This window comes from Neoarius graeffei, chromosome 26 (genome assembly GCF_027579695.1).
Source record: "Neoarius graeffei isolate fNeoGra1 chromosome 26, fNeoGra1.pri, whole genome shotgun sequence".
NCBI classification, from domain to species: Eukaryota; Metazoa; Chordata; class Actinopteri; order Siluriformes; family Ariidae; genus Neoarius; species Neoarius graeffei.
Genome location: NC_083594.1, coordinates 6,390,200 through 6,534,378, shown reverse-complemented (window position 1 = coordinate 6,534,378; position 144,179 = coordinate 6,390,200). Strand labels below are relative to the sequence as shown.

At 42.2% G+C, this 144,179-nt stretch overlaps 4 protein-coding genes across 12 annotated transcripts in view; 2 read left to right on the top strand and 2 right to left on the bottom strand.

Moving 5' to 3' along the window:
- LOC132874277 (transcription factor SOX-13-like) overlaps positions 1-5 on the top strand; it is a 60,855-nt gene extending 60,850 nt beyond the window's left edge. For all 7 annotated transcript variants that reach the window (XM_060910327.1, XM_060910326.1, XM_060910321.1 and 4 more), the window contains one exon: positions 1-5. This exon is cut by the window's left edge and continues 3,584 nt beyond it. The gene's annotated coding sequence lies outside the window, so the exon portion shown is untranslated.
- Positions 6-10,226: 10,221 nt separating this feature from the next.
- Positions 10,227-44,567, bottom strand: etnk2 (ethanolamine kinase 2). The gene is made up of 8 exons (XM_060910758.1): positions 44,204-44,567; positions 28,527-28,786; positions 25,381-25,521; positions 22,596-22,738; positions 21,781-21,864; positions 21,529-21,689; positions 19,626-19,699; positions 10,227-11,531 (listed from the first exon to the last, which is right to left on the bottom strand). Exons 1-8 carry the CDS (start codon positions 44,414-44,416, stop codon positions 11,459-11,461), a joined length of 1,149 nt encoding a protein of 382 aa, XP_060766741.1. The 5' UTR covers positions 44,417-44,567; the 3' UTR covers positions 10,227-11,458.
- Positions 44,568-73,642: 29,075 nt separating this feature from the next.
- Positions 73,643-102,025, top strand: si:ch211-112f3.4 (EF-hand and coiled-coil domain-containing protein 1). 3 transcript variants are annotated; one of them, XM_060910666.1, is made up of 7 exons: positions 73,643-74,387; positions 78,205-78,757; positions 89,650-89,762; positions 89,980-90,118; positions 91,828-91,975; positions 101,175-101,244; positions 101,682-102,025. In XM_060910666.1, exons 1-7 carry the CDS (start codon positions 73,865-73,867, stop codon positions 101,876-101,878), a joined length of 1,743 nt encoding a protein of 580 aa, XP_060766649.1. In that variant the 5' UTR covers positions 73,643-73,864; the 3' UTR covers positions 101,879-102,025. The 3 variants fall into 3 exon arrangements, with proteins under 3 accessions (XP_060766649.1, XP_060766650.1, XP_060766651.1); XM_060910667.1 differs by having other exon boundaries at positions 101,662-101,908; XM_060910668.1 differs by lacking the exon at positions 101,175-101,244 and having other exon boundaries at positions 101,662-101,748.
- Positions 102,026-107,127: 5,102 nt separating this feature from the next.
- LOC132874340 (solute carrier family 41 member 1-like) lies at positions 107,128-137,945 on the bottom strand. Its single transcript, XM_060910447.1, has 10 exons — positions 137,832-137,945; positions 118,483-118,554; positions 118,056-118,200; positions 116,691-116,837; positions 116,626-116,628; positions 113,546-113,690; positions 113,382-113,461; positions 112,956-113,090; positions 109,356-109,504; positions 107,128-107,313 (listed from the first exon to the last, which is right to left on the bottom strand). The coding sequence occupies exons 1-10, from the start codon at positions 137,943-137,945 to the stop codon at positions 107,128-107,130; spliced, it is 1,176 nt and encodes a 391-aa protein (XP_060766430.1).
- Positions 137,946-144,179: the final 6,234 nt, after the last annotated feature.

The following is a 144,179-nucleotide window of genomic DNA, read 5'->3' as shown; positions in this document are numbered from 1 at the left end:
AGTCAGATTCGATTCGTGGTTTTTCTTTAATTAAAACGTGTTTAATAGAATAAGTTTAGAGTTCAGTGTTTCGATGAAAACTTTAAATGTCCAAATGGTGAGGAAAACAATCAGTGAGAGTGAGTGGAGCACACTGAAGTCAATGACTGACTTTTCAATAATAATACCACCACCAGCACCACTTCCTGAAGTGATTCATCAACGATTAAAATTACATTTTATCCATTTATAGTTACCTTCAATGTTGTAAACAAGCTTGTTCCTGTGTTCACTCCCAGTATAGCAGCTGTAAACCGTCCTTTTGTCCTCCAACTCTTATTTTCTCTAAGAAACTTCAAGAAAATGTGACGTTACGGCTTTAACTTGAGACTGTTCCAAAGCTTTGATGGAAGGAGTCTCCAGTGTTAATGTTAAAGAAATAAATAACATCTCGCAGAAATTTTTACAAAATCAGTTTGTGGCACGCCTGTCATAGACGTCAGCATGTCGAAGTTCTTAACTATTTAGCAGTTATTCCACGAAATCAAGTCGTACATGAGCTGATGAGTCGCGTAGCACAGAGTTGTCTATAATCCATGTACAGTGAGATTAAGTAGAATAACACTTCTATCCACATTCACTGGATTTTAAGAAACAGGGCATTTATTTATTTTTCGCAAATTTTATAAATAAAAACTTTATACAAAACGTCTGACAAAATCATTTCCACTTGGAACATAAACAAACCGACAGGAGCAATTTGTGAACAATGCAATCATAATAAAAATAGAATTTAAAATGTTCTTACCATCAAATACTCATCTCATTATCTCTAGCTGCTTTATCCTGTTCTACAGGGTCGCAGGCAAGCTGGAGCCTATCCCAGCTGACTACGGGTGAAAGGCGGGGTACACCCTGGACAAGTCGCCAGGTCATCACAGGGCTGACACATAGACAACCATTCATACTCACATTCACACCTACGCTCAATTTAGAGTCACCAGTTAACCTAACCTGCATGTCTTTGGACTGTGGGGGAAACCGGAGCACCCGGAGGAAACCCACGCGGACACGGGGAGAACATGCAAACTCCGCACAGAAAGGCCCTCGTCGGCCACGGGGCTCGAACCCGGACCTTCTTGCCGTGAGGCGACAGCGCTAACCACTACACCACCATGCTGCCCCCATCAAATACTTTCATTCCATATTTTGTTGCTTTTTTTGTATTTTTGGGGGTTTGTTTTCAAGTAGAATTATTTCGTCCTCGGTTGTTTTCAGCAAGACACTCCATTTTTTTTCCTTTAGGTTTTTTTTTTAAGCAGTTGGCAAACCAACTTAAAGGTGCATTACCACCACCTCCTGGACTGGAGGGTGGAACGAGAGATATTGGGGGAGGGGAAAAATATTATTTTAGCCATTTCTGTTTCTCTGACTTAGCCTTGATATTTTATTTATAAATTGTTGATTTAATAATTTATAAAATCAACTAGATAAAGTGATATATTTGACGATGCACTCTGACATTGTTTTTCTCTACTCATGGTATATGAACTGATATCCTAGTAGTAGAGTAGCCAATCAATCAGAGTGCGTGATCATTTATTCTATCCACATTTCACTGGATATGAGCAAAGTCATACAAATAAAATAAATAGCCCCCCCCCCCCCCCCCCCCAAAAAAAAACAACTTAAGACTGATCAGCAGCAAGGTCTCATCAGCGCTGTGGTTTAAATGCACTTTAACTTTTCTTAAAGAATTTCCTTCATTACTGAAAATTTACACTGATGGTCGATCAAGGCTGCGATCTCACGCTAAGGGAAAAAAGTAAAAAACACAAGCATGACTCTGACTTAGCCTTGAAAACTCTAGGCTGTGTGTGTTTGATTCAGGATATCCTCAATAGTAGACTTCCCGTGATCACTTTCCGAGCCACAGGGAGTGAATGCAGGTCATGAGGCAGAGGAGACGGGCAAAAGTTCAAGGATGAAACCCTACTAAAGGAACACATGCACCAATCCAACACTTTTCTCCTTCATATGAAACCAAGAATGATAAGGAACCATGTAGGATTCAAGGATTTATATATTTTTTTTATGAATGTCATAATTTTAACACTACAACTATGGAAAAAAAATCAACTTTAACAAACTTTAATGTATTCGAGGTAAGGAATAAAACAATGTTGCGGCAGTGTAGGAAAATCAACGACAAGGTGGTGTAATGAAGCTAACTTACTCTTATCACCTTAAAGTTGATTATTTTCTTATAAACGGCACATCCTGAAGTGTTTTATTCCTCTTATACCTACCACAACAGCAGCAAACAAATATCATACTTTTACCCAGTTAGTTACTTTTAAGCTTGTCGAACATCCATGAGAGAAGTAATCATCACCATTACTTACATTATAGCAGCTATAAACAAACTTTCCTTTCCTTCAACAATCTCGCACTTCTCTGGATCACTTGCCATCATCATCCCCAACCACCCTAGGTAGAAATAGGGATACTGGGCCACATACAAAAGTATCCAACATATCACATATCTGTTACACATTTCTAAAACCTGGAATGAAATTGTGTTATGAGATTGGCCTGAATTAGTATGACTGATATTTACATAGCTTTGAAAGTGTGAGATAGATATATACTACCGTTCAAAAGTTTGGGGTCACTTTGAAATTTCCTTATTTTTGAAAGAAAAGCACTGTTCTTTTCAATGAAGATCACTTTAAACTAATCAGAAATCCACTCTATACATTGCTAATGTGGTAAATGACTATTCTAGCTGCAAATGTCTGGTTTTTGGTGCAATATCTCCATAGGTGTATAGAGGCCCATTTCCAGCAACTCTCACTCCAGTGTTCTAATGGTACAATGTGTTTGCTCATTGCCTCAGAAGGCTAATGGATGATTAGAAAACCCTTGTACAATCATGTTAGCACAGCTGAAAACAGTTGAGCTCTTTAGAGAAGCTATAAAACTGACCTTCCTTTGAGCAGATTGAGTTTCTGGAGCATCACATTTGTGGGGTCGATTAAATGCTCAAAATGGCCAGACAAATGTCTTGACTATATTTTCTATTCATTTTACAACTTATGGTGGGAAATAAAAGTGTGACTTTTCATGGAAAACACAAAATTGTCTGGGTGACCCCAAACTTTTGAACTGTAGTATATATATTTTCTCGACAAACATTTCGGCCTTCTTCAGTGTCATAAAAAACAAGTTTTTATGACACTGAAAAAGGTCAAAACGTTTGTAGAGAATAAATTTTTAATAAATGTTCAAAAGTTGGGTGTCAGAGTGAAATGTTTCTATTCTACATTATTTATATCTACACTGCTGGGACCCGTGGTATCCTCTGGATCCTTTTGGACAGATTGGTTGTTGGCTGACAGAGACTTTTTACTCTACTTTATACATTTTTTTTATTTTGTTGATTTAATAATTTATATACAATTAAAAAAAATGTAAGTTAAAAAAAGTTATAAATATTAATCATGGTGGTGGTATTCATTCATTCATTTAAATTAACATGTAATAAGATAGCACTGTTTAATTAATTGTAGTTTCATAATAAGAATAAAAAAATCACTATAATTGAATTTTCAGACAAATCTATGGGTTAATGCTCTTTGCTGATACAGATATTAATATATTCACAAGATCACCACTGTACATCAGTTTAGTGGTATTCATCAGCACTAATTCAACCGGAAATGATTAAAATGACAAGTTTCATTCAGACAGCACATTTTTAATGGAAACTTAAGAACAAAAATGTTAAATTACTCTCTTCAGCTCTCTTGCTGAAGTCGAAAGGGTCATTTTACAGTACAGTGTCATCTATTTCACAATATTTCACAGTATTTACAGTCCCTTCAGTGTCACCTGGGCTCTTCGCTGCAAATCTAAAGCGCTCTCCGGTGGTCACGCATCCGACAGTGAGCCTACCGGGAACCGGTCCAGTCTCATCCAAAAACAGTAATGTTGAGATTAAGAGAAACATACGGATCTGTACAATGCTTCAAGTCAGTTCAGTACATTCAGAGAACAACAAAAGAAATCATAAAAGAACTGCAAGCTGAGAAAACGGATGAGGAAAAAAAAAAAATTCTAAACAGTCTTCAATACACGCTCAATTGCTCCATCCATCACAGATAGAGGAAAGAAATGTCTAAGATGGTTTAAAATGACAAATGATCTCATGTGCACATTTTAAAAACAAATATATTTTATACACACACACAGTACTGTGCAAGTCCTAGGCACATGCGAAGATGCTGGACAGCAAGAACGAGACCTTCAAAAATAATGAAATTAAAATGTTTCTGCATTAAAATAAATACTATAACAAGCAGCAAATGGTAATAAACGAGGCAATATTTAGTGTCATGACCCTTTGCTTTAAAAAAAAAAAAGTGTCTGGTACAGTGTGTGTGTTTTTTCAGTTTGATAAGGAAACCGGCTAAAAGTTTTACTGAACATCATCCAGAACCAGCCACAGCTCCACTGGAGACTTCAACTGTTATTTTTGTGCGGAGGGGAGTCTCTCTTTTACACAACATGCTGCTTTCTTTACCGACTTACAAATTTTATGCTGGAAAACTAATGTCCGGAAATCTCGCATAGTTTTGTACTGGCTTGATAAATGTATAAGGGTGCCAAGACTTTTGTACAGTACTGCATACATTTTCACAACAGAGAACAGATGAAATCTCCTCATGTTCTAGAAACATTATGAACGTGGTGCCTAAACAATCTGAAGCATTGGCTTTCCATCACGACTCGGAGAAATCTCAGAGTTCTCCTCCTCGTCTCCACACTGGTCAGAGTTACTGTGGTTACAGAGCTTAAAAAGGTACAAAAGAAAGATGTCCTTGATGGTATGAGGTCTGTGGCAAGGAAAAGCAGTTTGGTACTTTTAGTCCAGAATTACGGATAGCATCTGTTAGTTTTTCCTTTTAGTACGAGAATGTTTTCTGTCTGGGACGTTAACGAGCATCATTCACACGTTACACACGTACAGGGAACATTAGTACATTTCATTACACCACTGAAAGCACACGCTCAGAAATAAAAAGTACTTTAAGTTGTTGTCGCTGCCTTTGTGTCATTAAGGGCACCATTATTTCTTTCCATCTAAAATTTTATATTAGATCACCTTTAAAAATCATTCACGGTATAAAATCAGACCTTTAGGACTAATGATGTCCGTTTATCATTGTATGTTCGCTCTAAAAGCTGATTAATTGTACAACCCCGATTCCAAAAAAGTTGGGACAAAGTACAAATTGTAAATAAAAACGGAATGCAATAATTTACAAATCTCAAAAACTGATATTGTATTCACAATAGAACATAGACAACATATCAAATGTCGAAAGTGAGACATTTTGAAATTTCATGACAGCAACACATCTCAAAAAAGTTGGGACAGGGGCAATAAGAGGCTGGAAAAGTTAAAGGTACAAAAAAGGAACAGCTGGAGGACCAAATTGCAACTCATTAGGTCAATTGGCAATAGGTCATTAACATGACTGGGTATAAAAAGAGCATCTTGGAGTGGCAGCGGCTCTCAGAAGTAAAGATGGGAAGAGGATCACCAATCCCCCTAATTCTGCGCCGACAAATAGTGGAGCAATATCAGAAAGGAGTTCGACAGTGTAAAATTGCAAAGAGTTTGAACATATCATCTACATTGCATAATATCATCAAAAGATTCAGAGAATCTGGAAGAATCTGTGCGTAAGGGTCAAGGCCGGAAAACCATACTGGGTGCCCGTGATCTTCGGGCCCTTAGACGGCACTGCATCACATACAGGCATGCTTCTGTATTGGAAATCACAAAATGGGCTCAGGAATATTTCCAGAGAACATCATCTGTGAACACAATTCACCGTGCCATCCGCCGTTGCCAGCTAAAACTCTATAGTTCAAAGAAGAAGCCGTATCTAAACATGATCCGGAAGCGCAGACGTCTTCTCTGGGCCAAGGCTCATTTAAAATGGACTGTGGCAAAGTGGAAAACTGTTCTGTGGTCAGACGAATCAAAATTTGAAGTTCTTTATGGAAATCAGGGACGCCGTGTCATTCGGACTAAAGAGGAGAAGGACGACCCAAGTTGTTATCAGTGCTCAGTTCAGAAGCCTGCATCTCTGATGGTATGGGGTTGCATTAGTGTGTGTGGCATGGGCAGCTTACACATCTGGAAAGACACCATCGATGCTGAAAGGTATATCCAGGTTCTAGAGCAACATATGCTCCCATCCAGACGACGTCTCTTTCAGGGAAGACCTTGCATTTTCCAACATGACAATGCCAAACCACATACTGCATCAATTACAGCATCATGGCTGCGTAGAAGAAGGGTCCGGGTACTGAACTGGCCAGCCTGCAGTCCAGAGCTTTCACCCATAGAAAACATTTGGCGCATCATAAAACGGAAGATAGGACAAAAAAGACCTAAGACAGTTGAGCAACTAGAATCCTACATTAGACAAGAATGGGTTAACATTCCTATCCCTAAACTTGAGCAACTTGTCTCCTCAGTCCCCAGACGTTTACAGACTGTTGTAAAGAGAAAAGGGGATGTCTCACAGTGGTAAACATGGCCTTGTCCCAACTTTGAGATGTGTTGTTGTCATGAAATTTAAAATCTAATTTTTCTCTTTAAATGATACATTTTCTCAGTTTAAACATTTGATATGCCATCTATGTTCTATTCTGAATAAAATATGGAATTTTGAAACTTCCACATCATTGCATTCCGTTTTTATTTACAATTTGTACTTTGTCCCAACTTTTTTTGGAATCGGGGTTGTAAAAGACACGCTAAATGGGAACAATTCAGCAACCAGAACAACAAAAAAAGTACCTTTATTTCAGTGTTCAGAAATTTTTTTTTTTCGAAGACTATGAGGCAGCAGCACTCAACCTGATCTCAGAAAACTCCAAAAACAAACCCTATAAAAGTTTTCAAACACTGACAAGTGGAATAAAAGAAGGAAGAAGTAGAAGAAAGAGGAAAGAGAAGGGCGAAGAAGAAAGAAGGAAGAAAAAGAGGAAAGAAGGAAGAAGGGATCAAACTCAGCACAGTGACATCAGATCATTTTAGGATCATTAGTGACTGTGTGGCTACAAAATTATTCATGGTGGTGTTGAAATGCCTCTTGGCTCCAGTTATTGCACGCAGGTTCAGCCGTTTCATTATTAACCAGCGTCCTCAACCATTAACACGCGACGGTGCACCTGAGCAGCAAAGACGCAGGAGAACACACAGCTAGCTTGAGCTCATCGACTTGCAAAAAAATCAATTAATCTGCTTTTATGGTGCTGTGAGAATGCCACTCGAGTTTGGGGGGGTTCTACAAGTAAAAAATAAATAAATAAAAACAAAAAAAATCCATAATATTGAAATCATTTAAAAGATCTTAATTTCAGGATCTCTTTTCTTAAAGGGCTGATGACACGAACATGACTCTATGCAATTTCTTAAATAAACTATACAACATGGCAAACATGTTAGATTTCTGTTATAATTACGTGAAAAGAAGCTGTTGTTACGCGAATATCCAACTTTTAATTGTACAGCGCAAGAAAACTGGGTCCGTGGCTCGTGGCCACGTTGTGACGTCAGCGGGAGAACACGCTGCGGTTCACTGGCTGTTCTACTCTGGTTCTACTCAATGGAAATGGCGCATGAAAACGCTGGTGAACTCTCTAGTGCTAGCTCTTCCTCTTCTGGGAGCCTAGAATTGTGTTGATCTCTTCCGAATAGAATCTATGATGGCCTACCCTCTTTACCCTTTGCCTCTCGTTGCTAGGCGGCAGTTACATGAAAGCCGCAAGCTTTCACAAGCAAATACATGACTGATATCACGCCGACTTTATGATTATCATGTAGAATCTATAGCTCTACGTACCTTTATCTTGTGTCGTTTCACAAGACATGTTCTGACAGGAGGACTGTCTTTGGATCCGGCATAGCTACTAGTAGACCCCCTCCGGAATACTGGCAGTGTTGCCAGATTGGGAGGTTTCCTGCCCAGTTGGGCGGTTTCAAGTGCATTTTGGTGGGTTTTGAACATATTTTGGGCTGGAAAACTTCAGCAGTATCTGGCAACAGATACTGCTGACGTTTTCCAGCCCAAAATATGTTCAAAACCCACCAAAATGCACTTGAAACTGCCCAACTGGGTGGGAAACCTCCCAATCTGGCAACACTGTGTAGGCACTGCTGATGGTAGTAACACACGTTTGTGCTGAACTGAACACCCAAGAGATTCTTTTAAGCTGGGAAGGGTGTCAAAACAATCCAAATCGAAGTGTTCAGAGCACAGGACGGATGTTGGTGAGGGCTCCCACTTGTCATGAGTGCGCCTGACTTGCTTCACCCACTTCGCATGCAGCTTGGGATCTCTGGGAAACTTGAATAAACTTAGCCCATCCTTGTGGGTTTTGGAGCAAAAGCCGGCAACACAACGCGAAGGCATAATTAATATTTTTATATATATATATATATATATATATATATATATATATATATATATACACACACACACACACACCTTGTACTATACTAATATACAAGTACCTTGGCATCCCACAGGCTAATGGAAACCATGAAGAAGCCACAAGGAAGCCAACCACAGCCAAATACCTCCAGAGAGTGAGGCAGATCCTGAAAAGTCAGCTGAAATGGTAAGAACAAGGTCCGAGCCATCAACATGTACGCACTACCAGTCATCAGATACCCCGCTGGTATCATAAACTGGCCAAAGGAGGAGATAGAAGCCACATATCAAGACTAGAAAGCTCCTCACCATGCATGGAGGGTTCCACCCCAAGTCCAGCACCCTGAGACTATACACTAAGCGGAAAGAGGGAGGCCGAGGGCTAGTGAGCATCAAGACCACGGTCCAGGATGAAACATCGAAAATCCGAGAATACATCAGAAAGATGGCCCCAAAGGATGAACTGCTAAGTGAATGTCTCAGGCAGCAGAACCCTGACGAGAGTGCAGAGGAGGAGGAGGAACAGACAACCTGGAGAGACAAACCCCTACATGGCATGTACCACCGTCAGATAGAGGAAGTGGCTGATATCAAGAAATCCTACCAGTGGCTGGATAATGCAGGACTGACAGACAGCACAGAGGCACTAATCATGGCAGCACAAGAACAGGCCATAAGCACAAGAGCCATAGAGGCCAGGATCTACCAGAGTAGATCAGACCCAAGATGCAGACTGTGCAAAAAAGCCCCTGAAACAGTCCAGCACATAGTAGCAGGATGTAAGATGCTAGCTGGATCAGCGTACATGGAGAGGCACAACCAAGTGGCTGGGATAGTATACAGGAACATCTGCAACCAGTATGGAATAGAAGTACCCAAGTCCCAATGGGCCATACCACAGAAGGTGGCTGAGAACAACAGGGCCAAGGTTCTGTGGGACTTCAGCTTCCAGACTGACAAACCAACCGGACATAGTGGTGGTGGACAAAGAGCAGAAGAGGGTGGTGGTGATAGATGTGGCGATCCCAGCTGACACCAACATCAGGAAGAAGGAACATGAGAAACTTGAGAAGTATCAAGGGTTGAAAGAGCAGCTGGAACGGATGTGGAAGGTCAAGGGTTGCGTGGTCCCCGTGGTAGTGGGGGCACTTGGGGCAGTAACCCCCAAACTGGGAGAGTGGCTCCAGCAAATCCCAGGAACAACATCTGAAGCCTCAGTCCAGAAGAGCGCAGTCCTAGGAACATCGAAGATACTGCGCAGAACCCTCAAACTCCCAGGCCTCTGGTAGAGGACCCGAGCTTGAGGATGACATGGATACCACCCCCCCGCCGGGGGTGAGAAGGAGATTTTTTTATATATATATATATATATATATATATATATATATATATATATATATATATATAAAAAATAATGACAAACTGAACACCTGTCGCATCAACAAACTGGTAAGTTAGGAGGAAGGATCTTTCGCTGACGTCATATAGCTCCTCCTCCTCTTTCGTCTCCTGGGTGCTGCAGCCCCGTCAAATTTGCCCAAATAGCCGCATTTATCATAACTTGTAAAATAGGTGCCTTCGTGAATTAATATATGGATCATCGGCAATTACTTTATGTTATAAAACATCGCCAAAGATGTCAAAAACGTGTCATCAGCACTAAGTTCAAATTTAAAAAAAAAAAAAAAAAAAAAAAAAAAAAAAACTCTTGAAATGAGCTATTAAACAGAAATAATGAGCCGTTATGTCGTTATTACACCTGGTTATTTTGACGACTTGGCATACATCGTTTCGTCCTCATTAAACCATTCAACGAGCAGTCATGCCTTGAATGGGGGCGGGATCAAGCTGGAAGAGACCATGCCTCCATTCAGGATACAAATGAGAAAGGTTTCTTTATAGGCTACAGACGTTCACTCGGGGGGCGGACGAGAGGGGGAAAAAAAATCCTCCGCAGTGCTGCTTCACCCCATCGAACGTGACAAGTGGAACATAGATGGCAGCAAAATAAATAACCATAACCTCGTAACCAACGTTTTTCTTTTAATTTGTCACCTGTCAGCTGGGATCATTAATAATATGCACATCATTAGTGTAAAGGCTCAACCTGCATCCATCGCCTCTGGATTTAATGTTTGAGGAACCCGAGCTACACAAAGCCTGAACATCTGCTGGATCTAATTATGCAACGAGCTTTTATATAACCAACACCTTGTTCATTTCAGGAACTGGTTAAAGAAACAGACAATTTCTTTAGTCATGAGAAAAAAAAATTTCCAGGAAAGGAGTCTGGGACTTTGGTTACCCGGTACATCCCTGAGCAGGTAATGCAAGGACAAACGGAGGAGGTGGAGGCCAGGGCTGAGATTTTTCCATCACCTGCGCCAAGTGGAAAATTAAACAGAGTTACTCGTTACCATAAAGGCTTAAAAGGTAGGGGGGAGGGGAAAAAAAACAACCCAGACTGGTCCCCAGAAAGCGGAGGGCGAATGGCCTTGGTGGCCTTAACTTCTCAGGAATGTATTTCAAAAAAAAAAAAAAGTCAAAAGAAGTCAGGCTTAACCAAGCCGAGGCTTCCAGACTACCACATACGCCACACTTTCAAAAGAATCACTCGAAAGAAAGAAAGCAAGCAAGCAAGCAAAGGCAATAGTTACATCATTGCAGAGACACACTCTTAAAGCTCACTGCAAAAGAAATTTGGGTGAATAGATATCAAAGTGAACCAGAAATAAATAATGTACCAAAAAAAAAAAAAACACCAGAAATGCTTGAGGACATGAGGAAATGTGGACCTTAGTAAAGACACACATGGATGTTATCGTGAAGTCATGGTTTAGTTGAGGGACCCGTGGAATTTGACCTGCCCTCATACCCACCCTTGCTGTACCCCAGACCCCTCCCCTATCCAACAGGAGTCCCTCCACTCCCAAAGTGTCAGCTCATCATCTCGTCTCCTTTCACTCCGGGATCTTCAGGGCCATGACATTCGGCTTGGTCTTGAAGTACTGATTAAAGCGCAGGACGGCGTATCTGAGGGGGTGGGGGAAAAAAGAGAAGTATGCGGTGATTACTCCAGGTTTCGTATACACCTGAGAAAGTCTCACACAATTATAATCTGAATATCATTTCTAAAAGTTCTGAAGGATAAGATTTGATTTTAAACCCACAATCGAACTCGTTGTGTAAAATCTTTCACAGGCCAAACTCAGCCACCTGTAAATAAATAACCAAGCATGTTCTTGGCACATAGCCACGCCCACAAAACCCCACGAAAGGCAAAGAGCTGAAAACGATAAAGGGTGAAAGAGCGTCTCCTCAGCAGCCTGTCCTAAATCTTCAGTCATTAATGAGACGAGATCCAGATTATGATGGATTTGAGCATATTCCATTTGTAACACCATTATTACTCACACTAAAGTCACGTTAAGATGTTTCTTGGTCAATTTTTTAATCTTTGTGTAAATACTGAATAAAAATAACTTAAAAAGCATTTTTTTTTTTTTACCATAACGTTTGCTGGCTGGTAAAATCTCATCTTGTTATCTCTAGCCGCTTCATCCTGTTCTACAGGGTCGCAGGCAAGCTGGAGCCTATCTCAGCAAAAATATGAGTGATTCCACGCTTATGGGTACTGAAATGAGGACATGAACTTATTTTTAAAAATTCACCTAAAACCATTTCTTTTTTTTTACCATCAGGTCACAAAACATGTAATCTTTAATGAATGATATGTTAAAAGATAACTTTAATTTTCTGAGATGTAATAAAAACATTTATATGCCAAAGTCAGAACGTAACAGAAGTGTTGTGGACATATATATTCTCAATTTTAACAATGTAGAATTACTTTTTGAAACATAGGAAGGTGATGTTTTAGTAAATATAATTAATAAACGTGTAGTAGAATAAACATACACATTCTTTCAATAAGATTAACATGGTATATAGCTAGATTGTAATTAATTTATAACAGACGCGAGATGGACAATCGTAACAGAAGTAATGTAACAGACATCATTTTGGAACTCATAGGCTTGACTTTGGCATATAAATATGTTTTTATTATATCTCAGAAAATTAAAGTTATCTTTTAACATATCATTCATTAAAGATTACGTGTTTTGTGACCTGATGGTAAAAAAAAGAAATGGTTTTAGGTGAATAAGTTCATGTCCCCATTTCAGTACCCATAAGCGTGGAATCACTCATATTATATTATGATTAATATTAGATTTTTATTATTTCACTCATCTATTTACTTGTTGGTTCATCCGGCCGACAGGTGAGGAGTTTATGCCATCATGTGTTGTCCGTCGGTCGTCCACATTTCACAAAAATTGCTTCTCCCTCAATTCTTCACCGATTTTTTATTCTTTTTGGCAGGAAGGCATTGCAATTAATAATGAAGATATGGAATAATTAATCAATCAATCCCGAACAAGCAGTTTCCACACAAATTGCTTCTTCTCCCTCAGTTCTTCACTGATTTTGATTCTTTCTGGCATGAAGGTAAGGGTACATAGAACTTCTATCCACAATTATTAATGAAGTTATGGACTAATTAAAATCGCTTGTTCTCAGTCAATTCCTCGCTGTTTTAGATTCTTTCTAGCAAATAGGTCGGTATTCCTAGGGTGGATATCGCTTCTATATATAACTTATGCAAGGCAGCCTACTCTACAGCGTTCCTTCTGGACTAGACGGGGCCGGACTGAACTACGCCATCATCGACGGTCTCGTTTAACTTACCATTATTAAAGTATAGTGAATTAACATGATGTACATATTGCTGCAGTTTGGTTCACCTCTACACTTGGTCAATTCTCTGTTTTTATTTTTAATTAAAAAAAAAAATCATAACGCATCTTCTTAAATACAAGTAGCCGTTTTCCATGGATGAAAAAGTAATCCTGGAAATTTCCAGGTTTTCCAGCACTAATAGAAACCCTCAAGGTGTAAAATCGACCCTTGTTGTGGTGATAAACGTCCAAGACCAAGATTTTATTGCATTTTTTTTTTTAAAATCGCCACTGAAATATCTGAACAATTTCCTATTTTTGTTCCAATTTATTTAATACAGTATCTTGCATATTAACTATAACCAAGACAATTTTTTTAATTCTTCAATTCTTCTTCTTATTATTATTTAAGTATACTGCAGCAGGGGCAGTACAGTGGTGTAGTGGTTAGCGCTGTTGCCTCACAGCAAGAAGGTCCGGGTTCGAGCCCCGTGGCCGGCGAGGGCCTTTCTGTGCGGAGTTTGCATGTTCTCCCCGTGTTCGCGTGGGTTTCCTCCGGGTGCTCCGGTTTCCCCCACAGTCCAAAGACATGCAGGTTAGGTTAACTGATGACTCTAAATTGACCGTAGGTGTGAATGTGAATGGTTGTCTGTGTCTATGTGTCAGCCCTGTGATGACCTGGCGACTTGTCCAGGGTGTACCCCGCCTTTCACCCGTAGTCAGCTGGGATAGGCTCCAGCTTGCCTGCGACCCTGTAGAACAGGATAAAGCGGCTACAGATAATGAGATGAGATACTGCAGCATCTATGCAAACGTTCAAAATAAGATTCATTCTATATGAAAACTTGTACGTGTGATAAAATTCCTGGATCTTGTTTAAAGCTTGTTTCAACGTTGTACGTCTTAAATCCTATCTAATCCTGTTAAACTCAGATATCACACTTGAACTACATCCTTTTCAAAAAGTCATACACGATGCAAATTAGAACAGTTACACACTGAGTTGCGGCCTTCATCGAACCTGTTTGTTTCGCCGTGTGTGTAGCGTGTGGTTAAGACTGGATGTTATTGGTCATTAGATCCAGCAGAAACAGAAATCCTGCCACAGGTTGATGGGGGTAAAGTGCCAGAACCTGTGCTTTCTGTTGACTCATGTTTCTGTGTTTCCGCTGCAAACAGACACCAGCGTCCTTTATTAACAGTAACGATGGCATTCGGCACCTTTTATTCAGCGCTCACTCCAGTGCGGCCATCATTCATACGTTCCACCCCACACTGACAGGCAATGCATTTTTAAAGCAGAAACATTACCCAAAACGTCCACCGGCCATCTTTAACACAGCAGCATAATTTTAAATATTTGTTGGTGCTTCTGAACGAGTGTCCTGTTCTTGTTACGTAATCGTGAAAACACCCTTAAAGATAGTGTTCCAGTGGAACAGTTCCACGATTAACCGCAAGCTTAGTTATAACTGCACTTCAAAATATATCCAGTAGGCGGCGACATACGAATACTACACAGTGGTGATCGTGCAAATTAACTGAAACCAGTTGCACGTTCGGAAAAACAATACAAACGTTGTAATGGGAAAGATACTGCATCCAACAGCACAATATATAAAATGTGGTTTAAAAAAAAAAAAAAGTCTACATCAATTTATGAACTTCAAAATTTGCCCAGAGTCCAAGAATCATTGGGCTGTTTCAGTAACCGTGCAACATAATGAATAAATAAAACAATTAGTTGAGAAATAGCTAAACATAATGCAGCATAGCTAGTTGGAAGTGCGAGTAAATTTATCATTTAAAAAAAAAAATTCATAATAAATGATGTAATCATCTAGAACCGACAGCCTAAGACAAGAAAACTAGCATTTCCACCGTTTCAAGTTTAAGGAGTTCAACCTACTTGCTGGGAAGAAAAATCAGTCAGGGTTCTTTAGAAAAGCTGAAGTAGCTGGCTAAAAAAAGGTAGTAGGTGGCTCTGGAATTTGTGGCAGCTGTGGCACGCTAATGCTAGAGGGGTCTGGGGGAATGTCCCCCCAGAAAAATTTGAAGTTTACATGCCTTCTGGTGCATTATCAGCTAATAAGTTATGAACCATTTCCCCTGTAAAATATGTATGAAATTTCCCTCCAGATGTGTATGTGCTTGGCTTTCTTAGTTACCCTCTGTAGTACACTGCCTGGCTCTGTAACATAACTACATACACTACAGCGTGGTCATGTGAGCCAGCTCAGCCAATCAGAGCACAAGAATCGATCAACAAATATGGCGTCGCTTCCGGTCACACTAGACCCAAATCGAAGACAATTTCATGGTGGAATAATTGGATTTGCAGTAAACTATGGGCAACAGAGACGATATAAATCGCTTGAACACTGAAAGGCAAGTTTTTTTTTTTTTCCCTTCTTGGATGGAGTAGCCAGCGCAGACCATCTGTGTAGGTGAAGAAAACTGCTGGTCGCTGTAGCTTGTGGACATCTCAGTCATTTAATTACAATCAACATTGACTGTGTTCAATTTCTTGTTGGCCTATTAATCTTTAGTACAATCCTTTTTAAAATAAATAAATAAATAAATAAATAAATCCTTTAGTTTCCACCAAAACAACAACCAAAAATGACCAATTTCGGCATCCATAACAAAACGTAGGTATATAACCATTCCTCCAAATTAATGACATTGGGCTGATTTTCCTACAAATTTTGAAAAAAAAAAAAGATTAAATGAATAATATTTTATTAGCAAATAAATACATTTGTCTTCCTATTCATCTCATCTAATTATCTCTAGCCGCTTTATCCTTCTACAGGGTCGCAGGCAAGCTGGAGCCTATCCCAGCTGACTATGGGCGAAAGGTGGGGTACACCCTGGACAAGTCGCCAGGTCATCACAGGGCTGACACATTCTGACACATAGACACAGACAACCATTCACACTCACATTCACACCTACGCTCAATTTAGAGTCACCAGTTAACCTAACCTGCATGTCTTTGGACTGTGGGGGAAACTGGAGCACCCGGAGGAAACCCACGCGGACACGGGGAGAACATGCAAACTCCGCACAGAAAGGCCCTCGCCAGCCACTGGGCTCGAACCCGGACCTTCTTGCTGTGAGGTGATGGTGCTAAGCGATTTTCTCTTTTTGTGATTAAAATTGAGTGATATGTTAAATATTAAGTTATTACTGAAAAACTATTGATTAAAAAAACAAAGACACTGAGAAATGGTCCTATAAACAACTTTACCAATATAAAAGATTACCAGGACTACAAAAATGCAGAAAAATAGGCTTTACTTATCCAAATGCACCTGTTGGTTCAAAAGTTAAAGTGCAGAGAACCTCACAGCACAACATGAAGTTACCTTAAAATATAATATAAATGCCTCAGCTTTCATGTAAGAAAAAAAAAAACTATTAATACTAGTACCGTGTGCAGGCAGTCTCTCCTGAAGACTAAATTAAACAATAATTATAAACTAATAAAATAAATGGCTCAGGCTTTATAGAAGAAAAAAAAAAACAATTTGAACAGAATCTCTCAGTATGATGCTGAAGCTGCCTAAACAATGGAAAATAAAATACCATTTTGGCAAAAATGTTGGCATCCATTAATTTCTTGTATTAAGTAAAAAAATAAATAAAGTGCACACAGTCCTTCACTGTAAACATACAGTAACACACTTTCAGTAACAGAATTTAAGCCTACATAAACACTGACTCGCACATCATGCAATGTTGCCAGATACTGCTGACGTTTTCCAGTCCAAAATATATTCAAAACCCGCCAAAATGCACTTGAAACTGCCAATCTGGCAACACTGCGCGCATGCTGCTTCTCTTGAACATAGACATCCGGAAGTAAGGCGGAAGGTAGTTTGTCGACGTCACCTCAAGACGACGCCAACCAGGCTTTTAGGCAGGATTTTTTTTTAGGGAGTCTAACTTTTTTGCAGGTGTCACTGTATGTGGCGAGGTGTAGCGGCGCGTTGAGCGCCGCTGGCACGAGTGTTTTAGGGGGTTCCGGGGGTACTCCCCCGGAAAATTTTGAAATTTCTAATGCTCTCAAATGCTATTTCCTTCATTTTGACAGCAAATTTTGAGCAATACAGCCAAGTGTTTTTGCCTTTGTTACAACATTCTTGTATCAGTAGTAAGGCTGGACTGGGGGGAGGCATGTGTGCATGGAAAAATTCAAGCCAGATTCATTTTAGGTAAAACAACTTTCTTTAATGTCTTAATGTAAACAAAATGGTTTCACTGCAACAGTCCACTGGCAACAATATGTTTACAACCGCCTGGGGGCCTTGAGGTACAACTTTCTGGCGGCAGCGAAGTCGAATTCCGGCATGGGAATTCGGGCATAGCTGAGCCTGATGAGCCGATCCAGCTGCTCAATGCAGAGGAGAGTGCGTGCTTTTGTCTTGATTCTGTTCTGACAGGAAAACACGCGCTCCGCCTCCGCATTGCTGATTTATTCGGGATAAATAACATGTCAGGTAAGGCCGGTTTTCTATAGACTACATTCCACATTTAGCTGCGGCAATATAGTCTACGGCTATATTGTCTGGATATTTATGCCAGTGTCTCCTAGGCATACATCTTTTCCCCCTCTGCTCTGGGAACGCATATTACAAGTGCTTTGTACACCAAATTTATTTAATAACCCATTTATTTATAACGAGGGCTCTCACAACTTTGAAATTAGTGCAGCCATAGAAACGCGTGTTTCTGTAGCTCTGCGGCGGGTGCCTATATTTTGTACTCTGGGCTCGTGCTGTTGCTATGGTAACCCTGGGCGTCTTCGGGAAAGACAGCTGTCAAAGCGAGACTTCTGAAATTTCCAAAATGGCGGTGTCAACAAAGCTTGTAGATCCTCGGAAAGCTCAGACTCGGCGATTTTTTAACATATTCAGCTAAGTTACCGGACATAACACGGGCGGAAATATTAGGGCGTCTTTAGGGCGTCGTACTAAAAAGTAGGGCGTCCAATTTCTTGTTTTTTTCAGTACAGGGCGTCGAAAAGACGCCCAGACGCCCCTCTATCTAAAAGCCTGACGCCAACGATTGGTCAAATTTGTGGGAAAGTTGCGGTGATTGGATATAATTGCAACACCGCCCTGAATTCGCGGGGATTGGTTGAATTTGCGCTGAAGTTGCAAATCGCAACATCCTGGAGGCTCTGTTTTTTTGCTTGGCCGTCTCCTCACTCCCTGTAGCTTTAGGTACTAAAAATCGATCCATTTTGTCTCTCACGTTGCGCCCCCCCTTAAGAACTCTGGCGCCCCCCAGGGGGGGCGCGCCCCACACTTTGAAAAGCCCTGAACTAAAACATTCCTTTTATTGAAAATAAAATAGCTAAAATAGACCTTTTGTTAAACTTGAACATTTATACTGCCTCCATTTTCTTCATCTTTCAGCAGTCGGTAAAAAGAGCTCCGATTGCTCGTTAAATCTATTTGTACACAATCACACAACAGCGCTCACGTTTTAGATCTGTATTTTGTGTATTTTCATGGCATCAGAGCTGTGTCACTTCCACCTACAGTGAAGTCACGTGTATTCCCTGCACTGTTCATTATTGCGCCCTCTGCTGTCTAAACAATGCAATTACAGTTCGGAAAAACAGACGACAACCTGATGATAAATCACGATTAATTTCTCTCAAATTCAAATCGTAACACAATATATTGTTACATGCCTAATAAGTGTTAACTACATAGATTTACGTATTACAGTGTTAAATATAGTTAAATGGTAAATATACCCAGTATTTGTGTACATCAAAGAATTCAAAAAACCGACGAAAATCATTACACAGTCATACTGGTGGATGAACGATAACACGGCTGCTCTTTCGGTGTATTTCTGAGTGACAACTAGAGCATGCAAATATTAAATTGCGGCGCTCATACCTATATAAATTGTGTCAAGATTGACAGGTCTGGTAAGATCATTCGAGTAAACAATCACTGAATATTATGTAGAGATGGTTATACTGCATCATCGAAGTCGCATATTTTAAATTTGTCACAGTATTCTATGATGAGTCAGTTTGGAGTAAATCATTTTTCTGTGCTTTTTTCAGGTCATATAAACACAAACTTCTTATTAAATCATTCATACACTACAGATCCAGTGGATATACACAGAGTTGAAAAACATTACAGAATCCATTAAAAATTATCACGCCTATATTTATTTACTGTTTAAAAAAAAAAGATCAAGGCAAGATTAGCTTTAGAATGAGAGTTGTGAGATCAGTGATGAGCTAATCTGCTTTTGCTGCATTGATTAGTACCAAAAATAAATAAATAAAAGGGGGAAAAGGTTTTCATGAAATAAAAGCTGAAGAGAAGTACTGGGAGAAGCTGCTTACCCAAGGAAGTCGAAGTCGATGGAGGAGTACTTGGCCTGGATGAGGGCCCAGAAACCCCAGAAGAAATGCGATGCCTGTCAGGAGAGAGGAACAAAAGGTTAATCACGATAGCGTCACTCTCTCAGGCCTCAGCTATGTGCAGACAGATATTTTTAAAAGCGTTACAATCTTCCAACAGCAGCAGCAGCAAAACCCTTGCAATTACTTTGCTCTGTAAATTCTTATTTGATAAATGTGCTTCAATTTAATTTCTATTTGCTTTATTATGACTAGTGGCATAAACCTCAGGCTTCTACACGATATCTGATACCATGCACTTTCAATTATTAAAGCAACAGTTTGATGTTTCATGGTGCCAGCGGATGTGATAAAATTCGATTCTTTGTTGAGAATCCACCCTCCCCACACACACACACCCTTTCAATAATAATCAATGATCATGGCCCTGATTCATTTCACTCAATGCCTTTTCAATCAATCCAAATCATCGGTTACGTTTTGGAGTTTGGATAAAGACCTCAGCGAACCTTAAGCAGCACTTCCACCTCATCGTCAGTCCACATAATAAACAACAATTATTCCACAATTAAATTTCAATTAAATTTTGTTTGAGGGAATCAGCCTGGTCCGATCTGCCTTGGACCCTAACCTGGCAAGCCAGACTAAATGTGAATATTTAGTCTGGCCTCGATTCGTAGACATTTCCGAAGCGGGTAGGAGGAACAAACCGCTGTCTTTCAAACTGTCTCTGTGCGTATAGGCCAACGCTCTGACCAATCAGCGCAACAGTGACTGTGACGTAGTCAGAGCGACAGAAAGCAGTGGGGGAGACCTTGAAATAAATTTTTCAAAATGCGTATTGATTAATAAACAGGTTCTAGATATTAAGAAGTTTGGAGATAATGACCACAAGTTTGGAGTCTGTACCACATACAAATTTTTTTCCAAGTGTTTTTCAAGGGTTTGCTTAAACTGTTTTTGGGAGTTTTTTATTTAGTGGTGTTTGGTGAAATAATTTCCCTTAAATTTAAAATAACGGGAAAATAAGAAACAATCAAAAAGTAATGTTTCAAAGCTGTTTATTAATTCTTCATACTGCACAAACTAGCCCCATCCTTTTGGCTACGAGCAGAGCCAGCTGGTAGATCAGACTTTTGCCATAGCCGGTCGGCAAAACAGCGAAAACGTCCTTCTTGAAAAGGAATGAGCGGAGAGCCTCTTCCTGCTCATGTTTCAACGAAAACTCCAAGTCTAATTCTTCTAAAACTGATTCCAAAGCGGAGTCAAATGCGCGCTGTTCACTAGCCCGTAGCCATCTTTCCTGTTGCGCTTTATCCAGCGTCGCGCAGCTTTGTCGTCACTCCTGCAAAAGCCCGCCCAAAGAATCCAAACAAAAACCTTGCGTTGTGATTGGCGGGCACGATTTGATGCCCGGGGTGTTTTTGTTTATATGGTGCGAGGCTAGACCCATTCGCTAGGCAAGAAATATTTTTGGCCGCTAGGCGGTTTGGTCTAGTTTACTAGGCTACTCGGACCCTACTCCAGATGGTACATTTCTTTCAACCAGGAAGGATGAAAACATGGAGATTTATTGAAATTTTAAAAGTGCTGGATAAAAACTCCGTGGATAAATTTCATTGTCTGGTGGTCAAGTGTTTATGAGGACATCATACGGTCACAAAAGCCATCAAAAATCAGGTTGATGTATTACCACATTCTCTGAAGTATAGAGCTCTGCCCTGTACACTTTGCACTATGAATCCTTGTCTTTGTTGTGAATTTTTCATTGCCATATTGGAAACAATCTCAAGTTAATGCTTTATGACAACCCCCCCCCCATACGTCCCATTTATGAGAAATTCTCTCTTTTCCACCTTTATTTTCTCGTTACTGATTTACTCACCAGTGAAAACTTGTTGACCTGCACGTACAGGGTCTCGATCTCACGCTGGCTCACTTCCTCTCCTTTCTGAGTGAAGTGCTTGTAGGCCTTCAGGTAGGTGTGCAGCCAATCCAGTTGGAGCTCCCGACTCGGGTACAGACTGTAGTCCAGCTCACTCATGCCTGTCTCACACACACACACACTGTATATCTGGCAGATAACATCAAAGCGTTAATGCTCCAGGCCTTAAATTGTGCCGTGTGATTCGCTCACCTGCAAACTCGTTGAAATGGTTCCCGATATCAAATGCCTGGTAGTTGTAACTCGAGTACTCGTAGTCTATGAAACGAACGTAACCTGGAAAATTAAGAGTGACACCCTCTTAATATTACTCAATAATAATAAACACTGACAATTCAAGGATTTACGTAGCTTCCTGCAAACTTTTAGTCGCAGATACTGCATGCTAAACTTGCTCGCTAACTAACTATAATGAATAAAGCAGTTAGGATTGTTATGGTATCTTTCAACAGGTTCACCTGCTGTTAGATCATTCAAAAGTCTTCCAAGTTAGTGATATTAGACCATTCGAGAGAGCGCTGAAGATTTGCATACTCATGCATATGCATAGACGCTGACATTTTTCATAAGGGTGAGGAATAATAGATTTCAGTAGGCTTTTCTTGATTAATAGCTTTTCCTTCCTGTTATAGGAAAATAAATCAATCAATGCCCAGCTGGTGTAAAGTGTTCAAGTGTTAATATAAACCTGGGATTTTCCAGTCCGAGCTGCTGTTAAAGGAAATCAATCAACACGTTTTGACCAATCAGAATGGAGCATCCGAGAGCACTGTGGTCCAACGATGCATGAAACTATTTACAAGTCCACACATTATTTGAATAGATAATAACTACATGGATTAAAAAAAAAAAAACCAGTATAAACCACGTGTTGAGGTTCGTCAGACTTATTTATGGTGTATATTATTATTTCACATGGTAAGAATGCACCATTATGAGAAAATAAAACCTACATTGTCCACGATTTATAGTAACAAGGAAAAACAAAAAACATCCTCCACACACACCTTCCTTCACATTGTGTATGATGTTCTTGCAGAGCAGGTCGTTGTGGCACAACACCACGGGCGAGCCAAGCTGAGACAGATGCTCCTTCATCCATGTCATTTCCTGTTCCAGCACTTCCTTACTGGGAACTTCCTCTTGGATTCTGGCAAAGAGAAACCGAACAGTTTGGCGTGGCTTCCTGCCCCTTTGGCATCAAGAACAAATTTTTAAAAGAGCCTGGCTTTCTCAATGTTCTTTTACAAGCACACACTTCAGAGATGTCGGGATGCTTATGACAAACACTGCTTTGATAAACGAGACAAGGAAAATTATTTAGTGTAGTTTTTTTTTTTTGATGTTAGCCTGACTGTCTTCCTATTAAATGAAAGTACCCCCCCCCAAAAAAAAGTCTTAGTCTAGTCCTTATTATTCTATCCTCATTCACTGGGTATGAGCAATCATGCGCTCTGATTGGCTACTCTACTACTAGGATATCCACTCATACCATGAGTAGAGAAAAACAAAATGGTGGCGTGCATCAAGGTCAGATATATATCACTATCAAGTATTTAAAAGAAACAAATAGCTAAAAGAATACCCCCCCCCCCCCCCCCCCCAAAAAAAAAAACTGTTCCACACTCCAACCCAGTCGGTGGCAGTAATGCACCTTCAAGTCAGTTTGCCAACCGCCAAAAAAAACCCTGAAGAAGAAAATGGCAGATCATGTTACTGAAAAAACTCGAGGATGAAATAAAAACTCTACTCAAAAACAAAACCCCCAAAAATACAAAAGAAAAGCAACAAAACATGGAAAGAAAGTGTTTGATGGTAAGAACGTCTCTTTTCATTTTTCAAGAATTATTTTTAATGCATTTTTCACAAATTGCTCCTGTCATTTCGTCGGTTTGTTCACATTCTAAGCGTTAATGATTTTGTCGGATGTTTTGTATAAAAAAAAAAATATATTTCTTGAATTTGCAAAAAAAAAAAAAATGCTCCATTTCTCAAAATCCAGTGAACATGGATAGAATAAAGCAATTATTCCACTCAATCTCGTTGTACATGGCTTGTAGCCAACTCAGTGCCATGCTATCAGCTCATGTACGACTCGATTTCGTGGAATAATTATTTATCGAGTCATTTACACATCATGTATTCCCATAGAGCTGAAAAGGAGGAGGAGAGGAGGGAGGGGGGGAAAAAAAAAAAAAAAAGTGTTCTAAACTCAAACGGGACTTTTGAAAGACTTTTTCCTGGCCACTTTCAGCTGCAACGAGCTTCCCGTTTCCAGAACACTCAAACGTGGCTACTTTCTAGAAAGTTCAACCAGCAGGAACGTCCCTAATCGCACCGTGATGTTGGTCACGCAGCACTTAACGAAGCGGTGTGCTGAAACTAATGAGTGCACCACTGCCATGGAGCACTCTCCTCGGGTAATGGGCTTAAGAGACTAATTTTGGAGCTGCAAGCATGCGCGCGCGCGCACACACACACCCTTGACCCAGTCACTCACTCTCTGGTTGGCATCGCTGTAAATTGCCCTTTGACCCTAATCTGGGACATGCTTCAACACAGGCAGTGGGTTTGTAGGAAACGGCTGTGATGTCACTCACATGGTGTCGTGTAGAGACTACAGCCAGGCAATAAGACTATACGATATAGATAACGCAATAAATCAGGTCACGACAGACTTTTTTTTAATACAAATTTGAAAACAGCCAACTCTAATTGAAGGCAGCAAATTTTTTGTTGCTAAAACTAAACTGAATGTACAATTTTAAACAACCGCATTGCATTACACATGACCTCACACTACATCCTTTAGCCCCGCCTACTGCTTACTTTCATATCAATACAGTAAAAATTACTACTTTCCTCCTTTTAACATTCAAGCCTTTTTATTTAAAGCATCACTAAACATTTTTGAATGAAAGAGAAAAGAAGTGATGTTGAGATGAACAGGAACGCAGACGAACCTAGAAACGAGACCAAATTTCCAGAAACGAAGCCAATAAAACCGATTAAATATAGAACTTTGTTAACACCCCGCTCTCGATGACCTTGCATCGCAGATGGTCTAAATCACTGATAACCGCCTGTGCCGTGCGACACACAGGATTCATCACGCTGTTCCCGATAAACGAAGGAATGTCAACATCGGCAGGGCTTTCGAGAGCCTGCGTTTCTGTAATTCACCAGCTGCTGATGAATGACTGTCCTTACATAATGGCCTTCCAGGTGCACGCTGACCCTGATAACGTTCGTATCATCGATAATTCTGCTCGCTCGGCTGGAGGAGAGCTGCTGCAGAGTGCAAAGGAAAATAAAAACTTGCGGTCGTTTTACAAAAGCAGTTGAGGAAAAAAAAATTAAATATTGGATATAGAAACCTCTTATGACGCTAGTTGATCATGGGCATCTGTAAGATCATGTATGTGGAAGAGAGCAACAGTTTGAAAAGATGGGGGGGGGGGGGGGGGGGGGAATGACGAGACGAGACCACAAAACAAGGCTGATTTCTTTCTAGCCCACACTGTAGATTCTCCACAGCCTATCAGTGACAGTCATTTCAGTTCAAACTGACTTTAAATTAGCAAGCATAAATTATCCAATCAAATAACCAAGTGTAACACTTTCATGCTTATGATGAAATCAAGCGCTACATGGCTCAAGCATCATGGTTTCATAATAATAATAATAATAATCTTTTACATACTCACTGATCTAAATTATTTGCTTGCGCAAGCTTTTAGGACTCGCGCCATCTTGCTATCTTGGGCAGGTGTGTATCCGTGCTTGGCTTACCTGGCGTTGGAGGCTTGGTCGGTGAACTCTGTGGCCACGAGGGAGAAGTACCTGCTCATTTTGATCCACAGGTTGGGTTTGGGGATGCAGCCGTTGTGGGCGTGAATGGCGTGAATGCGAGCCATTTCCGTAGCGATGAGTCTAATGAGGGACACAAAGCCGAGATTAAAACTTAAACATCTCCAAGAGAAACCGCATGATTAAGTTATCCCATCTAACAGCAACGTCACAACAACAAAAAAGACATCATTCAAAGTGACTTCGGTGAGTTTTCTGATTAGTCTCGATAGACCACACAGAAACTAAATATATACACACCCCATCCAGGGTTCTTGCAGGATTCAGTAAGTTAAATTTTAGACCTTTTTTAGACTTAAGACCATTATGAAAAATTTTTTAGACCAACACAAAGCATTACAATCTGCCCTACCCCCGCCCTTCCCAAAAAAAGACAATCAAGTTCAATTCTCAAAACAAAGTCATTTGTATTGGTAAACTGACTATCAGGGATACAAACTGATTGTGTGCTTATTTAATGTCATATGGCAACATTAGTACATTATGTCACATAGCAACAAAAGTACAAGACAATAGAGTGATAAAGGGCATTTGTGCAGTAAATGCAGTCTGTAGGGGTTTGGTTTTTCCCCCTAACTGCAACAGAACTCATTTAAACTTTTGGTTAGTGGTGTTCTGGTAATAAAACAGCGTTATTATATAATGCACTGTTGTCAGATGATGACTTTCTTGATTGCTCATGTGAACCCCATGCTGCAAACCACAGCATCGCAGACCTCCACTTGCTGTAGCAACCACTTCAACCATATTAACAGTAAAAATGCATACACATCTTTTAAAACTAATAGTTAAAACATACATAGTAGCCCCGTAGCACACTTGCTTCCAGTTAAACAGCAAACTCATGCAAGGCGGCAGCGATTTACCAATGAAATCAAGTCATACCTTGCGAGAGGTATACAAGGGAGACAGCAGGTTTTTAAGCAGTAGCGGAGCAAACAGGGGCCATTTGAGACAGAGGTGTAAAATCATTGCAAAATATGAATGCAAAATTAATAAATACTAAATAATAAAGCCAGGAAAGACACACCATTGGGGAGAGAATAATATATAAAAAAAAAAAAAAGAGCACTGTTAGAAAGCTGAATACGCTGACTGGACTCATGCGCTCCATGTCATGGTAACGTTGACGACATGTAATGTGCACGCCAAGATTGTCTACAGTGCAGGGGCTTCAAAGTTTGGGAGAATAGCAGGGTACAAATAATTTACAGCAGGGTGCAAAATGGTAAAATGTCTGCCAGCGGCAGACATAATGCACGCAAAGCGTGCAGGGATATATATATGAGAGAGAGAGAGAGAGAGAGAGAGAGATGCAAGTACGAATTTTTCATGGGGCGGGATGGTTTGGAACAGGTCGTCTAAAATTGGGATAACATTTACCCGGGACGGGTATTTGAGGCGGGTCGTCTAGCTTAAGCTTGATTAGCGTTGTTACGCACCCCAGTGTTTCCCACAGAAATTTTGGAGACTATGGGGGCAGCCCATTGGGGGGGGGGTTGTTTAAAATTGAGTGAGGAGACAGAGTCTGGGCCAAGCAAAAAAAGAAGGAAGTATGACCACGATTATTTAAAGTTTGGATTTTCATGGACTGGATCTGAAGATGCTCCACTGCCACAGTGTGTTGTCTGCCAAGAGGTGCTAGCTAACGATGCTATGAGATGTTTAAAATGTGTAAAACAAGATTTTTTATTTTTTTAAAAAGCACAGATGTTTAAAATGTGTAAAAAAAAAAAAAGGTTTAAAAAAAAAAAGCACATTTAAAAATGTGTAAAAAAAGATGTTTAAAAAACACAGATGTTTAAAATGTGTTAAAAAAAGTTTTAATAAAGCTCATATGGTTTAAATGCGTAAAAAAAGATGTTTTCAACAACCATTTTTAAAAATACGAATGGAACATTAAGTACAGCAACAACAAAATTGTAAGGGGGGGGCGCTGTTTATTTGCTCTCTGAGGGGGGGCTGACTCTCCCACACTTTGAAAACCCCTGCGCTAACGTTAAGGGGAAACTTTTCCAGATCCTCACCTAGATTAGTGAGATCAGGTGTTCCATCAGCTTTAGGTACTAAAAATCGATCCATTTTGTCTCTGGCAAAGGCTAGCTGAAGTTCGCTAAATGTCCGCAATAGTAACTTATTCTAGTTTATTTTTTCCTCACACTGCGCCCCCCCCGAAGAACTCTGGCGCCCCCTAGGGGAGGCGCGCCTCATACTTGGAAAAGCCCTGCATTAGCAATTCTACAGTGTGGAGATTTATGTGGAGCTGAAAACATGACACAAGCAAACACTTTATAATTCGAGCAGTGGAGTATCATTTCTCAAGGTCAAGCCTCATCAGTCTCTCTCTCTCCAAGTGCAAAGTTGAAAGAGGAGCGAAAGACGACGAACTGGAACAGACACGCCTGCTCAACCATGCTGACATTTTCACTCCAGTTCACACCTTATCACGTTTCATGAGGTTATAATTGCGAATCCCCAACAGACACGTCATCATTACTGTATTCTCCCACCATGCAGGAGAACTGATGAAGCTCCTCGATGAACAACAGAGGTCTGGAACTCAAAACGACGATGACGACAGCGGACCTGCTACAGACGTACAATTTCAAAACGGCCCTTCACAGGTCACTCGTCTGAGGTAACCACCAGGCGCCTGGGAGAAACCGCTCCTGTTCGTCTGCTACACTTGATTCTTTCTATTATTGTTCCAAGCAAAAACATGGAGCATTGAGCAATTCATAAGAAAATAACGTCCATGAAGACTTTTCACGAAAAGAGATGAGCTGCGGCTTTTCCCCAGTAAAGTGTATCTAGTTGTTTGCAAGAAAAATCGAATCCTAACGTGAGACAGAGGAAGAGGGTGGGGCTTCCAGGTAATACCAGAGACCTCAAAACACACGTACAACCGTCAATCGTTCCTGATTCACATGTTAATTGGCTATTTTTGTGTATGGGCGATAACCGGTACCCGCCTCCTCCAACGTTGACCTGCAAAGCTCCCACACAAAATCTGTAAATCTTAGCTAGAGCTTCTTCAGGTCACATACGACACCAATTCCACGCCTCACCTGAGCAGCGCAGGGTCCCTGACGTCCTGCGTACCGAGCGCGTCTCCCTGCATGAACTCGTAGCAGATGCCGTTGTTGAAGGTGCAGTAGAGGTGAGGAGCGCAGCCATTGGCGTGGAGAACCTGGAAGCTCCTCAGCTCGTTGTCTCGGTCCACAATCAGCTCGGTCTTGTTGCCGTACACCCTCACCAACACCACGTCCTCTGGGCTCTCGTCCATATAGCAGCCCACCAGCTTGTTGGTCGTTCCATCTGTGAAAAACTAGCATGAGGAGACACGCTGTCAAACACAGGGCTGAAAATGTTATATTTTCACATTTCTAAAATTGAAGCCATTGGAATGTTAAATGTAAAAGTCTTAAAGAAACTATACAGGTTGAAAAGATCTGCATGACAAAACCAGCATCAATAAACATGAGCTGTCTAAATAGTTCTTTCCCCAGGGTTTAAAAAAAAAAAAAAATAATAAGACAAAATATATGATTAATTAACAACAACAGACAGTCCACACCAGATGTACAAAAGATAAATTCTGTGTGGGGAAATATGCCACTCGTATTTTTCATTTGAGCTCCATCCAGGACACGGAGAATCAAAACCATGACATAAATCTCTACACTGTGTGCACAGTTATTAGGCGAGTGAGAACTCTGACCCTACCATTATTTCTGGGCATATTTTCCAACCCCAAGCTACATACACTTGAATGCTAATTGGATTTAAACATTCTCAGGTGGTATTTATTTGTGTAATGAGGGAGGGTGTGGCCTAAAGTCATTAACACCCTATATTAAGGTGTGCAAAATTATTAGGCAGCTTCTTTATCTCAGGCAAAATGGGTCAAAAAGAGATTTAACAGACACTGAAACAACAAAAATTGTAAAATGCCTATCAGAGGGATGCAGCACTCTTGAAATAGCTAAGCTATTGAAACGCGACCACAGAACAATCAAGCGTTTTGTTGCAAATATTCAACAGGGTCGCAAAAAACGCGTGTAGAAGAAAAGACACAAATTAACCGCAAAAGCCTTGAGAAGGATGAAACATGAAGCTGCCAGGAATCCGTTATCCTCCAGTGCCACCATATTCCAGAACTGTAACCTACCTGGAGTGTCCAGAAGGACAAGGTGTTTGGTGCTCAAAGACATGGTCAAGGTAAGGAAGGCTGAAACACGACCACCACTAAACAAGACTCATAAGTTGAAACATCAAGATTGGGCCAAGAAATATCTGAAGACAGATTTTTCAAAGGCTTTATGGACAGATGAAATGAGAGTGACTCTTGATGGACCAGATGAATGGGTCCGTGGCTGGATAACTAATCAACACACTCCACCACTTCAACTCAGACGCCAGTAAGGTGGAGGAGGTGTACTGGTATGGGCTGCTGTTATTAAGGACGAGATAGTCGGACCATTTTGGGTTGAAGATGGACTTAAAATCAACTCCCTAACCTCCTGCCAGTTTCTAGAAGATATGTTCTCCAAGCAGTGGTATAGGAAGAAGTCTGCATCATTCAAGAAGGCCATGATTTTTATGCAGGACGATGCACCATCACATGCATCTCAGTATTCCACTGCTTGGTGACCCAGCAAAGGCCTTAAAGATGACCGAGTAATGACACGACCCCCTTCCTCACCTGACTTAAACCCTACTGAGAACCTGTGGGCCCTTCTTAAACAGGAGATTTACAGTGAGGGAAGACGATACACTGCTCTGAACAGCATTCAGAAGGCCGCAGTTGCTGCTGCGCAAAAAGTTGATCGTCAACAAATTAAAACGTGAACAGACTCCATGGACGGAAGGCTCATGGCAGGTATTGAAAAGAAGGGTGGCGCTATTGGTGACTGAATACTTCTGAAATGCCAAAAGTGTTTGTTACACTAGTCTAAAAATTAAAATGAAGTAAGATGGGAAAATTTTAGCTTTTCATTTAGTTGCATAATAATTCTGCACACGAAATGTTGCCTAATAATTGCGTACACTAATATATTCCCCTAAGAAAGCCGAAACTCCCTTTTCCTTTGATAAACATTTGGGTTTTCGATTTATTAACAATTTGAATTGGCTCAGAGTGCTGTATTTGTTCAACAATAAAATGAATCCTCAGGAAAACAACTTGCCTAATAATTGTGCACACCGTGTATATGCCACTTGTGAGGAAATCGATGAATTATTTTGATAAATTTAGGTCCTTTTTTTTGTGAATGTGTCGATATAATAAAAAGAAAAAAAGTCACACGTTGGCTTGAAGATATGAAGTTTATCTTCTCGTGTTGAAAAGCTTGCATTTTTCATATGAAATCCATCACGGATCTGAGTGACATTTAAATAACATTGGTTGGCTTTTTTTCATGGTATCAGATATATTGTATTCAGCTAGCATGATACTGAACGAGTCGAAGACGAGTACTTGTCCTAAAACTTGCTTACTTCTCAAACTAACTTGCTTGTCCTGAATCTGACTTATTTATCCTGGAACCTGCACTTGCTTCTCTTCATATGAACTTGTTTATCCCGGAATTAACAACCTGAAACCCATCCTGAAATTAACTTCCTTGTCCTGAAACTTGCTTGCTTATTCCTGAACTAAGGTACTTGAGCTGGAATTGACCTACTTATAGCCTCGGTCACAACTGGCCGTACGTGCTCCTATGGCCGGTCTATGTGCAAAAAACGCAAGAAATGCACGGAGGGCCAGCGTGAAACGCACGGAGGGCGCACGTGTGACGTGCTGATTTTTGAGCCGTAGACTGGCCGCAGAGGTTCTTTGTCATGTCAAAAGCCTCAGTCACAACCGGCCGTACGTGCTGCTACGGCTGGTCTACGTGCAAAAAACGCAAGAAACGCACGGAGGGCGCGCTGATTTTCCAGCCGTAGACCGGCCGCAGAGGTTCCTTGTCATGTCAAACAAACTCTACGGGCGCTTACATTTTTTTCAGGTTGCAAGACGAACTTACGGCCAACATGCGTCTTTCTCCATGAACAAAAAAAAAAAAGCAGCAATTTGGGAAACTCCAAAAATCGCACTGCAAAAAAAAAAATAAATAAAAAATAAAAATCGCACATCCGGTTGTGAACTAGGCTTATCCTGGAACGATAAAATCTGACTTGAATTGATTAAACCTATTTCAGCTCGCTGGATGAACCCGCTGCGTTTCAGGGGAATGCATCCTGTGGAACAGACCCACACAATTCACAACTTTTTGCCCACCAAAACATTTGACATTCCTGGCATGGCTTTACATCGAGTTGGGCCAGTGGTGGAGATCCGGGGCACGGATCAGCGCCCATACCCGATGCAGCGCTGGAACAAAAGTTGGCCCATTACTGCGATCAATCTATTCTGGGAGAGAACACAATGAGGTGTGTAACACCTGCTGTTTCTCAGTCAGAAACACAAACACGCCAGTCTTTCATTTTTGCTCATGTTAAGCCTGAGGAGAGAAAGAGGAAAAAAAAAGCGCACCCTTATACTTTGAACAGATGTTTACGAAACAGGAAATTAACCCACATCTTGATGAACTGATAAAAGTTCCAAGTAGTTTGTGGATTCTAAAGCAAGAGAAGAGCTATCAATGGGGGGGAGGGGAGTTGACACAAATGAGCACAAGCACAAAGACAGTCACTACGTTTACATGCACATCCAAATCGAGCTACTGTCAGTAATCGAGCAAAGGGTCCCAGCATGGGTGCCAGAGAAATCCAATCCTACATGCACAGTGTTTAAATCGAGCTATTGTTATGAGGTGCATTGTGCACCCGAGCCACAGGTGGCGCTACACGCCCCATCGTGTTGGTACACTTCCGGTTGTCGTCACGAAGAAGAGCTATTCAAGAGTATAAACAAAGTGACTACAGGCGGAAATTAGCATGTACTGCTATAACCTGGTACAGACATCTGTCCTTACCACAAGGATAATGTTTAATTTGTACACTGTCCCTTATAAAAATAAAATAAACTCTAAACTCTAAGAAGAGTGTTTGTAATTTGTATGTACGAACAGAAGTGTTCCTAATAAAGTGGGCGGCTAAGGTGAAGTGTCATGCCGACCGAGGCTGTTTTTTTTTTTCCCCGACCGAGGCTGTTGTGTTTCCCGCTTGTGGTCTCGTCACTTGTCACTTCCGGAAGGGGCAGTGCTGAAGTAAGTAGCTGGACTGCGTGGCTCGATAGGGTATACATGCACTAAGTAGCTCGGCAAAAATCGCATAATCTAGGTCGTGTAGCTCGATTGCGAGAAATCAAGTTCGGTTCAATTTCAGCCTAGCTAAGGTGTTTACATGCCATTTAGAGCTTCGATTTCAGACGAGCTACGGCAGAAATTTGATTTTCTCTATGTGCATGTAAACGCACTGACTGAAACGAGTATGATCAGAGTGATGGCGTCAGGACAGAAAACTGTTCCGAGAACATGTCTGTGAAGATTCTCAATCATCCAGGTCCTAGGAAACCGTGGGTGGTAGAAAAGGGCAACTGGACTTGCCGAGAACATTTTAGAAGTTTTTTTTTTTTTTTTAAACATGTGGCTGAGATAGTAATCAACCAAACATACTTCACTTCGTACCTCTCCTTTCTTTTTCTGGCAGGTCATGTGACCACAGTCATCTCATGTCCCCTAATCAGACTGCGCTGAAGGCGACTCAGAGAGCTGCTAATCTAATGAATGATGATCCTGTGAGGCTCGGTGCCAAACTCTGGTCTTGTCTGAGTGACAGTGTGGACTGAATGCCAAGAAACAATGCAGGCCTTCTCTTCATTTATAAAGCTATGGAAGTTATGAAGCGGGAATGTGAAAGCTAGGGAGGTTATGGAGGAGGAATGTGTTGTATAATAAAATAAAACCATGAACGCGATAGGGTTGGGGGCGATTTAAAAAAAAAAATGCTTGAAAAGGGTGAAATCCTTAAAATTCTTAATTTTAAAAAAATTAAAGGTTTTCATGAGATTTAAAAGAGAACTGAAGGCAAAATTTATCATCAAACCTCTCATTTTATTAAATATCGGAATGCATTTCTGATAGCTATTCTGTAAACGAGATTTGTTGAGACCTGTGCGAGGCATCATAGGACGGAAGTAAAACGTACAGCAGAAATCAAAGTGACCAACATCTGCCAACGTCTTCAAAGACACGCGCGCACCCTATTTCGAATGCTGATGTAATCAAGCTGGAAGTTTTGTTTGTTTTGATAGCAATCAGGAAAGTTTGAAAAAAAAAAAGTAGGCAGTAATCGTCATTTAAACTCGTTTTTGTGCAATATTTCATTTGGAAAACAGTTTTCAAAATGGCGGCACTGACACCTGGCTGACACTTCACGTTTTGAAGTCTCGCACAAGTCTCGTGAAGATCGCGCGGATGAGCGACGCCTGCCGTGAACCAAACGAACCAAATTCAACATGGCTAAAAACCAAATAGGCTGATAAGTATAATATTTAATTGCAATTAGTTGCCAATATGAGTCACAATATAAGGTTACTAAAACCGAAAACGTAAGTGAATAACACGTTAATTAAGAAATAAAGCAAGTTTAAAAATGACGACTTCAGTTCTCCTTTAAAGGCCTCTGCATGCTCTTGCGACAAGGCTTTCGCAGACAGTTGTAATTTATCGTTGAGCGGGGAGTAATAGGCGTGCGCGATGTTATTCACCGCTACAACGCAAGGGGGCGCCAAGTCGCGAAATCGCTAGGAGTAGTTGGTGGGTGTGGTTAGTGGAGTGTTTATCCTCCGGTTACTTATAATGACTAGAACTGGAGTCGTATAGATGTACGTACTTCCTCACTTCCTCGATCAACCGCTCTTCGTGCTGCTCCATCTTCGCTTGTGTTTTTAAACATGGCGGTCGTGAAAACAAACCAAACCGGGAAAGCAGGGAAGTGGAAGTGCGTGTACAGTGGATGTAGAGTGGACCAATCAGAGCCCTCTTGTCTGCGAGGCTTCTGCGGTGGTCACAATTTTTGGGAGGTGCGCGCAGAGCGTCTGCAAAGGTGGGGGGGGGGGCTACGCAGACGCTATCTGCGACACCGTCTGCGAGGACTGCGTTGTCAGCATAAATTGGCCTTTACACTGACAAAATATTTCACACAGAATAAGAAGGGAAAATAGTTCTGTATTTTTTTTGTACATTTTAGAAATTTAAGGATTCAGGATGAAATATTAACATGTACTCAGCTGCTTCTAGATTTGGTAACCTCTAATATTAAAATAAATAAATAAATAAATAAATAAATAAAAAAAACCACACACTGACTGTACACTTTATACCTCAGAGAGGTATACTATGACAATTTATTACGACACTGATATTATTTAAGCAATAAAACATTTGGAAGGGCGTGCTGTTCCACGTAGCACAGTGCAAAGTGTACTATTTTCCAATAACATCCTAAAGTGTTTCATTCCTCTTATACCACAGCAATGTGTCAACAATAAAGAATAACACATCGCAGATTTATTTAACTTTGTGGAACGTCTACAAAACAACTTAGCTCCGGTTATCACTTATGTTATATAAAAGCTACAAACATTCGTTCCAAAACTATCCTGGTTTTTTTCTGTCTCTCAAAAGTTAATACTACAACAAAAACGCAGTTTGTCATGTTACCAAGAAACCAGAAAAAATTTCTGACCTGAAGACACTCTCATGGTGGAAAATTTTGTTTCAGAGCTCCGACACCGGAGACTCCTTCCATTAAAAGCTGCACCATACTGAAGATTGTGTGTGTTAGACAAGACAGTTTATACTGAAATCAGCACTGAACGTTACTCTAGTATTCGCCAACGCTATCAAAACACGCTTTGTTGTAACACTAATAGTGTACATTACAACAACCCCAGGAAAAATACGGGTCACATCGTGCATCTGAGCAGCAGCATAACTATGGGTGAAACAGTGCAAAGGGAGAAGGTAATGAGCGATTCAGATAATGAGTCACCTGAAATATACGATAAGTATTAAAGATTACGACGTGGCACTCTGACCTCACGATCGGAACGTTTATTGTGCTGCCAAAATACATCAAGTATTTATTGAAGGAAAGACGACATCTAATTAATACTTGGATAAAAGGAGAGATGACGACGTTGGTGATGATACTCCAACACTCAAAAGTGGATGGTCAGTTATGTCACAAGATCAATATTACATCATCGTACTGTCACCCAGCTCTAGTTCACGCAAAGATTCAGGAAGCACTTTCCCAAATACCTGCGTTTCAGTCGTGATAGCAATATTCCGTATTGTATCAGCACATCTCCAAATTCATCTTGACGTCATGGTTCGATCTGCTCCGACACAGCTAACAAATATAGGTGATGCATGCCCATTTACACACTTCTGACTCACTCTGCATTGTTCCACATGGACACCTTAAAGATCTGCTCATTCCAAAAACATTTGTACTCATTTGCTCCCATAGATTTGTACTCAAGTCCTGCTGCTGTAATCGTAACTCCTCATCCCAGGATTCAGTCAGTCAGTCACAATCTGCTCATACTCATGACGCATGTTGAACTGATGTTTATGTTTGTCGTGTTTTCATTTTTCTACACCTGTATGCTGTAATGATTTATAAATTAATCAGACTATCCAGGGTCATGGAGAACAGGAGCAGTTCCTTTTCGAGTCTGGTTCCTGTCAAGGTTCTTCCTCATGTCAGCTCGACTCTGGCTTGCTCATCAAGGATGGAACTTGATATCTAGTTTTCTGCAAAGCTGCTCTGTGACAATGTCTAGTTAGTTAGTTAGTGTTAACTAATCCTGAGACGAACAATAAGCATTGTTGAATAAGAAGCCAGACAGGCAGCTGTGTAAAGATATTTAATGGCATTAAGATTCACAACAAGACAGTAATGGTGATGATACACGGGGCAACTTTTTGGGCAATGTTGCCGAGCAATGTTGCTGGGCAATTGCGTTTTGACTCTTTTCTATTGAGATTGGGCAACATTGCTTCTTTCTGAATGGTTTTGATAATCTCTGGCAACTTTTTGAGATAAGCCAATCAGAACGCGAGTATCGAGTCATGTGACCTCCGGTGAGGTTCGGATCAGAAATTTCAAACAAATATGGCGGCCGCTCAGTGTCAGTGGAATGAAGAGATGGAGAGACTCCTCATCTGTTTTTACGCCGGTAAGTTGTTATTTTAATATTCTATATGGAGGAATTTACCTCACCAAAGCTCTAAAAAACAACAGACAGCTTGATTAAATGGTCACAGCAAAAATTAAGACATCGATTTTTTTTTAGCTAACTGTAAACTGCTGTTGCTAACTGTTGTTGCCCTGAAAAGTTGCCCTGTGTCTCACCTAGTTGCCCGTTGCCAGCAACTTTGCTCGGCAACATTGCCCAAAAAGTTGCCCCGTGTATCATCACCATTAGGCGCTATATAGACCCTTTTCACATGACGTCACCACGCCACGAGATTTTGTTAGGCGCCATACTGGAAGACCAAGTACATGCACTCACAATATAAAACAAAGTACGAGCGAGAGTAAAGTGACACGATGGCTGATAATTCGGGTTATGCGAGTACATTACCAGTTGCAGAAAGGGCACGGTATGTGGAGAAACTGGCTGTGATTGATGGGTTTGACCCACATGATAAGACTCAGAAAAAATTATGTGAATCCAAGCACACAGTTTAACACAAAAGTTGGTTTATATCCCGACCTTGTCAGCTGTCAGATTTATGTTAATGGACCCGGTAAGCTGGTAAATAATTTTTTTTTTCTTTACCAAATTCTAACAGAAAACGAGAGCGCCTGAAAGGGAAAACCGAGCCGCCTCACGGCTGTAATGCAAATTGCTTTCCTCCAGGGAAAAAGAAACTACATTCTGCCGCCTATGTAGTCCCATATTTAAACAAATAAGAGTCATTCAGGATTCAGCCATGTTTTTGCTCCGTTTTTACTCGACCAAAGTTATACAGTATTATGAGCTTTAAACTGCATAAATAAAACCATTTGGTGAAACTTTGAAGAAGAGATTGTACTGGTTTAAAGTTTTTACCCAACGTTTTCATGTCGACTCCAATTAATACACTAGTAGAATCGATGACTAGTTTAGTAGGCCAAAACTTTTTTCAATTTTTGACTGTACCAGCCTGAAAAAATTTGCGACAGTCAAATGGAAAAAAAGCAAGCTGGTCATGTTGTACTGGACTAATCTATGACTGATGAGTATAGTAAGTGATACTCAGGGTTTTTTCTAGAAAAAATTTAGTATGAGGGCGCTCACCATGGCGAGGGAGCAAAGCGGGGGGGGGAATGGTGCCGGTTGTCCCCCGCCGTGCAAAGCCTTTGAAAAATGCTCCAATGGGACATTCTGAGGCTATCTGAGAGGGAAATTGTAACAAATTGTCTGTCAACATTGAAAAAGAAAGAAGTAATCATCTTCTGCCCCGGACAGTCTTTGGCTTTCTTCCGTTTCGTGCCGCGGGATGACATCTTTAAATGCCCAAGTGTCAACAAAAACAACTCGCAAACTACTTCTGTCAAAAGCTCCCGCGCCGGTGGGTGAAAGGTCATTCAGTCTCGAGAAATCTCGCGCTACAAGTCAGCTGACCTTGTATGTAACCCATGTCAAATCTCGCGAGAGCAGCCGCGACAAGTAAACAACTAAACAACATGGCGCCTCAGTCTGGGAAACGCCAATTCGGATTGTTTTTGCACCATCTGGCGGTGTATCTACTATGATTGGAATATTTTTGGAGCAATTATAACGTATTTGATGATCAGACACATTGTCACGTAGTGTTGCTGGGATGTTTTCACGGAGTCGGTAAGGGGGCACACGCCGAGAGTAAGAGGGCGCAGCGCCCCTGTTCCCCCGTTTAGACGAAAGCCTGGATACTAGTACTGATACAATAAAACAGATGACTGTAATCTGGTAGGCAGCACGATTTATATTATTTCTCCGTGTCAGATACATAAGGAGGACCGGACACCAATTCTGCCATCTGTTTGCTACCCAGACATTGTAAACTATTTGTTGTTTACACCCAGTGCCTACACTGCTGATGACTTGAAGGCCTACAAAGGGCTACAGGCTTACAATTATGTTGTTAGTGGCTTGGTTTGTGATATTACAGCTGTTATTAAGAATAACCTACACATAGTTATGGCCAAGGTAATCTTGTTGATATTTATCTTTTAATAATATATCTTTTCAGTTGAAAAATTAATACTTTTTGTTACTATTAAGGTATCCATAATTTAGGTTAATTTATCCAAATTATACATATGTATTTATGATATATGCCTACACAACAACTATGTTTTATTTATATAATAGGAGGGAGAGCAAGCCCCAAACCATCCTAAATTATTATTAAATTGTAGAAGTCCGGGAGGCTTGCTCCTCATACAGTTATCAACTTGAGGCCAATTTAGCATGTTTTAAATCTGAATTTCTTGCGTTTGCTTACCTCAAAGTGTCCGCAGATCATGCACAGACTTATCCATTATATCCACAGTTTTTTGCCAAGTCTCACACAGGTTTCTTTCAAGTCTACTGTTGGGCCAATAAGTCATAAATAAAACAGCTCAGATTTGTTTGTTTAAGTCGTTTGCCACTCCACTTTATTCTCGTGGGTTCACATACCGCTGCCGTTATTTCCCGTTGGTCTTCCAAAATGGCGCAGGGTCTGTTTACTTCCGGTTTCGGGTGATGTCAGTGAAAGGGGTCTATGCACACACACCTCGGAGATGAACTCTGAATCAATTAGCATTATCACTAATATTATGGTGATTAGTTAATGACTTAGTAGACGGAGTCATTAGTAGACTTCTGAGTGAGATCTCCATGCTGTCAGTGTCACTGACAACACAACACAGCCAACCTGTATTAACAACTCACTTACTAGTTTTTATTGAACAATTTTATTATTTTAAAGCTTGTTTGGATTTCTCATCTCATTATCTCTAGCCGCTTTATCCTGTTCTACAGGGTCGCAGGCAAGCTGGAGCCTATCCCAGCTGACTACGGGCGAAAGGCGGGGTACACCCTGGACAAGTCGCCAGGTCATCACAGGGCTGACACATAGACACAGACAACCATTCACACTCACATTCACACCTACGGTCAATTTAGAGTCACCAGTTAACCTAACCTGCATGTCTTTGGGGGAAACCGGAGCACCCGGAGGAAACCCACGCGGACACGGGGAGAACATGCAAACTTCACACAGAAAGGCCCTCGCCGGCCACGGGGCTCGAACCCAGACCTTCTTGCTGTGAGGTGACGGTGCTAACCAATACACCACCGTGCGGCCCCGTTTGGATTTATTGTACATCTAATTAGATAAATAACCAAATTTACATGCTTAAATTTAAAGGAAAAGAAAGCCCATGGTTAAAATACAGTTATGAAGATAGATTAAAGGATATAAACTAACGATTCATGTGAATAATTGAAAATAAGGAGCTCACACAACTAAGATATCCATCTCTGAAAGTCAGTTTCTATGCAGAATTCCCCCATCATGGACGATTTAATGGATGCTGCCACTGAAAATATTTTAACCAATCGGAAAAATCCCCCCGATCGTTTCTGGCAACGCTCTGACATGATTTGGGTGCAAGACACGGAAGCTCCGCATAGCGAGTAAGACTTGAAGCTGCTCCTGGTTGGAGATTATTTTATTAAAAAGTTTATACAAAAAAAATTTGAAATTCCCTTTCTCTAACAAAACAAAACAAAAAAGTGGAGACAAAGATAATACTGATGTCACTGATAAACAGCGAGGGAACTGCTCATGTACTCCTACGTGACTGAATGGTGGGGGAGGCAACTTTTCATATTTATATCTCCGGTACAAGTAGTGCTGCCATGACAGCCTCGTTCTGCAGACTGTAACCTTGCTAGACTACTTACAAACAGACCTGCATACAATCTGACTTACCTAAATCTGTCAAAGAGGCAAGTGCATGAGTTTTTCCACGTTCCTGGCAGCATAAGCACTCATTAACATGCTTTGCATTTTTAAAAACTTCAAAACGCCACCAGGCTAGCCTACCGTAATTACCATGGTAGACAGTCCAACCCCCGCAGCAATGCAGAAAGAGGGTAAACACTGATTTACTATCCACGATTTATGTGAACACTACAGGAGGATGCAACAATGGCAGAAGTGGAAAAAAAAAATAGTCTGCATCAATTCCCAAAGGACAAAAAGGTAAGAAGGTAATGAATAAATGCCATTTGCCACACAGAGACAGACCTCTCACGGACTGACTGGAATAGTCTTTCAGGTGCAAAAACAGCACATTCACAGCTTGTGTGCTCAGAACATTGTTTCAAACGACTCAGATGCACCAGGCATTATGAATACCGTACAAGCCAGCACTGAATCCAGATGTGGTTCCCACAATCTTTGGCCAAAAAGCAGACAAGACAAACGAGACAACACGGTCAGTCGTCCGCAAAAGAGAAGTTTGAAGGGTAAGAAAACACTTAAGCGCGATACGTTATTTTGAGTTCCTTTGGGCATAAACAATTGCTGATGCAGCGAAGCAGTTTGATGTCTGTATGATGGATGCCTTGCTTTGATTGAGTGTTGTCAGAAAAGCCGCAGTAATGACCAACTAAAACAACTCTAGAAATATTGTTCAATTGTGTGTAACCAAATGCTTGTTTATCATCATCATCGCTATTCATGTCTTTGTCCAAAGAAATGTGAAGAAATGTTGCTGGGGTCCATTTTGTCGAATATGGCCAGTGTTTTCCCCAGAAAAAAATTAAAACCGTAAATTCTGGCATGATAATACACAGACAATTGAGCACCAACGGCGCGAAGCAAAACTAGGGGAGTCCGGGGGCATGGCCCCCCGGAAAATATTTTGAAAATAGATGCTCTTGGGTGCATTTTCAGGGTCTCCGAGAGGTTTTAGATCCATGATTATAGGATAGATTTTACCAGTGTTTCAATGCTTTCTGACCTAAATAGTATTAACGTATACACGTGAAATTTCATCTTAAAAGTTCAACATGCAAGTTAAACTGTTTTGTTATAGATTACTGAGGTATATGATAGATTGAAAATCCACGGGGATCCCTTAATTATCTATGATCAAGTAGTGTTAACAAAAATGTGCATGAAAATATGAAGTGGTTTGCTCCATCTTATGCAATCCAGTGAAGAGAATCGTTCATCATGACCTCCTGTTGATCACAAAAGGGATCCGAACTTAAGACCTGCCACCTTAAAGTATGTTGCTGTATTACTATAACTGTAATGATTCTGATGCAATTACCATAATATAAGTAAGATACACTGAAAAGTAAGGCAACTGCATATTATAAAGTTAAAAATTTTGGCACTTTATTAAATGGACTAGATTAAGATTAAAACATATTAAAAGGAAAAGAAAACTTAATTCATACATTTAAGTTTGCAGAAAGATTATGTACTTATAAACACATTCATGAATGATTATAGACTAGGTCAAATTTTTGTGATTAAAAAAAAAAAAAAATCAGTCAGCTTTGTCCATCTGGCAGGGGACATCATCGGCAGCCAATGAGATCGCTTATAATGAAATCGGAAAATTCCGGGATGTCTGACGTTTTCTTTTGATATTTTTATTGGATGGTTTGAACACGTGATCTTGACAAAGCCAACAGATTACAGCTTGTTTACATCATGCCACGCGGACATATTACTTTGACAGAATCAACACAAGCATTGGGGGAAAAAAAAAAGATCGCTTGTTTAACACAAATATCAATCAATATGTAAACCGATCTGTTATTTGCTCTCCTGTATATCTAGTTACTTGTGGGTAGGAAATTTAACGCATCAGTAGAAATCCAAGCGTATCGGATTTTAACTAAAAGCGACTAAGCGTATCGGCGGGCAGAGCAAGCATATCGGGCCCGATACACTAAAACGCTTTGGGAAAAACCATGATGGCTGTGTGACGTCACTTACGGTACACTTTACGGAAACCATTCGGAAAGCAGCTCGGGTGTTTCCGGAAGTATTTCTGCCTTTTTCCATACAAATGCGATATAACGTATAGTTTCAGCCTCATTTTACAGGTAAAGAGTTCAGGTTTGTCTGTAAGTAAGGGCTGCATCTCATTAATACACTATTTCAGATGTATGGGGGGGGGGGGGGGGGGGGGGGGGGGTCGAAAAGGAAAAAAAAAAAAAAACCTTGGTATTGTCACCTTAGCAGATCTTTCACTTTGCCCCTTCATTTTCCGTTTCCGGTTGAGAGTACATCATGCGCACGTTGTGTGCATTCTGGCTGCCGCTTCTCACCTGAGCTTTTTATTTTGTTTTTTCTCTCTCACGTGAAGTTTGATGTTTGTTTTTGTTTGAGTGTTTTGTCTGCTGGTGGTGGTCTAGCTCCGGACCCAGTTTTGGGCGTAGGTTCCTTCCAGGTCTAGGTTTGCTGTGGGTGATGCCTGTGCTCCTTGCTATGGTCTGCAGTGAGCTTGTTGCTCATTTTAACATTGTGGTTGTCCAGCGCTCTGTGCTTTAGTGCTTGGCGTGGTGTTCTGAGCGATGTTGCTCGGTGGCGTCGCAGCAGCTGTGCAGGCGGTTTGGGACGTACCGGCTCTCTGCGTGGCGTAGCTTCTGTGCTCGCTTTGTGGATCCATGGCATGGTGTTCCGAGTGATGCTGCCCGGCAGGACTTGTTTTCGTGCGCCTTTTGGTGGGACCATGGCTGCTACACCATTGGAATAACATCCTGGCCTTTATTTGGTGGACCTTTTTTTTTTTATCCCTATAATTGTAAAGCGACCTTGGGTTTTGAGAAAGACGCTATATAAATTGAAATTATCATCATCATTATTCAGTGTGGGCGGCACGGTGGTGTAGTGGTTAGCGCTGTCGCCTCACAGCAAGAAGGTCTGGATTCGAGCTCCGTAGCCGGCGAGGGCCTTTCTGTGTGGAGTTTGCATGTTCTCCCCGTGTCCGCGTGGGTTTCCTCCGGGTGCTCCGGTTTCCCCCACAGTCCAAAGACATGCAGGTTAGGTTAACTGGTGACAATAAATTGACCGTAGGTGTGAATGGTTGTCTGTGTCTATGTGTCAGCCCTGTGATGACCTGGCGACTTGTCCAGGGTGTACCCCGCCTTTCGCCTGTAGTCAGCTGGGATAGGCTCCAGCTTGCCTGCGACCCTGTAGAACGGGATAAAGCGGCTAGAGATAACGAGATAAGAGATTATTCAGTGTTGAAAAGCGACACTCAGTCTTGCACCCAAATGACGTCACGCATCGCCCTTCCAACATGGCAGCGTACTTACTGATGGCATTAGAGCAGCGATACAAAAACGCTCACAACTTTCTCATAAATGGTCAAACATGCCTGAAACTTTTCTTACAGGCTCTCGATATTACAAGCTACCAACTCATACATGTATTTACATTTCATTTCCCATTCCTTTAACGAGAAAAGCCTCATACAAGTGTTAAAGCGGACATGGCTAAGCTTTGGATGTTATGCTAATGGTCGCGCGCGCAGGTCATCAACTCAAGCTAGCTGTCCCGTGCGCATGCGCACAATCAAACAGTTCTTAACGTTCATTTATTTTCTCAGTCATAAAGCGGTGTAGAAAATAAAGGAAGGTTACTTATACACACACATAATAAAAAATAAGTTATGTTAGATGAGAGTGGTATGATCTTAACGGGAAGCTAATCCTGGTTTTAAATAAAAACGCCCAACCTACCTTGGTCTTGAGCTGGTTAATGTCCCATGATGGCCGCAGCAATTTTATTAATTTTATCGCCCCGTCTTTCACGTTATGCTCGTCGACGTGTATTGGGAATTTTCTGATTGTCGGTGAGCCCACAGGCACATGTATTTCCGTCTCCATGTTGCTAATATGGTTTATTTTCCGCTCTGAGTTACAAACGTATGATATTATTCGCTCGTGCGGCATGAAAAATAACAATAATAAAGTCACACACTGCAGCTGAACTACGTGAAAAAAGTAAAAGGTCTGACTGTTTACACTGAAGCGTTCTGCACACGAAGATGAGCAAAGAGACGCGGATCGGAAGCCGGTAAAGACACAAATCAAGCACCGGGCACTATGGCTTCCTCAACAGGCTCCGCCCACACCGGATCATCCGATCACGGATCACGTACAGATGACGACCCGTGGACACGCCTACTTTCACGTCACTCCAACGCCCGCCCCCTCCCTCCCTCCCTCCTTTCTGACAGAATCGCCAAGTCCTTTCTCACATATAAGGAATGTGCTTTGGTGCTTGGTCCTTGAACAGTTAAGCTAAAGACAAAATAAGACAAAAGTTGTTATATAAATAGAATAACACATAACAAGAAGCTCAAATATACAGATTTGAAAAGTGGACATATTTAAGGGGTATGTGCATGGCCTGTCCAAGCTGTACAGTAGTCTATGTTCCTGTGCAAAAAACAGGTCACAGGATGAAGATGAAGATGAGTCATGACATGAACGTGTGAGAAGAAATATAATATATATGATGAGGATGATGGCAGCATGGTGGTGTAGTAGTTAGCACTGTTGCCTCACAGCAAGAAGGTCCGGGTTCGAGCCCAGTGGCTGGCGAGGGCCTTTCTGTGTGGAGTTTGCATGCTCTCCCCAAGTCCACGTGGGTTTTCTCCGGGTGCTCCGGTTTCCCCCATAGTCCAAAGGCATGCAGGTTAGGGTTATTGGTGGCTCTAAATTGACTGTAGGTGTGAATGTGAGTGTGAATGGTTGTCTGTGTCTATGTGTCAGCCCTGTGATGACCTGGCAACTTGTCCAGGGTGTACCCCGCCTTTCGCCCGTAGTCAGCTGGGATAGGCTCCAGCTTGCCTGTGAACCTGTAGGACAGGATAAGCGGCTACAGATAATGGATGGATGATGATGATGATGATGAAGAGGAGGAGGATGGCAGCATGGTGGTGTAGTGGTTAGCACTGTTGCCTCACAGCAAGAAGGTCCTGGGTTCGAGCCCAGCGGCTGGCGAGGGCCTTTCTGTGTGGAGTTTGCATGTTGTCTGCGTGGGTTTCCTCCGGGTGCTCCAGTTTCCCCCACAGTCCAAAGACATGCAGGTTAGGCTAATTGGTGGCTCTAAATTGACCGTAGGTGTGAATGCGAGTCTGAATGGTTGTCTGTGTCTATGTGTCAGCCCTGTGATAACCTGGCGACTTGTCCAGGGTGTACACCACCTCTCGCTCATAGTCAGCTAGGATAGGCTCCAGCTTGCATGCGACCCTGTAGAACAGGATAAGCAGCTACAGATAATGGATGGATGATGATGTTTGTCCTTCAGGTTCGAAGCTGATCATGACTTCAGTTTGCTGGGTGGAGGTTGTGGGTCCAGAGGTGACTGATGAGGCCAATCCGGTCTTTGAAGGTACGCCCACATGCCGGGCACACGTGGGTAGGTGCTAGGTCTCTTATCAACAAGATGTTTTTTGCACCATCCTGTGTATATAATATATATCATGAAGTCTTCTTGGACACGCCCACAATCTGCTGATAGCTGCATGTTGTCATGAGTACTTAAAAACACAAACAAAATATAGTCTATAACAGGCATAAAAGTTTGGCATAAATGTAGAAAAGAGGAACATGGAGTGATGGTGTAGTGTGTGTGATATAACCTAGGCTGTTTTTGAGGGGATTTTTTTTTAAACATGTTCTTCATCATCTGTCATTATTATTCTGACACACACCAATCAATCTTGAATTTTTAAAAACATTTTTTTTTACAGTTTTGAAATAAAAACATGATCATAATTATCACTATTATGTCATACACTTGTTCTTGGCTGCAGGAGTGGAACCCAATGTATTCTTCTACTGTTGCATGCTGAGATGCTTTTCTGCTCACCACAGTTGTAAAGAGTGATTACAGGAGTTGCTATATCCTTCCTGGCAGTTCGAACCATTTTCAGTCCATTTTCCTCTGACCGCTCTTATCAACAAGGTGTTTGTTTCCACCGACAGAACTGTCGCTCACTGAATGTTTTTTGTTTTTTGCACCATTCTGTGGAAACTCTCGAGACTGTTGTGTGTGAAAACCCCAGGAGCTCATTCTGAAATACTCAAACCAGTCCATCTGGCACCAAGAAAGTCACACTTTGAGATCACGTTTTTTTTTTTTTACCCCATTCTGATGTTTGAACATTGTGAACATTAACTGAAGCTCTTGATTTGTAGCTGCATGATTTGATGCGTCATGCTGCTGTCAAGGGATCAACTGATTAGAGAACTGCATAAAACACCAGATGGATGTTTGGGTATTCCTAATAAAGTGGCCGGTGAGAGTATATTATATGATGATTTAGTTTTCTGCTTATCCTGTACACTTATCTATACACATTGATGTGTCAGTCAGCACATATGCCTATTTTCATTTCTTTTTACTATGTTTTTATGATGTAATTAAAAAATTACTGTACACAATACACTCTCGCCTCTGTGGTGCATTGGTCATGTATTGGACTTTAAATTCTGTCATGTGAACCTTACTAGAGCATTAAAAGGCCTCCAAGTCAGTTTCCTACAGATCTGTTGGATAATTGTTGTACGTCATCTAGTGGCCAAAACTCAATTTACAACATTATCCTCAGCCAGACCTTGCCAAATACAGGACTCCATGAGGAACCTTAACCTGGCCTTTTGGGTGCATCATATCCATCCATCCATTATCTGTAGCCGCTTATTCTGTCCTACAGGGTCACAGGCAAGCAGGACCCTATCCCAGCTGACTATGGGTGAGAGGCAGGATACACCCTGGACAAGTCGCCAGGTCATCGTAGGGCTAACACAGAGACAAACAATCATTCACACTCACACCTACGGTCAATTTAGAGCCACCAATTAGCCTAACCTGCATGCCTTTGGACTGTGGGGGAAACCGGAGCACCTGGAGGAAACCCACACAGACATGGGGAGAACATACAAACTCCACACAGAAAGGCCCTCACCGGCTGCTGGGCTCGAACCCGGGACCTTCTTGCTGTGAGGCGACCGTGCTAACCACTACACCACCGTGCCGCCCGGGTGCATCAAATATAATTCCTTAACATTAAATTATACTTAGTTTAGTATCTCTCTCTCTCTCTCTCTCTCAATAAAGAAGTGTTTGCTCAGACAAAGCTGCTCTTTACTGATTTGGAACACTTGTCATACAAAGTAAAACCATGGATGCCTTATCAGTACAACATGACATCCATCCATAACCAATAGGCCCAAACAGAAACTCCACACTGGGTTCGAACCCAGAACCTTCTTGCTGTGAGGCGACAGTGCTAACCACTACACTGTGTGTAATTAATAATTATAAGGTTCATAGATTGATTATAACATAGAATGCTTTCATACTGTTTGGAAGTGAATGACAACTTTGGAACAACACATTTTTTTTGTAGAACAGTCACATCTATAATATATTAACTAAAGAAAAAAACCCAGATTAAAATGGCTGCTATGATTTCTACCTGCCACCAGATGTCACTGTGCTCTCTGTTTTCAACGTTCCGAAGCCGAGCCGATGAGTTGTGGGGAGAAATGGATGCACGAAGTCTTGCCAATCACTACAGACAAGTAATCTGATTGGCTGACTTTCTCTTGATATGATACACGACCTCTGATTGGATCTTGATATATAATGGTCCTGAGATATTGTGAAGGAATTTTTGAAAAATGTGTGCCAATCTACAGCACTCCCGAAGGGTCATAGTGGTTTTTGTTTGTTTGTTTGTTTGTTTTTTAACTGTGTCTATGTTCCATTGCAATACTTTTGTGTTACCTTGCAACGGTTAGGGTTAATGTGACCAGACGTCCCGGTTTGACTGGGACAGTCCCGATTTTGAGTTGCGTGTCCCCAGTCCCGACAAAGGTACGTCGGGACGCTGAAATGTCCCGGTTTACACCAAACACTAACAAACTGTCCCAGTTACAGCGATCATATAAGGCCAACGAGATGTCAATAAAGCTTCTAGCAATTCAGCATCAATGTGTGTGTGTGCGCAGTCAACCTTATAATGTATCTATTTGTACAATGTTGCAATATAGAGGCCGCGTTATAACGTTCTTTTTCACTAGCGGCTGTCAACTACTACGCGACAATGCTGAAGAGAAAATGATCATTTTCAAAAGATTTGCAGGTTGCTTACCCCTTTCTCCGAGAAGTCCAGGGTACTGAACAGGAAGCTTACTGCACAAACTGTAAGTGCTCCTTCTCCATCGCTCATGGTGGTAGTGCTGATGTTAAAGACCACCTCAAAACAGCGAAGCACAAGCAGTGGGTAGAGGCAAGGGCTAGCAGTGTGGCCACTTACTTCAGTAAAGTTAGCGCTGGCAGTGCTAAACTCAAATGGGCTGCTGAGGAGGGTACTTTTGCCTATCATTTGGTGAACCACAACCAAAGTTTCAGATCCATGAACTGCACCGTGGGCCTGATAAGGAAGTTTTACGACGAACGCTTCACTTGTGCACGAACCAAGGCCAAAGCGATCATGACGAGTGTCATCTCACCCCATGCCATGGATCTGTTAAAGGCAGATCTAGGAGTGGTTCATCACGTCTTGGTGGCTATCGATGCATCCAATCACAAAGTGGTGAAGCTTATTCCAATTGTGATCCGCTACTTCAAGGATACAGAGGGGGTGCAGGTGAAAATCCTGGAATTCACATCAGTTCCAGGTGAGACATCCGACATTCTTGTCGGGGAGGTCAGTCGCAGTCTCCAAGCTTTTAACCTGCTTGACAAAGTTGTTGGGTTCTGTGCTGACAACACCAACTTTGGTGGGAGAGCTAGGGCTGGCCTGAACGTTTTCTTTCAAATTAAATGAGGCCTCCACCAGTGAGTTAGTGGGAGTGGGCTGCGCTGCACACATCGCTCACAATGCTCTTCAAACTGCTGCAGATACCCTTCCCTGTGACATCGAGAGCTTTATTGTGAAAGTTTTCGGACATTTCCACATCTTTACTGTCCGAACTGAGCAATTAAGAGTTCTGCGACTTTGTCGAGCTCGAGTACGCAACGATCCTTGGGACAAGTAAGACACGGTGGCTGTCCCTAGGTCCGGCTGTCGAAAGAGTGCTGAAGCTTTATCCTGCACTGCAGTCCTACTTCGCCTCTCAAGACAGCCCACCTGTGGCGATCACTGAATTCTTACAGAACCCACTTAATGAGGCCTGGATGTGGTTTCTGCACAATCAGCTGTCGTTGTTCAACTATACCGTAAAGGCGCTGGAGAGGCAGAAAAACACAGCCGCGCACTTGGCCCATCACCTGCGCAACCTGCAAGGCAAACTGCAGGAGAGAAAGTCAGCTGTGTTCACAGGTCTCAAGGTAAGCGTGAAAGCCCAAAGACATCTTGCCCCCCTGCAGGAAAATATAATGTAAAAATAGGCCTACACTATACCATCTTTGTACACAATACAATAATGAAATCAAATTGAAGGCTGAGCAGTTAAAATAAAAAAGGAAAATGATCAGGGAGTAAAGGCTAAGGAAAAAAAAGTTTTTAGACAGTAAGTGAAATATTTCTAGCCACGAGCCTATTTGTGCTAATTTTGATATGGCTTACAGCTAAAGAAAATCTCAAATTCAGCATCTCACAAAATTAGAATATTGTAATTTAACCAGGTATTAGGCTACTTTTGGCAGTGTGGGCAGGTGCCAAGTCCTGCTGGATGAATGAAATCAGCATCTCCATAAAGCATAATTCTTCCTACTTTGCCCTAACATTAGGCTTAGGTTATATATAGTGTGTGGAAATAAACATGAAACATCAGCCAGGAAAGTGATTTGAAACTTATTTATTTGTTAATAATTTAGAAAATTGGGAAATTATTCGCTTTTATAGGTGAAGAATCTTCTGCGCGCCCTTGATGATCCACGAAAGGCAGCGGAATTTTGCAATGCCGTCTGCACCTTTTACGAGTGTTGCATTTCATACTTGAAGGAATGGGGAGCTCTGTTTTAAGGAGATAGAGGTCCTCTCCTGGACTCTCCTCAACACTGTCCCTCAATGGGATGAGGTTGAATCGTCCCTCCAGTACATGTTGTCAAGATTGCATCAATGTCACATTGACGAGACCCAGCTGTTTGACGAGACGTCATCTCATCTCATCTCATTATCTCTAGCCGCTTTATCCTTCTACAGGGTCACAGGCAAGCTGGAGCCTATCCCAGCTGACTATGGGCGAAAGGCGGGGTACACCCTGGACAAGTCGCCAGGTCATCACAGGGCTGACACATAGACACAGACAACCATTCACACTCACATTCATACCTACAGTACGGTCAATTTAGAGTCACCAATTAGCCTAACCTGCATGCCTTTGGACTGTGGGGGAAACTGGAGCACCCGGAGGAAACCCACACAGACACAGTGAGAACATGCAAACTCCACACAGAAAGGCCCTCACCGGCCACGGGGCTCAAACCCGGACCTTCTTGCTGTGAGGCAACAGTGCTAACCATTACACCACCGTGCCGTCCACCATGTTAACAGAAATATTATAAATGTACATATATACAAAAAAGAATCGCCCATGGAACAATGAAATGAGCGCTTTTTTGGAGGGGCTTGGCCCACGACCTTCTCTGGTTAATGCTTATTATGACCGCAGTGTTATTTTGAAAGTAGTCCCAGCTAAAAAACAAATCACAGGTACACTCATTCATATTAATACACTCTCATTTCTATAGTAACAGATAATTCGCAGGGATTTACAAAACATATTTTCCCATCGAAAATAAGATGATAGTCAGGTATCTGGGTAGTGTGATGAACAGTGGTGGCTGGTAGTCTTTCAAACAGGGGAGGCTGGTCGGTTACGATATTTCCAGATTTTAAAAGAAAAAAGACATCAATTTTGAGGCGGCACGGTGGTGTAGTGGTTAGCGCTGTCGCCTCACAGCAAGAAGGTCCTGGGTTCGAGCCCCGGGGCTGGCGAGGGCCTTTCTGTGCGGAGTTTGCATGTTCTCCCCGTGTCCGCGTGGGTTTCCTCCGGGTGCTCCGGTTTCCCCCCACAGTCCAAAGACATGCAGGTTAGGTTAACTGGTGACTCTAAATTGACCGTGATTGTGAGTGTGAATGGTTGTCTGTGTCTATGTGTCAGCCCTGTGATGACCTGGCGACTTGTCCAGGGTGTACCCCGCCTTTCGCCCGTAGTCATCTGGGATAGGCTCCAGCTTGCCTGCGACCCTGTAGAAGGATAAAGCGGCTAGAGATAATGAGATGAGACATTAATTTTGCCCATACTCTTGCCTCTGATCTGGCTGATTGTTGGCAGGGTCACAAACTGTGAAATAACAGGTTCTTTTGGCCCATTAGTCTACTGTCCAATATACATGATGGTGGTGTTGGGGGGGGGGGGTATATTTTAACATTTTATATTTTAAAATTGTGGCATGTTGTTTAAAAATTGATCATTATTGAAAGCAGCTCTTTGTCAGGAACCTCAGCAGTAACAGCAGAGTGTTCTGGAATAGGCACAAGCACTGACCTTGGGGAGCCAAACATAGAGCTGGGTGCCACACATTTCATTCAATGACACTTTCCCTATATTTTACTTATTTTGACTGAGAAATGTTTTATTGACAATTTTGATAACCCTTCACTTTTAATCCAGGTCTGTAGTGTGAAATGTTCTCGGCTGTGTTTTTGTTTAAAAATGTTTTCCAAATTGTAGCTGTGTTTAATTCATATCCAGAAAAATATATATTCCAATATAATATACTCAGCATAAACATTTTAAATAGATTCTATATTTTTGGTCCATCCATGACATATTACTAAAGTAGCCTATTTACTGTTGTTGATGTGGGTCACTTGCTGTTAGCCAATTCATTTTCTCGTACCAGGAGAGCTGAAAGGAACGAGTATTATTCCCTACCTTTTTCACCAAGTCAATTTGAGGCATTGGTCTACCCTGCTCTTTAATTTTAATTTTTTCCTCGAAAGGAAGACTGGCAAATGGCTTCGCCAAAATTAAATCAGCAATGCTTGGCATCCGTGCGCAGCTTTCTTGCTAGCTGACTAGCCCCCTCAAGTTCAAGTTCAGTCACTCAAATAAACGAAATTTCTGGAACTAAGATAGCAAACTTGACAACACTATATTTACACTTTATTTACAATGAAAATATATACAAACTAAAAAAGCTGATAGAAACCGAGTCAATGAATGATAATGAATGAAATCGAAATGTAAGCTGATCTCTTACAATACACCACAGCACTTGCGAATCCGCATGGGACTGAACTGAAATTCACCGCTGCCTGTCTATATTTGAAACGAGCTGTCAATCAAAGAAAATATCCGGCCGCTTTCACCAATCACCAGTCTCCTCGCGGAAAGCTTTGCCATGTCCCTCCCATGTGAGGCTCGGAGTCCGTAGGCGGGCATTTTCGCAGTATTTGTCCAATAATCATCTTGCATTTTGAGATTGAAAAGCGCATAGCTCCCAAATGCCATTGAAGTCCACTGAGGCTGGGAGTCCGGTGGGCGGGCATTTTCGCAGTATTTGTCCAATAATCGTCTTGCATTTTGAGATTGAAAAGTGCATAGCTCCCAAATGCCATTGAAGTCCACTGAGGCTGGACTGCATTGCGCTGTCACGAGGGGGAAAAACTCACGCACACATTAAAGTTATAACGGAATGATTTCACACTGTAGTTGGGTTGAGCACATATATTTCTATGATTCTGGATCTGAAATAGCAATGTTATAAGGTTGGCTATAACATAAGCCTAGCGCAATTCATCCTACACGATGTTTGTCATTTTTAGAGGAGGCTGAGCCTCCCTCGTTGTCTTAGAGCAATCGCCCGTGGTGATGAACCATCCACAGGCGATGCTGAAATCACACTTCGTATCAACTTAGCAGAAGGTAAACTCCAAGAACTGAGGCAAAAGCTTCGGAGTTTCAACACCAGCATGGCTTCACGCATGAGTTATTATGATATGCTTTGTAGAATGCTCAGAAATGGCTATGCGAGGAAATATGGAAACTACCCAAAAAGAAGTACGGACAAAGATAGCGATACCACAGACAAGGAAGATGAAGATAATGAGTTCCAATACACATAAGTTACTCCAATGCTGATCTCCTCTGCGTCTGTAAGACCACTTCAGTAACTGACTTTACAGACTCACACTTTACAGTCAAGATACCTAGCCCATGTTAGTCAACGATTGAATCTTAGCGTAACCAAACAAACAGTTGTTATTTAATGCTGACAAATATGTAAAAAAAAAAAAAAAAAAGGCCAGCCATCAAAAGCACTGGAAGAGAGAATACTTAGTGCCCAAAGAATATTTGCAGATGAATTCTACAGAAAAGATCTCAAGAGAAAGTTCTAGATAAGATCCCAATGGATCTCTCTAAATCTCATCTCATCTCATTATCTCTAGCCGCTTTATCCTTCTACAGGGTCGCAGGCAAGCTGGAGCCTATCCCAGCTGACTACGGGCGAAAGGCGGGGTACACCCTGGACAAGTCGCCAGGTCATCACAGGGCTGACACATAGACACAGACAACCATTCACACTCACATTCACACCTACGGTCAATTTAGAGTCACCAGTTAACCTAACCTGCATGTCTTTGGACTGTGGGGGAAACCGGAGCACCCGGAGGAAACCCACGCGGACACGGGGAGAACATGCAAACTCCACACAGAAAGGCCCTCGCCGGACCCGGGGTTCGAACCCAGGACCTTCTTGCTGTGAGGCGACAGCGCTAACCACTACACCACCATGCCGCCCCTCTCTAAATCTACGGATGGCAAATAGAGAGAAACTCTTATAGTGGAAGCAGACAGGCAAAAAAAGTTGCTATTTAACAAAGAAAAACAGAGTCGCTGATATGGTGAAGTTGAAGATGTCTCTCCAGTAGCAGTCAGTAAGTTTCCCATCACAGGAAAGTCTCCAGAACATACGAGTTTACGCTTCGTGGTTTCCCAGGAACATGAAAAACTGCATTTATTTGTCTTATTGACTACAATAGAGAGAAAAAAAGAGAGTGAAAGGAAGGCTGGTGAATGACTTTATAGCTGCGGTAATGTAAGTAAGAACAGGAAGTTCATTCATGGATGTTCCACAATATCCTGTAAATGTAACTGTAAATGGACAAAAAGGACAACGTATTGTTTATAATAAATGAAAATTATAATTGTTGGTAAATTGCTGTGGTATAAAAGGAATAAAACACTTCAGGACATGTTGCTTTGGTAACTCTAACTCAGTTACACACACACACACACACACTGATGTCATGCATTCATACTTGCAGATACATGCCCCTATGTCCTGCTTCCTCTCAATTCACATACTGCTCAATTGTTCACTGGGAATGGAATGCTCTTTGTGTGTTTGTGCGTGTGGTTCATGGGTGTATTCTCGTAGTCATGAACCTGTCAGTCCTAACCTGGGAAGAGCATTATGATCTGAACAGCTCCATCTCTGCTGTAGCGCTGAGGAAATGTTTGCTCTGGCCTCTTTCGCTTTCTCTGTGAGACGAATCCACTGCAATGCTTAAAAACAAACTCACTAATGAACAGAGATTTCTCTACTATCCTGAGAAAGTACACATAACATTCTTCATTCTTCACTTAGATGTTCATCTTCAGCTTCATGGTGATATTTCCAGGCTTTACACTCGTCCCAGTTCTGCAGTTTTTCATAATTAACAGAAACTTGTATGTATTTGGATGAAAGTGTAGAGCATAGTCCAGTGTCCTCCATGGAGCTCCATGTTCCTCTATTGGGGAAGGTGAAGGCTAACACTCGCTAACACTCGCTAACACTCTTGAACACTGAATTTAATCACACAGTGTAATCATTATTGTAATGTTGATAATGAACTATAATATCCATCCATTATCCATCACCACTTATCCTGTGCAGGGTCATGGGTAAGCTGGATCCTATCCCAGTTGACTATGGGCGAGAGGCAGGGTACACCCTGGACAAGTCACCAAATCATTACAGGGCTGACACATAGAGACAAACAACCATTCACACTCACATTCACACCTACGGTCAGTTTAGAGCCACCAGTTAACCTAACCTGCATGTCTTTGGACTGTCGGGGAAACCAGAGCACCTTAAGGAAACCCACACAGTTACTGGGAGAACATGCAAACTCCACACAGAAAGGCCCCCATCGGCCGCTGGGCTCAAACCCAGAACCTTCTTGCTGTGAGGTGACAGTGCTAACCAAACGTTCATTTTCCAGCACTAAATAAAATGTTACAGGAAACAAAATGGGGGCGGCACGGTGGTGTAGTGGTTAGCGCTGTCGCCTCACAGCAAGAAGGTCCGGGTTCGAGCCCCGTGGCCGGCGAGGGCCTTTCTGTGCGGAGTTTGCATGTTCTCCCCGTGTCCGCGTGGGTTTCCTCCGGGTGCTCCGGTTTCCCCCACAGTCCAAAGACATGAAGGTTAGGTTAACTGGTGACTCTAAATTGAGCGTAGGTGTGAATGTGAGTGTGAATAGTTGTCTGTGTCTATGTGTCAACCCTGTGATGACCTGGCGACTTGTCCAGGGTGTACCCCGCCTTTTGCCCGGAGTCAGCTGGGATAGGCTCCAGCTTGCCTGCGACCCTGTAGAAGGATAAAGCGGCTAGAGATAATGAGATGAGATGAGATGAGATGAGGAAACAAAATGTTTGTATCTGAGCAGCATATTCCATAAGAGAGCACTTTTCAGATTTGAAAAGAAAACATAATGAAGGCTACTGGGTTTTGGTGCAAAATGAAGAAGCGAATGCGACAGACAAAGTGTCCAGAAGAACTGTGGCTGGTTCTGCAAGATGCTCAGTAAAACCTACAGCTCATTTCCACATAAAACTGCACTCACTGGACCTAAGACTACTATTTTTTTTAAAGCAAAGGGAATTTTGTCTCACACCAAATATTGACTTTGCTTCATTTATTATGGCTTACTGATTACTGTTTATAGGTTTTTTAAAATGTTGAAACATTTCATTCCATTATTTTTTAAGCCAGTTTTGGTCTACAGCATTTCTTTACATGTGCCTAAGACTTTTGCGACATTTGCTACTTTTACTACTACTACTTCTACTACTAATAATAATCATAAGTAACTTAAAAGTAACATAAGCTAAATAATCAAAGCTATAAAATGAGAAAAACTAGGGTAAAAACCAGGAAATTGGAATAAGGAAGCATTTTTATTTGACATAGAAAGGAATACATCGCCAAACTAATTCAGGACAAACACAGAACAGGAGAACACAGTCAGGTAACAAACCAAATACTTCTTCAAAAATAGCTACTGCTGTAGAGGAATAAATATAGCTAATCTAACTACTTAGCCAGCTAACATTTGCTCAATAGCTCAGTGATTAGGTAACTTAGCTAATACTGCTAAATCAGAATATGACTAAACCTCAACTAATCCTCAGTGGCAGACGGGAATCAGAATCCATTAATTATTAACCCTGCTCTAAATTATAAAGCACATTTGTTACCAGGACCCTCCAAAAAACCTCAGCTGGATCAATTGAGAAAAATTCTAGTCCACCAAAACAGTTTTAGCAAAGTATGAAACAATATTTTCAACATGCTAGATATGACTAGTTATATCAAATTCCAAGGAAGACCCATGAGTGAGCATACAAATAATGTTGAAATAAAAAAAAAAGAAGAATGTATGGGCGTACACATCACAGCTCTCAGCCAGTTAGCATCCTGAAACCAGCACACGAAGGCCATCTGCTGTTTCAGAAATCTTTATGTCCCTTTTTATGTCTCTCTGAATGGAGGATCCTAATAATCCTTGACCCCCTTTGAGACCTTGAGTGTCATGTATTGCCTCACACATGTCCCTGACTATAAAATGTCTCTCTAGTCTAATAAACCTGCCTTTAACCTCAGAAATGATGAGCTTTGTTGACTTTTCTGTCAGATTTCTGAGGATGTCTCTGAATATAAAAATGAAAATTTAATTTCATTATACAATTGTGGTCAGAAGTTTACATACAGTGACATGAATGTCATCTTGGATATGAATGTCATGGCAATATTTGGGCTTTCAGTAATTAGTGTGCTTGCCAAAGGCAAGCACACTATTGTTCTTCTTAAGTTTACTTATTCTGCCTTATTCCAACACATTTTTTGGATCCACTACTCCTCCTAGGGTGTTCGAGATAGAGACACCATTCCAACTCTGAGACGTCTGGCCCGAAGTGGTGTAGTGTGCTTATATACAGCTTTTGGATCAATGTGCCCGTTCTCTTGTTCTTGTTGTTTTTCTTTTGTTTTTTTTTTCCCATAGAGAATGAATAGGGCTCATGAATCGAATCGTCCTACTCGGACGCACTCCATCACAGATGCACCAAACCTCATGTGATACTTCAAGCCAACTCCCCTGACACATACATGCAATCGGTTCTGACCTGCACTCATATTTTTCCTTTCTTTTTGCTCATCCCTTTTTCCTCCATAGGCTTGCATTGATTTTTGGCCCCATTGAAAATGAATGGTGTTTCAGGAGAAAAACTTTCACTCTCCATCAATTCTTTTAACCAAGTGACCAAACTTCAAGAAACTTCACTTGATGCCTCAGGCCAAGTCCCCGCACAGATCCATCCCCTCATCTGAGACCTGCACTCATCTTTTCCTTGGTTTTCACGCATCTCTTTTTACCTCCATAGGCTTCCATTCATTGATTTTTGGCCCCATTCAAATGAATGGAGTTTTGCTCAGTAACACTTCACCACACATCCACCAAACTTCATACGGCACCTCAGGCCAAATCACCATCACACACATGATATCGGTTCTGACCCGCACTCGTCTTTGTCTTGCCTTTCATCCGACCATTTTTTCTCCATTTTGCCGCTAATCAGCGGAAGCTTGACTGAGTCATTCCTCCCTTCCCCCATAGGTGATGATGCATTTGGCAAGGATCTGCTCATTTGAGACTTTGACAGCAAATCAACTTCAACTCACTGGCCACTTTATTAGGAATACTTACACACACGATAGCAATTAGCATATAAGCATTCACGTGTTACCATGCTAGCTGTTAGCATGTTATCCATTATGATATCATGCCTGCTGTTAGCTCGCGAGTTGTTAGTATGTTCACCATTAGCATGTTATCATGAGAGCTGTTAACATGTTAGGATTAGCATGGTAGCATGCAGAGTTCGCATGTTTGCTGTTAGTGAGTTCGCCTGAGCATGTTAGCATGCTAACTGTTAGCATGGTAGCTGTTAGCATGTCACCCTCAGCGTGTTAGCATGCTAAAAGTTAACATACTGGCCATTAGCATGTTAGCCTGTTAGCTGTTCGCATGGTAGCTTTCAGCATATTAGCCTTAAAGTGTTAGAATTTTAACAAATAGCATGTTAATCATTAGCATGTTAGAATGCTAGCTGTTAGCATGTTATCTATTAGCATGTTAGCATTAACATGTTAACATGCTAGCTTTTAGCATGTTAGTATGCTGTTAGCATGTTAGTATGTTAACTGTTAGCATGCTAGTTGTTAGCATGTTGGCATTAGCATGTTGGCATGCTAGCTTTTAGCATGCTAGCATGATAGCTGTTCTGCTACAGCTCAGCAAGCACACTGCATTTTCTCTGCGGAAATGCAGTCTAGTTTATTTGAGCTGTTCTTTTTCTGTGGCGGAAGGATTGTACAGCATACATCTTTAATAAAAAAACACTAGAATTTGGTGCACAAATTTTAATTTATTGGGAGGTTTTCTGAAATCAATACAGGGTCAAAATTATACATACATGGTCAAAAATTTACATGTGCTCACTTAGATTATTAATTCAGAGGTGCTGAAACTTCCAAAATGTCTCTTATCTTGCCAAGCCTGAGGTCTCTTAACTTCCTGTTAGTGATCATGATTGACTACAGCTGGTAGCTTCTCTGTGCCTTCATAAAAAGGGTTGTTTACAGCACTCATTGGATTGACCAACACAGTAAAATGAGAAAGTTCAAGGAGCTCAGTGCAGATCTGTGAAAGATATACACAACTCTGGAATGTCTCTTGGAGCCATTTCTAAACAATTGCAAATTCCAAGATCAGTTCAAACAATTGTACTGTATGTAAGTTATTGTGAGGTATAGTCACTTTGCCAAGCCACTTTGCTTCAAGAAAACCCAAACTATCACCCTCAGCTGAAAGGAAATTGGTTTGGATGGTCAGGAACAACCTGGGAACCACCATGACACAGCCCTGCCATGAACTGGAAGCTGATGGATCACTGTCTACAGTTCAGATCACCATGGACTAAGAGGCTGCTATCCAATAAATAACCCCCTGCTCCAAAATTGACACCTTCAAGCTTAACTAAAGTTTGAAGCTGACCACACAGACAAAGAAAAAGCCTTCTGGAGGATAGCTGTATGGTCAGATGAGACAAAGATTGAGTTGTTTGGCCACAATGACCACCATGTACAGAGGGACACTGTACTTGATGGTGGTGGTGGTGGTGGTAGGATCATCATGCTCTGGGGCTGTTTTACTGCCAGTGGAACTGGTTCATTGCACAAAGTGGATGGAATAATGAAGGAGGACTACCTCAGAATTCTTAAACCATCAGAAATTTGAACATGACTTGGGACTTACAACAGGGCAATGAACCCAAACACGCATCAGAGCTGGTTGTGGAGGATAAAGCAGGCTAACATTAAACTTAAAACAAGTCCTAACTTCAGTCCTATTGAAAATATATGAACCATGCTTATAAGTCAAGTCCATGCCAAATAATAATAATAATAATAATTGAATTCTACCGTGAACAGTCATGAAATATCCAACCGGAATCCACACACTTTCTGGGACTTCCTGGTCTCTGTATAATTCTGACCCATACACCAATCTATATAATCAGAAGCAGCTATTCAAAAATAAATAATCATTTCAACACAGTGTTTTCAATCTCAGTTATTCCTTAATGCCTGTTTGCAGTGTTTACATTGTGTTGACTACATCAGATATCTCTTATCTCAGCCTGTCTCCAGCGGCATCTTCTGTGGCTGAGAATTCCTTTAAGGTCATTTACTTCACTGCTTACTTCTGTGATATATTGCCATAACGTGTTATCACCATCACATAGTGCAGTCTAGAATGCATGTACGCAGTGAAGACCTTAGTTTCTTATTGACCACAGCTGTCGAGATACGTTATGATAAGAAACTGCTCAAATAACCCTTAGAAATTGTTCAACACCAAATAAATCAATGGCCCACTAAACATTAAGCACTAAACGCTAACATCTGCTGCGTTTTGGATGTTGACCTTGATTCTATGTTGCCTCAGCAGGCGTGTGTATGTGCTGGGAAACAGATTAGAGATTAGCAATGAACAGGATAAATAACTTTACATTGCTTTGGTCTCGATCCAGGTCTGGGAGTGTTTGAGATAGTGATTGTAGAGAAACTGAAGGTATGCGCTGTAAGATGTGCAAGATGTGTTTACAGAGGAAGCACTTCATCTTTATGCAGGCATTTTCTTAGGATGCTTTCATGCTTGGTGTTTTTTTTTTAATAAAGAATGATATAAAGAAGTGACTCACATGACATGCATACTGTAACAAGAATAATGCTCTTACTAGTACTAGCTAGTGTCCATTAACTAGCTAGCCTAGTTTGCTCACTAATATAGAGGACTAGATTAGTCCTCTACTGCATGAATTATTACCTATACATTAAAAAATGTATTTTTTAAATGCGGCATAAATAAGTGAAAATTTGAAAATTAAAAAAAAAATTAAAGGGACAGTCGGAAAATTGTTGCCATATGGCAACAATGTGCAATAATGGAGAGTGTGATAAAATCTCATTTTTCCTTTTAAAAAACTACTTAATTGTGCTCAATGAAATTCATAACCAAAATATTTACACTGCTAAAATAATCCAACTGTAATTTGTCATTATGTCAATATGCCAAGTGCCATATTATCTGGACCGTATTTTACATTTTGTTTGCAAACTTCAAATATTCATCTCATCTCATTACAGTGGTGCTTGAAAGGTTGTGAACCCTTTAGAATTTCCTATATTTCTGCATAAATATGAACTAAAACATCATCATATTTTCACACAAGTTCTAAAAGTAGATAAAGAGAACCCAGTTAAACAAATGAGACAAAAATATTATACTTGGTCACTTATTTACTGAGGAAAATGATCCAATATTACATATCTGTGAGTGGCAAAAGTATGTGAACCTCTAGGATTAGCAGTTTAATTTGAAGGTGAAATTAGAGTCAGGTGTTTTCAATCAGTGGGATGACAATCAGGTGTGAGTGGGCACCCTGTTTTATTTAAAGAACAGGGATCTATCAAAGTCTGATCTTCACAACACGTTTGTTGAAGTTTATCATGGCACGAACAAAGGAGATTTCTGAGGACCTCAGAAAAAGCATTGCTGATGCTCATCAGGCTGGAAAAGGTTACAAAACCATCTCTAAAGAGTTTGGACTCCACCAATCCACAGTCAGACAGATTGTGTACAAATGGAGGAAATTCAAGACCATTGTTACCCTCCCCAGGAGTGGTCGACCAACAAAGATCACTCCATGAGCAAGGTGTGTAATAGTCGGCGAGGTCACAAAGGACCCCAGGGTAACTTCTAAGCAACTGAAGACCTCTCTCACATTAACATTAGCCAATGTTCATGAGTCCACCATCAGGAGAACACTGAACAACAATGGTGTGCATGGCAGGGTTGCAAGGAGAAAGCCACTGCTCTCCAAAAAGAACACTGCTGCTCATCTGCAGTTTGCTAAAGATCATGTGGACAAGCCAGAAGGCTACTGGAAAATGTTTTGTGGAAAAATGAGATCAAAATAGAACTTTTTGGTTTCAATGAGAAGCGTTATGTTTGGAGAAAGGAAAGCACTGCATTCCAACATAAGAACCTTATCCCTTCTGTGAAACATGGTGGTGGTAGTATCATGGTTTGGGCTTGTTTTGCTGCATCTGGGCCAGGATGGTTTGCCATCATTCTTGGAACAATGAATTCTGAATTATACCAGCAAATTCTAAAGGAAAATATCAGGACATTTGTCCATGAACTAAATCTCAAGAGAAGGTGAGTCATGCAGCAAGACAGCAACCCTAAGCATACAAGTCGTTCTACCAAAGAATGGTTAAAGAAGAATAAAGTTAATGTTTTGGAATGGCCAAGTCAAAGTCCTGACCTTAATCCAATCGAAATATTGTGGAAGGACCTGAAGCGAGCAGTTCATGTGAGGAAACCCACCAACATCCCAGAGTTGAAGCTGTTCTGTACGGAGGAACGGGCTAAAGTTCCTCCAAGCCGGTGTGCAGGACTGATCAACAGTTACCGGAAACATTTAGTTGCAGTTATTGCTGCACAAGGGGGTCACACCAGATACTGAAAGCAAAGGTTCACATACTTTTGCCACTCACAGATATGTAATATTGGATCATTTTCCTCAATAAATAAATGACCAAGTATAATATTTTTGTCTCATTTGTTTAACTGGGTTTTCTTTATCTACTTTTAGGATTTGTGTGAAAATCCGATGATGTTTTAGGTCATATTTATGCAGAAATATAGAAAATTCTAAAGGGTTCACAAACTTTCAAGCACCACTGTATCTGTAGCCACTGTATCCTGTTCTACAGGGTTGCAGGCAAGCTGGAGCCTATCCCAGCTGACTACGGGCAAAAAGTGGGGTACACCCTGGACAAGTCATCACAGGGCTGACACATAGACACAGACAACCATTCACACCTACGGTCAATTTAGAGTTACCAGTTAACCTAACCTGCATGTCTTTGGACTGTGGGGGAAACCGGAGCACCCTGAGGAAACCCACGCAGGCACGGGGAGAACATGCAAACTCCGCACAGAAAGGCCCTTGTCGACATGATCTTTTAGAAAAGCCGCGGCATTAAAAGCGTGTGTGAAAATAATGTCCCGATGTGTGCCCCCTCCGCACACACACCGGACCTCTGTCTCTCTTGCTCTGTCACGTGAACAAGTGTGCAGTGCATTCAATGTGAGGTTGCAGCAGCATAGCGTCCTGGAAGCCACGGCCTTGTCGTAGCGCAGACAACACATCGGGCAGTCAGTCAGCTCTTCCCCTGCCCCACCAGCCAGGTAACACATGAATCGAGTGAAAATGTATTGTTTGCTCTCTAAGCCCAAGCTGTAATTATTTTGTCGTGAAGTAGCCCGTCACATACAGAAACAACTGCACATAAGTATTATATTTTTTGCTAGACCATTTTCAGATTTAGGAAAACAAAAATTTCTTTTTCTATTTTGTTCAACTAGAGATTCCTGGCAAAGTCAAAAAGCCTTGATGTAATAAATTAACATTAAGTGGTTGTTTTACACCTTCAAAAACTAAAACGGGTCAGTGGCGACCCGAACACAAGAGGAGGGTTAAATCTCAGACTTTTATAATAAGGTGTTCCACACGCACAAAAAAGTGCCCTTTTTTCCCCCCAGAGCACTTGCCCCCCAAAATGTCTGTGCACGCCACTGACGGCCTTTGTGTGATGACCTTAATGGTATCTAGTATCTGCTGAAAAGGGAAGAGCTACCAGCATTTCCTGTTCAGGTAACCTGACAGTTATGCTTCATATGAAAAGAAAGGTCCCCTTTTCACAGATAAACAGTAAAACATAGGCTTTCTGGTACTGTTTGTTAGAAAAACAAGATACGTTAATTGTTGCCATATGGCAACACCGTGCACTCGAGCGTTAGATCAGTAATATATGAAATAGCGATTGGTCTAATTTGGGTAAAAATGAAGTTGTTTGTCTTTGCTGGAGCTTTTGAGGTAGAAAAGTAAGAAAATTAACGCTGCTTGTGTGATTTGAGACAAAAAGACAGACATGTTATATTTAGTGATGTTGTAAAATTGGAAATATTAGCAATTAAATATATGCTCATGTTAGCTAATTTAAAAAAAAATTATTTTTTTTACCAACATTTTATCTTCTGTGATTATTTTTCTCTCTTGCCCCTTAAACTGCAACCTGTTTGGTCAGGAGGTAAACAACAACAACAACGCTTGATGTCACTACATGCTTTCCTGAAAAGGTGAACTTCATCTCATCTCATCTCATTATCTCTAGCCGCTTTATCCTTCTACAGGGTCGCAGGCAAGCTGGAGCCTATCCCAGCTGACTACGGGCGAAAGGCGGGGTACACCCTGGACAAGTCGCCAGGTCATCACAGGGCTGACACATAGACACAGACAACCATTCACACTCACATTCACACCTACGGTCAATTTAGAGTCACCAGTTAACCTAACCTGCATGTCTTTGGACTGTGGGGGAAACCGGAGCACCCGGAGGAAACCCACGCGGACACGGGGAGAACATGCAAACTCCACACAGAAAGGCCCTCGCCGGCCCCGGGGCTCGAACCCAGGACCTTCTTGCTGTGAGGCGACAGCGCTAACCACTACACCACCGTGCCGCCAAAAGGTGAACTTATTGAATTAATTGACTTAATGACCAAGACCTGATATTGACCTAATTATTATTAGTTACAAAAATAGATAGATAGATAGATAGATAGATAGATAGATAGATAGATAGATAAAAATGAACTTTAAATTGGCAAGTGGATAAGCAAAAAGTGAGGGTACAGAGGAAGAAAACAATTATAAAAGTGATTATCAAGCATTTTTTCAGTAAAATGTCTTTAATAAATAACAGATAATACATTAAAATTTAAATTAAATAATTCAAACGTTAAGTAAATAATAAATGAATAATTTTTAATATAAATAGGGATTGGTTTATCCATTTAATTTTTTGTTATACACTGCTATCACAATATATGTTTTTTCATTTATATCAGTAAATAATAAAATGTTATTCAAGTAATATAATTGGACAAAATAAAATTAATTCTTCATAGATAGATAGATAAATACTCTCAACCCTACGCGGTGTATTTTGTGTGTTCTGTATCACAGCTGATTTAATAACTGAGGTTTCTTGTGTCTGTATGATGTAGTGAGACATATGGCACAGACAAAAGCTCAGGTTGCAAAAACCCGGGTCAATACTGTAGGCTACATCCCCTAAAGGAAAAAAAAACAACAAAAAAAAAATCAGTGTTGTCCCCTCCCTGTTCGCTCATGACCCCTGTTTCCACTTCTTTTTATTACAGAGTGCTGTTCCTCCACAGGCCCATTCACTTTCAAATAAGATCCATTCAGTTAAAATAAACAGGCTTCGAAGAAGCAGCTGCTGGCTGTGGACACAAAGACGAGGTCGCTCATCCCAATGTCCCAGTGATCTGACGGAGGTTAATTTACCTTCCAACTCATTATTTACCAGTGTGGGAGGCGAGAGAAGCCATTTACGGGTTGTTATTAGATTCAGAGCAGGAGGAGGATGAGCTTTTCTGTAATGATGATTAAATAAGGAAAATTGAGAGAAGCTCACTACCATGATGCTATAAGTTTTAAATTCATTTAATGCTCTCACTAACCACTTTATTAGGAAGACCCATAGGGTACATCCACCTGCAGCAGTTTGATGCAGTTCTCTAATCAGCCGATCCCTTGAGAGTAGCACAATGCATCAAATCATGCAGGTACAAAATCAAGAGCTTCAGTTAATGTTCACAATGTTCAAACATCCGAATGGGAAAAATTGCAATCTCAAAGTGTGACCTTCTTTCACTGTGGCATGGGTGATGGTTTGAGCCAGATGGACTGGTTTGAGTATTTCAGAAACTGCTGATCTCCTGGGGTTTTCACACACAACAGTCTTTAGAGTTTACACAGGATGGTGCAAAAAACAAAAAAAAAAAAACATTGAGTGAGTGAGTGACAGTTCTGTGCGTGGAAAAAACAAACACCTTGTTGATAAGAGAGGTCAGAGGAAAATGGCCAGAGTGGTTTGAGCTTTTTTGCCAGGAAGGATATAGTAACTCATTGCAACTCTTTACAACCGTGGTGAGCAGAAAAGCATCTCAGCATGCAACAGCAGAAGAACACATTGGGTTCCACTCCTGAGAAGAACAGGAATCTTAGAATCAAGAACAAGTTCCTATTAAAGTGGCCGGTGAGTGTATATTAATTTAAACTAAGCACACTTAAAAAAAAAAAAAAATCTATGAATTAGGCAAAGACTAGAGGATCTGAACGGGCCTGAGCTTGTCAACTAAAAACGTTGTCAATAACTGATGAGTACTACTGCGATAATATGTAATCGATAACAGAAATGAACTCGTTTCACAGATTAACTATTAAATGTAACTGCAAATAAAATGGATCAAAATATCGTGTACAATATCTATCATGTTTTTTTTATTTAAACAAAATTTGGTGCAGTATAAAAGGAATAAAACCCTTCAAGACATTCCGTTATAAGAAAATGACAAAAACTCTGCTTCATCACACCAATCTGTGGTTGATTTATTTTCCTCTAACAAGAGCAGAAGATGAGGATTTCTAGTCTGAGCTCGTCTCTTCAGGACGATCCTCTCTCAGTGCGATAAAGACAGAAGTGATAATGCGAACTCGAGGATCGGTGGCCCGATCTCGCCATACAGATATCACGATTCAGACGAAAAATAACAAAAGCATGACTGGAGGCACAACAGTGAGTCACTTTCCTACAGCTAGAAACGAAACCTCACCGTGTCAGAAGTTGATATCGCTTTCCTTTGTGTCCAGGTGCCTCTTTTTAACAACAGCACCATTTTTATTGTGAGTCACTGAGATAATAAATGATGTTCTGCAGTCTGAAGGGATTTAAATGACCTGTGAATGGCAAACAGTGAGGAACTAATCATCAACACGAATGGAAGAAACCCGCAGTGAGGGTGTGTCTTTGAGAGAAAGGCAGCTCTCTGAGGCAGTAAGATAAGACCAGGAATCACACCCTGTTTTGAAAACGATCTCTGTTGGAAAAAAAAAAAAAGTCAATTTGGTTTGCTCTTATGACATCACCAGAAAACTGCGAGGTCAATCACGAGGCACGTGGATTAAAAGGTGATTTGGGATGTTTGGCTTCTGATGCTGGACATTCTCGAGGACTGTTCTCTGTTTGTGCTGCACCTTCTGCAAACAGCGGTGTGGAACTGCGGCTGTTTAAACTGTGCACACATGAACGCGTCCTTTGGCAAAAGGAAGTCATTTGCTTTAACGATCCATCTTAAGATTTACGACAGGTCAGAAGGTGATGATTAATTTCCTATAACAGCAGCTCTCAGTGTAGTGCAACAACAAATCACAGGTTATTACTGTATTAATGCCCTTTTATAGTAACAGCTGTATACAGTAATTGTATAAACTATTGTGAAAAAATAGTATATTTTTTATTTAAAATAAAACAGAAAAAAATCAAGTGTATGTTAAATAAAATAGAATAGATAGCTCGTACAGCTCCAGTCTCAAAGCTCTAGGGATGAATGATTGGTGATGTCTCTTAGGTCTGGAAAACAGTACTTGATTACTTTTCCTGTTCCTTCAGCTGTAGTTATGTATGGGTCGAAATAAGTAGTTAAAGTTGTTACTCTCCATCATACGCTTTAGTTCATTCTTAGTCATTGTGTCTCTTCTTTGGGCCAGTGGTTCCAGGGTGTCCTTTGGAAGTCCAAGGATCCTCAGACGGCAGCCTTGCACTCTTTGTAGCTCCACAGAGAGATACTCAGGCAAACCACCCCAAATGGGACTGGCATATTCTAGCAAGGGCTGGATCTTTGTTATGTAGCTAGCAGGGTTGTAGGCGAGTCACTAAACGTTGAATCTCAAGTCCCCAGTGTTCAAGTCCGAGCCAATCAAAAAAAAAAATTGAGTCGAGTCCACTATTGATCTGAGTCGAGTCCCAGAACAAGATTTCAACCGCATCATTTGACAGTGACTGTTTTAGCTCCATTAACATTACTTTGTTCCTGAACATGATGTATGAACAGGTGAATGTGCTTCTCTTTGTCAGGGAGTGTGAAGTATTCTGTCAGAGATGGTTGGGAGATGGATGTAAGTGCAGAAGGTGTGTTTATTAATACAAGTGAAGACGGTAAACAATCCAGAACGGCAGTCAAAATTGTAAAACAGTGAAACAGACGATAGGTCGAGTGAGGCACAAACAGGCTATCGTAGATGAGGCAGAATCAAATACAAAAACAGGAAATCAGGGATCAGGAAACCAAACAAGGAAATAAGGCTCGGTAATGTGTCAGCAACGCAACTCAATACTTCGCAAAGTAAGTGTGTTTTCACAGTTTTTATACAGGCACGCTGATTGCGCCTTAATCCTGTGCAGGTGTGAGTTGTTTACAGCACGCGCCCAAGAGTCAGCTTGGCGCGTGCGCTGTCTGGAGCATGCCCGAGAGTCTATCTGATGCACATGCCAAGGTGCGCAGGTGTGACACTCTTGCACAAAATTAGTACAAAAATTAATGTAGATATAAATACACTACCATTCAAAAGTTTGGGGTCACTTTGAAATTTCCTTATTTTTGAAAGAAAAGCGCTGTTCTTTTCAGTGAAGATCACTTTAAACTAATCAGAAATCCACTCTATACATTGCTAATGTGGTAAATGACTATTCTAGCTGCAAATGTCTGGTTTTTGGTGCAATATCTCCATAGGTGTATAGAGGCCCATTTCCAGCAACTCTCACTCCAGTGTTCTAATGGTACAATGTGTTTGCTCATTGCCTCAGAAGGCTAATGGATGATTAGAAAACCCTTGTACAATCATGTTAGCACAGCTGAAAACAGTTGAGCTCTTTAGAGAAGCTATAAAACTGACCTTCCTTTGAGCAGATTGAGTTTCAGGAGCATCACATTTGTGGGGTCGATTAAATGCTCAAAATGGCCAGAAAAATGTCTTGACTATATTTTCTATTCATTTTACAACTTATGGTGGTAAACAGGGGCACAGATACTTTTTTGAACTGGGGCGGACAAAGCTGCCAGCAAACCAACCCCAACCCCACCCCCACCATGTGTTGTCAACATGTGTTGACTTTCTAACTATGCCTGTGTGTTGCGTGAGCGGCAGTCAGTCAACAACTCTTCGCAAAGTTTCCTTATGAAACAATATGCTCACTGAAATTATGGCAGGGAACACCAGATTAAACATTAAAACTGCCTTCTGAGCACTTTATCTACAGGCTACCACTGAAAGAAGGAGGCTACCAGAAAGGCATCTCTACTCCGTACGATTTTACTTTCACTACGACATTACTTTGAACAGACTATCAAAAAATTGCAAGGTGATATGATAAAGTAAGGCACAGTTTACTTACAGTTGTTGTTTTTTGAAAAAACGATGCAATCGTTTTCTGCCTTTTCGGTTTGGCACCCTTCATCATGCCGTGTTGGGGTCCTGAACTAGGAGCTGTCCCCGATATGCCTGTCAAACTTGTTGTGGGTAACCATAGCAACCAAGCTCGAGCTCGCAACCTGTGCAGTCTGTGCAGCTCAACCAACCGAATATCAGTCTTTGTTTTGTTTTATGTGAGTTGTTGCAACTATGTATGTACTGCTGTGCACCTCAATAAACTGAATGGTAATTAGTCTTTTGATTTTTCCATGAGGTTTGCCGTATGCAAAGAAAGACAGCATAGACATTTTTTCCTCCCTATAAGTGGGGGGGGACCGAACGAGGTGAATTTAAATCTGGGTGGGACGAATCCCACCCATCCCACCCTCTATCTGCGCCCGTGGTGGTAAATAAAAGTGTGACTTTTCATGGAAAACACAAAATTGTCTGGGTGACCCTAAACTTTTGAACGGTAGTATATATATATATATATATATATATATATATATATATATATATATATAAAATGTGTGTGTATATGTTAAATAGAATAGATAGCTCATACAGCTCCAGTCTCAAAGCTCTAGGGATGAATGATTGGTGATGTCTCTTAGGTCTGGAAAACAGTACTTGATTACTTTTCCTGTTCCTTCAGCTGTAGTTGTGTATGGGTTGAAATAAGTAGTTAAAGTTGTTACTCTCCATCATACGCTTTAGTTCATTCTTAGTCATAGTGTCTCTTCTTTGGGCCAGTGGTTCCAGGGTGTCCTTTGGAAGTCCAAGGATCCTCAGACGGCAGCCTTGCACTCTGTAGCTCCACAGAGAGATACTCAGGCAAACCACCCCAAATGGGACTGGCATATTCTAGCAAGGGCTGGATTTTGTTATGTAGCTAGCAGGGTTGTAGTCGAGTCACTAAACGTTGAATCCGAGTCCAATCTCAAGTCCCCAGTGTTCAAGTCCGAGCCAATCAAAAAAAAAAAATTGAGTCAAGTCCCAGAAGAAGATTCCAACCGCATCATTTGACAGTGACTGTTTAGCTCCATTAACATTACTTTGTTCCTGAACATGATGTATGAACAGGTGAATGTGCTTCTCTTTGTCAGGGAGTGTGAAGTATTCTGTCAGAGATGGTTGGGAGATGGATGTAAGTGCAGAAGGTGTGTTTATTAATACAAGTGAAGACGGTAAACAATCCAGAATGGCAGGCAAAATTGTAAAACAGTGAAACAGGAGATAGGTCGAGCAAGGCACAAACAGGCTATCGTAGATGAGGCAGAATCAAATACCAAAACAGGAAATCAGGGATCAGGAAACCAAACAAGGAAATAAGGCTCGGTAATGTGTCAGCAACGCAACTCAATACTTCGCAAAGTAAGTGTGTTTTCACAGTTTTTATACAGGCACGCTGATTGCGCCTTAATCCTGTGCAGGTGTGAGTTGTTTACGGTGCGCGCCCAAGAGTCAGCTTGGCGCATGCGCTGTCCGGAGCATGCCCGAGAGTCTATCTGATGCACATGCCAAGGTGCGCAGGTGTGACACTCTTGCACAAAATTAGTACAAAAATTAATGTAGATATAAATATCTTATGCCAAATGATTATGGCAAGTTACAAAAAATAAAGAAAAAATCAGAGTCCTCATCTCCAATTTACGAGTCCTAATGCAGTTAATGCATGAGTCCGAGTCATCAGTGCTCAAGTCCAAGTCAAGCCACGAGTCCTTAAAATTAGGGCACAAGTCGGACTTGAGTACTACAAGCCTGGTAGCTAGTAAGGCCAACCTCAATAGATAAACCAGCTTTCCATCATGCACTCACGTAATAAATACATTAGCTAGTTTTACTGACGATACTCGATATGTGAGAGTTCCAGTTTAAGTCATCCTGTACTACAACTCCAAACAACTTGAACTCAGTGACTCTTTCAAGCTCCACGTTGTTGATGTGTAAAGGAGGTGGGGGAGTTGTTAGTTTATTAATTGTCAGTTTATTACCTGAAGACTACGAGGAAATTTTAGGAAAATGTGCACAAATCTTTTTTTAACTATATTTTTATTAAGATTTTCCAAAGTGATATAATGACAACCAAAATATTAATAATGAAAATAAATAAACAAAAGTAATTAAGGACATGAAGAAAATAATTTTTTTAAACTAAATAGGGAGCAAAGACAAAACCGGGCATACATTACAGGGCAATGAAATATTCTGTTCCATCACTAGAGCCTTATATCTCAACACAAGTGCACAAGGAAGAGGTGGGCGGCCCACTGTGGACCTTGCTTGTCCGGGGTCCCCATCAAACTGAGCAAGATGATCCAAAAATATTTGCCAAGTATTGTAGAATTTGTTTGGGTTGTCCATCATGCCGTATCAGCTTTTCTTCATGTGCGATACACTACTCAGTTCTGTTGACCATGTCTTGAAATGAGGCACAGTTTCTGATTTCCAGGGCTTAAAATCAATCCCAGCAATCATCACTCCATACAAATCTTTTTACCTCACCCAGGACGGAGTTCTTTGGGTTTTTTTGTTAACGATATTACGGGAAAATGGCTGGACCAATCTTCATGGAACTTTCAGGATAGATGGGCATTGGTCTCAAATAGAACCTAGAATGTTTTGGACTGTGGGGGAAACTGGAGAACCTGGAGGAAACCCACACAGACATGGGGAGAACATGCAAACTCCACACAGAAAGGCCCTCGTCGGCCACTGGGCTCGAACCCAGGACCTTCTTGCTGTGAGGCGACAGTGCTAACCACTACACCACCATGCCCCCCCGCTGCACTAACAGGGCTCATTATTGGACTTCAAGGTAACTGTGTACCTTTTTAGGGTCAAAAAGGTACATATATGTTCCCAATCAGGATATAAAGGGTACAAATAAGTATCTTAGGGTAGTTAGTCACTGGGCTGCGACAGCGCGTGACTAGTTGGAGACACAACAATTGCGATAACATATGCGAATTAGCGACAATTTTCACTTGGAATCACACTGAATTGATATTTGCATATTTTACCGCAATTGTGTCTTCAACTAGTCGCAGGCTGCTGCAGCCCGGCTTTCCCTCAGCAGGCAGGGAAGTAGAGGAAGCCTCACGGAAACTGACTTGAGAAGGGTTCGCAACAGCTTTGCGACACCAGCGACGCATTTGCGGCTATTTTGAGAGAAATTTTGTCGCACGAATTTTTCGAACATGTTCAAAATTTCAGCGACAAAGGAGCGACGCTTTGCAACTCATGCGAGGAAATTGAGAAGCCCCGCGAATGTTTCAAGACACTTTTGAAACTCTCTCGCGAATGACGTTCGCAATTTGTCACAGCCCGGTGAGATACTGGCTTTAGAGGGAACTGATCCAGTGACAAGCCGGTGTACTTGTAAAGGTACAATGATGTACTTTGCTTTGTTGAGCCCCGTGGTGTAGTGGTTAGCACTGTTGCCTCACAGCAAGAAGGTCTGGGTTCGAGCCCCGTGGCCGACAAGGGCCTTTCTGTGCGGAGTTTGCATGTTCTCCCCGTGCCTGCGTGGGTTTCCTCAGGGTGCTCCGGTTTCCCCCACAGTCCAAAGACATGCAGGTTAGGTTAACTGGTGACTCTAAATTGACCGTAGGTGTGAATGTGAGTGTGAATGGTTGTCTGTGTCTATGTGTCAGCCCTGTGATGACCTGGCGACTTGTCCAGGGTGTACCCCGCCTTTCGCCCGTAGTCAGCTGGGATAGGCTCCAGCTTGCCTGCAACCCTGTAGAACAGGATAAAGCAGCTAGAGATAATGAGATGAGATGATCTCCAAAACCCTCCCCCAAAACTTTCTCTTACACAGTGTTCCCAAACCAACCAATCTGGCAACCCCGGTCTGATCTTCCTCATTGCTGTGCCTGCAGGCGTTCAAGAGTCAAACCTGAGCGCAGAAGGGATTGGACGAGGCTCAGGGCGTTTACAGGTCCAGAACTTCATCTCATCTGTCAGTCCTGCGGGTAGAGGAGGAACCACGGACCTCCGGAAGCGCGCGCACTGGACCCTCACCCCTCCTTTCGCCCGTTACGGGTTTATTCATAACTCATTCCGTGTTCATCTGATGCACAGCAGCTTGTGTGTGATTTTATAACGTCGGGAAGGGAAATGTCTCGAGCGTGCGCGGCACCGCAGCCGATTCGCGCCGCGCGTAAAACCGAGTGGCTCCGCTGCGCCCTCGCGCACCACTTCTCTCGTGAATCCGGGGTCGAGAACGAGATCGTGGTGCTGGCTACCGGCATCGACCAGTACCTGCAAGAGGTTTTCCACCACCTCGCTTACGCCAGCAGCAGTGACCTGGTGTCTGAACAGGACTTCCGGCTGCTCTGCTCGGTACTCGGTGTGAGCGCGGAGGACCGGGACGCGTGCTGCTCCGCGCTGCCACCCGCGCTCACCTTCAGGGAGTTTCACTCGCGCCTCTGCGGCTTCTTCGCCGTCCGAGCGCGGGACGCACCGACATCCGCGCGCCTTCCGGTTACCGAGGAAACCGAGCACGTGGAGCGCGAGATCAGGCTCCGGTGTCCGCGCGTGCGGCGGAGAAAGTGCGTCAGCTTCGACTTGAGGCGTGACGGTGCTGCAAACTGGACGTCACGCGACGTGAAAGCGTGCGCACCGGAATCCGCACAAGCAGGTGAACGACCGAGGCGCAGGAAGATTCATCCACAGTCCTGGATTTATTTCCAGTTTGTTATTTGTTTAAATGTATGAATTACTGTTTTCTAAATAAAACCACTGCACTAGATGATGTTACAATCTTCTGTAAGGCAAGGCAAGTTTATTTCTATAGCGCATTTCATACACAGTGGCAGTTCAATGTGCTTTACAGAGGTAAAAGCAAAACAGTAAACAATAGAAAATAAAATTACATAAAATAAAGGGGGAAGAAGAGAGAAAAAAAATAATAAAATGAAGTAAAAGTTCAGTAAAAAACAGCAGAATAAAAGTTAAGTAAAGTTTAAAACATGTAAAGATGATATTTATCAGTTAGCAGAAAGCATCTGAGAACAGCTTGGTCTTTAGTCTAGATTTGAAGCTGCCAACAGCAGGAGCATTTTTGATGTCCTCTGGGAGTTGGTTCCATAGCTGTACTGCATAGTAGCTACTGTAAAACCCGATAAGGTCACTGAGCTCAAAAATTTTATTGAAACCGATTACGTAAAAATTTTTGAGGTAAGTAACTAAATTTTTTTAAGGTAAGATTTCTTAAAAATTACACTATAGTTACACTTAATTGTAATTTTTAAGAAATCTTACCTTAAATTTAGTTACTTACCTCAAATTTTTACGTAATCGGTTTCAATAAAATTTTTGAGCTCAGTGACCTTATCGGGTTTTACAGTGCACACTTTGTTTTAACAACAGGTTTTACCAGTAAATTTTGCTGCTGCGATCTGGTAGATCTGATTGGGTTAGGCTGCTGCAACATATCAGAGAGGTAATTGGGCCCTGTACCATTTAGAGATTTGTACACCAGCAGCAATGCTTTAAAGTCAATTCTGTAGCTTACTGGAAGCCAGCGAAGGGACCTTAGAATTGGAGTAATGTGCTCTGTTCTTTTTGTTCGTGTGAGAACCCTAGCCGCAGCATTTTGAATCACCTGAAGTCGTTTGATGGTCTTTTTTGGCAGGACTGTGAAAAGGCCATTGCAGTAATCAACCCTACTAGAGATGAAGGCATGTATAAGTTTTTCCAGATCATTTTTTGACACAAGTCCTCTTAGTTTGGAAATGTTTTTTAGGTGATAAAATGCCGATTTAGTGATTGCTTTCATGTGACTGTCAAAGTAAGCACTCTATCCTGGTCAGGGGCCCAGGGCCCGATCTATCCCAGGAACCAGAGCATTTTTTAACATAGTTACTGGGAGACCAAATGGTCTCCCAGTGGCCAGATTTGGTCTCCTAGTCAATGCCAAACCAGCTTCACTGGGATACCCAAATTTTAAACCAGTACCATGTAAGTATACATTTAACAAGGAAAACGAAGATCTATGTTATAAGATATACACACAAGATCATGTTGGTTAAGAAAAACAAAACTAAAATTTGGTTACTGAGATGGCTGATGTCAGAATCTGATGTCATGACTGTGTAACTGAGTGTCTTTGACATAACATTTGTGCTTGGTAATTGCTCTTGATAGCTGTGTAGTCACTGTAGTGTGTTTGTCTGTATGGTGATTGATGAACCATTTTGCATCACAGAATATGCTGCAGCGGTGCAGCCGCATGGACTCTGGGGCCTGTGATTGTATTGCCCAGACCAGTTGGTCTCCTAGTGGAAAATCCTTAAAAAATGCTCTGCTAGGAACACATGGCGCAAAGTGGGAACACATCCTGAACAGGACACCAGTCCACATATACACCTTTGCACACTTATTCACACTCTAGTGCATCTTTTTGCATGGCTTTGTGACGTGAAGGAAACCTGAGAACCTGGAGGAAACCCACACAGACACAAAAGCTTTTCAACCAACACAGAACCGGTTCTGTTCTGATTTGCGCATCAAATTTTTAACCATTGAGAGCACTTTGGGGGTGGCACGGTGGTGTAGTGGTTAGCGCTGTTGCCTCACAGCAAGAAGGTCCGGGTTCGAGCCCCGTGGCCGGCGAGGGCCTTTCTGTGTGGAGTTTGCATGTTCTCCCCATGTCCGCGTGGGTTTCCTCCGGGTGCTCCGGTTTCCCCCACAGTCCAAAGACATGCAGGTTAGGTTAACTGGTGACTCTAAATTGAGCGTAGGTGTGAATGTGAGTGTGAATGGTTGTCTGTGTCTATGTGTCAGCCCTGTGATGACCTGGCGACTTGTCCAGGGTGTACCCCGCCTTTCGCCCGTAGTCAGCTGGGATAGGCTCTAGCTTGCCTGCGACCCTGTAGAACAGGATAAAGCGGCTAGAGATGATGAGATGAGATGAGAGCACTTCGACCAGAAACAAATACATTCAGATCCTGAAAAGTAGTTTCCTACAGTAGTTGGAACCAAAATATAGCTGGTTTTTCCAGCATGAACCATGATGACAGCGGTGGGCGTGTCATTAGTTTGGAGAGGAAGCGGAGTGCAGGAATGGAGAACGCAACAAAAAAAGAGACATCTTCAGAAAAAACAAGATCGACTGTGAGCTACTGCTCACTTGCGTATCTCCCCGCTCTCGCTTCTGTCAGAATGCAAGCATTCGAAGGAATAGGACACATATTATGAATGTTGACTTAAACAAATAATGAACCCTGAAACAAGTAAAGTAAAGAGCAGTGTCTCTCCCCAGGGATTTCAAATAGCATCCTGGTCAACTCATTTTGAAATGGCATTTTGCTTCTTGAAATAGCGTCAAAATCCACCCTGTATGTTTCGTGAATACGTGGCCGGTAAACAGGAAGTTGATGTGGGACAGACCTGAAAATGGTATACACAGTATAGAACCCCAAGCTGAAGCTCGGTACCAAATATCAAGCAGTTGTGATTTGTAGTTGCTGAGAAAAATGTTATGAAAATTTTGTAAATCCACGCTATATGTTTCGTAAATATATTCAGTCAGTAAACAGGAAGTCAGTGTGTGACAGACCTGAAAAACGGTATAGAACCCCAAGCCGAATTTTGGTACCAAGTAGCTATGATTTGTGGTTGCTGAGAAAAAGGGTGTTTCGGATGGATGGAGATACGGGGACACAGACAGAGGTAAACCAGTACCCCCCCCCCCCCCCCCCACCCCCCCCAGAGCGGGGGTATAATTTAAAAAAATGGTCCGAAAACGAATATCTGCAATAACAGAACAAAAGCTCACAGGTAATCAATGCAGACCGCCATCTTGTGACTACGGTTTACTCCCACTGTGAGTTGTGCAACACCTTCTGTTCATGATGCATCCTTGATTAAAATGTTTCCACTCAAAACTGATGAAAAAATGGGCCGGTTCACTAGCTGGCAGCAAGGTTCAAAGTATCCTGAATGGAACCGGTTCAAGAACCCGTTCCCTGTTGGTCGAAAAGGGGTAACGGAGAACATGTGAAACTCCACACTGATGATAACCCGAGCTCAGGATCAAACCAAGGATCCTGGAACTGTGAGGCAGCAACGCTACACACACACAGCACCACCGCACCATGCAGCATTTTGAAATGCATCACTACTTCCTGTTTTCTTCTTTGCTAGAAAGAAACCCAATCCGCTTGGCTTCCCTTTTTCTTCATTTTCTATTTAAATGTCCTGGGCATCTTTGCAACACAGAATGAAAGTTGAAAATGAAGGTGTCGGTGCTGTAGGGATACATTCCTTGTCACAGCAGCATCAATCACGTTCTGTGCAAAGAAAGGGTGGACAGCACGATGTAGAAAGTTGGTAAAGATATACTGTAACAGAGACATGCTGCATTGAAAATGGCAAATAGTCCAGAGAGCAAAAGATTTATATTAAATTGCATCTTTTCAAAAATACATTAACGTTTACTCCATTAACTGCAGGACAGAAATGTCAGCACACCTCATGGCAGGAGCAGGTGGAGATGGAGAACGCCAGTCTGAGAGAGCTTGTGGAAGACCTGCGCTCGGCTCTCCAGAGCAGCGATGCTCGCTGCATGTCCCTCGAGGTGGCTCTGAGGAGGGAGCGTCAGTACGCACCTGGCAAAAGCTCTCCACATATCACCAAAAGGCAAACCTGTTTTACTGGCAGCGAGCCCAAACCGAGGCAAACTAAACAAACCAGGCGCACAAAGGACCTGCTCCGAGAGCTTGAGCTGATCCGTGCTTCACGTGATGGCCAGCTGGAGGAAGCCATGAGGTTTAGCCAGCGGCTGGAGGAGGAGCTTGTGTCGGCGTATGGCGAGGTCAGCAGGCTGGACGAAACGGTGGCAAGGCTGAGAAGAGAGAGCACTGAGATAAAGAGGAGGGCAGAGGAGGCGAGAGCAGCTCTCGCTGCAGGCCTGGCGAGGGTCAGAGACATCCAGGAGCAGGCGCAGCAGGTCAGGCCACTCCAGGAGAAAGTCCAAAAGCTCGAGGCTGAACTGGAGACATTCAGGTAGACTGTGCTTTTCTGGTATTTTGTAACGGAACAAATCTGATGAAACAACAATATGTCAGTGAAGGATAATAAAAATGTACAAAACTAATATGGTACAAAGTAAAATAACTGGTGACTTTCCAATGTCCGCAGTCTCTGCCAGAATTTCTGATCTTTTACATGCATGTAATTTGGGGTAAACAAACCTGAGAAGAACCATAATTTGAGACATCGAGGCCTCAGTTGCAGACAGCATAGTTAATAGAGGAGATGGTTAGGAAACCCGGCAAACTTCAAAGGACCGGCCTTTTGTTTCGATTCTGATGTTGAACTGTACCATCACGTGACCACGACCGTGCACACCGGCCAAACAAACATATAGGACGACAGTGAATTTAGAGACGATTTTGAGTTAAAACTCGTTATTTTCGAAGTGAAAGAAAACTTTAAAACAAAGCATTTAAAACTATGGATAAGATGAGTAAAAATCATTTAAAATAAGTCTTAATTATTATAAAAAATGCTGTCAATTTACCTATTTTCTAACCATCATCGTTTTACGACACGGCATAGTTATTAGTCCCTCTATTAACTATGGATACGGCAATCAAAACCAAATACTGTAGGCTTATCAAAAAAAACCTTTGCCCCAGATTTCCTGGTTGTTATTAAGAAGAATAGTAATAAAAGCCAGAATCTTTCAAATCAAGCGATCTGAAAAATAGGGAAAAATTGGCATCTCATAGCAGTGAGCTTCAACAGTTCGAAACTGAGTATAAGTTAAAAAATCCTAAAATTGCAAAAAACATCTGAGATTTGATTTTTTTTTTTTAACTTCGATTTCAAGAGAAGGGCGGCACGGTGGTGTAGTGGTTAGCACTGTCGCCTCACAGCAAGAAGGTCCAGGTTCAAGCCCCGTGGCCAGCGAGGGCCTTTCTGTGTGGAGTTTGCATGTTCTCCCCGTGTCCGCGTGGGTTTCCTCCGGGTGCTCCGGTTTCCCCCACAGTCCAAAGACATGCAGGTTAGGTTAACTGGTGACTCTAAATTGAGCGTAGGTGTGAATGTGAGTGTGAATGGTTGTCTGTGTCTATGTGTCAGCCCTGTGATGACCTGGCGACTTGTCCAGGGTGTACCCCGCCTTTCGCCCGTAGTCAGCTGGGATAGGCTCCAGCTTGCCTGCGACCCTGTAGAACAAGATAAAGCGGCTAGAGATAATGAGATCAGATGAGATTTCAAGAGATAAAATATTAATACTCGATGTTTTGGGACCTTTTATTATCCCAGTAGCTTTTAAAGTACGTACAGCGTTATTCAATTTCTGCTCATAATATTTTCAGTGAGCTTCGCGCTACTTTACTCTTGTTGCGAAATGTAAACAGACACAGAAGCGAAGCACGAGTAAGACAGTACGGGCTGCGCATTATCGTCTTTATCATTACTCGTAGTTAACTGAACATCAAGGAAATCTCATCATCATTATCTGTAGCCGCTTTATCCTTCTACAGGGTCGCAGGCAAGCTGGAGCCTATCCCAGCTGACTACGGGCGAAAGGCGGGGTACACCCTGGACAAGTCGCCAGGTCATCACAGGGCTGACACATAGACAACCATTCACACTCACATTCACACCTACGGTCAATTTAGAGTCACCAGTTAACCTAACCTGCATGTCTTTGGACTGTGGGGGAAACCGGAGCACCCGGAGGAAACCCACGTGGACACGGGGAGAACATGCAAACTCCGCACAGAAAGGCCCTCGCCGGCCACGGGGCTCGAACCCGGACCTTCTTGCTGTGAGGCGACAGCGCTAATCACTACACCACCGCGCCGCCCTAATACATTATGTAAAGAATAAAACACTCTGTCTCACACAATTATAGAAAAATAATCAACAGTAGAAAGGTCTGATGAAGTGGAGTTTCTGCAACCACCCTGAAGTTGCCAATGTTACCAAGTCTTGAACTGTTTTATTCAATTTACAGCAATTTGCCAAATTAAAATTTGTATTTGTTTTTTTTTAATCCGTTTAATGTAGTTAAGTTAGTTCCTGTTATCACTGGCATTATACCAGCTATAAATTTAATTCCTGACCTGTATTTATAGCGGAACCCCATAAGCATAGAGTGTGGATACATAAAGAAACCCATCCAGTTGTTTTCTGATGGTTTCGGTCCTGTGCGACCCTCCACCATACCAGTGTTCATAATTACCAGTCATACACACCGCCTAGTGGCCAGTGTTAGTAATTACCGGTCATACACCGCCTAGTGGCCAGTGTTAGTAATTACCAGTCATACACCGCCTAGTGGCCAGTGTTAGTAATTACCTGTCAGACACACCGCCTAGTGGCCAGTGTTAGTAATTACCGGTCATACACCGCCTAGTGGCCAGTGTTAGTAATTACCAGTCATACACCGCCTAGTGGCCAGTGTTAGTAATTACCTGTCAGACACACCGCCTAGTGGCCAGTGTTAGTAATTACCAGTCATACACCGCCTAGTGGCCAGTGTTAGTAATTACCAGTCATACACCGCCTAGTGGCCAGTGTTAGTAATTACCTGTCAGACACACCGCCTAGTGGTCAGTGTTAGTAATTACCAGTCATACACCGCCTAGTGGCCAGTGATAGTAATTACCGATCATACACGCCGCCTAGTGGCCAGTATTAGTAATTACCGGTCAGACACTCCGCCTAGTGGCCAGTGATAGTAATTACGTCATACACGCCGCCTAGTGGCCAGTGATAGTAATTACCGGTCATATACGCCGCCTAGTGGCCAGTGTTAGTAATTACCGGTCATACACTCCGCCTAGTGGCCAGTGTTAGTAATTACCGGTCAGACACGCCGCCTAGTGGCCAGTGATAGTAATTGCCGGTCATACACGCCGCCTAGTGGCCAGTGTTAGTAATTGCCGGTCATACACTCCGCCTAGTGGCCCGTGTTAGTAATTACCGGTCAGACACGCCGCCTAGTGGCCAGTGATAGTAATTGCCGGTCATACACGCCGCCTAGTGGCCAGTGTTAGTAATTACCGGTCAGACACGCCGCCTAGTGGCCAGTGATAGTAATTACCGGTCAGACACGCCGCCTAGTGGCCAGTGATAGTAATTACCGGTCAGACACGCCGCCTAGTGGCCAGTGATAGTAATTACGTCAGACACGCCGCCTAGTGGCCAGTGTAGTCAGACACGCCGCCTAGTGGCCAGTGTTAGTAATTACCAGTCAGACACGCCGCCTAGTGGCCAGTGATAGTAATTACCGGTCAGACACGCCGCCTAGTGGCCAGTGATAGTAATTACCGGTCAGACACGCCGCCTAGTGGCCAGTGCTAGTAATTACCGGTCAGACACGCCGCCTAGTGGCCAGTGCTAGTAATTACCGGTCAGACACGCCGCCTAGTGGCCAGTGCTAGTAATTACCGGTCAGACACGCCGCCTAGTGGCCAGTGCTAGTAATTACCGGTCAGACACGCCGCCTAGTGGCCAGTGTTAGTAATTACCGGTCAGACACGCCGCCTAGTGGCCAGTGTTAGTAATTACCGGTCAGACACGCCGCCTAGTGGCCAGTGATAGTAATTACCGGTCAGACACGCCGCCTAGTGGCCAGTGATAGTAATTACCGGTCAGACACGCCGCCTAGTGGCCAGTGTTAGTAATTGCCGATCAGACACGCCGCCTAGTGGCCAGTGATAGTAATTGCCGGTCAGACACGCCGCCTAGTGGCCAGTGTTAGTAATTACCGGTCAGACACGCCGCCTAGTGGCCAGTGTTAGTAATTACCGGTCAGACACGCCGCCTAGTGGCCAGTGTTAGTAATTACCGGTCAGACACGCCGCCTAGTGGCCAGTGTTAGTAATTACCGGTCAGACACGCCGCCTAGTGGCCAGTGTTAGTAATTACCGGTCAGACACGCCGCCTAGTGGCCAGTGTTAGTAATTACCAGTCAGACACGCCGCCTAGTGGCCAGTGTTATAGCCGGTCAAGAAATAAAACAAAAGATGCTGGCTATGATATAAGAAAATTCTACAACCCAGAAACAGATGGGAGCTCATCTTTTAGGCAGTGCCTAAATCTCTCTCTCTATTTTTTTCCTGTCTCCACAAAGTGTAAAACTCCTCTGGAGACTCTTTCTAGAAGGTCCTAGAAGGTCTCAGGGACAGTGATGTTAGGAGGTGTGTCCATGTTTAGCTGAGCACCATGTGTTATGAATTGAATCATGAAGGCGCTGACTAGCTTTAAAGGAACAGTCCACCGTACTTCCATAATGAAATATGTTCTTTTCTGAATTGAGACGAGCTTATCTGTACCTCTCCGGGCTTTGCGCGACCTCCCAGTCAGTCAGACGCACTGTTACTCCTGTTTATTCCTGTTAGCAATGTAGCTAGGCTCAGTATGGCCAACGGTATTTTTTGGGGCTGTAGTTAGATGTGACCAAACTCCTCCACGTTTTTCCTGTTTACATAGGTTTATATGACCAGTGATATGAAACAAAATTCAGTTAAAAAAATTGAAACGTGGCGATTTTCTATGCTATGGAAAGTCCGCACTATAATGACAGGCGTACTAACACCTTCTGCGCGCTTCGACAGTGCATTGATACCTTCACTCACTCAATTTTTTTAACTGAACTTTGTTTCATGTCACTGGTCATATAAACCTATGTAAACAGGAAAAACGTGGAAGAGTTTGGTCGCATCTAACTACAGCCCCAAAAAATAACGTTGGCCATGCAGAGCCTAGCTACATTGCTAACAGGAGTAAACAGGAGTAACAGCGCGTCTGACTGACTGGGAGATCGCGCAAAGCTCGGAGAGGTACGGATAAGCTTGTCTCAATTCAGAAAAGAACATATTTCATTATGGAAGTATGGTGGACTGTTCCTTTAATATGTAATTGAGACTGATTTCTCCCCCCCCATATCAACACATTAAGCATGTAATGTAGCTATACTGAACAACTGTTGTATAATCCTGTGATTGGATTTTCGAGTTAAAACAGCATCAGTCCATCTTAGTTTAGTTTCCTGAATACGACACTGAACATATTATAATGTGTATGTAACACACAATTTTATGAAGAGGTGTCAAAAACTTTTGACTGATTCTCAAAATCATTGATCGGTTGGTACATGTAAGAACGAACAACCCAAATCATGTTGTTGTGTTTAGTTCAACTTGACTCTAATGTAGCAAGTTATTAATTTTGGATAGATTTGCTGTCAATCAAATATGCTTATCAGAATATTAGGCCACGCCCACTTCAGATTGTGCCAATCAGTGGGTTGAGTGGGCAGCAATTTTTTTCCCCCCAAAAATGTTCTGGATGTTGATTAGATTTATACTGTATTCCTTGTTGCAAAGCAGTGTGTTCTTTCTGTCTCTCACACACACGCACGCGCACACATCCATTATACACCACCAGTGTAGTATTGTGAAAAAACAAAAAAAACCCACAATAATCTGCCAAAGCTTCATTTTTAAAAATACACCAAAGTTCCTCATGTTATTCCCATCACCACAGACTTTTCTTTTCTAAAGAATCTCAGTTTTCACTCCAGGGGATCCCTCACATGTTTAGAAGATTTCACTCTGGTGGATATTAATTTGAGCCCTGAGGATAAGGAGGATCGGAGATGAGTCAGATGATGAGCGTGGTCTGGGAGTGGAATTAAATTCATGAGCACATTTGTAGGGATGCGTAACTTTTCAGGATGCTCGTTTTTTCTTAGAAACACCTTGATGACAATCCCAACACATGGCAGGTTAGCTTCCTGTTTTAGCCCATTACTCATTATCCTTTCAGTGTGACTGACTGCTTTAGTCACTGCAGCGTGTCATTACAGCATTTTAGTGCATCCTGTTCTAGTGCCCGTTTTGCTCTCTCGAGTCTGGAAGCGAATCAGCTGCTCACAGAGCCCAACAAACTTCAAAGCTGTGTGGTTTAGTTTCCTCCCTCCCCAGTCTAAAACTTGCTCTCGTTCACCAACACAGCCCACGGCAGTGACTTCAATTCAGGAGAATACGTCTTGTCATCTTACATGTATACAGAGGATAAAATATCCATGACGACAGTGTGACATTGAGGCTCTGGACAAAGACGTGATCACATGGGCTGCTGAAGAAGTATTAAGTAAATAATAAAACAATTGAGGCTGTGATGTTAGAGGACATTTAAAGAAAACTAATCAACACTTTCTGACCAATCAGAATCCAGAATTTGATATATGATTCTGAAATGTCTTGTAACCATCAGTTTAAAATGTAAAGTATGTGATGAAACTTGAGAAGTTCTGAGGAAGCAATTAGATAGATATTTGATATCTTTATCTTCAGGTTTATCGTGATTACTGCTCCACCCATACACCCTGTGGCTGTGATTAATTTAAATCTTCAGAGTAGCTCAGTCATGGTGTAATGCTCATTCCTCTCCTAAACAGACAAGTTTCTGCCTGCAGGTTAGCTTACTGTCTACATTGGCACACAACGCTGTATCCGCACACACACCTACCTGCTGTTAAATATATTACCTAATATATGCAACTCGGGGACATGGTGCTTAAAGCAAAAATCCATCCTGAACAACACAGGTTAATCTTTATAATTAGCATGACCTTCAACTGAATCTAAATTTTATTTTGGAATGAGTTTCAGTGTATAACATCTTTTAACTTCTTGCTCTATTTTCACTTTAACACTTTCCTACATTACCCACAATGTCATTCCAGCAGCTCATGCTTTAGTTGTTTACTCTATTCAGCTCTCACCTCCTCATCCAAAGGTTCATGCTAATCAAGATCGCAAACTCACCAAAATTGAGCCTCTGCCATAACTCAGTGCATCATCTAGCTAACTGCATTGCATTCTGGGACTTTAATGTTTATTTCTATGCTGGAGTTCTCATTAATGTCACATCAAAAAGTGAAAACTTGATTGTTGTTGCTTATATTTGGGAACTGCAAACGTGGACTTTTTATTTTTCTCCATTGTAGCTGTGCTAGCAGGAACATTGTCACTCTGTGACCGTGCAGCACACAACCGCTAACTTCTCACAGACATCACAAAAATACAGCACCAGAATCAGTAAAGGCATGAACACGTCAATCTCATCTCGTTATCTGTAGCCGCTTTATCCTGTTCTACAGGGTCGCAGGCAAGCTGGAGCCTATCCCAGCTGACTACGGGCGAAAGGCGGGGTACACCCTGGACAAGTCGCCAGGTCATCACAGGGCTGACACATAGACACAGACAACCATTCACACTCACATTCACACCTACAGTCAATTTAGACTCACCAGTTAACCTAACCTGCATGTCTTTGGACTGTGGGGGAAACCGGAGCACCCAGAGGAAACCCACGTGGACATGGGGAGAACATACAAACTCCGCACAGAAAGGCCCTCGCCGGCTACGGGGCTCGAACCCGGACCTCCTTGTTGTGAGGCAACAGCACTAACCACTACACCACCGTGCCGCCCACATGTCAATATAAATTCATTTAATGTGTTTTAGGCTGGAAAACACCAAATGTGGAAGTACACAAAAACACATGAAACTATGAGTTTGGCTAAAGAAAAATAAAAGTAATTTAAGTCACCCTAGATTAAAAATTTTACAGTCCTGACCTGAGATTTATAAAGTTCTTTTTTTATATCTTTTTCACACCTTTATGTCCAGCCAATGTAGTTAACCCTTAACCCTATCAGTTCAGCTTTTACCTGAGGTCTCAACAATGGTGGCTGGGCACTGCTGGGGCTTGAACCCCTGACATGCCTGTTAGTAACCTTGAGCCTTAAAAGGCAGGGGAGGTAATTTTGGAGAAACCAGCAAGAGTAATAGACTGGTACCAAAATCCAGAATTGTGACACCCAAAGGCATTTTTGAGACAAAGTCGGCAAACGGTCTTATTTTGTCAATTTGGGTGTGCCGAATTCAAATCTGCAATATGCCGAGCTCTATCTGACCTCTGTTGACCTCTAGAGGTCATTGAACTTTGGGCCTATAAACGTCTCAGCTGAACCCAGTTTCTCAGCTTTCTAAGGAATGAAATGTACTAAAATGATTAATGAAGTTAGCAAATGGCCTTGTTTGTTAAATGTTTGAGTGCTGAATTCATTTTTCATTTGTAAAACGACATATGACCTCTGATAACCTCAAGGTCATTAAACTTGGCCTATAGGCCTATGCATTTAACGGCATTTTTAAACTGACCCCCAAAAAGAATATGAACAGACAAAAAACAAATAGAAAGGAACAAATACAACATTAAATGCCAGTCCATGTACATGTGACTTACTTTTCACAATGAGAATGCCTAGCGATCACCTTACATAACATTGCATTACATTTAGCGGTTATTGTTTATACAAAGCTACTGAAAAAAGGACATTCAGCAGCATACAAAATGTGGGGGCATACAGGGTATACAGGTTAATCAGGGTTAGTATATATGAGAGTTTTTTTCTTTGTTTGTTTTTTGTTTTAAACGGGGTAAAGCCTTTACAAAAAACAAACAAAGAAAAAAACTCTCATATATACTAACCCTGATTAACCTGTATACCCTGTATGCCCCCACATTGTGTATGCTGCTGAATCTGTCCTTTTTTCAGTAGCTTTGTATAAACAATAACCACTAAATGTAATGCAATGTTATGTAAGGTGATCGCCTGGGCATTCTCATTGTGAAAAGTAAGTCACATGTACATGGACTGGCATTTAATGTTGTATTTGTTCCTTTCTATTTGTTTTTTGTCTGTTCATATTCTTTTTGGGGGAGTAAAGTCAGTTTAAAAATGCCGTTAAAATGCATAGGCCTATAGGCCAAGTTTAATGACTTTGAGGTTATCAGAGGTCATATGTTGTTTTACAAATGAAAAATGAATTCAGCACCCAAACATTTAACAAACAAGGCCATTTGCTAACTTCATTAATCATTTTAGTACATTTCATTCCTTAGAAAGCTGAGAAACTGGGTTCAGCTGAGATGTTTACAGGCCCAAAGTTCAGTGACCTCTAGAGGTCAACAGAGGTCAGATAGAGCTCGGCATATTGCAGATTTGAATTCGGCACACCCAAATTGACAAAATAAGACTGTTTGCCGACTTTGTCTCTAAAATGCCTTTAACTCCTTAAATAAGCACTTTTTTGAATTTTGGTACCAGTCTATAAGTTAGATTTTGAAATTCTCATCTCCTTATCTCTAGCTGCTTTATCCTGTTCTACAGGGTCGCAGGCAAGCTGGAGCCTATCCCAGCTGACTACGGGCGAAAGGCGGGGTACACCCTGGACAAGTCACCAGGTCATCACAGGGCTGACACATAGACACAGACAACCATTCACACTCACATTCACACCTACGGTCAATTTAGAATCACCAGTTAACCTAACCTGCATGTCTGGACTGTGGGGGAATCCGGAGCACCCGGAGGAAACCCACGCGGACACGGGGAGAACATGCAAACTCCACACAGAAAGGCCCTTGCCGGCCACGGGGCTCGAACCCGGACCTTCTTGCTGTGAGGCGACAGCGCTAACCGCTACACCACCGTGCCGCCCCAATTTTGAAAGTATTCAAAAAAAAAAAAATCCCACCCCCTCCCTTCAGCCCTCCTTCCAAAACCCTGCCTCCAAAACACATGAATGTGGACCGCCTGACAACTGCTGGAAGATCAGTGTAGCACTTCATTGTCATTTCTTCCATGTGAATGAGACAACACCTAGCATTATCATAATGAACGTAAACCATGAACATGGTTATTGTTAGTCCTCACAGCTGTTCTTGCTCACTAGCTTTAACAATACGTCTACCTAGCCTTGTGGAAGACTCCAGTCATACACGCAGGCAGAATGAACACAGGTAGGCAGATAGACAGGCATAATAAAATCATCCAGTCATTTCATTCAGACTGAATAAAATGATCAAATTGACACCAGGATGAGATATGAACCCAGGTGTCTATGTTAATATACTGATGAGCTAACTAGGATGGGGATTGACTCAAGTGCAGAGACTTTTGTTGAACTAAAGGGTTCTTTATGCCATAAAAACAAAGTTCAAGGTCATAACTCAGAAAAACAGCTCAAATCCACAGTTCCATAAAAAGGGAAATAATTATACAATCCAAGAGACCAGCACCACCAAGCAGAAAGCTTGAGAGAACAGTTTCTTTCACAGAACAGGAAACTAAGGCTAGCTTTAAACGGGGTGACTGAGGTCACATGACAAAGACAATGAGGCACAGGTGAAGTGAGTTAGAACAGAACACAACGACACATAGCAAAAGGCAGATGATAATCTAAAATGGCCACCAGATGGCGACAAAGTTCCCACAACTTGGACAAACCTCATCTCATCTCATTATCTCTAGCCGCTTTATCCTTCTACAGGGTCACAAGCAAGCTGGAGCCTATCCCAGCTGACTACGGGCGAAAGGCGGGGTTCACCCTGGACAAGTCGCCAGGTCATCACAGGGCTGACACATAGACACAGACAACCATTCACACTCACATTCACACCTACGCTCAATTTAGAGTCACCAGTTAACCTAACCTGCATGTCTTTGGACTGTGGGGGAAACCGGAGCACCCGGAGGAAACCCACGCAGACACGGGGAGGACATGCAAACTCCACACAGAAAGGCCCTCGCCGGCCACGGGGCTCGAACCCAGACCTTCTTGCTGTGAGGCGACAGCGCTAACCACTACACCACCGTGCCACCCCTGCTGTCAGGATATAAATCAAATTTCAAGAAATATTACAAAAAAATGCTTCTAAAAATAACCTACTCTGCCTTTAATCCGTTGAGCCGCCACTGCCCCAATTATAAACAGAAATTAACGTAAAAATTTATTGGTCTACTTACAAGGACACTTTTAGTTGTTGCAACACTTCCTCCACTTCTTATTTCGTCACAGATCTCGGTGCACCTGCAGGACTGAACGTGAGAGAAGAACCGAACCTCCAGTTGAGTCTGTGGAACCCACAGCACGTGTGATTCCCACAGGCCGAGACGAGACGCTCATCAGAGGTGAGAACTATTTTTATTTTTTCATATTTTGAAGGTTGAACTGATAGTTTGAAACTGATGCTTTAACTGAAGGTTTAAAATTATTTTTAATTACATTTTTTTCAGCTTTTCAAATTTTCTAACTTTTTTACTTCTATAACTGATTTTCATCATTTATTTATGTGTTGATGGTAGTGTAAATGAAAGCACTCTTGACTTATTCATCTCATTATGGCAGAGGAAGCCCTGCAGAGGGCGGTGGAGGGTCAAGCAGCCTCGGATGAGGATGAGGAGGAGGTGAGGGTGAAGGAGGAAGGCCAGTGCTGTCTGCTGGAGGTGAAACGACTTATTAACAAACTTCACAACTGCGCAAAGGGGTGAGGAGATGATTATGTTGTGAAAACTGACTCCTTAAAGCTGCAGTAAGCACTTTTTAAAGAACATGTCAGCTAAATGTTAGATAGCTCTCAGTGAACGAGATGATTCAAGATAAAAAAAAAAAACACTATGTGACAGCCCTGGATTCTGTAATCATCAGGGAAAAACAGCCAGAAACCTGTCTATAAAAAGAGACCACCCATACAAGAATAGGCAACATCAAAACAGGAAATAAATCGGTAACTTAATTTAGTAAAGAAAATGTCAGTTGATATTCAGCGAAAAGTGCGGGTTCCATGGTTGCCAAGAAATGCAAAACAAAATAAACATTAGCTTTATAGTGCAACAGAAAACTGACTATCAATTAATTAATGCATTAAGTAACATCTATTTAGCTACATAAGTTAGTGAAATAAGCTAACTGTGAGAACAGAATGGTTTGTTCTAATAATATTGGATCTTAATATTTTTTGTAATTGAGATGATGTGGAAATCAGAGAAACAGAATGGGAGAATAACTTAGCAAGGCCTGGTAAAATTGCTTATAGCCCCTTTAAGGGTTGCTGTTAGTGCTTTTGATGGCAAGAATTTTTTTTTAATTTATTTTTTGCTGATAGCTACTTTAAAGATTGGCTCAATACTCAAATTATGTTTAGGGCTTGAGTGATCATGTCAATAGAACGATGTCTTTAGGAGAAGAATTTTTCCAGAAAGTTCTGAGATCTGGCTTAATTTCTTTTGTTTTAAAGGCAGTATAAGCGGTTACAATCTATATAGAAGCTTTAATATTTTTGAAATATGCTATTTGATTTTGAATCAGGGCTGCACGGTGGTGTAGTGGCTAGCGCTGTCGCCTCACAGCAAGAAGGTCCGGGTTCGAGCCCCGTGGCCGGTGAGGGCCTTTCTGTGCGGAGTTTGCATGTTCTCCCCGTGTTCGCGTGGGTTTCCTCCGGGTGCTCTGGTTTCCCCCACAGTCCAAAGACATGCAGGTTAGGTTAACTGGTGACTCTAAATTGACCGTAGGTGTGAATGTGAGTGTGAATGGTTGTCTGTGTCTATGTGTCAACCCTGTGATGACCTGGCGACTTGTCCAGGGTGTACCCCGCCTTTCGCCCATAGTCAGCTGGGATAGGCTCCAGCTCGCCTGCGACCCTGTAGAACAGGATAAAGCGGCTAGAAATAGAGATGAGATTTTGAATCATTTTATTTCAGCTGGATTTTATGTAGCCTGTTGTACAACTATACTAATATAATTTATTCTGCTAGTTAGCAAGCTAGAACTGTGATTTAGCACACTATATATAGGCAAGTGCACTGTGAACCCTACAAAGGGTTTTTGTACTGTAGTCCTCAGGAGCTGAACCTGTCCTGCTGGAATTGCAATTGTTTCAAAATAGACATCGGTTGCATAAAATCATGACGAGTAAATACTATGCATTTCAAAGAAGTTTACTACATTTGCTACTTGGTTTTATGTAGCCAAACTTGTAGCGAGCTTGTTAGCACACTGATAATGCAATGCATGCCATTCCAAAGAAACTGACACTGCAGTTTGCCAAGAAAATGACTTTAACTACATTTTATTCTCACTGCCAAGGTTAACTATGTAGCAAGCAGTACCAAGTAAGCAGGGAATGATAACGTGGTGTTGAATACACTACTGGAATTTTGAGAGTGGAATTTTTCTCCTACGTGTGTGTTTTGCTAGATGTCAGAAGATGGCATTGTGTCATCTGCTCCTGTCACAAAACTCTACAGGACATTATAGCGATCAGATCGATGGCATGGGACCAGCAGAGTCAAAGACAAGGGGACGAAGGTACCACATGCTCCTGGATAAAAAGGAAACAGATAAAGTAAGAACACAGCTGACAAAAAACAGTGTATGAGGAGTTTCAGTAAAATTTTGTGATTATCCTTTCTAATCTGCAAAGTAGCGTTTAGGGGTCCAAGCACCACAGAAAATTAATTATTGAGAACACACTGATGTTTATAAAGAACATGGCTGCTACATGTGATCAATTCCTGCGGGGTTCTCAGGGCTCGACATCAACTTTTTAATCCACTTGTCAAACAAACAGCAAGAATTTTTACTCGTCCTCACCATAACCTTTTTATTACGATGTATTTACTAGTTCAAAGTCCCTTCCCACATCATGTGGCGCATAGGGCGGCGCTGATCTCAGTCTCCGTAACCCTCGGCCTCTCGTCTATTACATAGCTAGGGTTGCAGTGGGGGTCTAGTCCTCTGGTAACCGCGAGAGTTTGACTCCCTGCTCGCATCTGTATTGCAGCGTGCCTTGCCAGACAGCAGTAGGTACCATTTTTATGATGGTCTTTGGTATGACCCGACCGTGAGTAGAACTCACAATCTCCCGATCGAGAGGCGGACATGCTAACCACTAGGCCAGCTTGCGGTATAGTTACAAGCTTAGTGAAAGGAAAGTGGTGAACAAAGTTTATAAAAACCAAAACAAAACAGGTATTATGATAATCATTATGCTTTAACGATTTATAATTTTTCAGTTAAACTCAAACTTTAACTGTAACAATAAATAAAAAATATCCAATGCCCCATTATGGTGCATGTGTGTGTAGCGCGGACAATGCGTGGGTGGAGCACAGAGGACGGCAGGACAACGTTTGGAGGTAGTGACAACGTATTTATTAGTAAACTTTTCAGTCTAACTATTCACAGACACACACTCAGCCTCCAATCCCGGGTCGCGCTCCCTCTGCGCTCTCTCAGCCTCCTAAAATAGGGAGCGGTTTACTGGGGAAACACACACAAAACACAGGTTAATTACAGTCAGGTGTAGCGAATCTGCCACTCACCTTCCCCGGCTCCACCCTCCTGTCACAGACCGATGCTTGACCACGCCCCCGCTGCCACATACCCCCACCGCCCGACTCAGGCCGGGCGCCCGTCCGGCCCGCAGCCGACTCCCCCCCCCCCCCCCCCCTTGATGGGAGAGGAAGTCCGCCACGACCATCTGCGCCCCCGGCCTGTGGACCACCTTGAAGTTGAAGGGTTGGAGTGCCAGATACCAACGGGTGATCCGCGCGTTGGCATCCTTCATGCGGTGGAGCCACTGGAGGGGCGCGTGGTCCGAACAGAGGGTGAAAGAGCGCCCCAGCAGGTAGTACCGGAGGGCGAGGACCGCCCACTTGATCGCCAGGCACTCTTTCTCAATGGTGCTGTAGCGCCCCTCACGCACTGACAGCTTGCGGCTGATGTATAGGACTGGGCGGTCCTCCCCCTCCACCTGCTGGGACAAAACGGCCCCCAGCCCTCTGTCCGATGCATCCGTCTGCAACAAAAAAGGGAGAGAGAAGTCAGGGGAGTGTAAGAGTGGCCCCCCACACAGTGCAGCCTTTACCTCAGAGAAAGCCCGCTGGCACTGCTCCGTCCACTGGACCGGATCTGGCGCCCCCTTTTTAGTGAGGTCAGTCAGCGGGCTGGTGACGTCCGAATAATTAGGTATAAACCTACGATAGTAGCCAGCCAGCCCCAGGAACTGTCTCACCCCCTTTTTGGTCTTGGGCCTCGGGCAGGCCGCAATCGCTGCCGTCTTATTAATTTGGGGACGCACCTGCCCGTTGCCCAAGTGGAAGCCCAGATACCGTACTTCCACCCGCCCAATCGCACACTTCTTCGGGTTGGCAGTGAGCCCCGCCCGCCTCAGCGACCTAAGGACGGCCCTCAGGTGTTGCAGGTGCCGCTGCCAGTCATTGCTATAAATGATGTCGTCTAGGTACGCGGCCGCATAGGTAGCGTGCGGCCGGAGGACCCGGTCCATCAGCCGCTGAAACGTAGCGGGCGCCCCAAACAGCCCAAACGGAAGTGTGACGAACTGGTGTAAGCCGAACGGTGTGGAAAAGGCCGTTTTCTCTCGGGATAATGGAGTCAAGGGGATCTGCCAATATCCCTTCGTCAAATCCAGTGTCGAGTAAAAGCGAGCCGTGCCTAGTCGATCGAGCAGCTCATCAATACGAGGCATTGGGTACGCGTCGAATTTAGACACCGCGTTGACTTTTCTATAGTCCACACAGAACCGGACCGACCCGTCGGCCTTGGGAACCAAGACCACCGGGCTGCTCCAGTCACTGTGGGACTCCTCGACGATGCCCATTTCGAGCATGGCCTGAAGTTCTTCCCGAACCATCTTTTTTTTGTGTTCGGGTAATCTATAAGGGCGGCTACGCACTACCACCCCCGGGGGCGTCTCTATGTGGTGTTCTATGAGGTTCGTGCGACCGGGCAGGGGCGAGAACACATCCGAAAACTCGGCCTGCAACTGGGCGACCTCCGCGAGTTGGGTCGGGGAGAGGTGGTCTCCACAGGGGACCGGAGAGGTACGTGATGCCAATGACCCTTTAGGGACCTCCGGCCCCAGCTCCGCCTTCTCCGGAACTACCGACACCAACGCCACGGGGACCTCCTCATTCCAGAGTTTCAGCAGATTGAGGTGGTAGATCTGTAGCGCCCCCTCCCTGTCCGTTCGCCTAACCTCATAGTCGACGTCCCCGACTCGCCGTGTGACCTCAAAGGGTCCTTGCCACTTGGCGATCAATTTGGAGCTCGACGTGGGCAACAGGACGAGTACCTTATCTCCCGGAGTGAACTCTCTAAGGCACGTGCCCTTGTTGTACAGGCGGGCTTGCCGTTCCTGGGCCTGCCGCAAATTCTCCTGAGTTAGGTGGGTGAGCGTGTGGAGTTTTGCGCGCAGATCCATAACGTACTGAATTTCGCTTTTGCTCTGTGAAGGTCCCTCCTCCCAATTCTCCCGCAGTACATCTAAGATGCCGCGCGGCTTACGCCCGTATAATAATTCAAACGGGGAAAACCCCGTGGAGGCTTGGGGGACCTCTCGCACTGCAAACAACAAGGATTCGAGCCACTTATCCCAGTTACGTGCGTCCTCACTTACGAATTTTTTAATAATATTCTTGAGGGTGCGATTGAACCGTTCAACTAAACCGTCCGTCTGTGGGTGATAAACGCTGGTGCGGATCGGCTTAATACCTAGTAGCCCATACAGTTCGCTCAGTGTTCGTGACATAAACGAGGTGCCTTGGTCAGTCAGAATCTCTTTCGGGATTCCAACCCGGGAGATGACGTGGAAGAGGGCCTCTGCAATACTGCGTGCTGAGATATTGCGAAGAGGCACCGCTTCCGGGTATCGCGTTGCATAGTCGACCAGAACTAATATAAAGCGGTACCCTCGTGTTGACCGATCTAATGGCCCGACGAGATCCATCCCAATTCTTTCGAACGGGGTCTCGATTAATGGTAGGGGGCGCAAGGGCGCTTTTGGAATGGCCGCTGGATTTACTAACTGGCATTCGCGGCACGCCGTACACCACTTACGGACGTCGCCGCGAATCCCCGGCCAATAGAATCGGGCCATTATCCGGGCGAGTGTCTTATCCTGCCCGAGGTGTCCCGCCATGGGATTAAAGTGGGCCGCCTGGAATACCAATTCCCGGCGGCTCTTTGGAATTAATAACTGGGTGACTCGCTCTTTCGTCTGAGTGTCCTGCGTCACTCGGTATAATCTATCCTTCAAAATGGAAAAATAGGGGAAGGATGGGGTGGCGTTCGGCTGGAGCGTTTGACCATCGATTACTCTCACTTGGTCAAACGCGTGTCGCAGAGTCTCGTCTCGCGATTGTTCCAGTGGGAAATCCACGAGGGATTCCCCAATAGAAAGAGGAGGGGCCGGCGGCTCCTCCCCCTGTCGCGGAGATGACGTAGACGGCTCTGCAACCGCTGCTCCAGCCAAAGCGACACCAGGACCCTCCCCCGTCAACCGGCAGGACCCACTCTTTACTAGGCGTGCCATTAAACCCCGAAATCCCGGCCAATCGGTCCCCAAGATCAAAGAGTGGGTAAGGCGAGGATTAACCGCCGCCTTTACTATAGATTTTTCCCCTCTAAAATATATGTGGACCGACACCAACGGGTAGCTGTGAATATCCCCGTGCACACACAACACCTTCACCCCTTGTGCTCCCCCCAATGCCTCGTCTTGCACCAGGCTTTGGCGGATCGAGGTCTGATTGCAGCCTGAATCCACCAAGGCCTGATATGTAGCCCCTTGTACACTTACCGGTATGCGATACGCTCCGGCCCGATCGAGGGCAGCCTCTGGCGCGTCGGGGATCCGCACCACCGCCCCCACCTCCATCGCTGCACATTGTTGCTGCAGGTGGCCCGGTTCCCCGCAGCGCCAGCAAACCGGCCCGGGCCTCCCCTCTGCAGCTGTGTTCTGGGGCTCACTCACCTGGGGGGGGGGGAGAGACAGACACAGAAGGGAGAAACGAGAGGGCACCACGGGTGCGGCGGACCGGCTGGGGTGGAGCCGGCCCCCGCCTCCGTGGTGGGGGAATGGGGCGGGGACGGGACACGGGAGGAGGGGGGGAAGACAGAGAGAGAGAAGAGGAGACAGAAGACGATGTCATCCGTTGTCCTGCCGCCGGTACAGCCGCCAGATGATCCTCCGCCAGTCCTACGGCTTGATCCAGCGACGCCGGGCGGTGGCACTGGACCCACTCCGCGGTTCCGGCTGGTAAGCGGGCAACGAACTGTTCCAGCGCCACCTGGTCGATGATTCCCTCGGCGTCGCGATCTTCGGCCCTCAGCCACCGCCAGCAGGCGTCCCGGAGCTGCTGGCCGAACGCGAACGGGCTGCCTGCTTCCTCCATCCGCAGCGTGCGGAAGCGCTGGCGCTGCTGCTCCGGCGTGCGCCCCACGCGCTGGAGGACGGCCCGGCGAAGGTCAGCGTAGGCCAGCCGGCGGTTGGCGGGGAGCTGTAATGCGGCCAGCTGTGCCTCTCCAGTCAGGAGGGGGAGGAGGGGGAGGATGGAGCGCTGCTCCATCGGCCACCCCGAGGCCTCGGCGACTTGCTCGAACAAGGTGATGAAAGCCTCGGGGTCGTCCTGCGGGCCCATCTTGGTCACAGTGAGGGGAGACGGGCCCGCGGCCGGGGCGCTGGTGGACCCCGCCGACGCGAGGAGCCGCCGGAACGCCTCTCGATCTTCCTGTTGAGCCAGCACCAGGGCTTCGAAGCGGCGCTCCTGCTCCTTTCGGAACGTGACGAGTGCCTGGTGCTGGCTCTGCTGAGCCGTGGCGAGGGCGTGGACCAAGTCCGCGAACGGGGAGGATTCCATGGAGCTGCAGCACTGGTGCTCCACCTTTTCCCGGGTTTCGGCACCACTGTAGCGCGGACAATGCGTGGGTGGAGCACAGAGGACGGCAGGACAACGTTTGGAGGTAGTGACAACGTATTTATTAGTAAACTTTTCAGTCTAACTATTCACAGACACACACTCAGCCTCCAATCCCGGGTCGCGCTCCCTCTGCGCTCTCTCAGCCTCCTAAAATAGGGAGCGGTTTACTGGGGAAACACACACAAAACACAGGTTAATTACAGTCAGGTGTAGCGAATCTGCCACTCACCTTCCCCGGCTCCACCCTCCTGTCACAGACCGATGCTTGACCACGCCCCCGCTGCCACAGTGTGGTTATAACCCATTACCTGATCTGCAGTTTTAAGAGTTGGAATTGTTGTCTCTTTTACTTTCCTTTGACAAAATGAAACCAAAAAGAAAACAAGTTGGACATGATAAGGGGGACGGAATCACATTGTGAATGGAAGTAAACCGTAAGTGAGTTTGGCACTGTTGTAAAATTGAGAGGAAAAAAAAGGGTCAGATGGTTGATAAGGAGCAAGTTAAAGGTCCCATGGCATGAAATTTTCACTTTCTGAGGTTTTCTAACGTTAAAATGAGTTCCTCTGACCTTCTTAAGTCACCCCAGTGGCTAGAAATGTCATAATGTGTAAACCAAACTATGCCCACCCTTTGTCAACATTTGAGAATGGCGCGTCAAAATGGCACGTTGATAGGCTCTTCCCTTTACTACGTCAGCAAGGGAGATGATCCCCACACCCCCCCTCTGGATTCCCACCCACTGTATGGATTGCCCGCCCAGCTCAAAAGTTGCCACCATAGATACGTCACTTCAATTTTGTAGTGAGGAGACCATAGAGGACACAACAACATGACACCACCTAAGCGAGCGAAACATGGAAATTGCGCTGTACATGGATGTGACAACACAGAAAGGAGTCTGTTTTTACTGCCGACGGGAGAGCCCCTGAAGACACAGTGGCTTAATTTTATTTACTCCAATAATACGCCGTCGAGTCTACCTAAGACGGTGTATGTTTGTCGGAAGCATTTTCCTGATGAATGTTTCCACAACTTGGGACAGTACAGGGCAGGTTTTGCACATCAACTGTCACTGAAGCCTGGGTCCGTACCAAGCATCCCTGCCGCATCAGCCACAAACACCGAACAAGTAAGTGTATAACTGTTAAGTCGTTTTGCCGTGTTTTAAAATCGGTGCGTTAGCCTTGCAATGGCTACATTAGCTGTGCAGCTAACCGCTTCCTGCAGATAGCCAGGTACTCTGTGCTACAAAACCAAAAAGCATGCAGCATGCTCTGTTAAACTGAGTTTAGTCTGGAAATTGACTGTAACTTATGAGCTTATGTTTGATGTCCTGCTGAAGTCAGTGATTTACAGTTTGTTCAACTGCTTGCGCTTCTGCTTCGGGGTCGGACTCTGGGCCAAAAGCGAAAGCTTGGACTATTGCTTGACCTGCCATTGCTACTGTTCACACACAGGTAGCATGCCCGCAGCTTGGTCAAGCCCCTCCCCCTCCCCCCATGGCCCGCCCCCACCCTCTACCCTTCCCCGCCTCCATGCTTCTCGTTAGCAAAACGACGCACTGGGAAAAGGGCTGAAATGGGGCTTTCTCCCAGGAGGCTATATCTATGTGCCGAGGGTTCATTTCGAGAAAGGCTGCGGATATAACATCCAGAAACCTCCATGAGCCCGTTTAAAGCATCAACAAACCACCATGCCATGGGTCCTTTAATCTTTCCTTCCTGGAGGAGAAACTGATGGACGCTCTGTTCTTACTGCTGCAGCTTCAAGACATAGTATGATAATGAGAGGTCTGTGAGAAAGAAACGAGCAATTTTCAACTTTAAATCATGACAGAATGAAACGTTTATACAAGTTTATACTTAAAGGCCACTTATATTATTAATAGCGCTACACCTCCATCTAGTGGTCAGAACATTTTACTGCGCTGCGTGATGATCGTGAACTTGTTCAAATTCGTAATGACTTAAAGGTGTCATTCCACGACAAACCGTTTAATACTTGCTCTTTTTGAAATACCATAGGTCACTCCGAGTTGCATATGCATGCTGCACGTGAAAATGTTCTTCTACCCCCATTCCCTGTATCAGCCTATGAAAGAAAATAGACGGAAAAACGAGCAAATCAGAAAAAGTCCTACAAACTAGCGTCACTTCGAAAATTAGTAGTCATGGCCTTGCCCATAACCCACTGGAGGGAGCGTCACAGTGCTGTTAGCCAATCAGAAGCAATATGTTTACATGTCATGAATATTAATGAGTAAGAGCTGAAATCCTGTCGTTCTCTCCCCACCCACTCCTCCACCAAACTAGAACAGCCTGAAACAGGAGAACCACAGCATTTTTTTTCACCAAAACCAGCTCACAGGGCATTCATTCATACTAGAGACCACCGCACAATTAATGAAAAAACGATGCAATGACACCTTTAAAAAAAATTGATTTACATTTGAAAGCATACATTATAAACTAAAGCTATAAACAGATACAAAATATATGAGCCATTCCACTGAATCGGTGTCATTTCCGTCCCTAGAAAATTATATGTATAAATGCACATAAAAATGTACTTTAAAATAGATTTCCTTATTACGCAGAATGTCCTGCATATTGATCTGATTTCAAATTTAAGATATATAATTGTAAGCATTAATAAAAACTACCTAAAACACTGAAAAATAGCATGTGTTACCTGTCCCCACACTCTAACTTTATACTTAACTATGAAATATTATGATTAAAATCCTTCAGAAACAGTATTTCTTTTGCACTGTTGTGTGACTCCATATCCTATCCATGGTTTAAATATATTTTTTTCATAAGAAATCCACAATATCTTGGTTAAAATACACATTTTAGTCGTGTCCCTGGGTTTTCACTCAGTCCTCTTACCCAAACATATTACCCCATCTGACACATTTGGAACATTCCATAAATCACATGCTCAACAGTAAGTTACATCAGTTGTGTCTTCTGAAGGCCATGGGAAGACCAAAAGTTAGTTCTCTCATTTACTTTTCTGTATATTTGATGATTTTTTAATTTTGACTGATAAGGTCAATGTCAACATACTGTCCTGTTACTTAAATTATTTCTTAGATGATATTTGTTTATTTTAAAAATACAGATTTTTGGTAAATCACTAGAATGTGCTAAGTGTGGTCATGCTATTAGCGATGACGCCATGTGGCTTAATTCCATGTATTAGCTAATCCTAGGCTAAAAACTCAGTCCTGTTACTTTCAGAGTTTTGGTAACAAGACTGAAAAAAATGCAGCCATCTTTGACTTCCAAACTTTGTAACGTAGCCTGAGGTTGACCAATACACATCTTGAATAGTTAAATATGTGTTATTATAATCAGTGTTGAAAAGATATCACAAATTAAGTTTAATTTGGGAGTGGTACAACAAGAAAATGGCACCCATTCGGTGGAATGTCCCATATTCAAGTATATTTAAAATATATCCAACTAACACAATACATGTTCATAGTTAAAATGTGGACCAATAGTTTTAAAGAAAAAAAACCACACTTCGACCTCATTAAGTGAAAGAACATTTAACTTTTTAAAGTACAAAATGTAATAATACCATGTAAAACCGTTTCTTGTTTTAATGGATGAGTGCAGCATTCCAAACACTTCTGTATTCCGTAGATGTCAGTACTCTGTACACGTCAGTATTCCAAACATCTCAGTATTCTGTACAGTTTAGTATTCAGTATTCTGTGCGCTTCACTGCTCCTAATCAAATTATCAGACCAGTTTTGTCAATAATAAGAAAAAAACTCAAGAAAATCTTTTTTGTTTGTCCTGCCAGAGAATCTCGCGGAGAACGCTGGGTAAAATTCTGCTGAACACGCTAGATCTGTGCAACACAAAAGGCCAAGGTCAGCAACAGTCTTTTAAAAATCATTTCAATATAATTTAATTATTATTTAATTTATTATTAAACTGTAATTCCTTTAGTTTTATATCATATAGGTTAAAGAAAATTATTTTCAGTATTTTATATCTGGAGAATTAAAATGAGTTATTGAGTTTGAAATTAAGAGATCATACTGTGAGACAATAAGCTATTTATTGCATAGCTGAGTGCAAAAATTTGCATCCCCGTGGTTTCTGTGTTTTAAGAAAGGAAAATGTAGATCTGTTTTACCAGTTGTCAGCAAAAACATTCAAACTGAAAAACACCCTAAACAAAGATGATATATTTTTTTGCTGAGGGTGTACAAACTTTTGCACATAACTAAATAGTGAACAGAACATGAAGTGCATAAATAACCTAACGTTTGTCTTTGATACAGAACTGATTCCCGTCTTCCAGGTCATGGACGCTCTGTGTCAGCAACTGGTCTCCGGCGAGCTGGTGTGTGTGGAGGGAGATGTTCACGTGTGGCGAGATGTGAACTCACATCACCGAAACACCATAAACCCCCTCCTCATCTCCTGCTGAGAGAGTCATCTACCATACTTTATCCAGGGAAGTGCTGTGAAGGGGTTAAAACTTTGGTTAGATGTTGATCTAAAGTCCAAATCCCAGAGTCTTTCAGGAACATCCTCAGATCCTTAAACTGGAAGCTGCTTTGGGTAAAAGCGTCAGCCGAATGAGTAAATACAGTATAAATCTAAATCTGTGTCTGAGTTTCTCTGCATTATATGGAAGAATAAAAGAACCTCATCCAAAAAAAAAAAGAGTTATTTTGTATGTGTTGACTTACTAGAAAAAAAAATTATATATATATATATATATATATATATATATATATATATATATATATATATATATATCACTTCCTAATGAAAGCCTCGTGGTTTATTTTAAAATATTTTCTCATCAGGATCTAATTGTTTTTTTTTTAATGGCTCTTTTACGACTATAGTTATTTCAGTGAAGATTAGTTCACTTATCTCTTATACTGTACAGTGTATCTTTCTCTTTCGTAGATGTCTTTCTTTCCTACCCATCCACCAACCAGACCAAAATCTGTACAATACTTCTTTTCTGTTCAGGACAGTTGTTGAAACAGAATTATTTTCTCAGGTTATTTGCCATTTTCACTTCATTCTCACAGTCATGTCCTAACAGTATTTATTGATCGCAAGCTGCATGAATATTGTGACAGTGAATTATGTGACCAGTAAATACTGTTAAGACCTGAGAATGAAATGAAAATGGCAAATAACATGAGAAAATAATCCGGTTTCAACAAATGTCTTAAACAGAAATGAAGTGCTGTACAGACTTTGTGTTGGTATAAAATAATCTCCATAAAAATAATTATAGAGCAGCGGCTAAAATTATCGATGCCTTTTCAGATTTACCAATAAAAAACAAATTTTACAAAGGTGAGTTTCAGTGACAACAGTTATAATTGGTTAATCAACCAGAATGGACCCCCCCCCCCAATCGCCCTTTGATCTTGTTGTCTGATGACACAGCTCGTTACCTGGGATGGAATTTTTTTTTAGCATGATCATCAATTTGAGGAAAACCTGGACGTTATCATCGCAGGTAAGCAGGTGGAAAGATCATGGATATGTTTTTACTGACATCAATATATTTATATAAAATATATTTTGTACTAAATATAAGTCTATGTAAAACAAATTTTAAATAAAACCTATGTTTTGTTAACTTAATACCACATACCGGTTATTTTTTAAATAAATAATCATCTGGATGTCGATAATTGGGGAATGGTATCAATAACTGGACAAAGGTGTCGATAATTAATTGTGGACTGGTGTCACGTGATCTGATACATTAATTGGGAATCGACTCATTTTTTCCAGTGGAAGTTTGAGTAATTATTCATGCACAAATTATGTAATTTACAGATGCAAAAAAAAAATTCAAATCAATTTTTTATTTATCGGTGAACTTTACAACCTATTTGAGCATATCATATACAGAAAACCTGGGATTTTATGATGTAATTTTCCTTAGACCAGCACTTTAAAATAACTCAGGGAGAGCACCTCGGTACATATAGCCAGGGGTGACAGGGGGCGCTACAGTAGGAAAAGAGCCGTTCAAAAAAATTATCAGAGACTGAACTGGAAAAGGGAAAAAAACTAAACACTGAAGGAGAGCGCTATAAAGATATGTAAGGAATGGGGGTAAAGTTGAGAAAATAAGAGGAGGTAAAGAAAGGGGGGAAAAGTCAGGGGATACTTTTCTTGGGGCAAATTTGATCGGATATGATGATTTAACGCATAAGCCAAATACACTCTATGCAAGTGGGAAGATGGCGGCCAGATGGCTTCACTCTGATGAGCCTATGAGCTCTTCAGAGTTTATTATAGAGCTCAGTGTGTACAACAGAGGGTCACTAATCAAGCAATATATACCATCATGCATTGCGGTCGCGCTGAAAGAAAAGCTGTTTCATGAGGAACGTTAAGTATTTTAGATTGAGTCTAGCAATAGTTTGTTTTTCCTTTAGACAAACAGGCATGAGACAAATTTAGAAGTTATGGTGCAAAAATGGCAATAATTGTAGTGTGTTGGGGTGAATGGATGGAGGAAGAAACACACTATAAACAGACCTTCAAGTACAATTAAATACAGTAAGAGAATAGAAAATAAGCTAAAATGGGATAAGACAAGGGGCGGCACGGTGGTGTAGTGGTTAGCGCTGTCGCCTCACAGCAAGAAGGTCCGGGTTTGAGCCCCGTGGCCGGCGAGGGCCTTTCTGTGCGGAGTTTGCATGTTCTCCCCGTGTCCGCGTGGGTTTCCTCCGGGTGCTCCAGTTTCTCCCACAGTCCAAAGACATGCAGGTTAGGTTAACTGGTGACTCTAAATTGACCGTAGGTGTGAATGTGAGTGTGAATGGTTGTCTGTGTCTATGTGTCAGCCCTGTGATGACCTGGCGACTTGTCCAGGGTGTACCCCGCCTTTCGCCCGTAGTCAGCTGGGATAGGCTCCAGCTTGCCTGCGACCCTGTAGAACAGGATAAAGCGGCTAGAGATGATGAGATGAGATGAGATGAGAAGTTTTCATCTCCACACCTTGTGATTACATCGAAATTTGAAAGTTTGTGTTAAAATCTATAAAATGATACCAAGGAGACTCTTCGTGTCAGTATCACTTTCAGCAACACTAGTTTTCTAAATGAGTAAAATGTTGAGAAAGCTGCAAAACTGATTGGTTTGCTTTCTTAATGACCCCTCCCCCCAAATATATTCTTTTTAAGGGCGGCACGGTGGTGTAGTCGTCAACACTGTCGCCTCACAGCAAGAAGGTCCTGGGTTCGAGCCCAGCGGCCGGTGAGGGCCTTTCTGTCTGGAATTTGCATGTTCTCCCCGTGTCCGCGTGGGTTTCCTCTGGGTGCTTCGGTTTCCCCCACAGTCCAAAGACGTGCAGGTTAGGATAATTGGTAGCCCTAAATTGACTGTAGGTGTGAATGTGAGTGTGAATGGTTGTTTGTCTCTGTGTTGGCCCTGTGATGACCGAGGACGTGATTCTTCTGGATTTTTCCGGAATTCCGGATTTTCAGGCATAAAAATGCGACCCTCGTGAATCATGCAAATTCGTTTTTTTTTGGGGGGGGGATACATTACCACATTATCCATAGGCAACTCCAATGAGCCACGCGTGCGCATAATAACCTACCCTAGGTTAAGCGGTACCAATAATAATTAAAAAAAAGCCCATTATGCATAACGCGAGAGTAACCTTTATGTGACCCGAGTCTTGAAAACTTGAACAAAGTTAGCTAGCTAGCTGGCGTCGTTAGCGTTACGGTTAGCTTGGCCAGGAAGCACCGGACAACAGGCTGGAGATGGAGCGGGGTTTTTGTGAGCGTCGTTATCAACACCTACTATAGGAATGCTGCCCACTGGAGGCCACTCAAGTTTTGGATGAGGGTAGAGCCTGAGGGTTTGCTAAAGCAGTGTGAGGGAAGAGTGAAGGTGCGATGCTGGGGCAAAAGGAGGCGGCGCGGGGCGCTGAGGGTCGCCAGACGGAGTTCCGCGCTCGGCCGCTTCCAGCCCTCAGGACACTCGGGGGCTGCGTGCTGTTCCTGCTGCTCAGGCGGCCCTGTGCCTCGCCAGACCCAGCGGGATAATCAGCACCAACAGCCATAACAACCACCCGAGTGTCAACGTTTACATGAGTGAAGATGAGGTGAAGAAACTTCTGGGTGAGTGTCTGAGTGTGTGTGTGTGTGTGGGGGGGGTGTTCTCTCTCAGTCCATGATGGCTGTGTGTGTGTGTGCTAAAGCAGCCTGGATGTAGAAACACATTACACTGTTAGCTTGCAAACTAATTTAATACTTTCCATAAGTACATACGAGTGAAGTTAGGAATTAATCAGTTTGTTAATTCATCAACAGTTTTGTTTTCCATGTAGTAGTTTTAAAGTGTGTCCCAGTTTGATTTCACTGGAAATTGTAGTTAGTTAGTTAGTTAGTTAGTTAGTTAGTTAGTTAGTAACACATCTATAAACGAGCGCTATTACGCATGCATATGAACAGGCCGAATCCCAAACGGCTCCTGGTTGGAGACGGAGTGCACTACTGTAGAAGCCTTTTTATACTTTCTATAGGGCGGTTTTGGAGAGAGCTGGGAGGCATTTGGGATTCAGCCGCAGCTAGCTGCTCTTTTGTTATTAATAATAATAATAATAATAATAATTAACTGAATCCCAAATGCCCCCGAGCTCTCTCCAAAACCGCCCTATAGAAAGTATAAAAAGGCTTCTACAGTAGTGCACTCCGTCTCCAACCAGGAGCCGTTTAGGATTTGGCCTGTTCATAATCATGATGATAATTATATGATATAATTATATAATAATAATAATAATAATAATAATAATTATTATTATTATTAGACTGCACAGTGGTGTAGTGGTTAGCACTGTTGCCTCACAGCAAGAAGGTCCTGGGTTCGAGCCACGTGGCCGGCAAGGGTGTTTCTGTGTGGAGTTAAACTGCTCACCTTGAAATCCATTTGGCCATTAACGGGGTGCTGAGTCATTATAACATCTCATGGGTAAAGTTCTCTGAAACTGTCTGTTTATACCATACCACACTGCTGCCGTGTCGCATTATGGGTCTATATATTTTCCTGCTTTTTTGTCCTTGGCCAATCACATCCCTGGATGACCTGGCGACTTGTCCAGGGTGTACCCCACCTCTCGCCCATGGTCAGCTGGGATAGGCTCCAGCTTAGATTAGATTAAACTTTATTGATCCCTTTGGGAGGGTTCCCTCAGGGAAATTAAGATTCCAGCAGCATCATTACAGGATAAATAGAGAATAGAAAATAGAGAAAAAACTTCTAGATAAATATACAAATATAAAAAGAATAAGATATGGGGAAGGGGGGGGAGGGACCAGCAGGAGAGGTATTGCACATTATATTACAATATATCGCTTGCCTGCGACCCTGTAGAACAGGATAAGCGGCTACGGATAATGGATGGATGGATATTCTTTTTAACCAACGCAAGAACATGACTCAAGATGAATACGAACTGATGAGAATAAGTGACTTCAAATACCCAGGCTCATAGACAGACAGTAGTGAGAAAGATACATCAAAAATCGTAAAAGGATGGGTGGCAATGCACAAAATGGGAGGGATTTGGAAATCCAAGTTAAAGAGGGACCTCAAGATCAGGTGTTTCAGAGCTACAGCAATAGTATTACGATTTATGATTATAATCATAGTGGCTATTTTTGCCGTAATACTGCAGATTTCATTGTGATTTTTTTTTTGATTAAATAAAGGCTCGTGAGGTTTCCATGAGTGTTCAGCAGAGCTGTTCAGTCTCCCATGTCCATGGATCCATCGCCGATCATCCAGAGGATATAGAAGCACAGGGCCAGGAAGCCCGTGCCAAGCAAGTCGCCAAGGGCTGTTAGGTAGGGAATGGAAAAGGTATCAGGATCCATCCCTCTCTTCCACATCCAGTACACCATCAAGTCAGCCAGATACAGCAGGATCACCACCTGCAGGAAAACAAGTGGGTGGGTTACCACCAAATCAACACCACATACTGTTGTTTTTACTCTACCACAGTGCTCTTGAATCACGGATTCGTATAGTATATAGTACAACCCCGATTCCAAAAAGGTTGGGACAAAGTACAAATTGTAAATAAAAACGGAATGCAATGATGTGGAAGTTTCAAAATTCCATATTTTATTCAGAATAGAACATAGATGACATATCAAATGTTTAAACTGAGAAAATGTATCATTTAAAGAGAAAAATTAGGTGATTTTAAATTTCATGACAACACCACATCTCAAAAAAGTTGGGACAAGGCCATGTTTACCACTGTGAGACATCCCCTTTTCTCTTTACAACAGTCTGTAAACGTCTGGGGGCTGAGGAGACAAGTTGCTCACGTTTAGGGATAGGAATGTTAACCTATTCTTGTCTAATGTAGGATTCTAGTTGCTCAACTGTCTTAGGTCTTTTTTGTCGTATCTTCCGTTTTATGATGCGCCAAATGTTTTCTATGGGTGAAAGATCTGGACTGCAGGCTGGCCAGTTCAGTACCTGGACCCTTCTTCTACGCAGCCATGATGCTGTAATTGATGCAGTACGTGGTTTGGCATTGTCATGTTGGAAAATGCAAGGTCTTCCCTGAAAGAGACGTCGTCTGGATGGGAGCATATGTTGCTCTAGAACCTGGATATACCTTTCAGCATTGAAGGTGTCTTTCCAGATGTGTAAGATGCCCATGCCACATGCACTAATGCAACCCCATACCATCAGAGATGCAGGCTTCTGAACTGAGCGCTGATAACAACTTGGGTCGTCCTTCTCCTCTTTAGTCCGAATGACACGGCGTCCCTGATTTCCATAAAGAACTTCAAATTTTGATTCGTCTGACCACAGAACAGTTTTGCACTTTGCCACAGTCCATTTTAAATGAGCCTTGGCCCAGAGAAGACGTCTGCGCTTCTGGATCATGTTTAGATACGGCTTCTTCTTTGAACTATAGAGTTTTAGCTGGCAACGGCGGATGGCACGGTGAATTGTGTTCACAGATAATGTTCTCTGGAAATATTCCTGAGCCCATTTTGTGATTTCCAATACAGAAGCATGCCTGTATGTGATGCAGTGCCGTCTAAGGGCCCGAAGATCACGGGCACCCAGTATGGTTTTCCAGCCTTGACCCTTACGCACAGAGATTCTTCCAGATTCTCTGAATCTTTTGATGATATTATGCACTGTAGATGATGATATGTTCAAACTCTTGGCAGTTTTACACTGTCGAACTCGTTTCTGATATTGCTCCCCTATTTGTCGGCGCAGAATTAGGGGGATTGGTGATCCTCTTCCCATCTTTACTTCTGAGAGCTGCTGCCACTCCAAGATGCTCTTTTTATACCCAGTCATGTTAATGACCTATTGCCAATTGACCTAATGAGTTGCAATTTGGTCCTCCAGCTGTTCCTTTTTTGTACCTTTAACTTTTCAGCCTCTTATTGCCCCTGTCCCAACTTTTTTGAGATGTGTTGCTGTCATGAAATTTCAAATGAGCCAATATTTGGCATGAAGCTTCAAAATGTCTCACTTTCAACATTTGATATGTTGTCTACGTTCTATTGTGAATACAATATCAGTTTTTGAGATTTGTAAATTATTGCATTCTGTTTTTATTTACAATTTGTACGTTGTCCCAACTTTTTTGGAATCGGGATTGTAGTATTATATGTTTTAGTGTAGTATCATGTCGTGTCGTGTGGTAGAATAATGTAGTATTATAGTAGTTAGTAGTGTTATAGTATTTTACTGTAGGACACAGTATCATTATCATAGTTTAGTGTAATATAGTGTTATAGAATTGGATAGTATTATAGTAATCTAGTGGAGTATTATAGTAGTTTAGTGTAGTACATTAGGATAGTGTTAACATATTTTAAAATGATATTTTATTGGCAAAGTACGATAATTTCAGAAATCCAACAAACCTGTATTTTCTTTTATTACAGATATTTTACACCCCACTATATGACTGATGAATTAGTGTGTGTACCTGGAGTAAGGCAGCGTTCAGGTAGACAGCGATGAAGACAAAGGTGAGGGTGGTGTGTCCGCCCAGTATCAATTTGATGGTGTATAGGAAAATAAGGTGACCGGGAATCACAAGGAAGAGGAGCACTCGGGCAGAACGAGAATTCACACCTGTGAGAAATAGAGGAGGAAACTTTGTGCATCATATGTGGAATTTTCAGATGGATATCAAGGTCATTTTTAACATTTCATGTACAGTGTTCACAGGATAGCCACTTTAAGGCTGTTTTTCAGAAGATAACTTGAGACCATTTCTTAATTGAAAATAAATCACGATCTTGATTTCTGTTGCTCCCTATTCTCAGAGCATGATGTCGCGGTCATATCTTTACAAATGTACATGAATTCTTCAATTAATAAAGTTGTGATAGTGTTTAATCCAATAAAGACCAGATGGATTATAGATAGATACAGTAACAGTCAAAAGCACCTATTCATTCATAGTTTTTTCTGTATTTTGACTATTTTCTACATTGGAAATCCTGGGTATGACTTTAAACTGCAACCGGTGGGGAGTCTCAGGTCCGGGAGGACTTGAGTATTGGGGAAAGTGGAGTTACCCCTTAATCACCATTGCTCCCAGGTCCGCTCTGACCCGGAGTGGTAGCACCTGCCTGGGTTCCAGCTATGGGTTAAATAGTACTTCACCAATAAGGTGCTGGCAGCAGGGTGCTTTTCAGTGCAATGTGTCAAATGAGCCCAACAGGGTCAATGGCACACTACCTGATGGCATGCGGAAGAGCCACTCAGATGACCAACGGATGACACCACTCGGCAAGTCAGTTATCACTGCAGGGCAATTTCCAGATCCGTCAGTTCTATGGCACTTTTTGTGCACCACTTGGCATCAGGTCTGGAGGTCCAGAGAGACAACACGATGGGGGTACGACATCGTTTTTCTTACCTTACTGTGCAAGGCACTTTGTGAGGAGAGGAGAATAGGAAAGCCCTGTGGCGATGGAGTAAATACGACAGCAGCAGGTCTGACAAGCTGGAAGTTGCTATATTTTACTCTGTATTTGAGCTGCTGCAACACCTGAATTTCCCCTTACGGGGATCAATAAAGGAATATCGTATCTTAAAACTATGAAATAACATCTGGGACATATCCGGAATTGTGTTTGAAAAAGTGTTAAAAAATATATGTTTCATATTTTAGATTCTTCAAATGTATCCAGTGTTTACCTTGATGACGCTTTGTACACTATTGGCATTATTATAACCAGCTTCATGAGGTAGTCACCTGGAATGCTTTTCAATTAACAGGTGTGCCTCGTCAAAAGTTAATTAGTGGACGAGTTTCTTCCCTTCATAATGCGTTTAAGATCAAACAGTAAATAAGAAAAATACAAATAATAATACAGCCCTATTCAACACCACAACTGTCGTAGTCCATACAGTATTATGTCAAGAACCGCTCAACTAAGTAAAGAGAAATAACATCCATCAGTACTTTAAGACAAGAACTGACTTTCAATTCATAAAAATAAAGAAAAAACACTGAATTAGAAGGTGTGTCCAAACTTTTGACTGGTACTGCATTTGTACAATCACACACAATACAAATACGACCTTGTCTTGCAGTTAATTAATTTAAAAGACTTCCATTTAATTTTACAGACTTTTTTACTTTGTAAAAGTCATTCATTACTCATTACTGTGACAACAGAATATCAGTCTATTTTATTTCTATAGTGTTCCAGGTCTGGATATACAGTGGTGCTTGAAAGTTTGTGAACCCTTTCGAATTTTCTATATTTCTGCATAAATATGACCGAAAACATCATCAGATTTTCACACAAATCCTAAAAGTAGATAAAGAGAACCCAGTTAAACAAATGAGACAAAAATATTATACTTTGTCATTTATTTATTGAGGAAATTGATCCAATATTCCATATCTATGAGTGGCAAAAGTATGTGAACCTCTAGAATTAGCAGTTAATTTGAAGGTGAAATTAGAGTCAGGTGTTTGTCATCCCATTGATTGAAATCAGGTGTGAGTGGGCACCTTGTTTTATTTAAAGAACAGGGATCTATCAAAGTCTGATCTTCATAACACATGTTTGTGGAAGTGTATCATGGCATGAACAAAGGAGATTTCTGAGGACCTCAGAAAAAGCGTTGTTGATGCTCATCAGGCTGGAAAAGGTTACAAAACCATCTCTAAATAGTTTGGACTCCACCAATCCACAGTCAGACAGATTGTGTACAAATGGAGGAAATTCAAGACCATTGTTACCCTCCCCAGGAGTGGTCGACTAACAAAGATCACTCCAAGAGCAAGGCGTGTAATAGTCAGCGAGGTCACAAAGGACCCCAGGGTAACTTCTAATCAACCGAAGGCCTCTCTCACATTGGCTAATGTTAATGTTCATGAGTCCACCATCAGGAGAACACTGAACAACAATGGTGTGCATGGCAGGATTGCAAGGAGAAAGACACTGCTCTCCAAAAAGAACATTGCTGCTTGTCTGCAGTTTGCAAAAGATCACGTGGACAAGCCAGAAGGCTATTGGAAAAATGTTTTGTGGACTGAGACCAAAATAGAACTTTCTGGTTTAAATGAGAAGCGTTATGTTCGGAGAAAGGAAAATACTGCATTCCAGCATAAGAACCTTATCCCATCTGTGAAAGGTGGTGGTGGTAGTATCATGGTTTGGGCCTGTTTTGCTGCATCTGGGCCAGGATGGCTTGCCATCATTGATAGAACAATGAATTCTGAATTATACGAGCGAATTCTAAAGGAAAAATGTCAGGACATCTGTCCATGAACTGAATCTCAAGCGAAGGTGGGTCATGCAGCAAGACAACGCCCCTAAGCACACAAGTCGTTCTACCAAAGAATGGTTAAAGAAGAATAAAGTTAATGTTTTGGAATGGCCAAGTCAAAGTCCTGACCTTAATCCAATTGAAATGTTGTGGAAGGACCTGAAGTGAGCAGTTCATGTGAGGAAACCCACGAACATCCCAGAATTGAAGCGGTTCTGTATGGAGGAATGGGCTAAAATTCCTCCAAGCCGGTGTGCAGGACTGATCAACAGTTACCGCAAACGTTTAGTTGCAGTTATTGCTGCACAAGGGGGTCACACCAGATACTGAAAGCAAAGGTTCACATACTTTTGCCACTCACAGATACAGTATGTAATATTGGATCATTTTCCTCAATAAATAAATAAATAACCAAGTATAATATTTTTGTCTCATTTGTTTAACTTGGTTCTCCTCGTCTACTTTTAGGACTTGTGTGAAAATCTGATGATGTTTTAGGTCACATTTATGCAGAAATACAGAAGATTCTAAAAGGTTCACAAACTTTCAAGCGCCACTGTACAGTTGTATATACACTTTTTTCCAGATCCTAAAGCAAATCCTGTGAAATCTGTACAATCAAAGCAATTTTGTACACTATGACACGATTTTTTTTTTAATGTATATCACATTTACTAGCTAGATCTCGAGTCACTGACATTCCTAGGCATTCCAATCCATCCCATACTAGCCAGATTTAAGGTCTGTTCAGGACAGGTTGGCATGATCGATCATGGTTTTCTTTTGTTACCTGAGCCGAAGAACGTGCTCCAGGGTGTGGGGCATTTCTGTGGAGGTGGATTTGCATCTGCAGTGGGGAGGCCAGTCATGTGGAGGTATGTGGAGATGCGACTGGCCTGGATCGCCACCAGATTAATTCCCACACCTACAACAGGGCAAAAAACAAAACAAAACAGCATTTACTCTCCCTCATGGACTCATTTTCAGATCTAAATAACGAGGTTTAATTTAGTCTAAAAGGGGAACACTATTAAAAACCTTAATCAATTACTGCAATAAACATGAACAATCATTTTAAAGAAACACATTTACAAGTGCTTCTGCAAAAGCAGTCAAATACCTCTGGCTTTGTCCAAATGAGTCTTATTAAAGTGTTAGAATTGAGTGTTTTGCAGGAATACCTAGAATAACTGAATAATACTGATTCAATGCTCACCACTGAAGACCGGAGTGAACACCGCCATTCCAGCATAGTTGGGATTAGACAGAGTTTGGTCCAGGATGAAGCCTTCAACACTAAAAAATGATTTAAATTACTTTAGGATCTTCAACTTGTTGGAGATGAAAGAGCTCAGGTGTGTGAATTGCTCTTTATTGTACCTGCTGATCACCATGGCGATAATCTCAGGCTTCCACCCTGTGTACAGCACTTCTCGGGTGGAGGGGATTCGTCGGGCGATCAGGACCCAGATAGGCGTCAAGGCAATGAAAAATACGAAGACTAGCGGATTGGCGTAAACGTTATCTGTGAGAAACAAAATAACCAAGAAAAGTTTAGGTCGGGGCAAGTCAGTTGTGAAACTGCTTTATTTTTATACAAAGTATGAAAAGTAGCATCTAATGAGCAAGGATATGTACACAAACACGACACAACACTAACCCCAAATCAGACACCTAGTGAGACTAAACACAAACGTTGCTCTGCTCTGGTGGAAAATCATTTGGGTGTAATTTCTCCCTATTCACAATGTCAAATGCCTTTTTATAGTCAATAAAATTAGTATCTAGTGCAGAATTCCACTCTAATGATTGCTCTATTACAATACGGAGAGTGGTAATCTGGTCCACACACGATCGGTTCTTTCTAAATCCAGCTTGTTGGTCTCTTAGCTGGGGGTCCACTGCATCTTTCATTCTGCCCAAGATGATTCTGTTGAACACTTTACCTGACACAGAGAGTAGAGGGATCCCTCTGTCACTGGAACAATTGCTAAGGTCTCCTTTTTTAGGGAGCTTGATGATATAACCCTCTTTCCAGTCTGCTGGTACTTCTTCCTCTTCCCAGATCTTACTGAAGAGTGGATAGAACAGTGCTATGGTGTTGTCTTGATCAGCTTTTAGTGCTTCTGCTGGAATGTTGTCTGGCCCGCTGCTTTGTTGTTCTTTGGTTTCTGTATAGCCTTCCTAATCTCTTCTCTGCTGGGCCTGTCACAATTGATTGGTAGGTCGAATTCTGCTGGATTAATATCAGGGGGATTTGGTGGTGTCGGTCTATTTAGTAGTTTGTCAGAATGTTCCATCCACCTGTTTAGTTGTTCTTTAGTTACAATGGTGTTTCCTTTCTTTATCCTTCACTGGTCTTTGTGGCTTAATATTCTTGCCTGGCATCCTCCTGGTGACGTTATACAATTGCTTCAAATTTCTGTTTCCTTCTGCTTCTTCTGCTAGGCTGTCTATATAATTCCTCTTGTCTGCCTTTGTACCCTTCCTCACTTCTCTACAGGTGTTTGCATAATCCTCCTGTGCCCTTGTTTTTGACATTCTTGTCCAACTATTTATTAATGCTGCTTTCTTCTCTTTCCTTACTTTGACCTTTTGCATGGTGTCAGTAGATATCCATTCTCTGTGTTGAAATTTCTTGCATCACCGTACGTCTTGAAATATTGCTGTTAATGCATCTCTAATATCCTGCCATTGTTTGCCAATGCTGGTTTCCTCATCAAACAGTTCCTGCAGGCCTTCAAATTTGTTAGAAAGTTTCAATCTGTACTCTTTCTGTATCTCATGTGTCTCTCAGCAAGCTCACGGTGTACTTTTGTCTGCTTTCTGTTGTCTCCGTCTGATTTTTCCTTAATTTCAGCTTCAGTCTGGCAAATGGTAGGAGGTGGTCAGATGCTATATCCACTCCCCTTTATACTCTCACATTCAGTAGCAATCTCATCTCATCTCATTGTCTCTAGCCGCTTTATCCTGTTCTACAGGGTCGCAGGCAAGCTGGAGCCTATCCCAGCTGACTACGGGCGAAAGGCGGGGTACACCCTGGACAAGTCACCAGGTCATCACAGGACTGACACATAGACACAGACAACCATTCACACTCACATTCACACCTACGGTCAATTTAGAGTCGCCAGTTAACCTAACCTGCATGTCTTTGGACTGTGGGGGAAACCGGCGCACCCGGAGGAAACCTGCGTGGACACGGGGAGAACATGCAAACGCCGCACAGAAAGGCCCTCGCCGGCCACGGGGCTCGAACCCGGACCTTCTTGCTGCGAGGCGACAGCGCTAACCACTACACCACCATGCCGCCCCTCGAGGAGCAATCTTCTAAACTTTTTCTTTATACATATGTAGTCTGTTTGGTTTTCCATTACCTGGTCTGGTGATACCCATGTTGCTTTGTGAATCATTTTATGGGAGAAGATGCTGCCACCAATAACAAACTTGTTCAATGCACAAGAATCTACAAACATTTCTCCATGACAATGCATCCCTGTTACTTCATCATATTTGGCGTTATCTCCCCCGATCTCTGCATTAAAGTCACCCATCATGATAGTAACATCTTTTTCTGAATACTTGTCTAAAACATTTTGAAGTCTATCATAGAACTCTTTGCGTTCATACTCACTGTCATTTGTTGGAGCATAACATTGCATCACATTCATTTTGATTTTATTTTTCTTCATTCTGAAACTTGCTGCAATGATTCTTGGTCCATGCACCTTCCAATCTATCATCGCTTTTTGTGCAGAGCTTGATAGCACAAGCGCTACACCATCTGTGTGGTCAGCATCATCCTCTTCATGGCCTGAATACAGCAACATCTCTCCACTCATTAATCTTTTCTGTCCTGATTGTATCCATCTTGCCTCACTAATTCCTAGAACCTCAAGCTTATAATTTTTCATTTCTGCTGTTGCTTGGGCACTTTTCCCTACTTGGTACATGGTCTTTATGTTCCATGTTCCAATATTGATGGAGTTTCTAGATGAGAGGAGGGTGTTCAGTCCTGAGGCTTCCCGGGCTTTCTGTGTGAAGTACCGCCCTCATCCAGGACAGAATTCTCACATTGTTCTCCTGCCAACGTTTCTGTAGCGGGTTTTGATTTTATGGAGAAGGGTTGCTGGTCCTTCATCCAACCCTCCTCCTTTCTCATCTGGGCTTAGGACCGGCCATGGCAGAGCTGACTAAAGTTCACTTGCATTAAAAAAGCCTCAGAAAACAGAACTATTCCCAAACTTGATGCTAAAATGTGGTTATTTATTTATTATTGTTCATCTTTATCTTGCAAGAAAACACAAACTGGAACTTTCTCGACCACTGTGCTTCATTTTACATTGATGTCTTCTGTCATACCTTTTCAAACCAGGAAATTCTGAGAAAAATCTGGGAGCATTAAACAATGACAACTGCCCAAAGTGGGAATGTTTCATTCCCTTTCCCACCATGAGCACACTCTACCACAGGGCACAACCAATAAATTGCAAAATCAGTAGATTACCCAGAATCCTCCACTCACCCAGCTCATGGTAGAGTCCTGTGCTGATGCCAGAAAGTAAAGCCAGAGTAATCAAGTCTCCGAGGCTGGCAGCGATGGGCGTGGCCACGTTGTCCGGGTTAATGCCAACCTTTCTGGAGCCGATGATTACGCCGATCATGAGAAGACCTGTTTTGGAGAAAATATTGGCTGTGATGGTGTTGAGATGTTCAAGCAAACACAGGAAAGGCTCTAATCTGTACACAATGAGAGCAGGAGATGTTTGGGGCTTTTGAGGTCTCCTATTCTGCTCTCGTGAAAAAACAGTACATCAGCACACAGTTCCTAAATGTTACATTTGGAATGAAATTCCATAAAAGCTCCATTATCAGTGTGACTGATCGAATATTAAAATTATGTCATCATAGTAAATCCATCCATTCATCTTGGAAGGTTTCAATCATGGACTTGAAATCATTAAATAGTTTGTCACCTTTCTTTCCAGCAACACTTTTTTTTTGCCATAACAAGCAATATAAATGCTCGACAACACAAATCTACTTTACGGCTGTTTCTATGGTAACGTTGATCATATACACTGCCAAAAGCAAAACAAAATGGCTTCTAACGCCTTTCTTCATCTAGTGCACTATATCGCTGATAGGCAGCTATGTACGATTGGCTCAGTAACTAGCTCCCCTGAAGTTTTGCTAATCTGGATTTTGCGGTTTGTTTTTCATTCCAGTTGACAAAATATTCATCTCGATCAGGGTTGAACCTAAACATGTTATTAGTAATATTTTAACCAGCTTGCTGTTTTTAAGTCAACGATACTGTACATTTCAGAATAGGAATTGAAACTAATCCACATGTAGCTAATCTAACAAAAAACATATATCTAGTGTATAAACAAACTAAACTAAATGTTATGAGTCACTGTAAAATCACTAACACACATCTTATTGCTTTTATAAAGTGACAACAAGCCAATATGATAAAACAGTGTTCAATAAACAACTCAAAGTATTAATATTCACGCTACACAATTCTTCCACCATAAAACGCAAAGCAACATGACCGACACATATTACAGTAGTATGGTTGGTATACAGAATACGCAATTTATTTAATCTGATGCGTCACAGGTGAGCGAGGATTTTACACAGCAATTTTTCAAACGTGACTCAGCCAATCAGATTTTAGAACCGAAGCTATACATTTTATATAAGAGCTTTAGTAACATTTTCCAATTGGCTCATTTCTGTAATGTTTAGGACATAATGTAGCTGTTATAGTAAATGTCCCCAATCATATTTCAACCTCCTTTCCTTATAGAGTCTTCTTTATTGCAGAGTTATAAGAGCACTTTCTTTATTGGATTAAACTACAAGATGTCAGTCCTCTCACCTAGCAGCAGGGAAGCGATGACAGCTGTAGCTACGCTGCTTGCACAGAGCAGAACAGCATGACCTATGGTGAATTGGCCCTCTAGGATCCAGCCAAAAATGATTGCCACGATGGAGGCTAGGAAACCAATCACAGTGGCCTGAACCTGTGGTATGAACAACAGGGTCGCATTTACCCATCAGACTTTTCTCTCGCTTAAAATTCCACTACAAACACAAAAGGTCAATGTCTGCAGTTTAATCATGTCACATTCCCACTGTTCCAGAAGTAACATGAGTAGCAGAGGATATTTTATTCTGTCCAACTTTGGATTATTTTCAGAAAAAAAACCCAACATTGTTCATACATTTGATAATCTCAAAGTCACCGTGTATGGTGTATACCAAAATATGTAAACAAGGTTCTCCATTTTTAAAGGGTTCGGTACCTGAATTAGTGCGAGGTTCCCCATGATCATTTTCCACATCTCCTTGGCTGTGTCCATCTGTCCGATATTAGCCTAGAGGGAGAGAAAGCATCTTTACAGCTGCTCCCATGTAGCCTGACCACAGAAAGCTTTCTTTATTGGGAGCGAGAGGATTAGGAAGCTTACTGCTACCGTGTAATATCCAATGTTTTTCAGCAATTTACCTTTCAACAATTAATATTAAGAATTAGCATTGCAACAATATCAGTATTGATCCAGCCATGCATTATCTGTAACCACTTATCCTGTGCAGGGTTGCAGGCAAGCTGGAGCCTATCCCAGCTGACTATGGGCGAGAGCCAGGGTACACCCTGGACAAGTCGCCAGGTCATCGCAGGGCTGACACAGAGAGACAAACAACCATTCACACTCACATTAATCTCAGTATTAATGCATAGCATAATAAAAAAAAAGGTTTTATAGGAGTTTTAATGTTATGCCGTACATATTGCTGTACTTCTGCATTTCCTCTATATAAAGGAGTAACAACAAGAAAGATTTCCCATGGCTAAGTCTATTTTGACATTAGCAAGCGTTTTTCTGCGCGTGTGCCGGACATGAAGCTGCGATTTCAGTGACACAATTATATGAAGATTTTCTCAATTCTATGCAAACCAGGTATGATCTTAAAATAAACAACAACAATCATAAAAGGTTTAGCAGTGAATTAAGCGCCTTTGCTTTCCATGTCAAAAAGTGGTAACAGCTAGTTTTCTGGAGTTAAACTCTTCAGCTGGCTGGTTAGATGATAATATGGGATGCCTGGAATCTCATCTCATTATCTCTAGCCGCTTTATCCTGTTCTACAAGGTCGCAGGCAAGCTCCAGGGCCGCTGACAGCTTTGGCTGGGCCCGGGACAAAATGTTCTGAATGGGCCCCCCTAACAACCCCCCTCCCCGGCCAACCCACACACACACCCACCTCTTTTATCCCAGTCTCTACTCACTCCAACCCTTAAATGACAGGTATTCAAAAACCATTCAACCGGTCAACAACCATTTCATTTTAGCATTTCAACATTTTTACAGTTTTAACATTTTAACATTTCCTTAGTCTGCAACTATTCAGGTGCGAAATGCAATGCGCCGGACTTTTGTTGTGGCAAAGTTGTCAATAAGGTCATTGAAGTCCAGCTTTTTCGCAAGTTCGTGCTCTATAGAGAGCATTGCCAGCCCATTGAGCCTCTCCTGTGACATGTTTGAGCGCAGGTAGTTTTTTATAAGCTTCATTTTACTAAAACCAGCAACCTCACACACATTGTGATCCTGTGAAGTAATCCCCAATTTCACTGAATCTTTCCCCCCTGTACTGTAACGGAATAAGCGGTTACTGTTATTTTGTATCCTTTAACCGAATGCCATTAAATGTATTCCGTTACGCCCCAAGCCTGCATGCGACAGCCCCCGCAATGCCTTCCTAAACTCGTGGATAGTCTACTATAATCACGCGATTGGGGTGCTCTTGAAGGAGCAGCGATGGACGTGGGATTTTGGGCAGGGCTGAGGGCGAACATAATATACTGTGCGTGCGTACTGTCCAGTGTGAAAAGCAGAGAAGAACACACCGCTCGAGAAATGGCGGGATATGATTGCGGGCTAATTTGAATATTCAATCAGATATATGAAACACAATGTTATTAAGCCGTTGTGGTTATGAAATGATTCAATGCCCTGTGTGTTTGATATGGTGTTCAGTGTGACTTGCTCTCCCCTTGTTTGTAACATGAATTGCGTGCCGCGCGTGCCTTGGTTGGGGTTACTGTACGGGGCTGGAAAAAGTTGGCTGTGTCTTACCTGGCTAGTACCTGCTGCATCATCCGAATCTTTTTTAAAATATTTATGCAGTGAGCCCCTGAGTCTCTTGGTTTCTTCCTCTCTTTTTCTCTTTTCTTTTCTTTTCTGTGCTCCTGACTTGTGCATGTTGACAAATGGCACGCACGCTGATTGTCGAAGCGCTATGATCGAACGATGTTGTTTTTTCCCCTTAATCAAAGAGTCAGACCAAACCATTTTTGCATTAGGGGTGGTAGGGGGTTCTTGACGCCTTTTTCAAAGACAATAAAGGCAAAAGATCTAGAAATAATTTATTGAATGCAAATATAGCACATCCCCCCAAATCAACACATTTTGAAATGAAATAAAATAATCGCAACTTCATGAGAGCCCAGTTCTGGGCCCTCCCCATTCCTGGGCCTGGGACAACATACCCGTTTGTCCCCCCCTGTCGGCGGGCCTGCTGGAGCCTATCCCATCTGACTACGGGCGAAAGGCGGGGTACACCCTGGACAAGTCGCCAGGCCATCACAGGGCTGACACATAGACACAGACAACCATTCACACTCACATTCACACCTACGCTCAATTTAGAGTCACCAGTTAACCTAACCTGCATGTCTTTGGACTGTGGGGGAAACCGGAGCACCCGGAGGAAACCCACACGGACACGGGGAGAACATACAAATTCCACACAGAAAGGCCCTCGCCGGCCACGGGGCTCGAACCCAGACCTTCTTGCTGTGAGGTGACAGCGCTAACCACTACACCACCGTGCTGCCCATGATGCCTGGAATATCTTCCTTATTAAGATAAAGCTACTCAGAGGTATTGGTTAGGTTTCAATCAGATGATGTTAGAGGAAACCTTTAATGGAAGTTGTTGCAATGGCTGAAAAAATGTGCTGTGGTGGCTTTAAAGCTGCACCCAAATAACACAATCCAGACCTAATCTGTCAAAAAGCTGTATCTCAAAGCCGACATATCATTACACATTACGTAATTAATAAATAAACATCACAAATAATTTTCTGTGGTGTAAGAGGAATAAAACACTCTGGTGTGGTAACAGTAACTCTCCAGTAATGACGCTCCATGACACTATGATAATTTCAGTTTTTCTCTTATACAGTGTACCTTGGCGTAGTGGTTAGCGCTGTCACCTCACAGCAAGAAGGTTCTGGGTTCGAGCCCCGTGGCCGGCGAGGGCCTTTCTGTGTGGAGTTTGCATGTTCTCCCCGTGTCCGCGTGGGTTTCCTCCGGGTGCTCCGGTTTCCCCCACAGTCCAAAGACATGCAGGTTAGGTTAACTGGTGACTCTAAATTGACCGTAGGTGTGAATGGTTGTCTGTGTCTATGTGTCAGCCCTGTGATGACCTGGCGACTTGTCCAGGGTGTACCCCGCCTTTCGCCCGTAGTCAGCTGGGATAGGCTCCAGCTTGCCTGCGACCCTGTAGGACAGGATAAAGCGGCTAGAGATAATGAGATGAGATAAGACAGTGTACCTTTCGCTTTCACTGTCTAAGAGAACAGCCTACAATTAAACAGTCCATAATTATTGACACCTTTTCAGGTTTACCAATAAAAAAAATTTTACAAAAGGTGAGTTTCAGTTACAGCAGTTATTATTGGTTGATTAACTATTTGATCTTGTCTCATGACACAGCTTGTTACCTGAGATGGAATTTTTTTTAGCACGATCAGCAATTTGATGAAAACCTGGACGTTATCATCGCAGTTAAGCATGGTGGACATGTTTTTACTGATCAAATTCACCGATATTTCATGATCTCCTCGTTGAAACCTACTTTGTTTCTTACGCTTTCATCTGACAGTCGCCATTTTATATCTAAACGCGTGTTTGAGAAGTCACGTGAGGTGTCAATACTAGTGATCACTTTCACCGGTGTTCACCATTATCGACACCCTGTGGAATTAAGTGACATTTACAACTGTGATGGATCAATCTTTGTGTAACATTGTTGAAATAGATGACATACTTTAAAAAATAAAAGTGCTGTGATTTATAATATATATTTTTTCTGATTCATAACAGAATGGAATGTTTATAGAGTATTTGGAATCCTACTGCAGTAAATAGAATTAGACCAGAATTAAATTCCTAGCATATAAAAAAATTACATGCTTGAAAGATTCAGATTTTTCTATTCCATTCAGAATTTTTTTTTTTGCAGTTTGTTGTAAATTTTTACCACATATTACAATATCAGTAGACATTTGAGATTTTAAATTTGCATCTAAAAATATATAAAAAAATCACAGCAAGAAGGTCTGGGTTCGAGCCCCGTGGCCGGCGAGGGCCTTTCTGTGCGGAGTTTGCATGTTCTCCCCATGTCCGTGTGGGTTTCCTCCGGGTGCTCCGGTTTCCCCCACAGTCCAAAGACATGCAGGTTAGGTTAACTGGTGACTCTAAATTGACCGTAGGTGTGAATGTGAATGTTGTCTGTGTCTATGTGTCAGCCCTGTGATGGCCTGGCGACTTGTCCAGGGTGTACCCTGCCTTTCGCCCGTAGTCAGCTGGGATAGGCTCCAGCTTGCCTGCGACCCTGTAGAACAGGATAAAGCAGCGAGAGATAATGAGATGAGATGAGATGAGATGAGATGAGATGAGACGTTTCATATGTTAGATTCTTCAATGTATCCAGTGTTTACCTTGATGACGCTTTGTACACTATTGGCATTATTATAACCAGCTTTATGAGGTAGTCACCTGGAATGCTTTTCAATTAACAGGTGTGCCTCGTCAAAAGTTAATTAGTGGACGAGTTTCTTCCCTTCATGATGCGTTTGAGGTCAAATAGTAAATAAGAAAAAAAAATAATAATAAATAATAATATTAATAATAATAATAAAGCCCTATTCAACACCACAACTGTTGTAGTCCATACAGTATTATGTCAAGAACCGCTCAACTAAGTAAAGAGAAATAACATCCATCAGTACTTTATGACAAGAACTGACTTTCAATTCATAAAAATAAAGAAAAAACACTGAATTAGAAGGTGTGCCCAAACTTTTGACTGATACTGCATTTGTACAATCACACAATCTAAATAATATCTTGTCATGCAGTTAATTAATTTTAAAAGACTTCCTTTTAATGTCTGACTTAAAAAAAAAGTCTTTCATTATACATTACAACAGAATATCCATCCTTTTTATTTCTATAGTTTTCCAGGTCTGGATATACAATTGTATATACAGTAGTGCTTGAAAGTTTGTGAACTCTTTCTAATTTTCTACAACCCTGATTCCAAAAAAGTTGGGACAAAGTACAAATTGTGAATAAAAACGGAATGCAATGATGTGGAAGTTTCAAAATTCCATATTTTATTGAGAATAGAACATAGATGACATATCAAATGTTTAAACTGAGAAAATGTATCATTTAAAGAGAAAAATTAGGTGATTTTAAATTTCATGACAACAACACATCTCAAAAAAGCTGGGACAAGGCCATGTTTACCACTGTGAGACATCCCCTTTTCTCTTTACAACAGTCTCTAAACGTCTGGGGACTGAGGAGACAAGTTGCTCAAGTGTAGGGATAGGAATGTTAACCCATTCTTGTCTAATGTAGGATTCTAGTTGCTCAACTGTCTTAGGTCTTTTTTGTCGTATCTTCCGTTTTATGATGCGCCAAATGTTTTCTACGGGTGAAAGATCTGGACTGCAGGCTGTCCAGTTCAGTACCCGGACCCTTCTTCTATGCAGCCATGATGCTGTAATTGATGCAGTATGTGGTTTGGCATTGTCATGTTGGAAAAGGCAAGGTCTTCCCTGAAAGAGACGTCGTCTGGATGGGAGCATATGTTGCTCTAGAACCTGGATATACCTTTCAGCATTGATGGTGTCTTTCCAGATGTGTAAGCTGCCCATGCCACACACACTAATGCAACCCCATACAATCAGAGATGTAGGCTTCTGAACTGAGCGCTGATAACTTGGGTCATCCTTCTCCTCTTTAGTCCGAATGACACGGCGTCCCTGATTTCCATAAAGAACTTCACATTTTGATTCGTCTGACCACAGAACAGTTTTCCACTTTGCCACAGTTAATTTTAAATGAGCCTTGGCCCAGAGAAGATGTCTACGCTTCTGGAACATGTTTAGATACGGCTTCTTCTTTGAACTATAGAGTTTTAGCTGGCAACGGCGGATGGCACGGTGAATTGTGTTCACAGATAATGTTCTCTGGAAATATTCCTGAGCCCATTTTATGATTTCCAATACAGAAGCATGCCTGTATGTGATGCAGTGCCGTCTAAGGACCCGAAGATCACGGCCACGCAGTATGGTTTTCCGGCCTTGACCCTTACGCACAGAGATCCTTCCAGATTCTCTGAATCTTTTGATATTATGCACTGTAGATGATGATATGTTCAAATTCTTTGCAATTTTACTGTCGAACTCCTTTCTGATATTGCTCCACTATTTGTCGGTGCAGAATTAGGGGGATTGGTGATCCTCTTCCCATCTTTACTTCTGAGAGCCGCTGCCACTCCAAGATGCTCTTTTTATACCCAGTCATGTTAATGACCTATTGCCAATTGACCTAATGAGTTGTAATTTGGTCCTCCAGCTGTTCCTTTTTTGTACCTTTAACTTTTCCAGCCTCTTATTTCCCCTGTCCCAACTTTTTTGAGATGTGTTGCTGTCATGAAATTTCAAATGAGCCAATATTTGGCATGAAATTTCAAAATGTCTCACTTTAGACATTTGATATGTTGTCTATGTTCTATTGTGAAAACAATATCAGTTTTTGATATTTGTAAATTATTGCATTCCATTTTTATTTGCAATTTGTACTTTGTCCCAACTTTTTTGGAATCAGGGTTGTACATTTCTGCATAAATATGACCTAAAACATCAGATTTTCACACAAGTTTTAAAAGTAGTTAAAGAGAACCCAGTTAAACAAATGAGACAAAAATATTATACTTGGCCATTTATTTATTGAGGAAAATGATCCAATATTACATATCTATGAGTGGCAAAAGTATGTGAACCTCTAGGATTAGCAGTTAATTTGAAGGTGAAATTAGAGTCAGGTGTTTGTCATCCCACTGATTGAAATCAGGTGTGAGTGGGCACCCCGTTTTATTTAAAGAACAGGGATCTATCAAAGTCTGATCTTCACAACACATGTTTGTGGAAGTGTATCATGGCACAAACAAAGGAGGTTTCTGAGGACCTCAGAAAAAGCGTTGTTGATGCTCATCAGGCTGGAAAAGGTTACAAAACCATCTCTAAAGAGTTCCACCAAACCACAGTCAGACAGACTGTGTACAAATGGAGGAAATTCAAGACCATTGTTACCCTCCCCAGGAGCGGTCGACCAACAAAGATCAAGAGCAAGACAAAGAGCAAGGCGTGTAATAGTCGGCGAGGTCACAAAGGACCCCAGGGTAATTTCTAAGCAACTGAAGGCCTCTCTCACATTGGCTAATGTTAATGTCCATGAGTCCACCATCAGGAGAACAGTGAACTACAATGGTGTGCATGGCAGGGTTGCAAGGAGAAAGCCACTGCTCTCCAAAAACAACATTGCTGCTAAAACAAAAACAGCAAAAACAGACAGGACGCTCAGGAAACGCACAAACCTCACCGTACAAGACATCACTCAGCTCCTTCAATTCATCGCCACGTCCACATACTTTCAGTTCAGGAATACAATCTACAGACAGAAGGAAGGGTTTGCCATGGGAGACCCACTATCAGCCATCATGTGCGGCTTTTTCATGGAGGATCTGGAGCAGAAAGCACTCACTACAATACCAGCGGAATACAGACCAACACTCTGGAAACGGTATGTGGACGACATATTGGAAAAAGTAAAGAGGGGACACACTCAACAACTCACCGACCATCTCAACACCATAGACAATACCGGCAATATAAAATTCACACATGAAGAAGAAACGGAGCAGTCAATAGCATTTTTGGATTTAAAAATACAACACACAGAAGATGGGGATATCAAAATAAAAGTACACAGAAAACCCACACACACCGACCAATATTTAAACTGGACTTCCGAACACCCCATAATGCACAAAATATCCGTAGTTAGAACATTACATGAACGCACAGCAATAATTACAGATCCACAGGACAAAGAACAGGAGGAACAACATATACAACACGCACTGAAGGCATGTCAATATCCACAATGGGCAATATCCAAAGGGGCGGAACAGGTTAAAAACAACAAAACACAGAAGAAAGAGAAAAAACAAACTAACAAACAAGAACACAGGGGAGTAGTTACATTACCATACATCAGGGGAATAACTGAACGCATTCAAAGAGTAATGAGGAAACACAATGTTAACACACCTGTCAAACCACACACAACACTCCGTCAGATCCTGGTTCATCCCAAAGACAGAATACATCCGGACAACAGATGCAACACCATATATGAGATTCCATGTAAATTATGCAATAAAACTTATATTGGGGAGACAGGAAGGAGTTTCAGCACAAGAAAACATGAACATAAGAAAGAGTGCGAAAAGGAGACAGCTACAAGACAAACCCGAACAATAAAAGAAAAGGCACAACAGGAAAATTATAAGTCAGCTATAACAGATCACTGTAAAAGGGAAAATCACATTATGGACTGGGGGAATGCCAGAGTCATCCGCACAGAAGATAACAAACATCAGCGCTGGATCAGGGAGGCCATGGAGATCCGTAAGCGAAGCCCGAGGACCATCAACCGGGATGAGGGAGCATACATGCTCTCCCACACCTGGAGTGCCATCTTGCAGGGGACAAACAGACAGTAGAAGGCGTGACCGACCTGTCAAACCAGACAGGAAGGCCACGCCTTCAGAAACAGCAGCTGATAAAAGATGCGTCACCAATTAACATCCGGTGACACTCTGAGGAAGACGGAAGTTGTACGTCGAAACATGTCAGGTAAACAAACCCAAAAATTAGATGTCTGATAAAAAAGAAAAAAAAAAAAAAAACTAACATTGCTGCTAATCTGCAGTTTGCTAAAGATCATGTGGACAAGCCAGAAGGCTGTTGGAAAAATGTCTTGTGGACGGATGAGACCAAAATAGAACTTTTTGGTTTAAATGAGAAGCGTTATGTTTGGAGAAAGGAAAAACACTGCATTCCAGCATAAGAACCTTATCCCATCTGTGAAACATGGTGGTGGTAGTATCATGGTTTGGGCCTGTTTTGCTGCATCTGGGTCAGGACTGCTTGCCATTGTTGATGGAACAATGAAATCTGAATTATACGAGCGAATTCTAAAGGAAAAATGTCAGGACATATGTCCATGAACTGAATCTCAAGCGAAGGTGGGTCATGCAGCAAGACAATGACCCTAAGCACACAAGTCGTTCTACCAAAGAATGGTTAAAGAAGAATAAAGTTAATGTTTTGGAATGGCCAACTCAAAGTCCTGACCTTAATCCAATCGAAATGTTGTGGAAGAACCTGAAGCGAGCAGTTCATGTGAGGAAACCCACTAACATCCCAGAGTTGAAGCTGTTCTGTATGGAGGAATGGGCTAAAATTCCTCCAAGCCGGTGTGCAGGACTGATCAACAGTTACTGGAAATGTTTAGTTGCAGTTATTGGTGCACAAGGGGGTCACACCAGATACTGAAAGCAAAGGTTCATATACTTTTTCCACTCACAGACATGTAACATTGGATCATTTTCCTCAATAAATGACCAAGTATAATATTTGTGTCTCATTTGTTTAACTGGGTTCTCCTCATCTACTTTTAGGACTTCTGTGAAAATCTGATGTTTTAGGTCATATTTATGCAGAAATAGAAAATTCGAAAGGAACAATATCTAAATTCTAAACTTTCCAGCACCACTGTACACTTTTTTCCAGATCCTAAAGCAAATCCTGTGAAATCTGTACAATCATAGCAGTTTTCTACACTATGACACGATTTTTCTTTTATGTATATCACATTTACTAGCGGGCGGCACGGTGGTGTAGTGGTTAGCGCTGTCGCCTCACAGCAAGAAGGTCCTGGGTTCGAGCCCCATGGCCGGCGAGGGCCTTTCTGTGCGGAGTTTGCATGTTCTCCCCATGTCCGCGTGGGTTTCCTCCGGGTGCTCCGGTTTCCCCCACAGTCCAAAGACATGCAGGTTAGGTTAACTGGTGACTCTAAATTGACCGTAGGTGTGAATGGGAGTGTGAATGGTAGTCTGTGTCTATGTGTCAGCCCTGTGATGACCTGGCGACTTGTCCAGGGTGTACCCCGCCTTTCGCCCGTAGTCAGCTGGGATAGGCTCCAGCATCCCTGCGACCCTGTAGAAGGATAAAGCGGCTAGAGATAATGAGATGAGACATTTACTAGCTAGATCTCAAGTCACTGAAATTCCGAGGCGTTCCAATCCATCCCAAACTTCCAAGTCAGATTTAAAGTCCGTTCAGGACAGGTTGGAGTGACCGATCATGGTTTCGTTTTGTTACCTGAGCTGAAGAACGTGCTGCAGGGTGTGGGACATTTCTGTGGAGGTGGATTTGCGTCTGCAGTGGGGAGGCGAGTCATGTGCAGGTATGTGGAGATGCGACTGGCCTGGACCGCCACCAGATTACCTCCCACGCCTATAATAGGGCAAAAAAACTCCAACAGCATTTACCCTCCCTTATGGACTCATGTTCAGATCTAAATAATGAGGTTTAGTCTAAAAGAGGAACACTATTCAAAACCTTAATTACTGCAATAAACATGGACAATCGTTTTAAAGAAACATTTACAGGTGCTTCTGCAAAAGTAGTCAAATGCAGTTGAATACCTCTGGGCTTTGTCCAAATGAGTCTTATTAAAGTGTTAGAATTGAGTGTTTTGCAGGAATACCTACAATAACTGAATTATACTGATTCAATGCTCACCGTTGATGACCGGCGTGAACACCGCCATTCCAGCATAGTTGGGCTTAGACAGAGTTTGGTCCAGGATGAGGCCTCCAAGACTAAAAAATGATTTAAATTAATTCAGGATCTTCAACTTGTTGGAGATGAAAGAGCTCAAGTGTGTGAATATCTCTTTACTGTACCTGCTGATCGCCATGGCGATAATCACAGGCTTCCACCCTGAGTACAGCACTTCTCGGGCGGAGGGGATTTGTCGGGCGATCAGGACCCAGATAGGCGTCAAGGCAATGAAAAATACGAAGACTAGCGGATTGGCGTAAACGTTATCTGTGAGAAACAAAATAACCAAGAAAAGTTTAGGTCGGTGCAAGTCAGTTATGAAACTGCTTTATTTTTATACAAAGTATGAAAAGTAGCATCTAATGAGCAATGATATGTACACAAACACGACAACACTAACCCCAAATCAGACACCTAGTAAGACTAAACACAAACGTTGCTCTGCTCTGGTGGAAAATCAGTTGGGTGTAATTTCTCCCTATTCACAATGTCAGATGCCTTTTCATAGTCAATAAAATTAGTATCTAGTGCAGAATTCCACTCTAATGATTGCTCTATTACAATACGGAGAGTGGTAATCTGGTCCACACACGATCGGTTCTTTCTAAATCCAGCATGTTGGTCTCTTAGCTGGGCGTCCACTGCATCTTTCATTCTGCCCAAGATGATTCTGTTGAACACTTTACCTGACAGAGAGTGGAGGGATCCCTCTGTAACTGGAACAAGTGCTAAGGTCTCCTTTTTTAGGGGGCTTGATATAATCCTCTTTCCAGTCTGCTGGTACTTCTTCCTCTTCCCAGATCTTACTGAAGAGTGGATAGAACAGTGCTATGGTGTTGTCTAGATCAGCTTTTATTGCTTCTGCTGGAATGTTGTCTGGTCCCGCTGCTTTGTTGTTCTTTGGTTTCTGTATAGCCTTCCTAATCTCTTCTCTGCTGGGCCTGTCACAATTGATTGGTAGGTCGAATTCTGCTGGATTAATATCAGGGGGATTTGGTGGTGTCGGTCTATTTAGTAGTTTGTCAGAATGTTCCATCCACCTGTTTAGTTGTTCTTTAGTCACAATGGTGTTTCCTTTCTTTATCCTTCACTGGTCTTTGTGGCTTAATATTCTTGCCTGGCATCCTCCTGGTGATGTTATACAATTGCTTCAAATTTCTGTTTCCTTCTGCTTCTTCTGCTAAGCTGTCTATATAATTCCTCTTGTCTGCCTTTGTACCCTTCCTTACTTCTCTACAGGTGTTTGCATAATCCTCCTGTGCCCTTGTTTTTGACATTCTTGTCCAACTATTTATTAATGCTGCTTTCTTCTCTTTCCTTACTTTGACCTTTTGCACGGTGTCCGTAGATATCAATTCTCTGTGATTTAATTTCTTGCATCTCCATACATCTTGACATGTCAATGTACCTCTAATATCCTGCCATTGTTTGCCAATGCTGGTTTCCTCATCAAACAGTTCCTGCAGGCCTTCAAATTTGTTAGAAAGTTTCAATCTGTACTCTTCCTGTATCTCAGGTGTCTCTCAGCAAGCTCACGGTGTCCTTTTGTCTGCTTTCTGTTGTCCCCGACCGATTTTTCCTTAATTTCAGCTTCAGTCTGGCAAATAGTAGGCGGTGTTCAGATGCTATATCCGCTCCCCTTTTTACGCTCACATCCAGTAGCGATCTTCTAAACTTTTTGCAAATACATGTGTGGTCTGTTTGGTTTTCCCTTACCTGGTCTGGTGATACCCATGTTGTTTTGGGAATCCTTTTATGGGAGAAGATGCTGCCACCAATAACAAATTTGTTCAATGCACAAGAATCTACAAATGTTTCTCCATGACCATGCGTCCCCATTACTTCTTCATATCTGGTGTTCTCTCCCCCGATCTTTGCATTAAAGTCGCCCATCGTGATGGTAACAGCTTTTTCTAAATACTCATCTAAAATATTTTGAAGTCTATCATAGAACTCTTTCCGGTCATTTGTTGAAGCATAGCATTGTATTGCATTCATTTTGATTTTATTTTTCTTTGTTCTGAAACTTGCAATGATTCTTGGTCCATGCACCTTCCAATTGATCATCACTTTTTGTGCAGAGCTTGATAGCATACGCGCTACACCACCTGTGTGGGCAGCCGCATCCTCTTCATGGCCTGAATACAGCAACATCTCTCCACTCATTAATCTTTTCTGTCCTGATTCTATCCATCTTGCCTCACTAATTCTTAGCACCTCAAGGTTGTAATTTTTCATTTCTGCTGTTGCTTGGGCACTTTTCCCTACTTGGTACATGGTCTTTATGTTCCATGTTCCAATATTGATGGAGTTTCTAGATGAGAGGAGGGTGTTCAGTCCTGAGGCTTCCTGGGCTTTCTGTGTGAAGTACCGCCCTCATCCAGGACAGAATTCTCACATTGTTCTCCTGCCAACGTTTCTGTAGTGAGTTTTGTTTTTATGGAGAAGGGTTGCTGGTCCTTGATCCAACCCTCCTCCTTTCTCATCCGGGCTTAGGACCGGCCATGGCAGAGTTGACTAAATTTCACTTGCATTAAAAAAGCCTCAGAAAACAGAACTATTCCCAAACTTGATGCTAAAATGTGCTTATTTATTATTGTTCATCTTTATCAGGAAGTGGAGTTGGTTAGTAAGGATGAGGTGAGGGCAGCCATGAAAAGAATGAAGACTGGGAAAGCAGTCGGACCAGATGGTATCCCGATTGAGGCTTGGAGCTGTTTGGGTGAGACGGCTGTGGAGTTCCTAACAAGATTGTTTCATAAGATCCGAGAGAATGAGAAAATGCCAAATGAATGGAGAAAGCGTGTGCTAGTTCCAGTATACAAGAATAAGGGAGATGTACAGAGCTGCAGTAATTACAGAGGGATAAAATTGATGAGCCACACCATGAAGCTATGGGAAAGGGTATTGGAGGTGAGATTGAGAAGAGAGGTAGCAATCTGTGAACAGCAGTACAGGTTTATGCCAAGGAAGAGCACGTCGGATGCAATTTTTACTTAAAGAATGTTAACAGAGAAGTACAGGGAAGGCCAGAGAAAGCTACATTGTGTGTTTGTAGATCTGGAGAAGGCATATGATAATGTGCCGGGACAGGAGTTATCGTATTGTAGGAGAAAGTGTGGAGTGAATGAGAAGTATATTAGAGTGGTGCAAGACATGTACGAGAACAGTGAAACAGCAGTGAGGTGAGCCGTTTGGAGCAACTGAATGGTTCAAGGTGAAGGTGGGACTCCATCAAGGATCTGCTTTGAGTCCTTTCTTGTTTGCCATAGTGATGGATAGCTTGACGGACGAAGCGAGGCAAGAGTCACCATGGAACATGATGTTTGCGGATGATCGTGATATGTGGTGAAAGTAGAAAGGAGGTTGAGTTGGGTTTGGAGAAATGGAGGTATGCATTGGAACAAAGAGGAATGAAGGTGAGCAGTAGCAAAACAGAATACATGTGCATCAAGGAGAATGGGGATGAGAGTGTAGTGAAGATGCAAGGAGTAGACATAAAGAAAGTTGGTGAATTCAAGTACCTTGGGTCAACCGTGCAGGAAAATGGGGACTGCGATAGTGAGGTGAGAAAGAGAGCGCAGGCAGGGTGGAGCAGTTGGAGAAGGATTTCGGGAGTCATTTGTGATAGGAAAGTCCCAGCAAAAGTGAAAGGTAAGATCTATAAGACAGTAGTAAGACCAGCTGTGATGTGTGGATTGGAGACCGTACCCTTAACAAAGAGACAGGAGGCGAAGTTGGAGGTAGCGGAGTTGAGGATGTTAAGGTTTGTGATGGGAGTGACGAGGTTGGACAGGATAAGGAACGAGCACATCAGAGGGACAGCACATGTAGAGAGCTTGGGAATTAAGCTAAGAGAGATGAGACTGAGATGGTACGGGCACATCCTGAGAAGAGATGCAGAGCATGTTGGAAGGAGAATGTTGAGGATGGAGCTGCCAGACACATGAAAACGAGGAAGGCCAAAGAGGAGATACATGGATGTGGTGAAAGAGGACATGAAAGTGGCAGGTGTGGTAGAGAAGGATACAGAAGACAGGGAGCAACGGAGACAAAAGATCCGCTGTGGCGACCCCTAATCGGGAGCAGCCAAAAGGAGAAGTTGTTCATCTTTTGTCTTGCAAAAAAACACAAACTGGAACTTTCTCGACCACTGTGCTTCATTTTACATTGATGTCTTCGGTCATAACTTTTCAAACCAGGAAATTCTGAGAAAAATCTGGGAACGTTAAACAATGACAGCTGCCCAAAGTGTGAACATTTCATTCCCTTTCCCACCATGAGCACACGCTGCCACTGGACACAACCAATAAACTGCAAAATCAGTAACTTACCCAGAATCCTCCACTCACCCAGCTCGTGGTAGAGTCCTGTGCTGATGCCAGAAAGTAAAGCCAGAGTAACCAAGTCTCCGAGGCTGGCAGCAATGGGCGTGGCCACGTTGTCCAGGTTAATGCCAACCTTTCTGGAGCCGATGATCACACCGATCATGATAAGACCTGTTTTGGAGGAAATATTGGCTGTGATGGTGTTGAGATGTTCAAGCAAACACAGGAAAGGCTCTAATCTGTACACAATGAGAGCAGGAGCTGTTTGGGGCTTTTGAGGTCTCCTGTTCTGCTCTCGTGAAAAAAAAAAAAAACCCACACCAAAAACAGTACATCGGCAGACAGTTCCTAAATGTTATATTTGGAATGAAATTCCATAAAATCTCCATTATCAGCGTAACTGATCGGATATTAAATTATGTCATCACAGTAAATCCATCCATTCATCTTGGCAGATCTCAATCATGGACTTGAAATTACTAAATATTTTGTCAACTTTCTTTCCAGCAACACTTTTTTATGCCTCCGCCACCGTAAGGTGCAGGAGGCATTATGTTTTCGGGTTGTCCGTCCATCCGTCCGTCCCGAAACCTTGTGAACGCGATATCTCAAAGGCTAATGAAAGGAATTTCACAAAACTTTCACCATTTGTGCGCTTTGGGACAAACATGAACTGATTAGATTTTGAGATCAAAAGGTCTAAGGTCAAGGTCACTGTGAGGTCAAATGTCTGTCCGAAAACCTCATGAACACAATGTCTCCAAGGCTAATACAAGTAATTTCACCAGGTCAAGATTACTGTGAGGTCAAATGTCCATCCCCAAATCACAACTTAATAAGGCGTGTAGTCTACCAGGCGGAGGCATCCCCATCGACGCCGTTGGCGTCGAGTTCTATCTAGTTTTTTTTTGCTATAACGAGCAATGTACTCGACAACACAAATCTACTTTACAGCTGTTTCTATGGTAACACTGATCATATACACTGCCAAAAACAAAACAAAATGGCTTCTAATGTCTTTCTTCATTAAGTGCACTATATCGCTGATAGGCAGCGATCCACAATTGACATGGCAACTAGCTCCCCTGAAGTTTTGCTAATCTGGATTTTGCGGTTTGTTTTTCATTCCAGTTGACAAACATTCATCTCGATCAGGGTTGAACCTAAACATGTTATTAGTAATATTTTAACCAGCTTGCTGTTTTTAAGTCAACGATACTGTACATTTCGGAATAGGAACTGAAACTAATCCACATGTAGCTAATCTAACAAAAACCATATATCTAGTGTATAATCAAATTAAACTGACGTTATGAGTCGCTGTAAAATCACTGTAACACATGTCTTCTTGCTTTTATAAAGTGGCAACAAGCCAGAATGATAAAATACAGTGTTCGATAAAGAACTCAAAGTATTAATATTCACGCTACACAATTCTTCCACCATAAAATGCAAAGCAACATAACAGACACATAGTAGTATGGTTGGTATACAGAATATGCAATTTATTTAATCTGATGCGTCACAGGTGAGCGAGGATTTTACACAGCAATTTTTCAAACGTGACTCAGCCAATCAGATTTTAGAACCGAAGCTATACATTTTATATAAGAGCTTTAGTAACATTTTCCAATTGGCTAATTTTCCTAAAGTTTAGGACATAATGTAGCTGTTATAGTAAATGTCCCCAATCATATTTCAACCTCCTTTCCTTATAGAGTCTTCTTTATTGCAGAGTTATAAGAGCACTTTATTGGATTAAACTACAAGATGTCAGTCCTCTCACCTAGCAGCAGGGAAGCGATGAAAGCTGTAGCTACACTGCTTGCACAGAGCAGAACAGCATGACCCATCTTGATTTGGCCCTCTGGGTTCCAGCCAAAAATGATTGCCATGATGGAGGCTAGGATATGGGGCGCCGTTTTATGGGGCGCCGTTTGTAAAGCATGTCCGTGCTGAAAATTTCAGCAACATTTTGTCACATTTAGCTTAAAACAGTGCTTTAAAAACGGTGTGAATTTTTCAGACTCCCGTTTTTGCACATTTATAACAATATTGTCATCTTAGAGATATTTTAAATAGTTATATCTAAATGTTAAATGTTACAAATAAATGTTAAATGTTAAACCTAAATGTAAATATATATGTTAAATTTAAATATAAATATAAAAATTAAATCTAAATGTTAAAAGTAAATGTTAAAAGTAAATGTTAAATCTAAATGTTAAATCTCAATGTTAAATCTAAATCTAAATGTTAAATCTAAATGTTAAATCTAAATGTTAAATCTAAATCTAAATGTTAAATCTAAATCTAAATGTTCCACATCTCCTTGGCTGTGTCCATCTGTCCGATATTAGCCTAGAGGGAGAGAAAGCATCTTTACAGCTGCTCCCATGTAGCCTGACCACAGAAAGCATTCTTTATTGGGAGCGAGAGGATTAGGAAGCTTACTGCTACCGTGTAATATCCAATGTTTTTCAGCAATTTACCTTTCAACAATTAATATTAAGAATTAGCATTGCAACAATATCAGTATTGATCCAGCCATCCATTATCTGTAACCGCTTATCCTGTGCAGGGTTGCGGGCAAGCTGGAGCCTATCCCAGCTGACTATGGGCGAGAGCCAGGGTACACCCTGGACAAGTCGTCAGGTCATCGCAGGGCTGACACAGAGAGACAAACAACCATTCACACTCACATTAATCTCAGTAGTAATGCACAGCACAATAAAAAACAGGTTTTATAGGAATTTTAAATGTTATGCTGTACATATTGCTGTACTTCTGCATTTCCTCTATATAAAGGAGTAACAACAAGAAAGATTTCCCATGGCTAAGTCTATTTTGACATTAGCAAGCGTTTTTCTGCGCGTGTGCCAGACATGAAGCTGCGATTTCAGTGACAAATTACAATAATATTAAGATTCTCAATTCTATGCAAACCAGGTATGACACAATAAAATGACGTTCAAATAAGTGGTTCAAATGATTTTTGGACCAGTCCTATGGCGTGTGTATTTGTGGTGTCTAACATTTCCTCTGTTTCTTCAGGTTTCCTCTTGTCCTATCACATAACTTTTTTGGCTCGAGACTGTATCCTTTTGCTTGCCCATTTTTCCTGCTCCAACACATCAACTTTGAGAACTGACTGTTCACTTGTTGCCTCATATATCCAATTGTCAATCGCACACTCTGATTGGCTACTTATAAAATATACTGAGTTACTTTATGCCCCGTTCCTTCTCATTCTCTGAATTGTTTACATCGCACGCCACACCCCTTTTGTGCCGCTGTAGATCGGCAGTTCTTCTTGAACCTGGTGATCGCTTTGTGATGATGTGCCACTGCTGGTATGAACACAGACTCTGAGACAGTCTGATTCTCCAATTGTCAGATTCCTTTATTGCAGCTATTGGCTGTTCATGATCTCAGTGTTCCTTTTGGAGAGAACGCTAATATATGAATAATAATACTGATCCTCATAACAAACAGTAGCTAGCGATCATGATGTTTTCCTCTACGTCCTCCTTGTTTCTACGAATTATCAGTTGGACTAACATTTTTGGAGCGTTCAGTGTAAACATGCTCTTGCAAAGGTCATATGTTCTGGGGAGCCAAGCACACCTTCAGGTATACATCAACTGGGTGTCCGAAGGTCAGGCCAGAAAATTTTAACTGGCAGTCTGAATGAACATCAGATTTCTACTTGTGCTGTGATCTTAAAATAATAATAAACAACAACAAAAGGTTTAGCAGTGAATTAAGCGCCTTTGCTTTCCATGTCAAAAAGTGGTAACAGCTAGTTTTCCGGAGTTAAACTCTTCAGCTGGCTGGTTAGATGATAATACAGGACGCCTGGAATATCTTCCTTATTAAGATAAAGCTACTCAGAGGTATTGGTTAGGTTTCAATCAGCTGACGATATTAGAGGAAGTCTTTAATGGATGTTGTTGCAATCACTGAAACAAATGTGCTGTGGTGGCTTTAAAACTGCACCCAAACAACACGATCCAGATCTAATCTGTCGAAAAGCTGTCTCTCAAAGCCGACATATTACACATGACTACAAATGGATAAAAAGTATGCCTGTAATTAATAAATAAACATCACAAATAATTCTGTGTTGTAAGAGGAATAAAACACTCTGGTGTGGTAACAGTAACTCTCCAGTAATGACGCTCCATGATCATTTTCCTACCCCTGTGGTCTTTTTTTTTATCATACACCGGTTCACTCAGGTTTGTTGGTAATTTGGTGAAACTCACTGCGGTGGACAGTCTGGAGGCCAGTGTCATCTCCAGGTTCCCCTTCAGGCCCAGAAGAGCAGGCACCAGGATAAAGACCTCGTTCACCTCGGAGAACACCGTCCAATGCTGCATGGGGAGAAACACACAGAACAAAATGATCATTTTTCGAACAATGTGCGGTGTTTTGTAATGTCTTAGCTCTTTATGTTATTTTATTTTTTTAATTTCTCGTTTTCTTTCTTTTGTATGTACAAATAGTTACATACATTTTTTATACATGTTCGAAATAAATAAATAAATTAATTCCTTCATTCATCCTTTATCGCATTTCTGAACCATGGCTTAGTTCTGGGTATGATTTTAAACTGCAACCGGTGGTGAGTCTCAGGTCCGGGAAGACTTGAGTATTGGGGAAAGTGGAGTTGCCCCTTAATCACCATTGCTCCCAGATCCGCTCTGACCCGGAGTGGTAGCACCTGCCTGGGTTCCAGCTATGGGTTAAACAGTATATCACTAATAAGGTGCTGGCAGCAGGGCGCTTTTTGGTGCAATGTGGTAGATGAACCCAACAGGGTCAATGGCACACCATCTGATGGCAAGTGGAAGACCCACTCAAATGGTCAACAGATGGCAGTACTTGGTAAGTCAGTTGTCACTGCAACCAACCAACACCCCAGTAAGGCCGGGGGGCCGCTAGAGTTCCCCGGAAGCTCTGCAGTTTTTAAATGCTCGGCGATGCATTTTGAGCTGTCAGAGACATGTTGTAAATGAAATCTATTAAAGAAAATTACCTTATGAAAGTTGCATTGTCATAATGCATTACCACATGACACAATACAGTGTAGTACACTGACCACAAAACACCTTATGTCAATAAATTATTACTATTTTGGCAACTGCAATCTGAGCTCCTGCTCAGGACATTCAATGTACAGATAAGATCATGAATATACCCAGGGAAACTGAGGGAATGTAAGTGGCCACTAAAGACAGCGCAGAATACTGAGATAACTATAACTATGGCCGCTGGTATGGTCCTCGACATTGTTCAAGTAAATGTGTGTTGATTCAACATCCAAATCGATTTGTCTCATCTCATCTCATTACCTCTAGCCGCTTTATCCTGTTCTACAGGGTCGCAGGCAAGCTGGAGCCTATCCCAGCTGACTATGGGCGAAAGGCAGGGTACACCCTGGACAAGTCACCAGGTCATCACAGGGCTGACACATAGACACAGACAGCCATTCACACTCACACCTACGGTCAATTTAGAGTCACCAGTTAACCTAACCTGAATGTCTTTGGACTGTGGGGGAAACCGGAGCAAACCCACGCGGACACGGGGAGAACATGCAAACTCCGCACAGAAAGGCCCTCGCCGGCCACGGGGCTTGAACCCGGACCTTCTTGCTGTGAGGCGACAGCGCTAACCACTACACCACCGTGCCACCCCCTTGAAAAATCAAGTTGAAGAAATATTGTTCACGTTTTCTTATTTTTTTTTCACTTAGCCTGTATTTTTCTTAGTTACCGACATATCAAAGTGGACTTAATACAGGTTTATACCCACCAAACTGGCACAATTCAAATGTACAGCTACAGCTAGGCCTCTCCATTACATATAAAAATTTGGGCTCCACTCCATCCTCTAATAAGAAAGACTTGATTTGGACAGCCTGTGCACCATCCAACTAAAACAAACCTCTTTAGTTTGAGCTTACTGAAGGTTATTTAAGCATGGAATTATTCTAAAGAGGTATTAGGACTCGCCGTACCTTTAACTTCAACGCAAGAGTTGATTTACAATTGAACGATTGATCAAGAAGAGTCTTGGACCAACCAACAGTGAAGGAATCCTGTCGATTCATCAACCGAACTCAGAACGACACCGTGTTTTACATCATATGTTCGCCATGGGGACTCAACACGCCACGCCCCCCGGAACATTGCCAGGTGTTCTCGGTCCTACATCCGCGAAGCGTCCTACGGTAGGAGGGGATGTCAGACCTGTCTGTCCAGCAGTCCTACATTGCAGGAAATCCTACAGTGTGATTCAACTTTAACTTTTAGTCATAGTTTGCGGTTTTTCCCTCTGCAAAGAACATGCTTCTACACTGATACAACGTCCACCAACCCTGTCAGAATTCATATGAATGTAGAACGTTCTGACAATTCAAACGACTCCGTCAGAATATGCTTTGACATTCATATGAATCTAGGACGCTCTGACTCTTCAATTGACCCTGTCAGAATATGTAGAATTAATAGTTTTTTTTGTCACTATTCATAAGTATCATTTGCTCTATTAATATGAGTGTAGGACATTCTTACAATTCAAATGACGCCGCAGGACATTCTCACAACTCATATGACCCCATCAGAATATGCTTCTACAGTAAGTAGGATGTTCTGACTATTCAAATGACCATTGGAATATGTTTTTACAATATATGAATGTAGGGTGTTCTGACATATGCTTCTACATTAAAATAGGAGTGTAGGACGTTCTGACAGTTCAAATGACCTCGTCAGAATATTCTTTTACTTTAATATATGAATGCAGGACTTTCTGACAACTCAATGACCATCAGAATATGCCTTTACATTAACATATGAATGTAGGAAGTTTTGACAATTCAAATGACCCCACCAGAATATACTACACTGTAAAAAAAGAATAAGTTAAGCCCACTTGAAAAAAAAGGTGGAAACTCGTTGCCTCAAATAAATGAAGTAATATAACTTGTTCTCTTTCAAGTTATCTTCACGTTTAAAAGTAATCTCCACTGAAAATATTTGTTTTCCTTACTTGGAACTTGAATGTTGAGGTTGCTTAAAACCAACTAGTAATGTTTACTTCATACCAGCTAGTAAAGGTTACTTGGAGCAAAGTTGTGTTTACTGGTGTTAAATGGGTTTCTCTTACTTTCAGCTGTGTAATGGTACCTAGTTCCTGATTGTAAGGTTTACTTGCAGAATCTACACCTTACTTATTTGTAAGTATCAGCAACTTGAACAATTAATGTCTCACTTACACAGTGTAATTAAATGTTATGTTATTTTTATTGCAAGACATAAAACGGCATAACAACATATTGGAGCATCAATACAGTTTTTATTCAGTCAATAACTTTTTTAAAGCTTACTTTCATTTAACACATCCAACCCAGAGAAGCATAACATTCCACTTAAAGTGTCAGTCCACCATTTCTGGAATTAAACTCATTTTCTCCACCTCCACTCGAGTTAAATAACTGAGTTTTACCTTTCTCCTATTCATTCAGCCGTTCTCCTTGTCTGGCGACGCAACAGCACACAGAAAACAAACTTCCACAACTAATTTTGAATGATTTCATTTTATTGGAACACTTCAAGATGGCCAACTATTTGTTTTAAACAGGTTTACGGATTTGCACCAAATCTTACAAAACTGATTACAAAAACTGTGTCATGGTCCTACCTGTGGGCTTCTCTCTTCAGGTAACAACTCCACTCAGCATTACCGGCCACGCCTGCACTCACTTCCTCTTATTAACTTCCAGTGGCTGTCATTGGCTGTTGCCGATCACCTGCTTCCCCCCGTGTGTATTTAAGCTGCAGTCCTCCCAAGCTTCTGTGTTGGGAGCTTGAGAGAGCTGCTTGGCTGAGAGTGTGGGAGTTTTGTGGTGGCCGGCCGGTTTGGTGTTAATTGCAGTTCTTGGAAAGTTTGTGGTATTACATAACACAGTATCATTCTATTTTCCTTTTTTTTTTGCTTATTAGGATTATAGTAGTTTGAGTGGAGGGGGTATTTTGCGGGAGTATTGGCCGACGGCCTGTATAGGTCCAGTAGACGATACACTTGCACAATATTCTCTACCATGGCGTGTAGTCAGGAAGAGGAGGATTACGGGAGCATGGATGATTTAGATGGGGATGGTGGTAGTTGGCAATTGAGGAAAATGCATAAAGCCAAACGACTGAGAGTTAAAGGGTCTGAGGAGAGATGGAATGTTGTTGTGAGGTTTGAAGATGGTGGAGTTAAAAACATGGATCCAATAAAGCTGACAAAAATAATTAAGAATCAGGTTGGAGAGGTTAAATATGCTAGGATTCTAAATGATTGCAATCTATTACTAGGATGTATGTCTGAAGAGCAAGTTGGGAGGGCTGAAAAATTGCAAGCTATTGGGAAAGCAAAGGTAGTGAAGGTGGCTAGAGTTGGTGATCAAGGGAGTAAAGGTGTGATTTATGGGATTCCCTTGTCAGTGGAGATCAAGGAGCTAGTTTGGCATCTAAAAGAAAGGTGTGACGCTGTTCAGAGCGCAAAGCGGTTAACTAGGGGATTTGAGAAAGCAGAAACTGAGTTGATTTTAATTCAGTTTAGTACTAAAGAGATGCCTACAGAGCTTTATTTTGAATACATGAGATACAGTGTGAGAGAATTCATCCACAAGCCAATGAGATGTTTCAAGTGTCAAATTTGGTCATGTTGCTAAAATGTGTAAAGGGGAGAAAAGATGTGCAAAATGTGGTGGGGCTCATGATTATGGAGAGTGTGTAGAAGGAACTACTCCTAAATGTTGTAATTGTGGAGGACGTCATAGTGCAGCTTATTGGGGGTGTGAAGTAATGAGAAGGGAGACAGAAATTCAGAATGTGAAAATGAAAAGCAAAGTTACCTATGCAGAAGCAGTTAAAAGGGTGGAACAGTCAAGGACTAATGGAAGAAGCATTAGAGGGGAATTAGCCACAGATAAAGACTGGTGGGGCGGCACGGTGGTGTAGTGGTTAGCGCTGTCGCCTCACAGCAAGAAGGTCTTGGGTTTGAGCCCCGTGGCCGGCGAGGGCCTTTCTGTGTGGAGTTTGCATGTTGTCCGCGTGGGTTTCCTCTGGGTGCTCCGGTTTCCCCCACAGTCCAAAGACATGCAGGTTAGGTTAACTGGCGACTCTAAATTGACCGTAGGTGTGAATGGTTGTCTATGTGTCAGCCCTGTGATGACCTGGCGACTTGTCCAGGGTGTACCCCGCCTTTTGCCCGTAGTCAGCTGGGATAGGCTCCAGCTTGCCTGCGACCCTGTAGAAGGATAAAGTGGCTAGAGATAATGAGGTGAGATAAAGAATGGTTGATGAGACAAGAAATTATTAAAGAGAAGGAGAAAAAGGAATGGGTGGAAAAGAGAGATCTAGTTATCTTTATTGCAGGGGTGATTAATGCAACAGCTGAAGTTAAGTCCAAAACAGAGAATTCAAATTATTGCCAAAGCAGCAACTCAACATCTGGGTATGTTGGGTTTAAAATGGGAGGAGATTAGACATGGCCTTAGTGTGGCATCAGCAGGCCAGGAGGGAAGTAGTGTGGGATGATCATACCGGTTATGTTACTTTTACAGTGGAATGCAAGGAGTTTGTTAGCAAATGGCCAAGAGTTTAAACAGTTTATAGACAACAGGAGTGTGGTTCCAGACATAATGTGTATCCAGGAAACATGGTTAAAACCTAGGTTTGATTTTGGTATTTCTAACTATATAGCTATTAGGAGGGATAGAGAGGAAGGGAGTGGTGGGGGCTGTAGTACCTTTGTAAAACAGGGTATGCCATATAGGGTGTTGGGTATAGGGAAGGAACAAGAATATGTGGTAGTTGAAATATGGGCAGATAATAAGAAAATAGTAGTAATTAATTACTATAACCCATGTAGGCAAATACAGTTAAAAGAGCTAGAAGAAATAGGGCAGGATAGAGATAATATTATTTGGTGTGGCGATTTTAATGCTCATAATACATTGTGGGGGGGAGATAGAATAGATGATAATGGGCAGGTGATTGAGGAGTTAATGGATGAGAAATTTAGTTTGTCTGAATGATGGTAAAGGTACTAGGTTTGATAGAACTGGGAAAGAGTCAGTACTAGATCTGACAATTATATCTAGCAGACTGGCATCAAAATGTGAGTGGGAAGTACATGGAGGAAGTACTATGGGAAGTGATCACTACCCAATTATATGTAAGCTAGACATTGATGTAAGGATGAGTACAGACGACAGTCATGGGAGGTGGATTTTTAAAAAGGCAAACTGGGAGAAGTTTATGGAAACTAGTGATTTGCACATTAGTTCAGTCCAGTTAACAGATGATAGAAAGGAATGAAATAGAGGTGTCAGAGTATTTATATGGCTTCAGTGACTGCAATACCAAAAAGCTCAGGAAAATTTATAAAAAGACCAGTTCCATGGTGGAATGCTGAATATGAAGAGGTTGTGATGGATAGGAACAGAGCCTTCAGGAGGTTAAAAAGAACACAACTTTCAGCATCTAATTCAGTATAAGAAGTCCCAGGCAGTAGTTAAAAGGACGATAAGACAGAGGAAAAGAATATATTGGAGA

What these genes read in the sequence shown, in the direction of transcription:
- etnk2 (XM_060910758.1), bottom strand. Translation starts at nt 44,416, where the DNA reads ATGCCGCACGAGCGAATAATATCATACGTTTGTAACTCAGAGCGGAAA. An exon ending in AGGGACCCTGCGCTGCTCAG is followed by an intron (nt 25,522 to 28,526) that starts GTGAGGCGTGGA and finishes GTCCCTCATTAG; the next exon opens with ACTCATCGCTACGGAAATGG. An exon ending in CCATTTCAACGAGTTTGCAG is followed by an intron (nt 21,690 to 21,780) that starts GTGAGCGAATCA and finishes TGTGTGAGACAG; the next exon opens with GCATGAGTGAGCTGGACTAC.
- si:ch211-112f3.4 (XM_060910666.1), top strand. Translation starts at nt 73,865, where the DNA reads ATGTCTCGAGCGTGCGCGGCACCGCAGCCGATTCGCGCCGCGCGTAAA. An exon ending in ATAAAAAGGAAACAGATAAA is followed by an intron (nt 91,976 to 101,174) that starts GTAAGAACACAG and finishes TTGTCCTGCCAG; the next exon opens with AGAATCTCGCGGAGAACGCT. An exon ending in GTGCAACACAAAAGGCCAAG is followed by an intron (nt 101,245 to 101,681) that starts GTCAGCAACAGT and finishes CCCGTCTTCCAG; the next exon opens with GTCATGGACGCTCTGTGTCA.
- LOC132874340 (XM_060910447.1), bottom strand. Translation starts at nt 137,945, where the DNA reads ATGCAGCATTGGACGGTGTTCTCCGAGGTGAACGAGGTCTTTATCCTG. An exon ending in GGAACCTCGCACTAATTCAG is followed by an intron (nt 118,201 to 118,482) that starts GTACCGAACCCT and finishes TTCATACCACAG; the next exon opens with GTTCAGGCCACTGTGATTGG. An exon ending in ATCGCCATGGTGATCAGCAG is followed by an intron (nt 113,462 to 113,545) that starts GTACAATAAAGA and finishes ATCATTTTTTAG; the next exon opens with TGTTGAAGGCTTCATCCTGG.